At 42.5% G+C, this 143,396-nt stretch overlaps 3 protein-coding genes across 6 annotated transcripts; 2 read left to right on the top strand and 1 right to left on the bottom strand.

The window, feature by feature from the left end:
- The first annotated feature begins 5,868 nt into the window (after positions 1 to 5,868).
- Positions 5,869 to 55,423, top strand: TP53BP2 (tumor protein p53 binding protein 2). Of its 2 annotated transcripts, none has more exons than XM_027641380.1 (18): positions 5,869 to 6,033; positions 25,284 to 25,431; positions 31,000 to 31,113; positions 32,677 to 32,756; positions 33,694 to 33,795; positions 36,625 to 36,799; positions 38,238 to 38,419; positions 38,784 to 38,948; positions 39,359 to 39,596; positions 41,310 to 41,438; positions 41,796 to 41,932; positions 42,701 to 43,190; positions 43,569 to 44,350; positions 46,251 to 46,388; positions 46,974 to 47,107; positions 48,132 to 48,298; positions 51,408 to 51,607; positions 54,358 to 55,423. In XM_027641380.1, exons 1-18 carry the CDS (start codon positions 6,007 to 6,009, stop codon positions 54,397 to 54,399), a joined length of 3,450 nt encoding a protein of 1,149 aa, XP_027497181.1. In that variant the 5' UTR covers positions 5,869 to 6,006; the 3' UTR covers positions 54,400 to 55,423. The 2 variants fall into 2 exon arrangements, with proteins under 2 accessions (XP_027497181.1, XP_027497182.1); XM_027641381.1 differs by lacking the exon at positions 5,869 to 6,033 and adding an exon at positions 18,872 to 19,016.
- A 503-nt stretch (positions 55,424 to 55,926) lies between these two features.
- CAPN2 (calpain 2) lies at positions 55,927 to 81,240 on the bottom strand. Of its 2 annotated transcripts, XM_027641382.1 has the most exons (21): positions 80,481 to 80,717; positions 79,595 to 79,664; positions 73,828 to 73,946; positions 73,321 to 73,454; positions 72,281 to 72,449; positions 70,290 to 70,373; positions 68,708 to 68,793; positions 67,941 to 68,015; positions 67,557 to 67,717; positions 67,071 to 67,240; positions 65,886 to 65,897; positions 64,138 to 64,349; positions 63,026 to 63,062; positions 62,335 to 62,400; positions 61,765 to 61,822; positions 60,682 to 60,746; positions 59,485 to 59,553; positions 58,889 to 58,967; positions 57,799 to 57,915; positions 57,316 to 57,374; positions 55,927 to 56,672 (listed from the first exon to the last, which is right to left on the bottom strand). In XM_027641382.1, exons 1-21 carry the CDS (start codon positions 80,715 to 80,717, stop codon positions 56,649 to 56,651), a joined length of 2,103 nt encoding a protein of 700 aa, XP_027497183.1. In that variant the 3' UTR covers positions 55,927 to 56,648. The 2 variants fall into 2 exon arrangements, with proteins under 2 accessions (XP_027497183.1, XP_027497184.1); XM_027641383.1 differs by lacking the exons at positions 79,595 to 79,664; positions 80,481 to 80,717 and adding an exon at positions 81,168 to 81,240.
- A 6,299-nt stretch (positions 81,241 to 87,539) lies between these two features.
- Positions 87,540 to 117,133, top strand: LOC113946341 (calpain-8-like). 2 transcript variants are annotated; one of them, XM_027641490.1, is made up of 21 exons: positions 87,540 to 87,792; positions 90,472 to 90,541; positions 98,274 to 98,392; positions 99,485 to 99,618; positions 99,918 to 100,086; positions 100,985 to 101,068; positions 101,825 to 101,910; positions 103,268 to 103,342; positions 104,344 to 104,504; positions 105,208 to 105,383; positions 107,138 to 107,149; positions 108,787 to 108,998; positions 109,594 to 109,630; positions 110,284 to 110,349; positions 111,259 to 111,316; positions 111,825 to 111,889; positions 113,069 to 113,137; positions 114,424 to 114,502; positions 115,403 to 115,519; positions 116,112 to 116,170; positions 117,097 to 117,133. In XM_027641490.1, exons 1-21 carry the CDS (start codon positions 87,556 to 87,558, stop codon positions 117,118 to 117,120), a joined length of 2,109 nt encoding a protein of 702 aa, XP_027497291.1. In that variant the 5' UTR covers positions 87,540 to 87,555; the 3' UTR covers positions 117,121 to 117,133. The 2 variants fall into 2 exon arrangements, with proteins under 2 accessions (XP_027497291.1, XP_027497292.1); XM_027641491.1 differs by lacking the exons at positions 115,403 to 115,519; positions 116,112 to 116,170; positions 117,097 to 117,133 and adding an exon at positions 115,147 to 115,208.
- Positions 117,134 to 143,396: the final 26,263 nt, after the last annotated feature.

A 143,396-nucleotide genomic window follows, 5' to 3' on the forward strand; every position in this document is an offset into this window, starting at 1 on the left:
ATTGACAGGAATCCAGAGTGTGTCTAGTGAATATAATTTAGTTATTGAGAAGAATGGCAGCTGTGTGTGATGCATACAAAACACTAATTTGTGCCAGCCTACATTTTGTTCAAAGATGCTGGGGACTAATGGAAGAGGAAGTTTGTTTCTCCTCTTTTTCAGACACAGTGCAGACTTGCTTTAGCTGGCTAGTTGTTAAATTACCTGTGAGGGAAAAAAAACACACTGAATTTAAATTACATAGAAAAGAATTTTGAGTGAGGAAATTAGAATTTTCTTTGAGCAAGTAACTTGAGAAGTTGGAGAAGCTTTAGTTTACTGAAATTAATTCCTGGCTGATCTGGAACAAAGAGAAGACTTTTGTTTACTGTGAGTCATGCTTGTGTAAAGTGATATTAGTGACACTTTCTGCTTTTATAGAATCATCCTTTGAAACTCTTTTTAATGATCTGCTTAAGGGCTGAATGGGTTGCAGCAAAATTGATGCAAATTTCTAAAGTATTTTCTCAGTGCTGCTGGTTTCCAAGTTCTGCTGGCTCTGTGCAATTATTAATTTACTGAGTAACAGGGTTGACTATGTACTTTGTGCAGTGGGTGCATGTGGGACACTCACAACTTAGATAATATGATTAGTTTACAGAGGATGCAAGTTAAGCAGGAAATAATTTTTAACTAACTTTAAAGTTACAGAGTCTGAACTTCTTGTCTCATGTAGTTGCTTAGATATGTTACCAGTTTATTATATATAAAGTGACCATTAAGTTTATGTTCCCTTTGTGTAGTAGTAAGTGCTTTCACAAGGCAAGAGACTGGCTCTCATGCCTTTGAGTGAGGTAAATGTAACTCAGCAGTTCCTCCTGTTGTGAAAGTCTAGTTTTTGTTTGAGCTGTGGCATAGGAATGTGACAGAATATGATTATTTGTTTAGATTTTGAATCAGTATCATCTCTGTGTGAATAAGGAAGCATATGTCACAATCAAAATGGACTTTGACGGCAAAACATACTTTTCAACAAAACACAAACCGTCCAAGTAGGGGCCTGATGATGTTGTGCATTAAGTATGCACTGATGTGATAAGCTCCCTAAAGGGGATTAGAGCTGAAAAGACTCATTTCAGTTGCCAGACACAGATGTTTTAGAGAGAAGTAGCTTGTCACCAGGAGGAAGGTGTGTCCTGTATCACTCCTCAGTGTCCAAGAAAACCTTTACACTTAGAGAATTAGACTGATGCAAGTTGTGGCAAGCCACTGTTTCTTAATTTAAAATTTACACCTGCTAAATGCTTCTTGATGTACTGCTTTTAATGTGACAAAGACCAAAGGCTTTTGCTTTGGAAGCAGCCACTGGGGTAACATGGGATGTCCTACCTGATGTTGATAGCAGATTTCTTTAAAGAGTTCATAAATCTCATCTGCAGACTTTGGAAGTTGGTCAAGCATGGAATGGGCTGCCCCCGGAAGTGGTGGAATCACCATCCCTGGGAGTGTGCTTAGGGACATGATTTAGTGGTGGACTTGGGTTAATGGTTGGATTTGACAGTATCAGAGGTTTTTTTCAGCCTTAATGATTCTACGAACTAGTGAACTTCTTTTTTTTTTTTTTTCCAGCTGGGAGATACATCAGTTGTTGTTGCATGTTTTCCCCAAAACTGTTTCTTCTGTAAGGTCTGTTTTTTAATGTTTTTAAAACAAATTAAATAGTAAAAATGTGACATTAAATAGTGAAAATTAATCTAAAAACAACTAGAGGGCAGCTGGTGGATTAGCAGAATGGTATGAAGGTGCTGAAGGTGTAAAACCATCAGTTTTCCATAGATACTTTTTGTGAGGAAGTTTAACAGCATGGACTAGTCAAGGTCTTTGCTTTGAATCACTATCTGGGAAAACCTTATCTTGAGCTGGAGACTAGCTATAAATTAGGTGCCAGAAGTTCAATGTGGCTGGAAAGAATCCAAACTTGTGAGGCTGCTGTGGCCCAGCCCGAAAAGTTTAGATGAGTAATTCTCTTGGCATGTTCCTTTTTTTTTTTTTTTTTTTTTCTCCACAGCAATCTCAATTCCCTTCTTTCTGAGCTCTTAAATTATATCCCCTTATGAATTAGAGCTCAGAAGTCTGACTTGGTGGAGTTTTAACAGTAGGTGGCAGTGGACTGCAAACCTAAACCGGCTGCCTTCCTGCTCCTCTAACATTGATGCTGTTCTGTTGATTTCTGACAAACCTCTGAAATTACTGACTTAGAAACAGTCTAAAAATCATATTCACGATGTTTTTTCTAAAGAATCAAAGAGTTTATTAAAAACGACCAGCAGGTACAGGTTTGTTTGTTTGGGGTTTTTGGTGTTTGGGGTTTTTTTTTAATTTTTACATATTAGAGATGTTACCTGATAATACCCCTAATTATATCAGGACCGTAACAAGGGACTTTACTGGTCTGGAGGCAGTTCCAAGCAGTCTGGTAGAGCAGAAGATGAGAAGTTACTGTTACAATTGCTTAGATACAGCGCTGAAGGGATTAACTGGAGTTTTTGGGTTGAGTAGTGTGCTGAGGGCATGAACTACAGCAGTGTGTTCCCAGCCCCCTCCCACTGATCCCATTGTACGACAAGACTAATGGCAAGAAAAGATGATGCTATTGATTTCTACTGGTTATCATTACCACTTCTGCCTGTAATGTGTTTCTGATACTGCAAGTTTCCGTGGTTCAGGTCAAGTAGATCTCTCCTGGAAAGAAGAATCATTCTGCTACATTTTTGTTTAGTGGTTTGGTGGCATTTCTTCTCCTTTTCTTGGATACTTTTCAAGCCATTCCATGAGTATTAATTTCCCCTGAACCCTTGCTGTGACTGCTTCTAGGGAACTGCATGTGGTCTTACTCAACTGCAGCATGCTCCTCTCGGGCCGCCAAAAGTAGTGGGAACCAGGGAAGAGTTGCAGAGCTTCAGCTGTGCCATTGGCTCCAGATCCCTGTGGATCTCCTCTTCTCTTCCTTTTTGTGACAGCTCCATATATACAGGACTGGGAACTGCTGCCCCTTGCCAATTCTCCTGTGTCTGACCCAGTTATCTCTAACAGTTGGCACGCTGGAGGTTGAACTCATGGTCAGAAACCCTCACGTACTTCTGCCCACTGCGGGGGAACCACTGACTCCCTGCTCATAAACCTAAAAACCTTTCCTGTAATTAATAACACGTCGTGGAAAATTCATGTCATGCTTACCTAGTGAAATCATGTCTGAATTGCTGTGAGAGGCAGAGATGTGACGTGCTGTAGGGAAGGTGAGCAGCACTGCTGAGATGGGCACGGGTGCAGGTGGTTTTGAGCCCGCTTTACCTGCAAATCTGGCGAGCACTGTCCCCTCTGCTGGAGAGGAGCTGGGATTTAAAGGGAGAGACCAGATGGCACTGCGAGCTTTCATCACAGTGTATGAGTCACAGAGCCTGGACAAAAACTGGAAATAAATAGGAGCACCCCTTGGAGCTTCATTTCCGTAGCAGGGATGGGGTCGTAGTTTTGTGTGGAAGATGTCAAAATTAGAACTTGAGCCAGAAGAGTCTTCTGTGGATTGCCCTGCAAAAGGCATGCACTAGCAAGATGTAGCTACCACATACATCACCTGAAATATCCTTTCTAGTTGATTTTTGCCTAACCACTTCCAGGTTTATTTTACAGGCTTAGAAATGGATGTTTTAATATTCTAACTATTATTAGAAATTATTTGTGTCTGTACTAAAGATCCTTATTTTATCCCTTACCAGCTAGATGCTTCTAAAAATTCAGCAGAGATTTGCAGAATCATTGGCTGGAGTGTGTCCGAAGGAGGGCAATGAAGCTGGTGAAATGTCTGGAGCACAAGTCTTATGAGGAGCAGGAGGTGTTCAGCCTGGAGAAAAGGATGATCAGAGGGACCTTATCACGCTCTATAATTACCTGAAAGGAGGTTGTAGCAACACGGGGGTTGGTCTTTTCTCCCAGGTAACAAACAATAAGACGAGAAGTAATAGCCTCAGGTTGCACCAGGGGAGGTTTAGACTGGATATTAGGAAAAATTTCTGCACTGAAAGAGTGGCCAAGCATTGGAACAGGCTGCTCAGGGAAGTGGTGGAGTCACCGTCCCTGGAGGTGTTCAGGAAATGTGTAGGTGTGGTGCTTGAGGACATGGTTTAGTGAAAGACGTGGTGTTGGGTTAATGGTTGAGAACTCAACGATCTTCCGAGGTCTTTTCCAACCTTAATGATTCTATGATTCTAAGACTTTTGTTTCTCCATTGCCATGTACTCTGGCCTGTAACACTTTTATCTCGTAAAATAAATTTAAAGCGTAAGTTTAAAAAAAATCAGACCCAAACTACCAAATGGAAACTGGGTTTATAAACCTTCTGTGGGCAGCTTGGCCCCCATGTGCAGAGAAGTGAATCGTGACAGCTGCAAATCGGGGCCACGGGAAAGAGCTGGAATTCAGAGATAGGCTCTGCCGTGGACAGGGGAGCAGTGCGGGGCTTTGCTCGCGGTTCAGGTTGGGCGATGGCAGTCCTTGGGTCAAACAACCGCGCGGTAACAAGACAGCGGCGACTTTTCCCCCTGGAAAACAGGGATCCGCCGCCCGGGACGCCAAGGGTGACAGGGCGGGGCCGTGACGTCACGGCGTTGCCGGGAGACACCGCGCTGTGTTCGCCGGCTGGCCAATGGGCGCCGGGGGAGGTGACGTCATGCCGGCGGCCGCGCCTCCTCATTGGCCGGCGGCGGCGCGGGGGCGAGGAGGGAAGGAGGCTCCCGGTGCCGGTGCCGGTCCCGGTCCCGGGACACGGCCGGGTTGGGCTGCTCCGGGTGTTTGCTCCGTTCCCCCCCCCGCTGCAGCAGCACTGCATTCAGCAGTGCTTGGTTATCGCTCAGGAGTCCCTGGGGGGCTTGTCAGCGCTCTCAAAGTTTCTTTACTGCTTTAGAAAAAGAGATGTTTGTACACAAATTAGGTCCTAGTTTTGTTCTTCCTTCATCTGGGAACTTCTAATCCTCTCCGCTTTTATCCTTTCTAATTACTGCGAAGATTCTAATGCGAATAGGAAAAACAGATGGAGCTGGTTTTCCTGCCGAGAGAGCCCTGTAACGGTGCTGATCGAACATACTTTTCTTCCAAGCCTTCCTTGAGCTTTTGAAGTGGTGTAGCAAAGTGCCTGGGTTTGAAACGGGGGTCCCGCACACTGGTCCAGGGAAGAGAAAACTTTCTTTCCCCCACTCTTAAGTGGGTGTAAAGGATTTGCGGGGATATTTTTTTGGACAGCCCAACCTTAATATGGGTCTCTTAAAGACTCTTTTGGCATCTCAGCGAGGTCTGACTTGACCACCGTAGTTCGACTGCCGGGTCCAACCAAAAACAGCAATAAAACAAAACGTGCCTTGGGCAGGGATGCTCCATTGGCAGGGTACACGAGGAGCTAAAAGGGGATTATCGGTAGGACCGTCCGTCTGAGGCAGCAGGGAAGGCAGGGACTCGCAGATCAGACTAGGAGAGGTTCTGTTCTTGAAGCCCGACGTTGGCCGATGGCTTCCTACCCTCGCTTCTCCGCTGCCGGTCTACGGAAGAGTGCTGCTGTGTGTGCCCGTGCCCGTGCCCCGCGTGGGGACCTGAAACCGGCGCGTTTCGGCGGGATGTGCAGGAGGAGGTGACCCGTGGGGACTCTCACGTATCTCCCGTTGTCCCGAGCTCCGACCTCCCTCGTGGAGCTGCGGGCCGGCGCCCCCGGCGGGCGCGGGGGGCGGGCCGGCCCCTCCCGGGGGTGGGCGGCGGGCGGGGCGCGGCGGCTCCTCCTCGCCGGGCCGGGGTTAGTTTCGGAGCGGAGCCGGGGGCGGCGGGAGAGCGGCTCCCGGTGGGAACAAAGCGGAGGACGGGCGGGCGGGCGGCGCGATCGGGCCGGGCACGGTGCCTCCCGCAACAGGTCGTGCCGGCGGCAGCGCAGCCCCTCCTTCCCCCGCACCGCCGGACTCCCGCGGCGGGGCCGGACCGGCCGCCCCCATGCGGTTCGGCTCCAAGATGATGCCGGTGAGTCCCGGGGCGCGGAAAGTTGGAGCGGGGCGGCGGGAGGGAAAATGGATCCTGCGGACGTGGAGGGGGGCGGGAGGCGACCCTCCTTCCCGCCGGCATTCCCTGCCCGCGTCCCTCCCACCCGACGGGGCTCCGCGGCCTCGCGGGGGCTTCCCCTCCCCCTCCCGGCTTTTTTTTTTCCCCCTGCAGCTTTTCCTTTTCTTCCTCTTTCACGCCGGGATCAACTTGTTAGACGGGCCCGCTGGAGCCGGGCCAGGGCGGGGGGAGGCGGCGGGGCCCCGGCGGTGGAGGGGGGCCCACAGCGCCCGGGGGCTTTTCCCTTCGCCCCGCTCCCGGCGGGATAAGGCTTCTCGCCCGGAGGGATAAACGAGCGCTGAGTCTGGATCCTGCTTGTTTTTTTTTTTTTTTTTTTAATTAGTACGAAGTTCTTAAAGTTGGTTTGAGCCGCCTCTGCCGCTCCTGTGGGCTGGGGGTGGTTTTGTTTTGTAGTGCCCGCACTCCCAGAGGAAGATGGTGTCCATGTTGTTTACGGTTCAAAGTGATTAGGAGCTCTCGGGGGCAGGTATTCCCAACCTCGGCCGGGAGAGTTTCGGGAGCTGTTGGCGGCTGTGTGTGTTAAACCTGCCCTGCTCTGGGAGGTGTCTCTTGTTTTAGCGCTTTCAAAAGGCACAGGGAGCACCACCTCTTCTAAGAGTTTTAACATGAATTTTAAACCTACACCGTTTTTGTCAGCTGAGGTTGGATGAAAGCAAAGCACAGAAGCTTTGCTTAGTTTCCAGCACAATATATGCGAAGGTGGTGGCGTAAAATAATTTCCTTTGAAAGTACACCTGCCACTGAATACCTGGTTTTACCAGCAGGGATGCCGCATGAAATCCGTAGTCTGTTGTTCAGAGAAACTGGAGTATTTACAGAAAATTCTAACAAGCTTAATACCTGTTCAGTCCGAGTTGAGGGTGCTTTAAAGTCTTCTCTGTGCCATCCTCCCCCGGGCGATACGGCCTGTCTTACCGAGCTCGATACCGAGTAGCTTTGCACGCATAGGTAGTTCTTTCAGCAGCACTCTTCTACTGAAGATTATTTCCAGTTTAACTCTTCAGGAACGGGGTGAATCAAGCGAGGAAGGAACTGTACTGAAAGGTGAAACTGGGAATCCATGCTGAAAGGGTATGGGTGTTTCAGGGAAGCTTGTTTTGCTATAGGTGTGAGGTTCTTCCTCTGCAATTAGGCGGAAATAATGAGCGATAATTTGATCTCGCAGAACACTTGAGTAGGGTGACTATTGCTGTACCTAATGAGAGAGGAACAGACAGAATATGAGCCCAACTACAGATTAAATAGCTAATGTGTTGTGCAACAGTGGTGGTGTCTGCCTATGAAAACTTGGGAAAACAAGCAGTAAATATAATAAGGTGTTAATTCAATCCCTGTCAAAACTGAGCTAGGTAAGCGCCCTCACATAACAGTGAAATCTCCTGTTGCTGGTGAGTTCCTTGTCACTGAGTTCAAATAAAGGAGAAAACAAGCAGGAGCAGTCTTACCCCATCAGCATTTGCAGGTGACAAGTTCCAGAATATGCATTGCCCTGGTGGCTCAGACTTCTCTTTGGCTCATGACTCAACTCATTAGCGATTCTGTTTTTTAACACATAAATAAAGGGATGAATGCAGCCTTTTCACTTTGTGTTTACTGTGAATAATGAAAGATATGTGAAGGTTGAAAGTGGCTTAAGGAATTAAAAATATAAGTATCATGAGTATTAGAACTTTAATTCAACTAAAAAAACCCTAGCCCAAACCCCGAAATCAACAGCAGCCCAAAACAAAAAAAGTCAGTTTTGTTATAGTCTTCAGAGGGATAAGACTTCCAAAAGTGCCTAAGGGTGTTACAGAAGTGCACTGGTCCGTTGACTGCAGGACACATAAACAGTCACTTGCCACCTTGAAAGCATTTTATATCAAGTATTCTTACATGAATGTGAATATGAAAGTGTGGAAAATGCAGTGTCAGAAATCATTATTTTTTTTTGTAAGTATTTCTGCAGATTTCCTCATCTTTAATAATAATAAAACCTCATTCCTCTTTTAACAAAGAAATTAAAAGAGTTTGAGGTGGGAGAGAATGAGGGTTTTGAAGAAAGAAGGAAGGGAACTGGACGTAAGTCCTCTTGTATTTATGTGATAATGAGGTGTTCATGGACTTGAGTATCTTTATCTGCATTGTTTGAATGAGTAGTAGGCTGGCCTTAAGCCATCTACAAAATGTTTTGTTTCTTTCTTAATGTTTTTTAAGATGTCTCTTTCTTTTTCCCACCTGCAAATAAAATCGTCTGTATAAGATTTTTTTAACTCTCAGCTCCAGGTCCATCTCCTGTGTTCTAGAAGAATAGCGTGGGCGAGGGATTAAACAACAGTTTGTGACCCCAACTGGGGAATACAGGCAATGTGAGCCCAGCCAGGAATTCACCTCTGAGTAGCTGCCAGGGCTGGGAAACTGCTGTAGCAGCATAACTACTCGTGCTCTTGGGAGACTACCCTGAAATGGGAATGTTTTCCTTGTGGTAATGACAGATAGGAGCTCAACTGCTGCTGTAACCATATGGCAGGACAGTGATTGAAATTCTGCATGAGGGTGTACTATGAAGTAATTTGTGTGTAGCTGTACTGATGAAGGTAATAACAGGGTTAATGCTGGCAAGCTGTGTGAAGTTGTCTCACCTTTCATCTGTGAAGGCTTGTGGGAGTGTGACTAGTACTGTTAAGTAGTGAAAAGGAGCTGGAAACATTTTCTAAAATAGCATATTTTTCTGCAGTATAATTGATCTCCCTTATTTTACATTATTACCCTAAAATGAGCATGTAGAAATAATTTGCGTCATTATGCATGCTGGATAAATGTTTGGGGCTTTTTTTGTTTTTGTCGGATAGTGGGAGGTAAAACAGATTGAGCTACCCTTTAAAGCCCAGAGAAGTTTTTGGATCAACCCCCCTTGATCTAGATAACAGTCCATTTTGCAATTTGAATTATGTGCAGTAGTTACTGGAGGGCCTCCTTGAGATCAGGATGGATCCAGACATACAGCTGTATTGTTAGGGAGTAACTTGGCAGACTGGAGAGCACTTGAATTCCTGAAGTTTTGCCTTCTATCATCAGAAATGGCTGAAATTTCTGAATCTGAAGTTTCCTGACGATTATGTGTTCTTTTCTAAAAAGGTTAAACTGTGCTTTTAAGTGTAACACTGCAACTTTGATACCAGAATGAGTTATGCTTTCCTCCTAAGGTCTGTTGAAGGTCTTGTCCCAAGTGATCCTCTGAGAGTTGCTATGTCCAGTGAGTACTGCACTTAAAGTACATCTTTTCATTGCAGAATGCTCACTAGTAGGTGGATGTGTGTATTTTTTAACCTTCAAAACAGCTTTAATTGTAGTGGTTTTTTACTCATTCTGTTAGGTTGTTAATTGGAACTGCCATATGGATTCTGAATTACTGAAAGAGTACAGTAGTAGCTCATCTTTGGCAATTTTCTTAGGAAACACTTTTCTGGCAGTTTAACTAAAGAACTTTTAGCAGAAATGAATCTCTTGCCCTTTGTAAGATGAACAGCTGTAAGTTTATAAACAAACTGACCCCTGGTAGAGTTTGTTATGATAACAGTAAGTGAACTGTAGAATCTCAGGCCTGTTTCCTGTGGTCTTTAAATTATTTAATCTCTGATCAGGTTTATCAGTCATTAATACTGTTTTTCTTGTCCCCTTTCATGGATTTCAATGCATGAATGGGAATTCAGACTGTGAGCTGTTCTGAGAATATGCCTTGTATCTTCATCTGATTGGAGGATTTAGCTTGTTGTGTCTTCTTTTAACTGAATTTCCCTCAATAATTTAGAAGTTTTAATACTGTATTAAAACAGTTTAATGTGGTACTTAGTGCTTAAATATCTTGTGTAGAATGCTAAATAAAGCTTAGGTGATTGTTTTGTTGAGCTTTCTTAGCTCTAAACTTATCAAACCTCTTGCACTTCCCTTACAGATTGTGACCTGTTGTCAATAGAGAACTCTGCCTTGAGGTTCCCACAGTGCTTTTTCTTTCTCTCCTCCCCTCCCCTCCCTTCATGTTGTTACAAGATCTTTTTTTCTTCCCCCCCCCCCCCCATCCAGTTATAAATATTTTCAGGGATAGTTTTAAATGCATTTAATTTCTCATATGACTTTTTTAATACCTTAGCCCTCCATCTGCAATTTGTGTTATATTATGCAACAGTGTGTTAAATATCTTTGTTTCTTTGTGTGGCTTTTATCAGAAACGGGGGAAGGGCAATATTACAAATTCATACCAGATCAAGCTGTGGAGGCCGTGGGAATAGCTAATTATGCTGCTTCTGATCTATTCAACAGTTCAGGGTGTGAGTGCCTCGTGGGGCTCTTGCATTTACAGTTTCAAGGGCTAGTGTGCAGTCATGAGGTTTGGGATGGGTGGATAATTCATGGAGTTTTGTTTTGTTTTCTCCTTCCGAGTGTTGTCAGATGGGATCTCTGCTTTGTGGGATTAATTTACATGCAAGTCAGTTGGACTTTAAAAGAGGCAGGTATAAAGGTTATTTCAGCAAAATAAACTAGCGGAATGGCAATGTGCCTGGCATTCCTTTCAAATTATTGATTAAGAAACAGTGCTGAAAGTGCTCCATTTGTCTAGCCTCTGTCCTTGTTAGTAGTCTGCCTTGGGGACTCTCCTTTCTCTCCCACTGTGCATGTTATTGAGCTTGTTTAATTATGGGCAGAGCTGTGCCTTGCTGCCGTACAGCCTCTCTGAAGAAGGAGTCGGATAACCCCGAGGAAACGGACTCAAGCTGCCTCCTGTGGCTTGGTGGCACCTTTGGAGAAGGACTTCTTGCTTCCTTTTGCACGTGCCCACTGATAACAAAGGAACCACCAGATCCTTTTAATCTGTGGGCTTTCACCATCCGCTGAAGTGTAAAAACTAACTCAATGCTCTGGAAACTGAAGGATGCTCCTATTTGTGAGGTAAAGAGCAGATAAAACTGTTCTCTTTGCTCACAGTTTTATTATCTTCAGGTCTGGTTTCTTTCAGCTCAGTCACTTGTGAGTCAGGGAAAATCTTTTTGATCTTCGGTTCCCAAACAGTTGGATGATACTGTGTATAAAGGTCACTGGAAATTCTGACCATCACGTGAAGTATACTTAATTACCTTAGTCACTCCGGCTTAACTGTTTTAGAGGTTTCAGACTATTCTGTGAAACATGAAAGATCTGAAATGTTGTTTAAAACAGTGTAAGATAACTTGCTGTAGTTTGGGATAAATGTTCATGGGAGAGGGAACAGGGAGTGAATTAGGGACAGAACAGCAACTGTGACTCTGGCATGTTACAGGGCAGAAACTAGTCTTCCGCTTTTGCTGTTTGCATTTTGTTAATCATTAATATTCAGGATCTTGCTGCTGCTGTTTAGAGTTAGTCATGCATGTGTCCTCATCGGTTGTTTAACCACAGCAGTGGTATTGTGTGGATGTTGAACCCAGGACTGTCTGAAGATGAACCTTTTTGGGTTTTGTTGCTGTGGTGTTAATACCAAGGATTTTTTTAACTGAACTGGTTATGTTCTTTCTGTACCAATTTCTTCTCTGCTGCCGTGGTGCTTCCATATCATATGATATGGTCTTTTTGATAGATGTCTGTGTTCAGTGCCCTAGCTTTTATTGGTGTATGTTTTAAAAAGGAGGATTGGGGCACACTTTGCTTTTCTCTAATTTTTTTTTTTTTTAAACCTACTCTTATGTCTTTATTTCATCCTTTTGCAAAGTGAAGTATAGATATTTTAAAATCAAGCATGTACTGCAGTTATCCCTCGTTCTATGTGGTTCTCTTTATTATAAAATTGATTCTTAAAAGCCTTTGTCTGCAGTATATCTGGGTTATAATACCCAAACTCGTGCAAAATCATGGGCACATTTACATGGAATTGACTGAAAGCTGACTTGAAAGCTCCTGACGTTGAGTTATTCCATATCAAATGTTTGGTCTGTAAAATACTGACTGATGTGATTAGAACATTTAATAAAGTGAGCAGAAGCTGCAGGGAGCTCAAGCTCCTTGTTAAAGGTCATGTGGTGAGTTCAGCCTGGGATTTGGGAGACCCACTGAGTCAAACCAACTGGTACATTGTGGTGTGTCTGGAATACAAGTCTGTTGTATCCAGTGTAAGTTTTAAAATGATCTTACAGGAATTGCATCACCTGCACCTCTGTTTCTGTAGGGTTGATCACAAATGGGGAGAGAACCTTGGTGGTAGTTTGTTGCATTCCATATTTGAGAACAGTCCTCAAAAGAGTTGACTTCACACACATGTAAATGTTCCCATTTCATTGTTTAAGGCATATCTTGGATATGAGGCAGCATAAGGGTTTTGGTTTGGGCTTTTTTGTTGTTGTCGAATAAGTGAGATTTCCCTTGTCTTTTGATACTTTTATTTTGTGAGGCTTAACTGCTTAAGAAGTAATTTAGATCTAAGCTTAGATTACTAATTTTCCTCTATTGCATTAAGAGTGTTAAATCCCATTGTTTCTTTAAATTGAAAGCTGAGGAAGAGTCTCTGAAAGCGTGTATTTTTCTTACCTTCATTTTCCTTCTGTCATTTAGAAGAGAAAATTCCATTTTTTTTTCATCTTCTTCAGTGGGTTCTTTTTTAATGCTGTAATTTTTACCCCATTTGAGCTCTATTCTGCACCAAACCACCAGTGTGCTCAATAACTCCAGTGTAGCAGCAACCTGTGAGTGTGTGAACAGTTTGCAGATGTTCTGTGTGTGAACAAGGAGCTGGTAGACTTCACATAAGCACAGGTGTAGAGTATCCCTCTTGCATTCCCAAAAGTGTGGAGGCTTGAACTTCTGCAAGATGATTGTCCCCTTCTTGGGTTTAATTAACCATAAGACTCTTTAGCAAGACACACAGGGATCTCAACCCCTGTTCACTAGTTTTGCTGGACAAAGTTGAAGTTGTGGAAATTGGCTGGGTTAGTGAATCACACAGAAATCTACAGGAAGGCTCTTAGTCCCTGTAGCTGGGTCTCTCATTCAGCTGTTTCTGTCATACCTGTGCACAGTTATAACTTGCTATTTTCCTTGCTGCCTGAGAGTGGTGGCTTGTCTGGTTTGCTTTTTCCTTTTTTCAAGTGTGTGCAAAGACCTTTCTTTACCCTGCTCTCCATCCTATATAAGTGTGTGCTGCCCTGAATGCAGAATCTTGCCCAGATCAGTATCTGAGCCATGGAAAGCAGTGATTGACAGCTCCTACCAGACTTCAAGAAAGTGAAACCCATTCTTGCCATCTTTGAGTATCCTAGGGCAGGGTAGACCCTCTAAAGGATGGTATTCCTAGAATTTGTTAGAGCTTCTTGATCTCAGCTGTAGTAAAACTGTGTGTGTCTCTCAACATAATCAAGTGTTCAGGAAAAGCTGACATAGGAAAAGCTGACAGGAAAAGCTGAATGGTGGATTTCTGGCTGAAACAGAGGAAAGAGAGGGAAGTGTTGCTGAGTTATGAAAGGCAGAATGTGTAGGGGCCAGACCAAATGCTCCAGACCTCCTTGGAGAATGCCATGAAGCTTTCCTGTGAAATACCAAAAGCTGTAAAGGTCTCGTATAAACTGTGTTCCTGACGAACGTTACTTGCTTGTCATGCTGCCCCATAGCCACTTTATCAGCATTACCCCTGCTGTATCTTTCAGCCTTTTGAGAACATGTTTTACTGCAAGTAAAGGTTTGTACAGGGAAGCTATGGAAACAGCACTCCATGCTTCTTGCTTCTGCATTGTTATTCCTCTGCTATTGTATGTAGGTCTTGTCCAAGAGACCCTTCTGCAGAGTGGTTTACCTGTGTTGTACAAAACCCATTGTTATTTAGAGTGCTTGTCTTGCAAATAGTATTTAGTGATGTTGGGTTAGAGAAGTTTTCTACTGCCAGGGAGGCTGAATGAGCAGCCAAATAGTGACAGGTTGAGAGGGACAATTTCTGAAGTTCTTCAGGCAAGAGGAGCCTGGCATAATGTAATGTTATTTGACTAAACTCTGTTTAATTCATTTGAAATAGGTGTGACGCCACCTAAGCAGCCACCATTTCATACAAGTCCATCTGCAAAGCTCGTTTTGTCTGACTTTGGTGTGACGACATGTAAAGCCAAAAGCCACCCAGGCAGGCCTGCTGCCTTGCCCTGATGAACTGCTCTCCCTTCACTTCTCATCTGGCATGTCTGTGTAGAGCCTGGTATTGCCTGGAAAGAGCTCTGGGGAGTGAGCGGCACTTAAATAAAACCTGTCAGACAGTGATCAACTCTACAATCTGCCACCCTTCTGCAGCTTCTGTTATAGTAGCTGAATGTTTTCGATAGAAGTTAAAGTATGTAAAGCTCCACATTACAGGAGCAAAGGTTAGATCAAGCAGGGTGCTTGAGCTGACGTGCTGGTTGAAGGGGCAAGGTTTCTCCTTCCCAGTTCTGCTGTGGTTGTACATATCCCATTATAGTCGACTTAAGACCATCTGGCAATCCATCGTTTTCAGGGTTGGAATAGCCCTACCAACCTATTTTAACTTGCAAAATAACAAAAAGGATTGGTCTGTTTTGGTGCAAAAGCTCGATGCGTCCCCTGTGCCAGCTGAACGTGTGCTGTTTCAGTCACTAATGGCTTCCTGTCTGTTTGCAGCCCAGAAGCAGAAGGACAAAACCCCTTTATGGCTTTGAATAATAATGTCAGCTGTTGTCAAATAGATATGATCACCAAGCATAGGCATTTCATGGTGGTCATCTTTGGCATGGCTGGTGGCTGTGTTGGTTGTCTGCATTGCCATGTGTGCTGGCAGTCATCTGGATTGGACAAGTGAAGGTCATTCTTCAAGGTGCACTTCACTGCAACAGGAGTGTACCCACCCAGAGCTGGTGGTGAGTTGGAAAGAGCTGCCCTTCTGTGAAGGTGTGGTGTGACATTACACCTAATTAATTTAATAGTAGGATGCTGCTGAAATGGATGGTCTTGTTCCTTTGGTTTCCATCCACACCCAGAGCCACGTGTCTCTTGTAGCTTCCCCTTGAATTTAGTAAGGAGTTGGGTGATGGGTGGGTAGAAATGCTGCCTGCACTAAAGACAACAAGCAACTTAAAGACTTATACAGTGGAAGTGATTTGCCGTGTGGCTGCATAATCATACATAAGGGGGCAGATTTGAGAAGATCACAATGTGCCTCTCTCAGCTCACCATTTATGTTGGCTGAGCTGTAGCAGTCAAATGGTACTTTATGCTTTCCTTAACCTTCATGTCATCTTGAGAGTTGGTAATAGAGGGGAATTTCTCCACCATCTCTGTGTCGTCTCTCACTGCAGGGGTTAAGTTGGACTAACATACATATAATTTATTCTGGCGAGGCCGAGGAGCTCACGTAATAGGAAGCCTCTCCATCGTAGCAGCAAATATGTAGGAAGTCAGATCTGATTCTGGAAGCAGTAAAGCATGCACACTGTTGTGCTGTGTGGTCTGAAATTACTGGTTTGCATTGGTTTGGTTTTTGTTTGTCCTGAAGGTGGGTGGCTGAATAGCGTGTTCTGAGGTTACAGCATAGAGGAGATGTCAACCTCTGGTGTGTTAAAATGCCTCTGAATTTCATGTTGTAGTAATGCACCTTAGGATACCAAACTGATCAGGCTGTGTCACAGAACAGCCCAAACAGTGTGTCCTGTGACTTTTTCCACATTGGAATTGCCTGTGTGGTTAAATGTGTCATTGTTTCAGGTGCCTGAAATGGTGTGTCCTCTGACCTACCTGTGCACGTCATGAGTGTTTTGGTTTGGTTGTAGATCTGTTTCATGGAGGTGGGACACAGATTTTGGCAGCTATTTTCCTGGGGGAGTGACTGACATGATGTATTTTAAAAAGTGTTTGACACTGAGCTCTATGAAGTTGCTGGATTTGGAGTAAATGAGTGTTCTATGCTTCTTTTTTTACTGACTTGCTACATGATTTGTGTTGCTGTTATATCGCAAACCATCTACTTTCTTGTTCTTTTTTTTTTTTTGAACTGTTTTAGATGGACCTTGACTCGCAAAAAAAAAATAAAATCCTCTTTTCTGCTTCAATACCCCGCCTCCCCCATGGGTGCTCCCACCAGCACAGCACCCTGGTACCAGTAAATAGAAGGTAATAAATTAACCTGATGTATGGGTAGACACTTGTTGTATGACAAATTTGCATTAGCCTTGCACGTACTGATGGGCTGAGGTTGGAGTGCTTCCTGGTGTGAAGGTTGATTGTCTTTTTATTGGTGAGATTATTATGTGTTGGCTGGAAAAGGGGAAAATGAGTATTTTTAAACCCAGGAAGAGTTGGTGTCTTAGGCAGTGGGCGGTGTGGTGTGGGTGGCACAGGTGCCAGAATTACTGTGACAGCCTGTGTTTGTGTAGGTTGTGTTAAATATGCTTTCGTCCCTGACGTCGATCTGGTTTTGCTTTTCTCCATGAAAGGTCTTGTCTCGTACTAAATCTTTTTTTATTACCAGTAAAAACACTAGGCTTTCTTTTCACTGTGAAAGTGTCCATGTGTTTTAAGGGACTGTTTTGAGAGGTGTGATTCTCATGGAGTCCCAACAGGGCACACTTTGTGTGCCCTTTTATTGGCCTCTGACCGTCTAGGAGACCAGGAGAACCTCATGCTTATTCCCAATGAGGGGAGGGTGGATGCAAAGCTCTAGAGCAGGGAGAGGAGCTTAGTTTCTTTATTTTCCTTTATTTAGTTATTGCTTTTTTCTTTTTTTTTTTTTCTAGTACAAAGACTGCCTCTGGGTTTGACGCAAGTACAGAAAATTGGGATGATTCAGGCTTAAGCCTGAGTTCATAACCCCACTCATTATGCTTGGATGTTGCCTTGGCTTTAGGCTCTTGTTGGGCACAATGCGTGTTGCGATACTGAAGAATGGGAGGAGGAGGAACTATAACCCCCTGTGGTTATGTTGAATGAGTTGGACTGTTTTCCACACCACAGTATCTATTGTAAGAATTGCATGGTATCGATTTTTTTATCTACCTGAAAATAATATTAATTTCTTTCTCCTTGTGTACCAAGTGTCTGTAGCTTGGTGCTGAACGCAGAGGCTGAGGCAGAGTCTGCCTGAAGGAGCAGGCCTCCAAAGATTCAATTCTCCAGGAGGAGGAGGAGCAGGCTCCAAGTAGGACACCAACAGTACAAGCCCAAACACCATGTGTAGGCTTGCTTATCTGACTGTCAGCTTGCAGCAGTGAAGTGTACAGCAGTGCAAAAGGAGTGTCTGTAAGGAACCACGAGGAAGGATTTGGGGAGAAAGGGAAAGAGTACAGTGGGGTAGGAGGCAATTTTATTGTAGGAGAGGAACTTCACAGATGGCAGTGGTAAGGGATCTGTCAACGTGCTGCCATGTGGTATAATATGAAGAATATATTCAGGGTTTGTTTACTCCGAATTCTTGCAGTTGTTTAAGTACATTGGTGCAAATCCAAGTGTGGATTCAGGTCTGAGCAGAATGAGCTCTACGTGATGTGTTGGCAAATGTGGGTGCTCAGTAAAAGGCTTTGGTTTCCTACATGTGTTACTGAAACCAACTTAGTTTATATATCTTACAGGCTGGTTTGTTTGGTTTGTATCTTTTAGATATTGTTTTTTCCTACTAAATGCTGATGTTGCAAAAATGACTCACAAAAGTATAGGTGGCTTTAAAAGCTGAGTTTGCTTGAAACATTCTTACCTTGTGTGCTGTGTGATATCTCAACTAAGGAGAGGGGAGTTATGTTGCTGCTGTGCTCAGTGTTCATCCAAAATAGTGAACTTCATTTGCGTGGACCCTTCTGGTGTCGGGCTTATGGGAGGGCTTTTACTTTCCTGTGTGTGAAAATGCCTGAAGAAAAATGTCAAGTTGAAAAACATAACTTGGGTTCAAAGTAAGTCTTTGTTGGGAAAGCTCTCTTAATGACCTCGTACATAATAATCTACTGAAAGAGGGGGTATGTAGGTCAGGAATCCTGTATTTACCAGTCCTGAGCTTTGCCTGATAGATTTCACAAAATCAAAATGGCTAAACTAAGGTGATGATTTCCTACAAGGTTTGGCATGAAGATTGTAACTGCATCTTCCTCGTTAGTAAGTCTGAACTGAAGCACTGAGCTCTGTCTTTGAGGTTGAAGTCCATGAAGTAGGAGGATTGCAAACCTACATCCATTAATTTCAGGCAGTAACGATACTTGGCCAGAACTCAGGCTGTTTTCCTTGCAGCTCTTCAGATTCCCCTAATGATGATTCAGATGCATGCCTGATAGTGAGATGTAATGTGGCATTTGTGCTGTAGTGTTTTCCCAGTTTAACTAGCCTGTACCAAAAACAGATGGCTTTGATTCTGTTCTCTCTACATTAAGGATAAGAGGGAGAAATAAAAGGAAGCTCCTTCTTTGCTGTTTCCAGCTTATTTTCCCCATTCCCCCAAAGTGCACGTAGATCTATGTTGTATTTTAAGTCCTGGAAAAAACTGACATTTTTACCAAAGATAGAATACAAATGCATGATAAACTTATCTTTAAAATAATCTATACAAGCAGAAACTACCGTGCCATTGAGAGTAAAAGCTCAATCTTGTTTTCTGCTGTGATACAATTGAAAGGGAAAAGGGCTGTGCTTTATATAGACTGGGAATAATCTGAACAATCCCATGGTGCTTCCTACTGTACTCCACCTACCTTGCATCATAACTTCCTTTCTCATATTTATGGCCAGAAGCCAGTACAATATAAACGGAGTAGTGTATGCGGCGGGTGAGATGGCAAGGACTGAACTCCAAGCGTTTGGGTGTGGCTGTGGACAAATGTTAAACTTTACTCTGCATTTCTGTTGAACCTTTGTTGAACAGCTGAATATGAAAAGGATCAGGGATAGCAGTCATCCCGTGTGCCTGTCTTCTAGTAAGTCTATTATTATCTTTTGCTTACCTTAATCTTTCGCTTACCTTAATCTTTAGGCACAATAAGTGAGGATGTTGCCTCCTGAAGGACTGTTTTCAGGCTCTGAGGAACTTCATGCAGAAGAATCGCTGAATTACTTTATTATGGTAGTATATTTTGTATTGAATGGAGAGCTGTAACTGCACCAGCTCTGAATGCTGCTTATCAGATCAGGAAAATGTGCTGTTGTGCAGGCTGTCTTCTCTTGTTTAGAAAGTTGCATCAAGTCAGCAAAAATACCTATTTTAGCTGCTGATTTCTTTGTGGCCATCTGGGAAGGTGCAGCATCAGTGTACCCACTAGGTAAGATGCAAGACTTCCATTTAAAACTCTTTATTTGAAGGGGTTTTCTGTTTATCAGGGAAGACTCATTTATGCTTGAAACTGTGGGTGAAAGCAGTTATTTCTTATTTGTCACCTACTTGAAATATGATAGTTATTCTATTAATTATAAAATTTCAATATTGCTAGTTTTTCAGCTAACTAAAACTAACTTCTAAAATACGTTTTAGTTCACAATGTAAATTCATAGAATCTTAGAATTGTTTAGGTTTGAAAATACCTAAAGAGTGACTTTTAATGCCTCCTTAAAAATGAGAGCTAAGAAAATTTGTTATGCAAGCTAAGACCGCTATTTAACTGTGCTAGGGAAATATAAAAACCTTGAACACTAGTAATGAGTGGTTCAAGGGTATTGGGTTTCAGTCTAAAATGCAGCTAATATGGAATGTGGTACAGAATTATGTTATTAGCTCTAATGCAAGGTAATGAAATGAATCATGATTTCCATAAGGCAGTATGCTTGTTTGGCTATCAGATAATGTGATTGTCTCTGTTTTTGCCGCCTTGTACACCTCAGTTTCCCTGCCTGTAAAGTAGGAAACTGCTTGCTTGTGTCATGACTTCCTGGCCACAAGATGCTTTGAAGATGAAGAATGCTATGTGAATAGATCCCACAGTTTGTATTGTATATTACATGCTGTGCAGGAAGACTGCATAAAGTTAGGAATTCAGCAAATACTGACAACCAGGGTTGTTATTTTTTAAAATATATTCTCAACTTGGTTATAGTATCTTAAAAGGGACTGAGTTTTGCTGATTGTTGTCCATTGCTGACATTTTATGTTCTGAGTTAGATCTTTCACTAGAAACCTGGGGGAGGAGGAAAGTATGTGCCTTTAAACTCAGGTAGCTTCAGGAATTAATGAAGTGCTTGTATTTTAATTTGGACCATGCACCATAATAGTGTTCCCCTGAATACTTGCATCCCGAATAATTGAATGTTATTAGTATTTTAGTTAGAAAATGTCCAGTCTAACATTGTTTAATACCTAAGATGTGTGACATCAGCTTTATAATAACTAAGGAGTAAGAGAAATCTTATCCTTACAGAAACACCATCAAAGCTGAAAAGTAAATTGCATTTCTTTTTTTCCCCCTTTAATCAATAATTGAGGCCTTCTGATCTAAGAAGAAAAGTGATGTGAGGCCTTTGATATGAAATGATATCTCATTGGATGGATGTAAATTATAAGGCATATGTTTGCTCAGGTTAGTATTCCAGATGTGTTTGGAAGCTATTTCTGCTGGTTTTGCCTTTTTTTTTTTTTTTTTTTTTTGGTGTGTGTGTGTGCATTGCAACAAAGCAGGAGCCAAAATGTGGTGTGGCTATAGCCTTGCACTTCTGTAGAGTTAGCCCTTCCTAAATTTTTACTTTCAGTTGAAAATGTATTTGCAGATGTTGAGATCTGTTATGTTTAATACTGGTATAATTCCTGTTGATGAGCTTAGCAATGAATAGGTCAGATTTGCAGGCAAATGTAAGGCTGTTTGGGACTGTGGTGCAGAAGAGAGATGGAGGATTATAAAATAGGGTGTGACTTGCTTGATTTGATGCCCTCTTCTGTACTCCTGCTTGGTTCCTTTCTTGTTATATTCTGTTCCTGTTCCTGGGTGTGCTACAATCCAGACTTGGAGGCTGTAGTTAGGGGTGATGCATGAGTAATATGAACTGAAACAAAATTTCATACTGAGGAGACTCAAATTTGCAATGCATACCGATTTGGATTTTATTATATTTGTGTTTTAAGTGGCAGGCTTTTTTGAGAGATGAAGTCCTCCTTTATGTTCAGTATTCTGCCATCCAGTTGTTTGTAAGTCATACACTGCAGTCATTCTGTGCAAAAACTCTCTTGCTTTAGCTCATGTGACCTTGGTCATCTCTTTGCCCTTGGTGCAGCCGATCGAACTGCCTCGTTCGGTGGCTCCATAACTGCAAACTTTTATTTTCTAAGCTGTAGCAGAGTCAGCTGAAATCTGTGGTGTGATTTTTAAAAGGAAGTGCTTCAGTAGGTACACAACACATCCCTGGTTTCTCCCAGGTATGCCACAGTACTGCAGTGCTTTCACATTTTAAAGCTTTCCAGTACCTATAAATAATGAGTTTGTCTTCGAGGTGGGGAATGAGGGGGAAATCTTTAGTTTAGAACTTACTTCGGGACCTGAATTTGGTTTAAAAATGCTCAGTCTATATGCTGGGCATTCCTAAAACTCATTCTTTAAAAGTCTGTAGAGGAAAAAAGCCCTGATCCAAGGTTATATGAAATTGTCAGCTATTTCAGTATTTGCCTTGATGCTGTCTTTAAGAGAAGTTCATGGTCTGACTGTGATTTGTCGTCTTCTCATTTCTTTTGTCAAGTCCTTCATTTATATATAGCTTGAAACTGAATCTTTTTCTTTTTCTTTTTTTTTTCCTGAATTCTTGGATGCCTGTGTACAACTGTCTTAACCACTTTGGTTTTGCAGAGGAGCAAGAGACTGCTTTGTGCTCTAGCTTGGTGAAATCTACAGGAGTCCAACTTGTGAAAAGGGTGTCATGAGAGTATTCTTATTTCCTTTGTTTTTCTTTGCCACGCAGCAATAAAACTGCAATATAATCTGTTAGGGTGGTTAATGCATGTCACAGTTGAACCATTCCCAGGAGGAGGAGGAGTTCTTGGGATCTCGGTGTGAGGTGGTGCAAACCATAGCGGCCACCAAGGGTGATGAGCAGCACCCAGAAGCCACAGTAGGCTTTTGGTTCACATCAGTTTCTTTACCTTTTCCACTCCTCTCTGAGGAGAGACATCTCTGATGGATACTCCGTGGTCAGAGCTGTGATGTGGCCAGGTGGGGAGCAGGGTACTGCAGGAGACCTTGCAGATGTGCAGACAATGGTGATAAATGTGACAACTGTTTTGGTGTGAGAGGAGGAACACAACTACTTAGATAATTTAGTCATCTCAGCATTGTCCCTGGAGCTAAAGGGAAGCAGAATGAGGTAACACCAATATCATAACCTTTTAGTTGCTTTAGACTCTGAGGACTTCGAGGTATGTTTTCAGGGAATTTGCAGTGTTTGGTTGCTTCCTCCCCCAGTTCCTAGAATATGTGGGATAGAGGTAATGCAGACACTACAAAGTCCCAGAAATGGCCCCCACACAGCAGGTTTGAGTGCTCTTGGCTTAATGTATTAGTAATTATCCTGAGCATTGTGGATAGAAATGGCAACTCGTGATCCTTCCTGTGTAGTTGTCTGTATTGCTAAATCCTAAGGATTAACAACTGGATATAGGCAGGCACACTGAAGAGTGAACAGCCGTGCTAGGGTCAAATTAGGTCTGCTTTGTGTATAATACCATGGTTTTTATAATTTTCTCTTAATTCCCATCTGTGAGCTCGTCTTTTAAAACTAACAAATGTTATTGCAGATACACAGCCCACATGATTTAGTGGTGGTCTGAATGCGAGGTTGTACAGCATTAAATGTGAAGGGCTGACGTGCTTTACACACCTATATAACCCTGCTCTAAAGCTATTTGGGAGCCTCTTTTTTTTTTAATTTTATAATCTTCTGCCTCAGTTTTTATGATTAGGAGATATTCTTACCTGGCTGCACCTGGCATCCTTCCCTGCCAGCCTCCTCTAGAAACACTGCATCTAGAAGGTAGCATGTTCAGTGATAAAAGATTAAAGCCAAGTGTCAGAGTTCCTGCTCGAAAAGCTTTGTCTTAATTTAGGTCAGTACCTCATTGTGCTGTAAACAGCAGAATGGTTGTGCCTGTCCTTACTATATAATAAGTGTGTGTGGTAAACTGATCCTACCTGCCACAGCTCTGGCCCACACAAAGCATCCTGGAGAGGGGAGCAGTGCTAAAACAAATTCCCTGCTGCCAGTGGTTGAGCAGCTGTGACCCTGGGTGGCAGGCAGGATGCTCCCCTCCAAGAGCAGGACTGTGGAGGGAGCAGCAGCCTTGGTTCAAGCTAAAAATCCTCAAGCACTGGGTGTCCTGCTCCATCTGCCTGCCTGCTCTCCACAGGGTTAAAGAGTTCACTGGCTTCTGTCGTTGGGGCAGTAACCAGAATTTTGTTGCTGCCTTTGCATTTTCCACATCCTCTCTCCTAATTTCCCTCCTTACAAGCTCCAAGTTTGGTTTTTTTCTTTGTTTGTTTTTGTTTTTGCTCCCCCCAATAATGTGACAAGGAAACAGTTGGGGGGAATTCAGCTATTTTCCTAAGGATTACAGTCAGCTTTGAACTCGTTCTCTGCAGGCTTTTTCCTTTCTGAAGAAAGGTGTTTAGGAATTTATCAGAAACCCTTGTCTGGGGGAGCTGGGCAAAACCAGAGGTCAGAAATTCTGTGTGCTAAGTCTGGTGCAGTGCCAGGGCCCGAAGCACTGTTTGCAAGTGTTTATACTGCCACGAGTGGGCCAAATACTTGCACTCTGTGTAACAAGACATGATGCATGTGGAGTGTTTTCACAGACGTTTTTAAGAGTAAAGGCAGCTTCTCTCATTGGGGTGGAGGGGGGCTCTTGGCACTCAAAAGAGCCCTGGAAAGGGTTTGGAGATGTCAGGAATGTATGTGTGCATGGTTGTATTCCAGAAGAATTCCCCAGAGTGGGTTCTTAAAACCATGAAGCTAAATTTCACTTTGCGGTGGCATAAAGAATACTTGCTCCAGTGTATTTACACAAAATCACAGAAATAATGCTTCTGGTAGTGGTTTTGTGTGGGACTTTTCATTGCTTAAATTTATTTAGATGGATATTTATACCTGTCTTGCCTTGTTTGATTTTGATTCCTTTTTTCCCTCCTCTTTTTTGACTTTTGGACTATTGGTTGTAATGATGTGTACCCCTTTCACTCTCTAAAAAATGAGCACTGGCAAGAATTTGTCTTTTCCTGAGAACACCTTTCCCAGCTGTATGAAAGACTGAATTGTGTAGGTTTGTTTTGCTTGTGATGCTTAGTGGAGCAATTGCTTTCTGGAGATATTTGACTGATTTTTTTTTTTTTTTTTTGTGTGTGTTACTGGAATTCATGTAACTAGCAACCAGTTGATACTGAAGTTGAGAACAGGTCTCAGAAGAGAATTGATGTGAATTTTTAGCTAGCAGCTCAACTTTGATAGCAGTTTAATATTAATAGCGTATAACAAGATGGTGTTCAGTGGCAGTAATCATCAGTATTTTCTATCAAATATGGCAACAAATATTTTAGAGTGGTTGTTTTGTAGTTGTGGCAGGAAAGATGTGAGCAAGAATAACATCTAGCTGTGTGGTATGTTTGAACAGAATAACCAGAAATCAAGGATCCTTCTACAGCTGTGAAGAGGAAGCCAAGTGAAATATCCTTGCTTTCCTGTGAATGGCCTTTGGGGGGGACCTTGTATTAAGACTTAGGGAATAGCAAGCTGACTTGTGTTCCTAAGAAACCTTCTGATGAAAGGTTTCACTGCCTGTGTAGTAAGCTCTGGTCTTTTTTTTTTTTTTTTTTCTGGAATACCAGACCTAATTACCATTGTTTTTCACTAGAAGGAGTACTTCTGAACTCTAGATGACTGTTTCTCCTATTGCTGTGTCAAATGGGTGCAGTATATACACACAGTGAGGTGGAAGGAGCTCCAGCACATCACCTTGAGAGAAGCAAGGACCAGTAGGTCCAGATTTAAAACCAGCTAATCCTCCAGCAATGTAATTTTGTTAAACAGGATTACTTCTTTAATGTCTCTCGCTTCTACCTTAAAAAGAAATTTGTTTTGTTTTGAAATCTGTACGCGTGGTAGTTGATAACAAATTACATAATTTTGTTGGAAAGAATCCATTTACTGAGAGGGTTGTGACTCCAAGCTGCGGTCTGCCTTTGTGTTATAAAGTAACCGTGTGCTGTTGCCTTTGTCTTTTCCAGATGTTTCTGACCGTATACCTCAGTAACAATGAGCAGCACTTCACCGAGGTGCCAGTCACCCCCGAAACAACCTGCAGAGATGTGGTGGAGCTGTGCAAGGAGCCTGGTGAGAGCGAGTGCCACCTGGCTGAAGTGTGGTGTGGCTCAGGTAGGTCAGCTGGTTCTTGGTGAATTACTGGGTGTTCACTGCTTCTGATAAGGTAACACACAGAGACCTGGCAGAAGTGATCCTATCCCAGAGGGTTTCTGCATTACCATTTTGTTAATTTGTCCATCAGATCGGCTGTGTGGTAATATACCTGCAGAAAGGCCCACTCTGCAAAAATGAGTTCAAAGCAAAAGGAGGCGACTCAAGCATGGAGATGTTTTTGTCCATGCAACCCTTCTCTGCCTTAAATGAATCTCTGATGGGTTTGAGAAAGTTGTTTTCTCTTCCTCCTTCTCCCTGCAGTGGGGTCCCAGTGGCCTGTGGGGGGGTTTTGAAGTACGAAGTATTAGTAGTTGTGTGACCAGTTCAGAATCATTTCTTTAACCTCACAGCTATTTTCACTTGCAGTGGCAAAAGCAAACTTCCTTTTTGAGATGGCACCTTCATTGTTACCAATTGTGTTAATTGAGTTTGGATGGGAAGGAGTGTGTTAGCATAATTAGTAGGAGTGACCTGATGTTGAAGTTCCTAAAGAAAGTGGGTGGCAGGGAGGACATAGAAACTACTTTTGACTAACCCCTATCCTTTTAAGCCTGTGGAAAAGCAGGTTGTGTTTAGTCATTTTTGTTTTTCTGCGTTCTTGCTGATTTTTGTCTTGGAAGTTCAAGTCTCCCTAGCTTGCAGTGCTCCACTGGAACTGGAGAACACGTCAACAAAAAAATGAAAAAAGTATGGCTGAAGTCTCATGGCTTAAATGGGAAAGGACTCTGGACTATCTCCTGTCTCCATGGTACTATGTAGATGCTGGTAGCCATCCAGAAGCATAAGATAGATGAATCCTGGACGGGGTTTTAAGTCATGAAAAATCGCTACGCTTGAGCCAACTTTTTTGAGATACTTTGACAAGATTGTAAAAGAATCAGATAATAAGGGCTTATATTCCTGTCTTCCTCTGCTGCTGGCTCAGGCTCACATCTGTTCAAAGAAGTCTCTGGTGAGACAGATGTTTGTTTAATAGTGTGAGATACCTGGGTTGTCTCTTGATATTTAGCTGCTTCTGACAGAGGTGTTTCTGATATTTCTAAGTTGAAAAAATGGAACAGAATTTTTCTTTTCCTTAGGAAATAGAGTATCTTTTTTTCATAAATAATAGTAAAGTAAAATTGTCAATTCAGCATGGAAAGAGTTCTTTTAGGAATGCATTTTTATCAGACATCTTTGTCTAAATCAACACAATACCAAAGTCTACAGTGAAAGAAAAGTAAAATAAAGGTTTAGGTAAAGCTACTGAATTTATAGTAAACCTTAGTGCCCACATCTTGTTAAAGACTACAGGTGGTTGACATGAGGGACAGGGTTTTCCTCTCCTTACTAAAGTTGGAGCCCTGCTAGAGTGGGCAGCTCCTCTCCTTGTGTTTCTTGAACCTGCATTCTTGACTGGCTTTGGAGATGTTGATGTAGAGTATGCTAGAAAGGGCAGTGAGATTGTCCTGAAATGAAAGGATAGCATCTATAGTAAAAGAAAAGTGAAGTCTGCCAGTACTCAGTGTCCAAATGGTCATGTTAAGCTGAAAAGTAAACTTCTAGGTGAGTGGGACCTTATAATAGGTAGAGGTTTATTCATATGATGAAGTAATCGGCTTCTCTGCTAGTCAAGGAGATGTAAGAAAATAATCTGGATACAGAAACATAACGGGAAGCAGAGAATTTTTTTGAGATTAGTCTTTACATAGATGTCATGAGATACATGAGAACAGATATCTAAATGTTACTTGCACAGCTGTTGTCATAAGACAATGTTTCATCCATTTCTACAGTGAAAACATTGGCAATTGTTTTAGAAATCAAGTTGTTCTAGTTACCTCCACTGATTCTATCATATTTGCTAGTTATTTACTTCTGTATACAGAAATATACAGAAGGGCAGTGTATGTAAAACTGAATACAGAGTTATTAAGATTGGAAAAGACCTCCAAGATCATAAAAGTCAACATTTGACTGAATACCACTGTGTCAACTAGTCATTTTTCGAACACTTCCAGGGATGGTGACTCTACAACCTCCCTGGGCAGCCCATTCCAGTGCCTAACTATCCTTTCAGTGAGGAAGTGCTTCCTGATGTCCAACCTGAACCTCCCCTGGTGCATTTTGAGGCTATATCCTCTTGTCCTGTTGCTGGTTGCCTGGAAGAAGAGGCTGACCCCCACCTGGCTACAACCTCCTTTCAGATAGTTGTAGAGGGTGATAAGGTCATCCTTGAACCTTCTCTTCTCCATGCTAAACACCCCCAACTCCCTCAGCTGCTCCTCATAGGACTTATGCTTTGGACCCTTCACCAGCTCCGTTGCCCTTCTCTGGACTTGCTCCAGCACCTCGGTGTCTTTCTTGTATTGGGGGGCCCAGAACTGGACACAGGATTTGAGATGTGACCTCACCAGCGCTGAGTACAGAGGGAAAGTAACTACCCTGGTCCTGCTGGCCACACTGTTGCTGATACAGGCCAGGATGCCATTGGCCTTTTTGGCAACCTGGGCACACTGCTGGCTCATGTTCAGCTGCTATCAGCTACAGCACTCCAAGGTCCTTTTCTGCTGGGCCACTTTCCAGTCACTCTGCCCCGGCCTGTAGCGCTGTGTGTGGTTGTTGTGACCAAAGTGTGGGACTTTTATTGAAGTTTCAAATACACTTTCAAGTTGTACTTGTTAATGAAAAATGCAGTAGTCGCAAATCAGTAACATTAAATACTTTAGTACTGGATACGTGCAGGTTGTTTTGGATAAAATATATCTTAAGCATCTCTGTAACATCAAGGAACAGCCATTTACAAGGTATGTTTCCATGTATGTCTTGAATTTTTTTTTTGGAGGGAAGGGCAGTGAGGAAGAGAAATACTTTTAGCTAATCTCATTTTAGATGTCAGCGAAGTTTGCTGTTTTGTTTTACTAAGATAAGCCACGACTTCTGTTTTGTTTGCATATTACACTGAACAGATGAAACTGCTTTAAAACAAACATGGTGCAGGACAGCTAACCTTTTGGGGTAGAAACAAAAGATTTATGTTGGAAAACAACTTCTCAGACTTCAGATTACTGGGATTCTTCTTACATCGTTCCTCTCCTTTCTGCCTCTCGCTAAGGAATTTTAGCTTCTGTTGTCAGACCTTATTATTAAACGTACTTTGAAAGATTGCTGCAAGTGTACTTGAGGCACTCTGCTCCCTGAAGGGGGCAAGTTTACTACTCTCCCTGTCCTGCCAGTTTTGCTTGAAATTTTGCCCTGATAGTCTTCAAATTTCTTGGCCTTCCTATTTTTGTCGGAATTCTGTTAGGTGACTACCTTGGCCACTGTGGAAAGCAGTCAAAAGGTGTGTGCATGTATAAAAGTTTTTTGTCTTTATGAGACAGATAGGGAATTAAAAAAGAAAACTGATTATTCTTTCTTCTTGAGCTTTCCAAATGTACATTTGTTTGGTATTTGACAATCTCTCTGACCTTCCTTTGAAGTCAGTGAGTGGTATTGACAAAATCCTTGTGTAAAGGGCATCTCCCTTGATTATGGAGTTTCAGTTGAAGTATTGCTGAGCTGCTAGAAATCTGTCTCATAAGCCTGCTATATATTGTCTAAGTCAGAAATCTGACAGTGGTACTTTTGATTTTTTTGTTTTGTTTTGGTTTTGCCTTTTTTTTCTTGAATTAAGGTTTAGCAGATGAGGAGCTTTTTTAGCTGTCTAGACAAGTAACTGCCAAGAGACTGCTTTTTCTGTAACAGTGACCTACTTGCTTATTCTGTAAAGCTAATCTCTTTTGACAGTGACTCCAGAAATTTTCCTTCCTAGATTGCTTGAGCACAGCTGCAGCATTTTCATTTAAAGAAACACTTTTATGTTAAAAAGAGCTTTTCACATGCTGAAAACATGTTAGTAGCTCCTTTTTTTATGAAACTGAAAACATTTATGCTTAATGCCAACAAGTTTTCCTGCTGAAAAGATTATTTCATATTAAGATAGTGACTTTGAAAGACTCCATTGAATGTGAATGAACTACTCTCTGATTTCTTTTTATTTTCCTCCCCTTGCATAAATAATGAAAGGAAACTTGCAACAAAAGCCATGTCAGGAAAAATGAAACTAGTGCAAAAATGATGGTATTTAATTTCACTCTTGGTCTGATTTCTCAGGCCAGGAACAATGTCTTCTGGTTGTCTGACATTCAGCACAAATGGGTCCAACCTGATCATGAGCCCCAATGCTGTTAGAAGATATTATGACAGTATCTTGACTATGTAAAGTTCACTACTACGATACATTGACCACACCATCACCATCACACTTCAAATAGGCAGAAAAAATTATGGCAAAATGTCTAGAATAGCAAAAGAAATTGCTTTTATGTTAAGATTTAGAGACCAATAAGTAATTCTAATTATATCCTGTCTGTGAATGCCCAGCTATGAAGTATGTCAATTTTGAAAGAATGATAATACAAAAAGATAGCAGTACTGCTAAATGGAGTTGGTAGATATAGACTCACACTGGATTTTTGTATTATCAAAAGCAATGAGTACGGCTTAAAAATAGGATATATGACTGAATCCTGAATGTGGGAATAAGAGCAGGAAAGGATATTCAGTGGAACTTGTACATGTAACTTTTTCATCTCAGTTGTCTGAAAGACAATAGCAAGTTCTTATTGGACTCACTTTTCACTGTCTGATCATTTTTTCACTTTGAGCTGTGAATCCAAAGTAGTTCAGCTTTTCAAGGTTTATCAGAAATAGGGCTTTCAAAATGCATCTGGTCTGAACTTCATGAAATTTGCTGTCCAAGAGAATGAACCAGATCTATGTCTGACAGGAGCTGTAGGAGAACAGTTGAAGTGACAGGAGCTGTGCTGGCATGCTGAGGATCAGGCCTGTTGGGAACTGCCTGGGAGCCTTTTCGGGGTACTGAGTGCTGCTGCCTGAGCTTGAGCGCAAGGACTGCCATCCAGCGTTGGATTGCGATCCGTAGGAAGTTAAAGGAAGAATTCCCTCTTCTCTTACAGTTTATCTTTGCATCTCTCCTAATTTTTGTTGGAATTAGGAAGTAAATGAGTCCCTGTAGGAATCAAACCAGCAGTGCCCTTGAGGAGGGTGTGGGAATGACTGAGGAATAAGTTTGTCTGAGGTACCGAAGAAGTGAAGCAAAAGGTGCACCAGCACATTCCCTGTGGTTGTGAGTGGGCAAGATGATTTGCAAATACAAAAGAAAGGCACTAGAGCTGAAAGGTCTAAATTCCCTGTTTGTTTTCCCTCAGGCTTTGACAGTTCCTCAGCTTTTCCCTTCAGGGGTGGACTTTTAAAGGGCTGCTATTCAGAGTTGTTGGTTTAGTTCCAGAAGCAAGGAGTGATACTGTGGCTTCTTAAGGGAAAAGTAGAAATGCCGTGGGTGAGGGCAAGCATTACGTGCACCCGCTGCACCTGTGTAATAACAGGTGTTCAAGTGAAAGATGATGGGTGGATATTTTTGTTTTGGTATGTGCCCAAGCTATGATGGGATGTAGTAGTCAGCTGGTTTTTTTACCTTTTCAGAGCGTCCCATAGCCGATAACGAACGGATGCTGGATATCCTGCAGCGCTTTGGGATGCAGAGAAGTGAGGTTCGCTTCTTTCTTCGGCATGAACGCTCTCCCTGCCGGGAAGCAGGTATGTGTTGGTCTCAGCTGGTTCATTTGTTCAGCTCTCATTTCATTCCTCGAGGTTAAGGAAACAGCTTGCATATGTTACTTATTAATGTTCGTAGTCAGTACAGTGTTGCAGTCCCTCTTGTATGACCATTATTTTCCTATGAACCAAAAAGGCTTGCAACAGAAAACTGGCTAATTTTGTAAAGACTTCATCCTCCCTTGCCATATCTGAGAATATTAAATCCAGATCGAAATTCCTGCAGGTTTTCTAGAGCTGGTTATCCCTGCATCGTCTGAGGGCATCTTGTGTTAAATATATTTTCTGCAACAAAACATCTAGAGATGTGTGATGGTCTCTTCTTTTAAATCTAGTAACCAAACTGTTAGCTAGTGATGTAATCTATAATTTGGGGTCAGGATGTTTCACCTGGGTAATACTTTACTAGGGTGATAAACTTAGCATACTTGGTAAAAGATAGAGTTCTTCAAAGTTTCTCCTACAGTCTACACATTTGTATTACTTTCAGGAATAGTGTTAAATGAATGGCCTGGTCATATTCTCTGAGAATGTAATATCTGTGTGTTATAAATTTAAATATAAAACCTATAAAGGAAGTTACTTTCTGCTTTTCAAGGGTTTTCTGTGCATCCTACGTTTATCTTTTCATTAGAATCTTTAAGACTTTTACTTTTAAAACAGTCTGCTGGATTCTTCTTCTTCCTCTTTTCCTATTTTCATCCTTAGTAATCTTCCTCAGTGTTGGAAATACTGCATTTGTGTTAAGTGGCTTTATATCCAGCATATTTTAAGTGACTAAACATATCTTGATGTTTGAAATGTGTACTGATGATAGAATGAGTGCATGAAAAGCTAAAGCTGTGCCATTTCTACCTCCTAAGGATCTTACAGAGCAGTTTAGTTGTCAAGATGTATTTTTTCAAGTTCAGGATGCTTGTAATATTAGGATTATTGTCATTTTATTGGCCATAGCATTGCTAAGCAATATATTTGAGCTCTGCAGTTAGTCTCACAGAAAGATGGTCTTTAAATAGGTATCAAATGGGCAAGAAGGTAGCAGTCATGGCTTCATCCTGTAGTACATGTATGTCTTACAGGGAAATGAGTTTGGTATTTGGTATCTGAACACTGTATGTAATTTGATAGAAACATTAAAGTAGGAGTCTAGTTAAGTAGTATCTTTACTGACACGATGACTGCTAAAAAGAGAAAAAAAATTGTGCTTTTAAACTGTGTATCTATAATACACACTTACTAGGGGCTGACTGCCTGTTCACCACAGGATAAATACTGAAATAGCCTGCTTGTTGGCTAAGCTGTTTTTCTTTGTCTGTCTGGTTTTCCTGAACAGAATTATACTTTAAAATGTTGTCATCAAACAGCGACCTTTTCAAAAAATGTTTTGTGTCATGAGTTAAGTTTATCTTAGGGGTAAACACATGAGAAGAACAGGTGTTCAGATTCTAAACCATAATGACTGTACTCCTTTTGTAGTGAATGCTATGTCTAAAAGGATAAGAAAAATCTTAAAATACCTTACCATCTTTGACTATTTCTATCTAGGGACTGGACAAAGGTCTCAAGATCCAGCCTTCAAAAGAAATGGTGTGAAAGTACCTGGTGATCGAAGAATAGAGAATGGAGTAAGTCCTTGACGCACTGGCCAGTATAGTGACACTGGAGGCTTCCCTTCTTTGGAGATAATGGTGCAAATCCTACCATGGAAACTAAGAGACTATTTTGGAAAGGTTGCTAATGACTGCTCTAAAATTGACACAAAGCCTCTAGCAGTTTTCATCTTGGCTTTCTGTTTTTAAGATGTCACTGAGATCTGTAAGCTACCATATCTCTGCTTGTACAGGTGATACCAGAGCAGCAAATTCAGCATACTTCCCCTCCTCTACTCCCATCAAAAAGTTTCTCTCACCCTACTTGAGTTTAATTTTTCTGTCTCTGTGTTTTGTGTCAGAGATTCCTAGTTCCAGATTTCAAGATGAGACCATTTAGTGTTTCAACATTGAATTCCTTGTCTGACATTTATTCTCGCTCCAAAAGATATAATTATGGATATGAGATTGAATCTTGATTTCAAAAACATGTGAACGGATAACTAATAATAGTTCTGTCTTAGAGTGGTGTTTCCCCCTTGCCCAACTATATTTAAACTTTCCATTTTCTTTGACTTACGTTGAATTGCAGTGATCCACCTACAACCACAGCTCTATCCTGCCATGTGCTGAGCATTCTGGGCTCAGTCAATCAAAGCTGATTCATGCTGAGCTTAATTATAAAGGGCTCTGAAATGCCTCCTTAAAGTGCTGCTGGGATTTTGCTGGAAATATTAATGTTCCAAGAGATGTCATCCTTTGTGAGTTGCTGAATTGGGCTACGCATGCATAAGAACTTAAAAGTATTTATTCTTTTACTATTAAAAGATGACATTTCTAATTATTTTATTGGATATTCGTGGTTTTTATTTTTAAAGACTTTTATCTTACTTTTCTGTGGTAGCTCTATTGAGTTACATACTAACCAAATTAAAAATTCTAGACCTGAAATGCTTTGGGTTTTCTTTGACAGGTGAGTGCTCCAAGGATGGACATGACACTGGCTGAACTTCAGGAAATGGCATCCCGCCAGCAGCAACAAATTGAGGCTCAACAGCAAATGCTGGCTAACAAGGTGAGTTTGGAATTAGATTGTTTACAGCCAGGAACAAAGGTGTAGTAAGAGTCCCGTGAAGTAGAGAGAGGGTTGGGAATTTGTATTTTTTCATCTCTTATAACCAGAGCCCTTTCTTTGGCTACCTGTTTTTAAATTTGAAAGTCAGTCTATGCAAATACCTAGTAGTAAAACATTGAAATAATGCCAGTGATAGAAATGACCATATAGCTTCCTAAAAGGATAGAGCACATAACATTAATGTGTTGTCATTCATCTTGGTGGCTCTGTCAGCTTTATTTGTGCTCCATGTGGTGACCAGCAATTCACCAGTTTGATCACTGAACAAGGCTTTTGTCTCAGGATATAATGCAATGCTGTCCTGCAATGATATCTCACCTTCTCCTGATGCAGTTCAATGTGCCTGGTTTCCTGGGGCGGCTGTCTGGAAAAGATGGCATGTATGTAACTAGGACACTGATTTATAGAATACTTGCAGAACAATAACAGAAAAGCTAATGAAAGTACACAGGGTGCTCCTGAACTGTGTAGAGAGAAAAATACTCTGAGTGCATCTGCAGAATAGTGCAATAGAGTTCTTATTTGACTTTAGTGTTGTTGGTACCTCTTGAAAATATAACAGAAAATGCTACTTTTGGCAGAGAATCATTGAATGTGAGTCTGTCCTGAAGAGGGTTTGTCTGTCTGGGTGTATGAGTTCCTATGCATTTCAGAATGTGCTTTACTGGGGAAGAAGGCTGGTTTGAGGATCTGGTCTCACTCCTCTTCCTCTGTCACACACTCCGTCTCCCTCTTGTTTTGACATCAGCTGTGTGTGTGTCCCAATCTTTAGCATCTTGTTCAGTTCCTTTGGCCTTCAGTAACTTTGATCTTGGGGAAATGCTTCAAACTGTGGCTTTCCAATGGTTCTGCAGCACCTAAGTGATGTTATGGCCCATCAAAATAGCCAATAAAACTTTATTTCTGCTTTATGGCAAGAACAGGTATGACAAAGGTGCAACTGTCATGTAAGAAAGTGGTCAATCGACCAAGTGATTAGAGTTTTCATGTGAAATTCAGCAGCACAGTTAAAACCCATTCTGCCTTGTTTAATTTGCCAAGGCAGAATAGTTGCCCTCTTCTCAGTTTCAGCTAAGATGTATTAAATATAGGAGAAACCTAAACTTTCACAACTGTCTGTTTCACTCACAAGGTGATGGCAATACACCTTGGTCTTATAAATAGCACTTATAGCCACTATATATATGAAACAAGACATAGGAACATGATATGTATTTACTGTAAAGGGAGTTGTACAAGATTTAAAAAAAAAAAAAAAAGTTGTGTCTGGATAGCTACCCGTCAGGTAGGTGGCTGCTGCCTGTGGTTTGAAGAAGAGTAGCCTTGTGGGTGTCCCAGTGGTAGAATTTTTCATTTAATGTCACTCTCTGGAATAAACCTGCTTTCCTGGACGCCTCTTCAGAGAGACTTTCCATTGCCTCTTTCCTGCCTTCTGAAATCAGATGCAATATTAAAAATAGATCCCGAGGGAGGAAATATACACTTTCTTTTTAGACATGAGCTGTAACATCTTTTTTTTTTTTTTTGACATTTTCCTGCGTGGGAGTAACTCTAAAGTAGTACATACACTGTAGGTGCTGCCTAGTTTTCTCCGGAAGACGAACTCACTTTTTGCTCTGCCTTTTTTATACAAAGTGCACTGTTTTTATTTAAGGTCCCTGTTTTCTAAATATGACTGGTGATTTTTTTTTTGTGGGTTGTGGTTTTTTTTGGTTGGTTTTTTTTTGGTTTTTTTTGAGGAATTGTGGAGTTCTAAGATTAGTAAGCAGTGGTAGTCTTGGCTGTTACTGGGTGCTTGGGAAAGTCTTAATAGTTCTGCTATCTTGGAAAAACATATCATCTCCAGAACTGGAAGCCATGAATAATGGCCAGCGATTTAAAGGAATTCTCTATAGGTGATCTGGTGGTCTAATGGTTTCTTTTAGATCTAAATTAGATACATGTATATATAGAAAGTGATAACACATTTTACTCTTATACTCTTGGAGAGGCAAAAGGATCCTCTCCACTAAGATGATATCTGTTGTATAAATGGGGACCAGGTCGCTGTGAAGGTTTTCCCATGTCCTGAATTAACTGTGTTGTGATAGTGGTGATCATTATCAGGAGACAGTATATTTTCAGAGCTTTGGTGTGCAGTCATTCCCCATCTCACAGAGGTTTTAGCAGAACTAGTAAAATGACGACTAGTGATGAAAAATACCAATAATTTATGGAACACCTTATATAAAGGGATTTGTAAATAATGTCTAATATTCTCCAGCATGACTTACAGTTTTTTAAATGTGACATATTCCAAAGATCTGTAAAGTACAAGTAGCATGGAGAAGGTAGAGAGGAAATAGTCACTAGCTCTTGCAACTTAAGAGCCAAGTAGTGATTAAATGAAATAGGCAAATGTCATGGAATGTGAATGCTAAAATTTTTCTTAAGCCTCAAAGGGTTTTGAGCAATTTCATGGATGAAAAAATTACCGGGAGCTGTTAGACATGGATGCCACCTCTGTTTCAGTGGGTTCTTGTACTACAGCATGCAGTTCTCCACTTATAACCATTGGGACATATTTGTGTTAAGTATGTGAACAGTTTCACGTTTGCTCTGTTCTCTTAGACTTCCTTTGACATTTTGGGAAGTTGGGATACTGGGCTGAAGCTGATCTGAACTGCTGTGGTGACTGTTTTTTTTGTTTTTTTTTTTTTTGTTGTCAGTACCTTACTGTAACTTCATCTAAAAAAAAAATAAATTAAAAAATCCTTGTCTTGACTGCAGGAACAACGTTTGAAATTCCTGAAGCAGCAAGATCAACGACAGCAACAGCAAGCTGCTGAACAGGAAAAACTGAAGCGATTAAAGGAAATTGCTGAGAATCAAGAAGCCAAACTTAAAAAAGTGAGAGCACTGAAAGGCCACGTGGAGCAGAAAAGACTCAGCAATGGGAAATTAGGTGAGTTGCTGCTTGAGGAAAGCAGCCTATGATTTTTCAGGAAGTGCAGTTCTTGAAACTCTTAAATTTCTGGTGATTTCAGTGATTCAAATGAGTTATTTACAGCATTCCAGGAAATATTGATCTTAACAATTTCCCATATTGTATTTACCAAGAAAACTCATGAATGATGTAGAATAAAATCTATTTTCTTACTGTATTTTAAAATATCCTGGTAGAGCACCCTATATTTTCAAACCTAGCATGTCTGCTCTTTAATTACAGTGTAGGTTTTTTCCTTACTTGGATACCTTTGTGTACCAGAGTAACTTTTTCCGTCCTTCATGACAATACCCTACACATCTAGAGTGTTATTTTCTTGGCCTGTAACAAAGCTTTGCCTGGTACCTATGTTGCCTTTTATGTGAGAGGTAATTTAATAGCCAAATTGGCAGCATATTTCCTTTTTAATTATGTGAATCTGACCACAGTTTGGCTTGCTACAGTACTAGTTGAGTGCTTGTAGTTCAGCATGTTGATGCAATATTAAATATTTATTTCAGACTTAATATTGACATATATTCTTCTGCCTACCTTTTCATCCTCTATACATACATATTTTGCAGAACTTGTTATTTCCAACCTGACTCAAATGAACATATATTGGTTTGTTAAGGCAAAATATAAATATATTGTTTTAGTAGGAGGCATTGTGGTTTACAGATAAAGCAAAAGTGGTTTTCTGTGGGGAGAATCCACTTTCTGTTTGGGTTCTATTGCACAAAATAAACATGAGTTTAAAGGCACAGAAGGATGGTAGAGTACTACAAGATATTGGAGCGTGTGAATCTGTTTTTGTGCACCATCCCCAACAGGTCTAGTCTTGGTGGTACTTTGAATTCTTACTGATTTTTTTTTAAATTTTGTTCTATAATAGAACAGTTTTGGCAGTGGGAGCAGCTGATGACAGATATTTGTAATAGACTCGAAGAAGCCCTCCGAGTCTTTGTTTAATAAAACAACTTGAATGTTTTGTCACTGACTTCTTACGACTTAAATTTAGAGTTTTAAATATCATAAATATGCCTTGTGGTTGAGTGAGCGTCTTCATATGCCTTGTGGCTGAGTGAGTGTCTTCCTGCTGAATTCAGCATTCAGTGAATTTAGGCTTCTACAGATTAATTCAGTCTGGGATTGTGGTTTTGTTTGTTTCCATACTTCAGAAAGTAAAAGAAGTGTTCTTTTTCCCTCCCCATCAGTGCTCTAAGTAGACCAAATTTACATAATCGTGCTAGTGAGTTTTCTTTTGCAAATGCTCGGAGGAAGGGCTGGTTTGGCTCTGTGCAGCCCTGCTCTGGAGGCCGGCAGGGCGCTCTCTGTCCCCTTAACCGCTGCCTTGGAAGCGGCCCACGCTGGGCTGTTTCTCAGGGCAGCTATTGTGCTCCCTCGTTCTTTCCAGTGGAGGAGATTGAACAGATGAACAGCCTGTTCCAGCAAAAGCAGCGCGAGCTGGTGCTGGCCGTGTCAAAAGTGGAGGAGCTCACCAGGCAACTGGAGATGCTGAAGAACGGCCGAATTGATGGTTACCACGACAACCAGTCGGCTGTAGCTGAGCTCGACCGCCTCTACAAGGAGCTGCAGGTAATGGAAAGCCAGCTTGTGACCCACAATTCTTAAGGGCTTAAAAGTTGGTTGGGTTGTTTCTTACCCTATTGGAAAGAAATCCTATTGCTCCTGTTCCTGACAGACTTTCGCGTGGCTGAGTGCTGAGGATGGAGGATTAGTTGTGCTGAGTTCAACGTAAAGAGAGGAAGGAGCACACTGTGTATATACCTTTCCTTTCTGCAGTTTTGGAGACTAACCAACGTTATCTCCGGAGAGAAAACATGACTTTTTAAAAGGCTTTTCTCTTTGTAACAGATCCCTGTCCCCTATCCTGAAAGTTAATTTGTTTTTATTTTTGTTGTTTTCTCCTCCTCCCCCACTGCTTTGTGAATTTATTCAGTTGAGGAACAAACTGAACCAGGAGCAGAATGCCAAGCTGCAGCAACAGAGGGAGTGTTTGAACAAGCGCAACTTGGAGGTGGCGGTCATGGATAAGCGTGTTAATGAGCTGCGAGAGCGTCTGTGGAAGAAAAAGGCAGCTCTGCAACAGAAAGAGAATGTACCAGTAAGTGTGGGATATGTAATAACAAACGTTAATTTTATTTGTTGTCTGTACAGTCTGAAGTAAAAACTTGCTTGTGGGGAGGGCTGTTCAGACGCTAGACTTGTCATCTTTATCCATATGTAGAGGAAGTCTTGTATTATTAAAGTCCTTTTCATGGTACATTAGTGTTAACCTACTTACTCTTTACAGACAAGAAATCTTCTTATGTTGTCATGGATTTTTTTTAGGGGTTTTTTTTTTTTGGTGTTACTACCTCAGGTTTATAATTCTTAAAGCTTTTTCAAAAAAGCATTTTTAATATTGGAGTATCATTTGCTACTTGTTTTATCCTTTGACTTTTGTTTCAAGCTCTGATGTATGGATACTGCAGCATAAAATTCTTTACATTTTCTTCTTTTATTTTCCCAAAGGTTTCTTCAGATGGGAATTTGCCCCAGCCAGTGTCTTCTGCTCCAAGTCGAGTGGCAGCAGTAGGTCCTTATATCCAGTCCTCTACTATGCCACGTATTGCTTCCAGACCTGAACTTTTGGTGAAACCAGCATTTTCAGATGGGACACAAGCTTTGCAGGTACCTGATGGCCCACTAAAAACACAAACTCTGCCCAACATGAGAGCTGGGAACAGTTCACAAGCTAAAGCTCCTGCAGGTAATGGCTTATGATTAATAGTTCTTATCCAGACATGTTTTGTTTTACCTAACAGCTCTGTTTTGGTGTTTGTTTTAGAGCAAAGTGTTATTTGAGATGTCAGTCTTACTATTTGCAATTTTTTTTTTTTTTTGCACCAGTGAATACATTTTATAAGCACTGAGGATATACGATTTATATCGTTATAAATGTTATAACAATAGCGTTATAATGAAGTAATTCTCTTAGTGAGCAATTTGATTTGTTTTACATTGTGGAATGTAGGAGGATTTTTCTGCAAACTAATTATTTTTTTATTTATTTGGAAGTTCTCCTAAAACCTATACACCAGTCTGTGTTTGAATTTCTAGAGGCAGTTCAAGACATACCTGTAACAACCTGGTGCTTGGATTTAAAAACTAGTAAAGCCAAGTTTTTGATCACGCATTTTGGAAATGACACATGTAAAGGATTAACTAGCATTACAAGAAATATTACAAAGCAGGCAGTTGATTGTAGCACAGAAATAGCAATAAAGTTATTGACTTGCTGATGACATGAGGCTTGGCCTCTCCTACTTGGAGAATTAATGGAGATTTACTTGGCTTCTCTCTGGGTTTCTCCTATGAGAGTCAGTTCAGTTCCATGAGAGATGTGTGAGAAACTAGAGAGTTGCAAATATCTCTTCTGTGCTATCTTGGGAGAAGACTCACTTTTCACCTGGGAGAGAAGAGAAACTCTGATTTTCTGAAAAGGAAAAAATAGACTGAGCTTTTAAAATAGTTCTGGTTTGTTGGTTTTTTTCTACCTCCCTCCATCTCCAGTTTTGGCAGGTATTATTAAAGTAACCATTGCACAAAAGCAGTACGGGTGTCTCTTGCTGTATTGGAGAATGGAGGATTGTTTAATTTTATCTGGTTTACTGATCCTAAAACAACTGGAGTGGAATTTTAACTCTAGATCATACAGAATTTTTTCTAGAGGAATGTGTGGTGGTGAGCTATTTGAACTGAAACATCACTTCTTATTTTTTAGCATTTAGACAAAATGACTGCATTGTTAGTTTTTGGTACTTTGTCAGAATGGAACTTTTATGCTGCTGCTTATCTTTACTGTTTGAATTTAACATTACTTATTGTATTACATTATTTAGAATTTAGTAGAGAGAATTTGGAGTATTAAATAGGAAGTTGAAACATTTTCTTAGTGATTTTTGCAGAGCTGTATGTCTACTCCAGTGAATGTAAAGATCACCTTTATTACAGTACCTCTGCAATAAAGACACAGATGATTTTTCTACTGTTTCGGATGTCACTGGCAGGGCCTGTCTGTGCTTTAAAGCATCATGTTTTTATTTGCACAGTATGTGTTTTTTATACTTCCTTAACCACAGTGTCACTTTTAACTTACTGCAAATATTCAAAGAAAGTTTCCTACCAACTGGAAAGAAGGCAATCTAGAGAAGCTTCTTTTTTGAATGCTCTAGATGCAGGTGTGTTCTATGTCAAATAGTTTTGCTGCTGCTTTGATAGTTGTGTCTGAACTTGGTTTGCATTCTCTTTTTAAAACAAACAAAAATGAAAATCTATAGTAAGAGGATTTATAGCAGTTAGACTGTATGGGATACTTGCATACTGTCTAGACCTGACTCTTAAAAAAGCCCGCCTACCTATAATAAATAAGTCAATAAAAACTACTATTTTAGCTTAATCTGTTCTGCTTGTTCTCTTCTAGTTTCTGTAGTCCCCAGTGCGAAACCTTCCCTGTCTGCCCCTGACTGGAATAGTTCAAATGCAGACAATCATATTAGTCAAGGATCAGCCTTGACTTCAGGAAAAGGAATTGTGACCAGTGAAGGACAAGGTATGTTCTTATGTGCTTGGCTAATCTTAAAATATGGAGAATCTAGCTGATGATATCTGTCTCTTCTAAATGCTTCAGTAAATACTGAGAATCCATTTGAAAGCACAAAGAAACCATATTGCCATATAGTCCTTAATATGGTGTTGAAGGGATTTTAAAAAGAAACCAAACCCACCACTCACTTCAGGTGAAGTAGATACTAATGCCTTCCCTACATGCTCCTGTTCAATTTGTGTGATACAGCATTTGGCAGGGGTTCTTAGTGCAGGGGAAGGATGGATGCAAAAAACATCCCTTGCATACACTGTGGTGAATATTACAAAGATGACTTTTGAAAGTCGTCCTCTCTCTTAACAGCTGAAGGAGAAACCTTTTTACGAGACAAAGAGAAGAAAGTGCGCCCGTTCTCCATGTTTGATTCTGTGGACCAGTCTGCCGGGCTCGGCACTCTGAGGAAGAACCAGAGCAGTGAAGATCTCCTGCGAGAAGCACAGGTATGCAGGAAACTTTCCATCCAACAGGGATTACGCAGCTTTTCAAACATTGCTGTCAGAAAGCTCTCTTGAAAGTACCTAGGTCATCTTTTAAAAGACTACTTCTAAGGAAGAAAGTCTTTTTTTATTTTTAGGCTTTTAGTGGCAGTTGGTAACTCAAAAATCATTCTCTACAGTCACCGTGATGGAAATCTACATTTTGGCTTAATACCTAAAAATGGCTGTATTGCTTGTACTAGAGTGTATTTTTTCCCCCAAATAATGGATGTGCAGAAGCATCTGCATGGGTTTTTTAAAATCATTTACACACTTGTTTCACTGTTTAATGCAACAGTGTCCTTCAAATGATTACAGCAAGACTTCCTACTTAAGTTTTGGCACAACAGCACAATTTGATGAGGTAGGGGAAAAGTAACAGAACTGGGGGATGACAAGTACTTTGCTGGAAAACAACCTCCTGCCTACAGATGCTACTAAGTGTCTCTGATATCTCTAGAGAGAAAATACTGTGCCCTGCCATTGCTGGGTGTTTTAAACATAGCTGTTACAGAAAGAATTAAAGAAAATGGGTTCAAACTATTATATAAACAACAATGATGATAAAATGTTTCAAGCAGTCTCTTCCTGTTTCCAATGATGTTGTAAACAGTATTACAGCAACAGTAGAAATACTAGATACAGTGTTCTTTGAGGCTCTTTGATCCTTCACAGCAGAATTGTGAACTATGTTTTACTGTATTATCTTAATGAATTTTTTTTGTCTTTCAGACAACCAGTAAAAATGTAACAAAGGTGCCACCACCTGTCCCCACTAAACCAAAACAGATAAACTTGCCTTACTTCGGTCAAACCAGTCATTTGCAACCTTCTGATACAAAGCTGGATGGAAACCTGCAGAAGCTGCCTTTGGCTATTGTAGCTATGGGGAACAAGCAAAAACCCGTGACACAGCAGTCTTCCCATCCTTCTCAGCAGATACAGCAAAGAATTTCAGTACCTCCTGCAGGTTCTTCCTCTAGCCAGGATCAAATTCTTCCTTCCTCCAAACAGGAGAGTCCCCCAGCAGCAGCTGTGAGGCCTTTTACTCCTCAGCCGACCAAAGAGACTTCTCAGCCACCATTTCGAAAGCCTCAAACTGTGGCTGCAAGTTCAATTTATAGCATGTACACACAGCAGCAGACTCCTGGGAAGAACTTCCAGCAGGCAGTGCAGAGTGCTCTGACGAGGGCGCAGACCAGGGGACCGCACTTCCCAAGTGGTAAGCATGTGGCTCTCTACCTCCCTTCTATCTGATAAACCTCAGATACATGTACTTTCCACCTGGTCTGTGGGTGTAAAGCTATTCCTCAGGGGAATTAAGTGGGTGAGCTGCTGCTGTAAGAATCCTAAGTGGATCTTCCATGCTGTATGTGAGTGTTAACAAAAGGTGTAAATTGTCTGCCTTGCATTTGCAAGATAACTAATGGTAAACCTGGTTGCCAGATTAGTTCTGTTCAGCTGATTGTATTATTCTGCTTCTTTGCCCTACATAAAGAATACACAACCTGATTCACCTTTTTTCTTTGTTCTTTTCTTGCTGATAAAACATTCAAACTTGTTTTTTTTCCCCCCTCCCCCTCTCTGAACTGCTACACAGTGTATGGCAAGCCTGTGATGGCAGGAGCTGGCGTACAGAATCAGCTGCCGCAGACCGAGAATGTCTACTCAAACCTCCAAGGCAAACCAGGCAGCCCAGAGCCTGAGATGGAAACAACAGCCTCTGCTCATGAGAATCACGAACCAGAGCGAATTCCCCGTCCTCTTAGCCCGACTAAATTGCTGCCTTTCTTATCCAATCCGTACCGCAACCAGAGTGATGCCGATCTGGAAGCACTACGGAAAAAGCTGTCCAATGCACCCAGACCACTGAAGAAACGTAGCTCTATTACTGAGCCAGAGGGACCTAATGGCCCCAACATTCAGAAGCTGTTATATCAGAGGACCACTCTGGCTGCAATGGAGACTATCTCAGCTCCATCACATCCCTCCAAACAGACGGCGTCAGCTGCCAGTCCTGAAAGCCCAACAGAAATCCCAAATCCTTATCTAAGCACAGAAACAGAAAAAGAAACATCTGCTTCTATGCCAGAACCAGCTATTGCTGAGGAAACAGAAAACACACCATCAGATCAGAGTGAAGCTGTTCTTCCCTCCATACCTTTGGATCCTGTTCCTGAGGCTGTATCAGACAGTGATGAACTCACTCAGCCGAAAACAGAAGAACCAAGCCTAGAAGCTCCACTGCCACTGGAGGTATACATGGAAGAATATCCTCCATACCCACCACCTCCCTATCCATCAGGGGAACCAGAGAGTTTGGGAGAGGACTCATTCAATATGAGGCCTCCTGAAGTTACTGGGCAGTTTTCCTTGCCTCCTGTAAGTATTAATTAGCTTATAACTTGGGTGCCCTGTCAATAAGTCATTTCAAGCTCTGCAATAAACTCTGTGCATTGTGTTGTAGAGCTTAAGCAGATACAGGACAACAGTCACACAAATGGTCTAGAAGTCTCTCTGTGGGTATCTCTTCTATTTGTGTGATGGTCTTATCTCCAGACTGAATGACAGTAATGATAAACCTCTCTTGTCTCTAGAATTAATGACATAATGAAACGTTTCAAATGGAATCTGATATACAAATAGTAAAATTTTTCAGAGATGTAAAGAATATTCCTTATAGAAATCTGCCTACTACATCCAATTTTTACTTAATTTTTAAGAGAAATTGAAGTTGATTTTTTTTTTCCTTGAGGTACAGATACAGATTTCACAGGCATTTCCCACTATTGCTAAGAGCTGGAAACTAATTATCTTAATCCTGGATTGCATTTGTTTAAAGTGTCTTGCTTGAAAAATGTGGAGAAACCAACCTCTTTCGTTTTTGCTTTTAAAACTCATTTGTAGACATCAGCTGTTTGCCTTTCTTCTCGTGAATGCTTTCTGAATTTCTTTGGAACCTAATTTAACATCAGTCTTTTCTCAAGTTGCATCAAAATGGAGTCTCTTGGGGCTAAGGGTGGGCAGCATTTTTACTGTCTTGCTTATTTTGGAAATTTCTTTCTCTGTGTGTGGTGTGATGTTTTCTTAGTGCTGTATAACAGAAATGTTTTATGTTTTTGGTTTTTCAAAGACTTTCTTTAAAAACCTATCACGAATACAATTTTAACAATTTGATGCGTGGAAGTGGTTTTTTCCACTATATCTTCAGTGCAGGGCAGTTAAAAGCTTTAAATGTGCTTTTTAACTTTGTAATTTCTGCATAGAATAGACATGGCATGTTGCCATGCTTTAAAGATTTTGTTCTTGTTCCCTTTTACAAGGAAACTTGAGTGGTAGGATTTCCTAAATTGTGAGAACTCATTTCTAGTTGGCTTTATAATAATTCTGCAATGATGAGAAGAAACCAGCCCAGCTTCTTGATTTCATATTTAAATACTTGGGTTGTGCTGACAGGCTGTTTCTTTAAAAAGCCCGTACTTTTGATATTATGTATAAATCAACAAGCAGAAGAGTATTTTCTGGGAATCTCTTCTTATATCTCTTATCTTCACGTGTTTGCTCTTGCAAAATGTGAGTAATTTCTATTCATCTTTGCTTGGACATCTGTCAGAAATTTACATACCCTCATGAATAGTGTTTATTGCTGCTGCACAGCCAGCTGGGGCGAGCGCTGAGCTAATGCTGGGTGCATGTTCTCTGAAGGAAAGAGTACAAACTCAGCTATAGAAATACTTGGTTTCCAGTATCAATGGGAGCATCTAAACCATTTCTGCACTTGGTTCTATATTCTTTGCAAAACCACTTTCCGTAACTGTTTTCTTCTGCTAACCTTTGCTGAACTTACAAAAGTGTTAGGAACTTAACATCAGTACTTAGAGTACTTCATGGAGTGTGCTGCTTGGTTTGTGTAACAGCTGTGAGAGTTGATGCTAAAATTGTCCAAACAAAAAAAAAAAAAAAAGAAAAAGAAAGAAAGAGGCATTTTTTTCCCCTATCTTCAGGAATTTGGGAGTTTTCATATTTTGTTAATGTTTGATCAAGGTGCATTCTGTATTTAAAGTTGAACAGTGACCTTGTCCGGAGATAAAGGCAGAGGTCTTTTGTAGCATGTCTAACCTAATATATTCATAATGTATCAGAGAATTGGTAGAAAACGGTATAAATTTCATATTAAACAGTGCTTTAATTGATAATTTCTGCTGTCATTCCCAAATAAGCAGTTTTGTATTCTTGTTTTTCCCAGGGAAAAAAAACCCTATAACTTGTTATCTTTTCGCAGGGGAAGAGGACGAACTTGCGTAAGACTGGCTCTGAGAGAATTGGGCATGGAATGAGAGTGAAATTCAATCCCCTTGCATTGCTTCTGGATTCATCTTTGGAGGGGGAGTTTGACCTTGTGCAGAGAATAATTTATGAGGTACAAATGCTAACTTGCAAGACAGGGAATAGCAATCTTGGTTCAAAACTAGGAAGTTGCAGCTTTCCTGGACTGGGGAAACTAAAAGAATAGTGCACAACCTAGATCTGTCCTTGAGGACATAAGTGATCATACCTGGAGGCTGACTTTAAGTGAGTTAAATCCACAGTGGGCATTTAGCATCAAGACTATAAATTTGCAGGGCAACTTTTTTCTCGTTTCTTATGTAGTGTTTCATCCTCACGTGGTGTGGTATTAGATAATTTGATAAGCAAAATCCACGTGAACTTTGCTCATACTTAAATGGGCAAGTGTCAGAAATCTGTTAAAAGTAGTTTTTCTAAGTTATCAAGGTACTATTTCTCTGAACCACTCTAGGTTTTCACTGTTAAAAGGACACTGCAAACTTATATATGAGTCTTGTTGCAAAACTGGCAGTTGTTGTAGTCTTCTGCCTATTGCTTATGTCCTTCCTAGAAATGTCTCAAATTCATATTTCAGAATAGGACAACTCACTATATGTGAAGAGATGTTTATTCTAGAGAGTTGCACTAGAATGTGAATGCTTCCTTTCTGTCTGAGCAGGTTGAAGATCCTAGCATGCCCAATGATGAAGGGATTACTGCGCTGCACAACGCTGTGTGCGCTGGGCACACGGAAATCGTGAAGTTCCTGGTGCAGTTTGGGGTGAATGTGAATGCTGCAGATAGCGATGGATGGTAATGAGTTCTCTGAGTGGCTCCTTGAAGATGCTCTCCACAAGAGAGCCATGGCTTGGGGGCTGCTGCAGGTCCCTCAGAATATCCCTCATTTTGCTCCTGTGGAGCTGGCAATGACTTCTCCACAGCAGAGCAACAGCAGTTCTCTGTGGGGCATCACATGAGACTGTGCAGAGTGGAAAATAGGGAGATTTATACTGATATTCCCCATGTGAAAAAACTGTGTCCGAGACCCAGTAGGATGGATACAGTTGTTAGGAAACTGCTGTGTTTGAGATACTTAAGACAGCTTATGCATAATGAACCTTATGTTGAAATTCCCAATGGTCCTCTCTGTGAGATAGCCCATAATTTATATGTGCTCTGGGCAGTATCTACCCCTGCAAACTCTTCTCAGTTCTTTGTCCAATACTCAGACAAAACAAAGTGGAAAACTACAGCCTGCAAACGAGGCTCACAACTCATAATGAGCTACAAATCCTTCTTACAGGTTGCTGAGGAGATTATTTACAAAATGCTGCTGCAGGAGGCAGTGATTTTACTATTATTTGTGCATATAACAAAAGTGTCTGAGGCCTAAGATTGAGGGACAACTAACATCTTTATTCAGCCTTAGTGGTTACCCCAATTACCTGCACAAAGTCAAATCTTGAAGTAATTGTCTAGGTTGTAAGAGGCATGATGTCAGGAAGATTTCTGAGTGGCTTTTTTAATATTGATTAATTTTTTTAATTGTTATTGCCTTAATGAATGTTCCTAAAATGTTAATGGACTATAAAAAGTAGCATAACTAGAGATCTGTATGGAAACCTAGCTTTAGGGCTCAAGCAGCTCTCGATGGCTCCCGTTATCTGTGAAAAGCAATTGCTCTTGACATCCTGGGTTAAGTGCTTTGGTGGGAAGCCCTCAGTGCTGCATTACTGACTGCCAGAGGTCACACGTGAATGTGGTTTGCTCCCAGGGGTCTCTGAGCGCTGCCCTGAGCAGTATAAGCCAAGTGTCATCTTCTCTTCTTGCCTTGCAGGACCCCGTTGCACTGTGCAGCCTCTTGCAATAACGTGCAGGTGTGCAAGTTCCTGGTGGAGTCGGGTGCGGCTGTGTTTGCCATGACCTACAGTGACATGCAGACGGCTGCAGACAAGTGTGAGGAGATGGAGGAAGGCTACACACAGTGCTCCCAGTTCTTATATGGTAGGTGCCATCACTGAGTTTTGGCAAGTGCTAGGGGCTCACCTGGCACTTTTCAGTACATTTTTGCTTGAGGAGGGCATAAGTTGCACGCTTGGGTTGTGTACCCATGCTTCAGGTTCCTCTTGGAAGGAGAGAGGTTTTAGCCAGCTTGCTGTCACAGAACAAGTTCCATCGAGACTAACTTCGTAAATCCAACCTGTGGAGGAGATCTGAGGAAAAAAAGGTTTCCCTGCATCAAAAACTTTGAGTTAAGCGTGTGCATTGACAGATACACTGGTGTGAGGTGGCAGTCAGGTGAATCTTGTCACTTAAGTACTTCTTTCACATAAAAACAAAGGTATTATATAGTATACAGATACCTCAGTAGGCGGTTCATACCTGTTACCTAGTGTCTTTGAATGAAGAGTGTTTCCTAATGTGCACTTTAGAACCAGGAGAGGTATTGCCAAGTTTCTGCCTTGATGGAGATTAGTAAGCACTGAATTTGACTTCAACTTTCTGGCTTATTTTCTTCACGTGCATTTAAAATCTAAATTTAATATGGGATTTCTTTTTATTAAAATAATAAGACTACAGAGATACTATCTTTTAATGGAGAGAATGAATTCCCCCTAGGGTGTGATGAGTATTAGTCAATGAGGTTTTAAATTACTTTACTGCATGTTTTGTGTGTAATGGGGTTTTAAATTACTTTTCTCTGTTTAGTATGTTGTTCTTGTCCTGTAGGCACCTACCAGCTGGTGTGTCATCCCTCTGTAAGATGTTAGTGTAACAGCAATGTAACACAGCATAAAAAGCTGTAATACTGCCTCTCTGGTTTTGTGGAACAACCGAGATTTGAGTTTCTATAAGCTGCTCAGCCAGCATATTTCAAAACAGTCTGTCCAGCTGTCCTCACTAAGCTTGAAAACTGTATCTCTCGGTGCCAAATATATAGTTTTCTCTATGAAGGGAGGAAACCTCTTTAACTAGCATCAAAGTCTGTGGGTGAAGCAAAATTCCATTTAGTTTTGTATTCAGACTCTCTAAGGGTGATCATCAAGAGCAAATATCCAAGGAAGATTGTAGGACTAGATAAAAAATTAATAATACTTGTCCAATATTTTGTACTGGCATTAACTCTGATGTGAGTTAAGAGATGATATCTTTGTGGTGAACAGCCCTTGAGGGAGTTCTTTCAGGAATTTGTTTAATTCTTAAATTCAGCTAAACAATCCACATCTTCCTGTGGAAAGGAAGTCCATGGTTTCATTAGATACAGCATGAAGAAATGCATTCATTTTGTTTGTGTTTTTCTTTCTGGGCCTACCATCTGGTGGTCTCACTTGATACTCTGTTTTTTGTTGGATTTGGGATTTTTTGTGTGTGTTATGAGATACTTTTCAATGGGTCATGAAAGGACTAAGGCTTGGGCCTATTGCCAGTTTTTTCCAAATTGAAACCACTGAAACTAGGGTATCTCTTGATATATTGGTTGTTCAACTGTTAAAGTTCCATATTGTTCCATTAGGAATTAATCCTATTGCTAAAACTGGTTCTGGTTGCCTATAATTATAGTAAGAAATTCATTCACTAGCTAAATCTGTTTCTTGCTGTAAAAGAAGTTTGGGAATGTGTATCTGTCTGTTTCCAGAACAGATATGACATTAAAACCTGTCCCTCTAAACTCAGTTGTAAGGTGAGAAACCTTGCTGTAATTCATTAATCCACCTAATCCCTTTTTGTTGTAAATTGTGCCCAATATTGAATAACATCGAGTACAGATAGGTTTAAATAAAACCACTAATCCTTCAGTGTTTATTAAATGACAAGTCTGATGCTGCTTAAGTATGCAGTTTTTCACTTTCTAAGATGTAATGCCCATGCTGTCTCTTAAGAGCATGTTTGCCCTGCTACCCTCCTGTGACCCTTAATACCTCCTTAGGAGACAAGATCCATTGAGTGACTTTTCTGTTTGACTCTTCTGTTTGTCTGCTTTGATGTTTAATGCTCAGTCTTACCTTCCACGTGGGTGCAGAGCACAACTTTTGCCAAACCTGTAATTATACCAGATGCAAAGCAAGAGAAGAGTTTCTCTGGGCAGAGCTTATCACGGAGTGGAAGTAACTTTAATTTTATGTGATGATCTGGTATGCAGAAATAAAGAACTTGATTTGAGCAGATGCTTCCTTTAGCAGATGTAGCTAAAAATCCTGTACAATGGGTTGTAATAGGTAAGCGATGAAAAGGGAAATGACAAGTTGTTTTTATACAGTGTGCAGTACTCTTTGCTCCTGGAAATACCAAAGCCAGACAAAAAAAACTCAGTTGGATTCAGTATTTTAAAATAAAATAATTACATAAGAGAAAGTTTGTATAACAATTAAGATACATTTTCAGTTTGCTGCTTAGAGGCTGAGGAATGTGTTCAGAAAAAATAGTATCTCATTTTTGGCTACAGCTGTAAAATGAGCTAGTTTTAAATAACATCTGCTGGACATGTGTGTGCTCCAAGACACCTTGGTGTAGAAGTAATTTAAGAGAATTGTGTTTCTGAAGTCAGTGTTTAAACAAATAATCAAAATAGTGTCAGAAATTAAGAACTGATGAGAAGTGTTTGAGTTAACCAAAAGCAGCTGGAGGGTAGCAGACAAATCTTTCAGGTACAGATCTGAGATGCATCTCGTCTTAAGGTTCTGAAATAAAGTGACATGAGTGGCAAATGACATGACAAGCATCAAAAATGACAAAAAGATTACTGATGGACTAAGAGTACAAACAAGTATTTTTTTGCTCATCACTTAGGTCTAGAAAGTGTGAACACAAACCCATAACCTTTTCTCAGTCAATGCTGCTCTCCCCATTTACCTTGTATTTTTTGAACACACACAAGAAAAGATTCTGTCTGCTGTGTGTGAGGCTCCACAATGTCACCTCTTCCAGGACTGACTTTGAGTAAGCTGATGGCAACAAGATGCCAGGTGTGATGTTGGATTGGTTTTTTATTTTTTTCCTGGACTACTCTCCGGTAAGAGTAAAGCAGTCTTTCCACTTGTTGTTCTTTTTCTTTCCTTTTTTATTTATTTAATTTTTTTTTAAATTTAGCAGCTCTGTATTTTCAATGTTGCAGGAGTGCAGGAGAAAATGGGTATAATGAACAAAGGAGTGATTTATGGACTCTGGGATTATGAGGCTCAGAATGATGACGAGCTCTCGATGAAAGAAGGAGACTGCATGACGATCCTGCGCCGGGAAGATGAAGATGAAATCGAGTGGTGGTGGGCACGGCTGAACGACAAAGAAGGCTACGTTCCCCGCAACCTGCTGGGGGTGAGTCCTTGATACTTCCAGAGTCAAAAAGACCCCACCCTATTATGTGGGGTATACAAAGCACTGTATACTCATCATATCTCTTGCATGTAGATGAGGTGCCATTTTAAAAGGCAAGAGGAAGGAGTTTACGTTCTCCGTGTATTCATGTGGGGAACAGAATGGGTTAACACTCTTTGTTTAAGATACCTAGCACAGATTATATTAATGAGTGCATAAAAGAACAGCATATGTCATCACCCTGCTGTACACAGCAGGCTCTCATACTAACCTTGTCTCACCATCTTAGAGAAAAAAACCCTTTTATTCAAACATGAGGTGTGCATAAGGGTTTGTTGAGCATGTTCTCAGGCACATGGTGTGGGTTTTGGGGCTGTCCCATAAAGGGCCAGGAGTTGGACTCAATGGTCCTTGTGGGTCCCTTCCAACTCAGGATATTCTGTGATTCTTTGTGAACCTGTTTTCCCCATCTTTCAAAAAGTACTGTACTGACACAAAAGGCCTTAAGAACTGAGGCTTGCATGAAGAGTGAGTCATGAGTCTTTCCCTGTCTGGGTATACACAGTGCACCTTGTGATCTGAGGATGTTTCACAGATATAAACACTGCAAAATTCTAGGTTATCTTTTCTCCTAGCGTTGAAAAAGAAATTACATTGCCAAGTAAAGGCAGATTTTTGTTTTCTCCTGTGCTTTTAAAGTAATATTTAACAATAATATTGAAATGAATGGCCTCTCCTTTTCTCATCACCTTCTGTACTGACCTCTTATTAAAAACAACTGTGTACAAATAAGATATTTTCAATTTATGTCCCCATATTTCTCCTCATGGCTGAGTTGCTAGAAAACCCTGGCAGATGGACAAATGTATAAAAATTCCATTAAGCTTTTTTCTACATATCCAGTTGCCCTGCTGCTGGAGATAAAAGGTTCTCCAAGATTAACCACTCTCAATTTTAGCTGATTGATTTATGATGCTTGAAAGAGGCTGAACCTCCTTCCTCATGCAGATAATCCTTACTCTTAAACTGGTTAGATTTTGCAGAGCAACTGCATCTAATGCAAAATCAGTTTTCATTTCTGTATCACTTTCAGGTCAGGCCTGCCCACAACGTACTGTAAAATTCTCCTTAACATAGTACTTCTGCTCAGTGTTTTCCTCTCCAAAGTCAACATTTCTAAATTGAGAGCAGCCATCAGCCCTCCACAGTGAGGTTAAAATAGCAGATTTTTAATTTTTGCCTGCCCCAGTGTGAATTGTGCATGTGCTACTTGTTCGTAAGCTTGTGCACTCAGCTGAGCACAGGTGTGTAAGAACACAAGGAGCATCTGTGCTTCTGTAAAAAAACCCAAAAGCCCAGGGCAAAACAGCTTAATCTAGCGATCACAACTTGTCCTTTTAAGCACAACACAATCCAAACAGAATCTTGGGGGAAAACTACCCAAGCACAGTATTAACTGTTACACTCTTGTGTCTGTTCAGTTGTTCTAGTACTTCCACTGAAATATTCTGTGGTTATTCTCAAAAACAATTACTGGACTCTTAATATAGCAGCTGAAATCCAGGCTATGATGTTCAGCACAAAGGAAAATGTTTGGTAGTTTAATATATTCTTAAGTTGTATTTTTATCATGGTTGTTTTATCCTTTTGCAGTTAGGTGTTCTGAATAAAAACAAGGATTAAATTATCTGCATCAGTACCCTACCCTGCCTGCTGATGCCCTAGCTCCCTAAGCTGGCAAGATAATACTGGGAAATGAAATCTTTTGAACACTGTCAGGTGTGATGATAACTAATTTCATCTCTGCTAGTGGTGAAATCATAGCAGGCTGAGACAGACCTTGTGGGTAGAGTTGTTGGCTTTCTTTTAATGATTAGTTGACTATGAAAAAAGAAGAAACCAGGGTCTGTTTGAAGGGGAAAAGAGAGCACCTTTTAGGAGAACTAAAAAACCCAAGATACAATGTAGATATGCATTGCCATTTAGAGCATGGAGAATTCATTTCCCCTAATTGTATGAAGTATGTCCCTCTATGTTTCATATGCCAGTAGCCATGCTTTTCAGAACAGTAGTCGTTCCCAAAGCCCTTGCAACTGGGAGCCAAGAGCTTCCCAAGCATCTTGGCACTGTCAGTTGTCACCCCGTAACCCTTGTGTGTGTGGCCAGAATGTGTGAACAGCATGTGGCTCAAGGGCCACAGGGTGGCAGGTACCAATTTATGGCTGGGCAGTTAAATTAATTGCACTGGTGCTAAGTAAAGCACAGCTCTGACAGTTCCATGGTCCTTCTGCAGCCAGATGTTTCCAACTTGCCTGAAGATACACATGTAAAAGTTAATATGCATTGAGAGAGAGAAAGCAAACCAGATTTTGCTACCTCTCCAGTCCCCGTTGTAAAACAGGGAACAATCCTACAGTCCACTGAACACTAAAGTCTCTTGACCTACAAAGCCATGTGCTTTTCGTGGCCCACCCACCTGGGTAGAGCTGAAAGTTATGTATTGTGTGCTGTTCAATACCTTCCTTTTGAACTGACATGGTTGGTATTTTTTTTTTTTTTAAGCTTGCCTAAGAATGCTAAATTTATATTTGTTAGTGACCTGGGTGTTTTTATAACCATGCTTTTACTGCTTCAGATTACATTAGCATTGTAGCACCAAAAAGAAATTTTTTGTTCCTTTATTTTTCTTTTAAAAAAAGTAACCTTTTAAAGCAATAAAATTTTAAACCTCATTTCTCTTTTACCCTCAGCTGTATCCAAGGATTAAACCTAGACAAAGAAGCTTGGCATGAAATAGTACAGAAGCCAGATTCTTGAAGTACTAATCATGGATGACTTATGAAAAAAAATTCATTTTGTGTTGGTTCCAATATCATGAGACTTATTTCAATGACAATGTAATTTGAAAGCTATGAAGAATGTGCTTTGAAAACAAATGAAGGATTGATGCATTAGCAAATGGATGAGGGCATTGTACAAGATGAAATAATGCTTGCAAGCAAATGAAATTCTGTTGCCTTTGGTCGAAGCAAGCCATTATGTTCAAGTACCCACTTGGGTTTCTTCAAACATGGCAGAAGAGAATTTCACATTTTTTCTGTATTAAGTACAAGGACCTTTTTCAATTTACCATTGAAGGAATCATTGTGAAACAGAAAACTTGGCTTTGTCCAAATTTATCCTAAGGCTTTTTCCAGATGGGAGAAATTCAAGTATGTGCACAGCACCCAACTGCTTATTGCTGGAAGCAGAATGTTTGTTAAAGAAGCTAAACTGAAGTGCATCTGAACAGTGACACCCATCTGACTGATCCATTAAGCAATAACTTTTAAAAAAGCTGTAGCATCTTAGATTCTATGTATTCAAACTATTATGTGCTGTAACAGAAAATGTAGTTTTAGATTCCTCTTTTTACAAAGAGTCTCATGTATTTATTGTATTTTGTACTTTGAAGACTAAGTGTAGAAACTTTCTGTAGTCCTTGACAACTTACTTGTTTTTACTCCACTGTGATACCATTAAACTTTTGTCTCCTCTTCAGCTTTAACTCTGGATATTTTAATGGTAATTTTTATTAGACCATGTGAAAATGTTACCAGTACAAAACAGTATGTTTTACATTACACTACTATTCAACTACTTTCTGTACTAAATTGAACCCCTACTCCCCCATGCATTCAAGATAGTCTTTTGCATTTAAAATTAAGTTGAATCTGTTAGTTGCATATAGACTTTGTTTATCTTAAAAGCTAAGGGACATACTTAAGAAAAAAGATTTGGTACAGGTGTTTTCCAAATAAAGGCTTTCCTATGGAACTATCCTTTATATCTCTCTATTTGGGAATAATTTGATAATGAACACTACTTAACAGAGGATCAAATATTTCCTTAAGGGTATTTATGAAGTGCCTCACCCTGCAGGCTCACGTTTTTCTGCTAGATAAGTCCTTACTGCTTTCTGAGAAGGTCCCTGTAAGTAAAAGAAATGGTTTATAGGAAAGAGGACACAATTCTTCAGCGTAAACTGAAGTCAGCAGCAGCCTGTGCAGGTTCACAGCCTCAGGGTGTTAATAGGCTGGGTAGGGGGTATAGAGTATCAAATACCTATCTTAAAAGCCTCTAGTTTCTCAAGCATTACTCTTTTAAAGTATCAGACTGTAACATTTCATGAACTGACAGACATCCAGAGTCAGCTCCAGAATGCTGTTTTTCTTCTTTAAGAGGCAACAGGAAAGCTCTGTTCCTGAAAGCAAAAGCTCTGTATATGTGCTGTGATGGTCTATATCTAAGAAAAAAAAAGTGCTTAGTTGCAGCAGAAATAAGTCTTGCAAACTTTATTTATACTCTTTTTATTTAAATACTTTCTTGCATTTCAAAGGAAGATAAATAAGATACAGGAACTCAAGATTCCACCTGAGAGGATGCGCTTTCTCTTGGAACAGTCTTGTTGCCAACAGCCTCCTGTTTCAGGCACCTCAGTGGTGAGGAGGGAAAGACTTGTCCTTCTGTTTGGTCAAACCTCTACTTGCTATTCAAATTCTTCAAAGAATATTTAACTAGAATAATGCTGGGGCTTGACAGAAGGCATACAAGGGACCCTCTGTCTCTGATTACAGGTGTTTAGGTAAGATATGCAATACTATCCCTTTTCTAATTTCAGATATGGAGGATGGAGTGGAGCTGTTATTCAAAAAGCACTTATTAAACCACTGTCAAGCTATAATGAGCTTTATTCCAGGAGTCCTGTAAAACATCTTAAAGACAAATATATTAGCAAAGCAGTATTTTCAGAAGTTGCACTGAGGATTAATATTAAATTAAGGCCCTTGTCCTGAGGGTATATTAGAGTAGATAAAGACTGTCAGACCCATAAAAATGAGGTTCCAAATTCTTCTTGTTGAAGTAGAATGCTTTCCTTCTTGCAATAGCGTGCAAAATTTGCTATGTGTAAGTTAAGGCACATTCATGTTAGGATATTACTTGTATGTAGCTTGATTATCTTCACCTGGTCATGCTCTTTTTGAGGTCTCAAGCTGATGGCTCAAATGACAGTAAAGCACAGCCACTGTAACAAGAAGAAAAGGGCCCAAGGTTAAATTTAGTAAAAAGACTTGTAGCAAGTATGCATATTACCATTTCTAGAATAAAGTCAACCTGTTGTTACAGATGTAATTTTAGGATCTTTCCTGAATGATTTAAATTTATATCTCATTTAGGTCAAAAGAGTGTCGGTATGATTTGCACATTCCTCCTTTAGTTGCAGAAATAAGTTATGTTCAGGTCATAAGCAAGTCAAACACAAGTAGGAGGGTACTTTTTGCCAAACTGAGTCCTTTCTGCAGGGCACACACGGTGCAGAAAGAAGCAGACATGGATAAGACCATGAGTCACTACTGCACCTACATTTTACTCTGACAACAGAAAAAGCAGGGAAGAAGCCAAAATTACAACCAGTACAGGGATAAGGGGCTTCTGATGCAAAGAATCTTGTCTGTCTGTTAGAGAATATGTTGTGATGTAGGTACACTTTTAAAAGGTAACTTCTCTTAAGGCTGCTTACAAATACACAAGCCAGAAAAGTCCAGCATATATGTGAATACATATAACCAGCCATAATCGAAATGGAGCAGGACAGACCCTACTATTTACATTCCTCCCTCCCTTCCCCCAAATGATGAAAAAAATGTTTTAGAGCTAAATGAACTTACATTAACAAGGTTCAACTCTATCGTTCCAGTTTTCTCAGTATCCAGTTTTTTAAACATTTCTGTGGTGGGAAAGAGATGACAGGCAAGGATGAATATACGAACTAATTGGAAAGCCTTCCCCTTCCTTGTGCTTCAGGACTGAAAAGGAATTTAGTCCCAGAATCTAAAACTTGACAGTGACCTACACCCCAAACCAGAAAGGGCCAATCTAAAGTCGTTGTGCAAAACCAAGACTGAACATTTTTAATAGCTGTCTAGTATTTTTTAATCAACATACCATTGTTTGCATGAAAGACTGGCTGTGGTTCAGCAGCCTGGGCTTAAGGGCTGATTCCTAGATCTAGGAGAAGCATGCGAACTGGGTTGCCAGATTTATATCTCAGTTTTGAATTTGTCTGAATACCTTATCCTGGACTTCTGGACAGTTATCGTGCTGCAAATACAAAGTAACAGAGTCTGTCTAGTTATTGAGCATGTACTCACTGAACAAGGTTTCGAGCCGAATCAAACACCGGACAAAGTTATCAAAGTCAATGATGAGGTCTTCGTCAGCAAAACGAGCCACAATGATCTGATGTAACTGGCAGTTCAATTTGAACCCTAAAAATACAACATTGAAGATTTAAAAAAAGAGAAAGAAAAAATTGCAAAAACCTCCAACTAACAAAAAACCCCAAACAACCTTACACACTGCCCTCTTTTGGTTAAAAATTGTGAATTTAAGAGTATTTACTTCATTTTGTAAACTCCCAACAACCACTTCTGTACTTGGAGTGATTTAGAGCTGTGACTAGGCCACATGTGTTCTTCCTGCTGTGTGTGCTCCCACACCTGGACTCCTGTTTCCCAGGGCATATGGCCAATTGCTCCAGCTCATGGTCCTTCCCTGGGTGACAAGGGGGCTCCAGACTCAACCTGCTGAGATGAAGCAGTGGCTTTCTGTGGGCAAATAGGTCTCTCTTTCCAAACAGTGTCTAAACATTGGTACAAACTGAAATACTGCCTCATCTTACATGGTGACAAGAGGAGAAAGTTCCAGAGTGCCCAAAATGAACATTAGGATGGCCCCACATGATCAGCAAGTTAATTTGGGATTGTATGGGTCGGTGGCATCTCCCTCATAACTCAGATTTGCTTTTTCAGTGTTTGCAGTAGCAAACTGGCTCTTAACACTCCTGTGAGCATCACCCCTTGGTCAAGCCACTTCCATTCCCTAGGTCACACATCCCAGTTCTACCATCTTATGCCAAACCCCCATAAATATACTCAGAGAGACTTACTGAAAGACAAGAGTATGCTGTTACAAGACCAGACTGTTGCAATTATTTGTGCTTCTCCAACAGCTGATCACTAAAGAAAATAAGTGCAAACCTGCCACTACTTTGAAATGCTTTTAGTGAGCCTGCCTGGCAAGACAAGAGCCCAAGCTGAGCATCTAAATCACATGGAGGCCTTCAGGTCTGGGAACACAGGATTTTTCTGCTTACAAGTGATATACAGGAGACTAGTGAGCATCTATCAACCCAGCTTGAAACTGATATAATCTTATAAAGAGACAGATCAATATAAATACCTGCTGCTTCCAGCGCCCTCCTCATCTCATAGGAGTTCATGGTACCGGATCGATCCACATCAATTTCCCTGTAAATTTTCTGCAAAACACAGAATCCAAAGTCAAACGTTGACAATAATTCAGAGCGTGGTTTGGCTTTCGTCAGAAGTGAAACATTTTGAAATGCAGCCTGTGTGTAACTTAGGAGCATTTGCAACATTGGTCTGAAGGACTTGGTGTCGATTTCATCTAAAAACAGCTTCAGAAAGTAAGTCCTTTACTCTGGAGAATTCCTTGAACACTCATGGCACTATCACTACCAAAGTGGAAAGGCTGACACCAAACTCACACTCTTAAGTAGGAGAGTTAAATATTTGGATGAGAATTAAAACAGAAAGCCCCCCCCAGAGTATGGCAGGAAGAGAAGCAACCTCTCCTTCAGCCCTTCACCCCAGCACCTGAAGGACAAGCATTCACACCTTTGGACTCCAAGGGACAAAACCCGAGGGACTGAGGACACAAACCACTGCTTTGGGAAATGAGACTGTGCACACTGTATGAGGCAAATCAATCTAAAGCCACCTCTACATGTTTCTCCCAAAGAGATTGCATCTCACCTGGTATTTCTGAATCTTTGTCCAGAGGGTGTAGAACTCCTTCAGTCCCAGTTTACCACTCCCATCATTCTTCTCTGAGTTAAGGGAATTTCTTTGGAGGGAAGAAAAAGGGGTTTTCTCTCCCTGTGCCAAATTTCCTTACATGGGCAGTTGTGACTTTAAAAAAAAAAAAGTTGCAAGTAAAAGAAGGATGCAAGTCTTCTCTGAAGGACTTGTCCTCTCTGCAGGACTTGTCCTGTTGCATACACAATTGTCATCCAAGATGTCTGTCTCAATCAGTAAGCTGATTAATTTAAACTGTGACCAGTTCACAAGATCTTCCTGCTCCCCTTTGCAGCTCTCTGTCTTTCCTCTACAAGTATAAAAGAGCTGAGATGATGCCATTTTGTTCTATGTAGTTGGTTCAACACCTGCAGTTACAGGAGCATAAGTCCTAAGTCTGGATTATAAACAGGAAAAGCCACAACCAAGCCTGCTATTTGCAGAACTTAAGTTCTTGTGCAAACAGCTAACAAAAGAACCCGGTCGTGGCATCGCTCCCAAAATCTGCTAAGGAGTCCTTAGGGACTGCCATATTTTACACCAAATTATAGCAGAGCATCACCTTGTGTTGGTAATTTTCCCTTTTTCTAACTCTGCAATTCAACTCCCACTGCACAGAGAAGCTGAACACAACTATTCTTAGACTTGAACCTTCATCCTACACTTTTTCCCATATTCTGAGGAATAAAAGCTCCTAAAATCCTGTGTACTCTCAGCTTCCTGTATTTGTTTCCCTCATTTTCCATTTGCTAGGTCCTCATGGCTTTATGATGCTCTTACCAACTCCAACCAGATAGCAGAGAGGTGAAGTGCACCTAGGTATGCACGTACAACTCTACAGCCAAGGCCATCCACTCCATGCTGAGAGCCAGGTGCCTTTTCCCAGCACAAACACCACTTTGTCCACAGCAAGAGCTGGGAAGGTTTCAAAGCAGATCGTAACATCTGATAATGGATTTTCCCCGCTGCCTGGGAGAATGCATGTGTTGAGCATTGATAGCAAGGGCCTGCTTTTTCAGAGGAACCAGGGTAAAACTGGCTTCTCCACCTCAGGTGTCATTACTACATAAGGATGGACCCACCAGGCAGCAAAGGCAGCTCACCTACTTCAGCACAGGTAGAGGAGTATCACCTAGGAAAGGCCTTAAAGGATACATCTAACAGGTCAACCATTATTTTGCATGTCTCAACACTAAAGCCATCTGATTTAATATCTTGGCCTGTAAAGAAAGAGCAAAAGACAGGATTATCATTGCATGCTGTACCACAGCACCTTCCTAAATAGCTCATGAGCTCTCTAACCAGTGTAGACACACACACCAGCCCTTATTTGCTTCCGTGAGATTGGTGGCTTCCTTCGCAGCTGATTAAGAGGCTTTGGGTGAGAGTCAGCTGGGATGTTTCCCCAAGCAAATAGCCCAATTAGTCTAGTCAGAAGTTGTGCTACAGAAGCAAGAGACAGAGATAAAAGCTTTCCTGCCCTTACTGTCTGCCTTCAAAGACAAGTGTAGACTTCTGTGGACAACATGGACTTTTAACTTACAGAGCTGAGCAGTCTGTAGCTTCATGCAAGGGCTGAATATCAAATCAAGCTTGGTAACCAGCAATACCCCATTGCTAACTGGCTGGGGTACACAGACATACAACACAGTCCTGACCATCTGGATAGGATTTCACTTTGGAAATTAAAGAGACACATTTCTCTAACGACTTATTTCTTGAGCACTGTTTAATGGAAAGGAAAATAATGCAGAGCCAAGGTAGGAATCGCTTTACAGAAAAAGCAGCCCAGAGCTTCAAAGTTTCTCCTCCTCCTTAGGGACACTGCAGACCATTGGCTGGGCTGCTGTTTGAACCACTCAGGAGTGGTTCAATACTGAAGTAGCAGCCATGCCTCTCTTGATTATTATCAAGCACTAATCACATCTGTCCATCTTCCTGGTTGCCAATTCCCAGTGGCAGATGCTGGGATAAAAGACACCCTTATGTACCCTGCCAAAGCACACATCCTGTGAAACACCACCTGGGCTGGCACAGCCCCAGCCCCAGCGTTTCTGCAGCCCCCTGAAGCAGCAGAGAGAGCATGTGGCTGTGGCCACATGGAGAGCCAAGCGTAGGTCTGGGGCAGAGCCCAGGGCTTTGAGTCTGCCCAGGCTGGTGGTGCACTCTGTGCTCCCACAGCCACGCTGGAAACCCGCTGGTGGCCAACTGAAGCTGCTGTTGGAGGAAGGTACTTACGTTTAGCCATGATTTTATTCAAGATGCTGCGCAGTTCAAAGGCTGAGATCTCTGCATCCTGTGGAGAAGAGGAAAACAAATTTTTCACTGTGAGCTGCAGACACCACCTGCAGCCTCTGGCTCCTTTGCGTGAGCTGGCAAAGTTCAAACATCCCTCCGAGTTCATTTCCCTTGGATGGAAACACAAGTACTAAGCTCTCCCAACCTCCCATTCCCAGGAGCACCACCAATTCCCAGACATTAGCACACCCAGCAAGCTGTGCCCGAGCCCCCAGGCAGCCAAGGGCAGCTGGGAGAGAAGGCACAGCCCAGCCCTCGAGGCACCCCTGGGCCTGCACCATGTGCTCTGCCCAAGGACAGAATTAGGGCCCTGCAGAGATAAAAGTCGAGCCTGCAGTTCAAAGACAGCTAAAGACTGTTCACCAGGAGCGCTCACAAATCACAGCATGCACAATTATGCACGCACTTGAAATCTGACTCAGCCCAAGAACTAAACTCTGTCCTGGGGGAGATGTCTCTCTTATCCACTCACCCGTTATGTCATTAAGATATTACCAGAAAAATACTCACACTTCCAGCTAGCTGTCCAAAAAGCCTTTTAAAGTTGGGTTCGATGTCATCTTCGCTGATCTCAGTCTAAAAGACAGAAATAGAGAATGTGGAAAGGAGGAAATTTTCTGCCTGAGAAAGACTTTGTGCATTTCCTTGCCCCTAGAAAAACACAATTAAAATGGTAAAGTTGAAGGTAGAGTGGTTTTGCTATGATTTTAATCAGTTTTATTTTCAGGGACACCTCAAAATGCTGGCATTGCAAATGCTGGAAAATAAATATCACACATGGGGTACATGCATTAGTAGGCAAAACATCCCCAGCTCCAGCAGGACTAAACATATGGTGAGCTACTAGTTACTCATGGAAACAACATCACATGCAAAAACACCCCTAGGGCTGAAAGCTGCTCTTGCGCTCTGGATCTCTCCGGATTCCTGGAGAGCAAAGGGAATTTCCTGTGGCTCCAGTTAACCCTTCAGAGTGTACCTGACCTCTTCCACCTAGGAAGTCCAAAATCTGGATAAAGCATGTTTCCATTACACTGCTTATGATATTTCCACTTGCTTGACACTCAGTTATGGATATTGAAAGATCTTTTCCTAAAGTTCTTGATAATGCCTATTGAAAAATATTGTTCTGCAAAAGGAACAGGCACTCCAACCCCTGCTTATTGACAACAAAACTACCTCAATTTAAAACATTTGATACCTCTTCAAAATTGGCCTCAATTTCATCGTCTATCACCCTAGAAAGATAAAGAAATCAATATTAAAATCAAAACAGATCAGCTATGGCAACACATTACAAGCTGTGCAATGTCCTGCAGAGCCACAGGCAGGATTTTGGGCCACACATAACTCTTTGGGTCACTCAGTGTCACTGCCTAGAGACCTTAGCCCAGGACCAGGCTCTTGGGTGCAAATCAAAATTTATCTAATCACTTTTCTTTTCTTATTTTTTCCTTTAAAACAGAAAAAAGTGAGAGCCCTAAATTGTGATGTGTTTCATGCTGTCCCCCAGGTGCTGTGGGAGCACCACACCTACTTAAGCACTGCTAAGGGCCCAACCAAAGCTGAATGTGTTCTCACACAACAGACATCCCAGTTTTCTCACCACAGCAGAAACATGCGGCAAAATATTACAGAATAGAAAAAGGATTTTGCTTGCTTTGAATCAGGGAACTTAATACAAAAGATATCACATCCCAGCTGCTCTTTAAGATGTGACATCTAAATTTTTTCATGGTTTTACAGCTAACAGTGTGGTTTGAGCCAGTTCTGTTAAAACCCATTTTAACTTCATCAAAGGTATCATTTGGTTGAGCAAGTATCTTGAAATTTTTCCAGTCTGATCTCAATGGTGTGAGATCAATTGGGGGGATCAGTGTGTTCCCAGGCAACTGAAAGCACTGGCATTTCTGTCTCCCAAGGGGACAGCCCAACCTGCCCCCCCCCCGGGGCTTTCTTCTCTCCACAGACTTAACTGTGCTGTAGCACCCACCTGCCCAAGGCCCCATAACTACAAATGTCTACTCAAGCAGGGATAATTAAGACAACAACAATAATAAAAAGCTGTACTAAATATTATTACTTTTCTTCCACCATTTCTTCCGGCTAAATTTACTCAAACTTTCCTTAGTTGCCCATGAGGAAACAAGAACTGCCATGATCCCATCCATACAGTGTCACTGTGCATCCCCCCTTCCCTCCTGGGAAGTGGATGTACCCCATCCCTGGGCTGTTCCATCCTTCCATGCCTGCAAGAGAGACCAGAGACTGCCCATGTGCTTGTACCACTCTCACAGAAAAAGGGGTACGTACGTGGAGTTTGCATTTTTTTCAGAGAAGACCCGCAGACAGAAATCCCCGTTCTTGTTGGGTTCAAAGGTGGAGGGCACAACGATATATTCTCCTGCAGGGAGCTTGAACCGGTTCAGCACTTCCCGGAGGTTGATAAAGGTGTTTGATTTTTCTCTTGCTTTGTTGGTCAGGAAGAAGTTTTTGCTCAGATGAATATTCGTCTGGCCAGAAAACTTATGCAAAGCAAAGAAAGAGGAAAACCCCACAGTCTGCATGCACTTGCATTCAGAAATTAAAAATATAATAGAAATATCAATTAGCTATGTATGGAGGGGAAGGGGAAGAAAAAATTGTCAGTTTGACAGAACTGAAAGAGAAGAGAAAGGGGGTGGGTGCACCCCACCACAGGACTCCTGAGATGCGGCCACAAATGTATTTTGCAGATCATCACAATAAATCATTCAGGTCCTGCTTTTGTTTTGCAGATGATGAAGGGTGTCTGAAGCCATTTGTAAATTCTTCCACCAACTATTTCTCTTTAGAGTGATATGGCATAGGAGCCATATCCCTCTAGTCCCCGGAGCTGGTGCCACCTGGAGACCGCAGCTTGGATCTGCCTCTGAGGTCAGGCTGCCTTAAGGCAGAGACCTCACTTATGGAGGGCTCCAGAATAAAATAAAATATTTTGAGTGTAACACCTAGTGAAAGGTGTCCCTACCCATGGCAGGGGCATTGGAAGTAGATGATCTTTAAGGTCCCTTTCAACCCAAACCATTCTATAATTCTATGATTGTCCAGATAAAACTTTTCTGTGCAGGGTCTTACAGGTGGGCTATTTCAGCTCTAGGCAATCCTTGATGATTCCAACATCAGGAATGTGCATGTTTCAGAATCCTCCTCCTTCCTGTCCTGCCAGGTTTTTAAGAATGCAAAACCTGTCAGACCTGCTGCTGTAGTGGGAGATAAAATTCCACCCTTTGGGTAAAGGAAAAGTCATGGGCACTGGTAGCTAGAATCTCTTTTTTTAAGGAAATGAGATTTTTCAACCACTAGGGTGAGAGCTGAGTGGCTGACAGTACTGCTAAAAGGTACATAAGAAATTTAATTAACCAGTAGCACCATATTTTTCCCTGATGAAACCACATTTTACACAAAAGTAGCTGGTTTGAGCATAGTTTCAGGCACCATGGGGTACCCTAGTGGCTTCGCTTGCACGCTCACAGGTACAGCAAACCCAGTAATGGGGTCACCTCGGCATTTTGCTCAACTTCAGTCATTCCTCTGAGGAGCAACAGCTCAGAGGTACCTGCAGCCCTCCTCATATTGCAAAAGCAGTGCTGCATTGCCACTCCTCTCTGACTGCCCAGGGTGTACTATTAGCTATCTGCAGGTAGAAACAGGGAGAAACTAATGAAGGTGGTGCTTGGGGAAATGAATATAAACACTTCCTTGGAATATTATTCATGTGTCAAACATGAACTCTGTGCAGAGCTGGGAAAAGCAGCTGTGCTCTGGGGGAGCAGATGTGGGGCTGGGCTGGGATAAGAGTGGTGGAAGAGCTGCTTTGGTGATTTTCTGCAGTACAGAGCACTCTTATCCCAATCCAAGGCACTCTGAAAATGCAACATGGGCTCAAGGCCCCTTTCAGAATAAATGGCCTCTAAGTTTAGACTCTGTGCAGTCGTGTTGTCCTGTGGACAGGAGGATCCTCTGAACCATTTCTTCCCACAAGCCCTTCAGCCTCAACTCCATCAATAAACACTACATACCTCTGGGGGCACCTGCAAGGAGAAAAGGAGAGAGTTATTTGCTTGTTGAATGGCAGCTCCAGGGCTACTTCTTTTCAGTTACCTAGCAGGTACATCCACACTTGAAAAAAGAAAAAAAAAAGAAGGCTTGAGGGGAAGGTGAACACAATGCTGAGTGCTGGCTCAGCTCCCAGCTCCATCCTGGAGGCAGGTGAGGCTCACCTGGGGCAGTGTAGGCACAGCCTGACACAGACACAGACAGGCTGGTCATGGCTTCCTGCTGACTCTCCTCCCTGCAGCTCACTGTGATTTTTTTTGTAGGCTCAATTTCTCTTCTTTCACCTTCCTCCCCCTCTGACCTCTCCACCATCAGGAGAGGAGGCAGTGACTGAGCAAGGAAATAATGCAACTTTCTGTTTCTTTATGGCTTCAGGGGACTTAGCTTTGCTTTAAACCTTATTATCCTGTGGGGACCAGATCCTTTGATAAGCTTTTCAAAGCTGGGATACTGATAAAACAAGCAGTTGTACATATTGCCTGTGGTTACAGAGCAACTCACAGACAAGATCATCATTCCTATTTTCACTGCTGCATAAGCACCGCTGCTTTGCAGATCTGTCCTGCTTCAGGAGCTACCATAGGCACATCTCTGACCCTTCACTCAGCAGAAGGAGCTTTACAGGTGTTTTTGTTGGTTCTGCTGCTGGTTTCACACTTCCCAAGGTAGTGCAGGTGTCCCAGCTAAGGTCACAGCCCTACTGCAGATGCTCCCATTCTGCTGCTTTCACCATAGCCTGACAAGTGAAAGGGAGACTGGATTTCTGCACTTCTTGTTTTTTAAATAGTTTTTCTGCTCTTCCATTTAGAAGGTGGGAAGTGGCCTCTGTAGGTAATCTGGTCCAATCCCCTACTCAGAGCAAGGCTGATACCAAAGTTAATTATTTTGCTCAGGACCTTTTCCAGCCTAGGTCTGAATATCTCCAGAACCATAGATTTCCATTGTCTCTCTGGGTACCTGTGCCTGTGCTTGACTGCTATTTTTATGGAGGATAATTTTCTAAACATCTAAATTGAATTTGCCTTGCTGCAGCTGCTGACTCATCATCTGAGTTTTGATAGAAAGCCCAGTCTGAGAACTGCGCTACCCTGTTTATAGGTGGAACGAGCTTTCCTTTTCCTCCCATGAGCCTGTACAGTCTTACTTGCCTCATAAATTGCAAAGCCAATGGTGTGCATGTCCTCTCCCATCTTCCTCTGCTTCCGCCGGTGCTTCTGAATCAGCCCAATGAGGAAAGTGCAGCCCCCCTCAGGATCATCAGGATCCTCATCTTCTTCCTCCAGCTTGATTAAATATTGCGGATTTGTCCAGAAAGTGTCTGGGAAGTGGATTTATGCAAACTGCTCAGAGGCTTCTTTGAAAGAAAGTGTGTTGATGTACATGTCAGCTAGGACAGACATGGTTTTGACTTCAAAAATCATCTGTGAGAAGGAAAAACTCCTCCCCTCACCTTTACAACCACAACTTGACCCTCATCAGGGGGTCGCATCTCCCAAATCCCTGCATTTTTTGGACATTAGTCCAAGATATCCCGGGTACATTCTCCTCCTCCATAAGCCACCCCAAACCATCTCCCAGAAGCTCTCACAGAAAGTACAAGAGGACAACTAAAACATTTATCCAGTTTTTCTTACTTGGGTAATTCCTGCAACCCCCTGCAGTGGCTCCTCGCCTCCAGTTCCCATCCAGCTTCAGCAGGCTCCACTTCTTGTACCTGTCACTTGCCAGGGTGTCTGGAGTCAGGTTGCAGATCTCCAGGCGGGAGTAATGCCTCAAGAAGTCGTTGAACGCCATCCTGTGGGAGGCAATGCCACGGGCAACGTCTCCTCAGGATGGACAGGTTTTCCATACAACCAACTTGCCTATCCTCCCTCTCACTTACTGTGATTTAGCACTAGGATTTGGGGTGATTTTCTACACTCATCTTGGAGAGCATACTTGGAGAGGTTACTTTGTGTGAAAAAAAGCTGGGCAGATGACATTCCCTTCTGCCAAAATGGAAACCTAGTGGTATTTACCAAAATTCCCCATCTTCATGTCTCCTGGTCAGCCGCTCCCGCACCTCAGGGTCAACGCCACTCCAGTTTGGGCAGCTGAAAGAGAACCCCACGTCAACTACAGCATATGGTACAGGTTAAACCCTAATTTGGCTGTTCTGGCACAATGATTTCACTTTCCACAATTGCAATATTCCACAAGATCTAAATGATAGCAGCTCCAGAACTCTCAAACCACTGCAGAATTAAAAATAGATGGACCTGGCCTATAAGACATCTCACTTCTCAAATATCCAAGGTAAGCACGAGGAACAGACTTCTATTTTCAGAAAGTGCTAATGCCCTGACTGAGGCAGAACTTTGTATTAGAAAAAGAAAGTCTCAGAACAAAAACTGCCCAGCCACACAAGTGAGTAAACTCCAGTTTTCATTGCTAACAACAGAAACGGATTTTTAAAGCCCTTTTAGAAAGTAAGTTTTCAGAAGGTCATGACTGAATACAGGCTTTTAAATAAGCAGAAACTATAGTGAGGTTTCTAGGAATCACCAACCAAATCACTGCATCTTATGTAAGGGCAGGTGTTTGCATGAAAGGCACCACATATTGTGACACCCACAAGGGAGAAAACAGTGATGGGATGCTTCTCTCTGAAACAGTTCAGAGTGAACATCACATCCAGGTGTGACTTACAGAGGAGTTTGAGGTAGGGAAAAGACAGACAACAGCAGAAATATGACTGCACCCCTGCAGTGAAAGCCTATTGGCAGTGTGTAAGCCATCGACTCACTTGTCGTTCCATTTCCCAGTCCACTCCACTTCCCCCCAGGGATTTCGGATTCTGATCAGCTTCTGCACTGTTCCTCGGAAGTTCACCTGATGCGATCAGAAGTATATGGAGAGTTACTCAGGGACACAGTACTGTGCTCCCTCCCACATCTTCTACAGTAATTAAAAGACATGACAGAGCAAGTATCTCGGTGTTCTGCATGACAAAGTATACACACAAACATGCACACATCTGGTCCAAAAGACACAAGTCAAACTGATTCTGAATATGCTTCATGCACCCAAGCTTGTACAGAGAAGTTTTATAACATGCACAAACCAAAGCTCACGATAACAAAAATGTCTGTTTTGTGCCACTAAAAAATTACCTCTGATAAGATTTCAAGCAAAGGGAACGTAAAACTGCTACAGGACTGCCAAAAAGCAGGTACAAAGAGATATTTCTCTAAGTCATCATTTATGTATAAACTGCCTTTTTACATTCAAATGCCTTTTTCTCCCCTCCTTATATATTAGATGAGCCTGTTACAAGAGACGGGATTCTCAGACTGGCCACAACCCCTCTGACTGCACTAATGCCCTGCAGCACAGCAGCATCAGCCCCTCCTCACACTGTGCCAAGGCTGTGGTTTGTCATCTGCTGCCTCTGCACACACTGAGGCCAGGCCAAGCACAGCTGTTCAAATTTCAGTGGAAACACCCACTCCTTCCGGGGAACACACAGCACCCCGTGTGAGGAAGGAGCTGGTGCACCTCTAGAGCCGGAAGCCAAGAAAACTGCAGAGCAGCAGCAACGCAGAGTCCAGAGATGACAGACACCCCAAGATGAACTATCCTTACAAAGTCTGCACAGATCTCTGACGGAAAAGCCTGGCTAAGTCACGCCTGTTTGCGAATTAAGAACAACAAACTCCCTCTTTATTGCTTTTGCTGTGAGAAGAGGACCAAATGAACACCCACAAACCTCCCTGTTAGCAGCGTCCACCTCAGCACAGCATGTCGGCAGCTCTCTACATCTCACTCAAGTTTCAGAAATTATTTCAGAACCAATTATTGGTGAAGTAACCCTAAAAACTCCCTAGACATGTATAAGGACACCACAATCTCTTCTTTTGTTTTCACTTGTCTTACCCTCAGCAATCACCCACTCTTCAGTAGGCACCTTGCATTCAAATACCATGTCCTGCTGAAAAGCGGTTTGGCAGGTACTTAAAAGGTAATAATAGATATTTTGCTTGCTTGGTGCACATCTCTCATCTTGTGCATTTAAGTTACAGTGTCGCCTATTACGCAGAACCAAGCTGAAGGGCCTGGTCACCAGCAGAGGGTAGTGTGCCCTCTGCACAGAGCTGCCCACTGCCCAACTCACTGGGAAAAAGCAATGTTTATGGGGTTTTTTTCAGTCAGACCACCAAGAAGACAAATTTCTGTTTGTCCAAAACACACCACCTCATTCAGCATTCCTTCAGAAAGAGGAGACTCAAAACCCGATTCAGTAAAATGGGTGACATTCAAGAATTTGCAGTGTTGAAGATGGATTTGTGGCTGCCACACACAAAACCCCTTTGGGGTGGCACACCTACCTCCTCTGCCCCGGTGACTGAGTACGCGTGTCCCTTCACCAGCTTCTGGGAAGTCACTGCCTCTGTCTCTGCTGCGCTGGTGATCTGGAGGAGCAAAGAACGTCGGTGAGCGTGGCTTTCCATGTGCAGGGGATCCAGCAAAGGAAAACTCCCCCTTCAATGGAGCGTTAATCTCGCTGGCAGGCTGCAGGGGTGGTTTAGCTGCTGCACAGAGGCAACAAGAGTGGGGAGAGGGAACAGGAGCACAGGTGGTGGTGCTGGAGCTCTAGATGCCATGTTCATGGCAAAGGGTGCACACCAGAAGCTCTGCACCACAGGGCAGCTCCCTCTTGGCTCCAAAACACTTGGTGTGGTGCATCCCCTCTTGTGCATCTCCAGTGAGGATACACACAGTAAACTCCATATTCTCAAGGTAATGGGGAAGAAAACAGGGAGTGACTGGCCTGAGGCTATCTAGGCATCACCAGGGAACACACCCAGGTCCAGCAAGCCCCAGTGCTTTGCTTCAGGGTTAAAATACTCCCTTCAGCTCCACAGCAGGGTGGCAGGTTGTCTTTGTTTTCCCTAGCACTGCCACCCTGGAACCTGCCATGCAGGGCAGCAAGGCTGAATTTTAGATGCCATTGGAAGCTGAAGGCACATCACCCTCTCACTTTTCATAGCCATTAGAATACTTGGGCAGTCTGGCCTTTAAACACTGCAGAGAAAAGTCACTTCTTGCTAGACAGCGAATGTTTAACCACCTATGAAACACATGGCTATCGTTGTCTTCCCACCATTTCAGAAAGTGTGTGATCTCTAAACAAGCATATTGGAACCTTAAGAAAACAGAGAGGATGGGATTGAGCAGGCAGGATTCCTACTGTCAATTCACACCCTATTACTGCCCTGCAATACATTCTCCATGTAATGCTTAATCTCTGTGTCCCTATTTCTCTCTTTTTCCAAAGGCTAAACTCAGTAACAAAAAATTTACACTACAGAAATTGCCAGTACTTAACAACACAATATATTTACTCTCCTCCACCTTCAACAAGACATTTGTACTGTGGGACAAAAATCCAGATGTCAGATTCTTATCTAAATGCAAACAAGTAAAACAGGCCTCGAAAGTACCATGAAGTCAAACACTGATATTAACCAAGTACTTTTCCTGCTGTGAAGCTTCCCTCTCCTGGGACTCTGATTTAACTTGAAAAATGGGAGGAAACATTTACATTTATATTATGAATGGAGTTCTTGTAAACAATTTACATTCCCTTTAGACATAACTAAGATGCAATCTCATTTGGGAGGAGGGTGATTAACACAATAACAATACCTAGATTCATTTCAGTAAGGCTAAAAGCAATGCTGAATCCTTGCAGGCAGGGCCAAAGCTCCTCTTTTCCTTCTCATGCAAGTCCAGCTTTTGACAACATGTTTTCTCATAAATCCTTTTAAAGACCTGGCAACAGTCTGAGCCTCTCTGCTTCAGATTTTCTGGGAACATTCAGATCTGTCCAGATTTTTTGGGAACATATTAGGTGCAACTTGTGTGTCAAAAAGGCTGCAGCAAGGGTGGAGGGTGCCTCTGAGAATCTGCAGGAGCCATTAGCAGCAGCTTTCTGTCCAAATCTATGCACCCCGTACCATCCTGCTGCCAACCTACTGGCTTTCTTAGGAACAAAGATGTACCTCAGGATCCCTAATGAGTTCCCTGTATGATTCATTACCATGAACTTACAAAACAGCAAAAGCTCTAAGTCTCAAGGAAGAAACATGAAGGAGGCAAAGGGTTTTTACTAATAAAGTCTATGTTTCAATCTAACCCCCATGAAAGCATGTGCCTGAGTCACGTTTGTGGGTCAAACTCTCTAGGCACAAGTAGAGCAGAGAACCACAGTAGAGGGGAGCTGCATCCTGTGTGCAGTTCCTGTGGATGGTCCACCCCCCAGCTGCCTGTGTGCACAGCAAGAGCTGAGTGCCCAGCAATAAGCCTGCTAACTCACATCAATGGAGCAGCCAAGGAGAGAGCCTTTCTGAAGGGCCTTCTGAATGATTTTGAAGAGGTTGGGAGGTGCCGTCCGCAGCTCATACCATTCTGCAATTCCACCGGTGAAGTCCTCGAAACCTTCGGTGGTGGTGCCACCAGAAAGAGCCTCATACGATCCGTTCAGCCTGCACAAAATGAGGGACACACACAACCATCATGCTGCTTGCTTTCCTCTTCTCACACACACAGCCATCAGGTTTCCCTGTTCTCCTCTTCAGTAGAGGCACTCAGTATGCCAACTGTGATGGCATTTCTGCTTTCAACAGCACTACAGCAGCTATGAATTACAAATGTGCTCTCCCTTCAGCTTTGCATCTTGTACTTGGAAAGCCCAGCATAAAATCTTATACAATCATGGATACAGGTTGCAAGTTCAGTCATATCAATGACAAAATTCATGAATGCCATTTGAAGAAAAAAAATATAATAAAAAAAAAAGAATCAAGACCCAGCATTCGAGTTCCACAGTCTCTCAAGTTCCACAGTCTTTTAATCCCCTTAACAATTATGGGTCAGATTCTCAGCTGATCTAAATTTCTTAAGTAAATTCAAAACTGTAATGTCAGAGGGAAGAATTCCTCTCTGGCCAACCCAAAAATTGAGATTCAGATATGAGTGTCTTTGCCTCTAACACAGACCTGAGCATGTGGACTGATGCGCTTTGCATACTGAAGCACTGCAGCTGCAAGCTCTCACAGGTGCATAGAACACAAGAAATGGAGTTTCCCAGGTCCCGGTGACAGGAGACCACTCTAGGAACAGCCTCACCACGAGATGCAAGAGCTGCTTCTTTTGGCTAGCAACATAGCCAATACTTTGTCTACTTGTCTTAGGCACCTATCAACAAAGCTTCATTAAAGCAGCCATTGTGGGATACCCCAGAAGCTGTAAAGGCTAATAATTAGGTTGACACTTTAAATGCATAGTATTCATGCAATTGAGGATGCTATGGGGAAGCAGCGATTTGAATGGGGTGAAAGCCTGGCCTCGACTCACTTGGCATAGGCCTTCTCCAGCAGCGCGCTCCAGAACTCGCTGCCCTCCGCCGAGTGCACAAAGAGCAGCTCCCCGTTCTTGGTGGGCAGTCTGTCGTCCACCACCACATCCACCCACTCCCCGTACTGCCAGAACTGAAAAGAGAGTACAGACACCTTGTCACCACACAGTGATCACACTGTGCACTCTGGTCACCAGAGGCTTTATCTGCTAGCACCAATTTCCTAGAGGAAAAGCAATCTCCCTTCATCTGTCCTGTTCAGGGATGCAAGTACCCAGCTGGCTCTCCTGATGGAGGAAGGACCACAAAGGCTGAGCCTGCTCCCAGCTCTTTGGTTGATGGTCTTATTCCTTCCACCACCATCACCCTCCTTAGCTGTCTCCCTTTTTCTGTCTGGCTCTTTGACATCCCACAAAACCATTCCAGGAAACCCCCCCCCCAGAGACACAGCCAGTCACCGGCTCCTGGCCAACAGTACTGGCGGGAGAAGGTTGTTTTCCACATACCTGGAAATGGAAAATTCCTGCATATTTATCCTGGAAGCTCTGGTCTTTGGGAACAACACGGGTCAAAATTTCTTCATTTAGGGTGAGAGAAGCAATGGCAGCCAAGAGCCAACAGTCCCCTGTAAAAACAAAAGAAAAGAAAAAAAATAAGAATTAAGTTCAATATTCAAACTTTATTCTTTAGTTTTTGTACCGCATAGGGATTGTGTATTATAACCAATAAGTCCCTCAGCTGGGATATGATGATCCCTACCATCACCTTACCTCTAAGACAGATCAAACGTATGAACACAAACACCCTCCAGTTGCAGGCAAGTGCTTCCTCAACACCAAAGTCATTAAAAAAAAAAAACCCAAAGCAGGCTTCTTCTGATCTACCACCACAGTTATCACCCACTCTGGGATTATTTGAAAGAAAACTTAATATTCAACTCAGTGCTTACATGTTAGGAAGCAGCATGGGGAAAAGGCAAAGAGCCTGTGGTCACATGCAGGTATTAGGGGTGCAGTTTCTCCTCAAAAGGACAGTGTTTTCTCAAGCTTAGGCTACATTCCTTTCTCTCCTCCATGTTTAATAAATGCCTGTTGCTTTGCTATCCAGAGACCTGTCCTCTGGACAAGATCCCTTTAAGGTCTCTTGCCAGCCTCTCTCCAAACAGGAGCTCCTTTCACCTTAGACATTCCCAGAGGCTCTTGCTTGAGGCCTCTCTGTCTAGTCCCACATTTCATCTCTGGCTCTAGTCACCAGAGAGACAGGAAAGGCCTGAAGGCAGGCACTGTTTCCCAGTCCCACACACCTCTTCACCCTGCCTGGGATGGAGCCAACATACACCAAGCCTGCACACCACAGCTCCAGGGCACAGGCTGCCTGGACAGTGTTTTTCCACACCATCTCCTGCCACGCAGAGGGAGGAAGAGACCACAGCTCTATAAACATTACACCTCTATTTTCTGTAATTATTTTCAGAACCCAGTGTTACTTTAACAGGGCAGTTACCTTTCTGCTCAGCTATGGGCTTCCTGCAGCCTGTTAGAAAGGCAGAGATTTACAGACCCAGATGATCCCCTGACTGCCACAGCCCAACGCAAAACCCCTTGTTAGCATTACCAGATCCACTGTTCCTTCGCTTTGTGAACAGTGTAGCTGGTATTACACATCAGATCCCACAGAACGATACTGGAGGATTGCAGGTTGAAGAAGCATGAACCAGCTGCAGCTGCCAGCAAGCCAGAGGCCAGCAAAGCAGAAGTCCCTATACAGTCTTCTCTCTCCCATAGGAAAAGGCTCAAAGCTCACAGGTGAGAACTTGAGATCCAAATGGGAGAAAGTCTCACAGCAAGTTAACTCTAAAGCAACCCTCGAGGTCCACCCTCAGGCCCAAATCCATCACTGCTCAGACAGCACTAGCAGGAACACAGGCAACCTGCAGCTCCCTCCAGGCTGCCCCTTGCTTTTCATAGATGACCCCCAGCAGCATCCACATGAATGACATCTGTTCCATGGCCCTTTTCACAGTTCATGAAAGGGGGAGATATGAAATTACAGAACAATTTCAAAACCCATGGTGCTTTTACTGTTTCATTACCTAGATGGGAAGAACTGAACATAAAACTTTCCCTTCAGCCTTGCCTCTGGCTGCTTGTACTGCAATGGAAAAACCATTGTGTCAGAGTTTTCAAACAGGAAAATCACCTTGCTATTCTGCTGTGACAGGTTATGAAGCAACAAGGATGTTCCCCTCCCTCCTCTGCAACAGTATGTCCATGTCACCCTGCAAAATAGGAACTCCTCTTACAGCCTCCTTCAAGGTGCTGAAACCCTCTTCTCTGGGAACTGTGCATCCTCTGGTGCTGTAGTGCATCCACACGTATTGCCACACACCGCAAAGGTGCTTGCCAGGAAAGAGACTGGGGTCAGAAGATATTAAGAGGCATTTTGAGATGGGCTAATCTACAATTACAGATCCTCTCTCCTCTAGTCATGCAAGGGATTCAGCAGCTACCCTTCACAGCAGTTCTCACAGAGTATCTTAAGGGAAGGAACCCATAAGGCATGAGACAAGTCACAAATAGACAAACTGATAGTTTAACCTGTCTCATCTCAGCACAGAGGCCAAATAACAGAGAACCCATAGAGAGGTGCCTGTCTGAGCATCTGAACAACCCCAGCATGCACCCCATGCTCTACAAGGCTTTTATAGACAGAGCAGGGTCCTTACCAAATAGTCTAAACTATCAGAACTTGTACTTCTGTAAGGTTTCGGCAGTGACTTTCCTTTGATAGAGAAGGAAAATTAAGAAGAGGTTAACAGACAGGTTACTTATAAAAAGACTTTGAAAGCAGTGTTAGCAAGGCTACGTTAATCATAGAGAATTTTTGTAAATGAACAATAGGTAGAAAAAGAAGAGGGAATAAAAAACTCACAGGCTGTGAGTTTATTTGTAGTGTATTTATATGGACAAGAAGTACTATTTTTTTCCCGTCCTGCTTCCTTTTTGCCATTTTCAGTGTTTTACTTCTTACTTCTATACCCTTATCTCTGCATTTACCCAATCTCCAGCTACAACCAGAATGTCAGAAAAAAAAAAGTAACTGCAAGGTACACATAAATAGCCTTAAGGGCTTAAAATTGGCCATTCAGGAAAGAAAAGACAGGCAAAACACACCCAGGAAGTGCCTGAAGGGCTGTAAGCAAAAGGTAGCTCCTCTGGTCTCTGCACAGCCCATGTAAAAATATGGGGTCAAAAAAAAAAAAGTACATTCTAATGGACATTCTGCCAATCACAGACTAGTCACTGTTAAAACATTCATAGCTATAGATTAACAGCTGCTGAATGTATTTATATTAATACCACGTGAATCCAGGAAGCTTTCTGGTTAAAAACATGAGGTTGTGGCAACCCGCTGACAGTGGAGTGGTTGTCAGCATGAGAAAATCACGGATCTAATTTCCTAAATTTGTCCTATTCAATTAGTTATTTTTTCACACATTTTTATGTAAGGAGGAGACACCTGCATCCAAACAGCAGATGAGAGACACTGTGCTGTTTACTCTCCAGTGTTGTGCTACCATGGTGACACCCCCTCCAAAAAAGGCGGTTAAGGGTGAACAAGGTTTCTCTGGTTTTGGATCCTCCCCTCTGCTGTAATGAGTCACCACATCCCATGTGCTGCCATTTGGAGCCAAAAACCATCACTGACTTCAGATATGATACTCCAAAACTAACCTCAAATACTTGCCTTTAGAAGTTTCACCTAAAAAGAAAAAAAACACCAAACAACAAACCAACCAAAACCCCAAACCTTTTCTGCACTGATGATCAGCTATGCCTTATATGCATCGCAGTATCATATAGCCCAGGTCAAAAACAATGAAACAAATTTATGCACCTGGCCCATAGACCAAAGATTCCTGGGCTAAAAGGAATCTCTGCTCATTAGCTGAGCTGTTTGGTTACACATCCCCTGCCAAGAAGCCTGTTGCAGCACTGATGGGTACATGTGTTTTGGATGCCTCATCTGTCCCTGCAGTACTCCCAGATGTTCTGAAGGGCTTAGCAACAGCAGTGAAGCTCCACATGGGTACAAGCCTGTTGCTTTGTGATCAAGCCTTTTGGGAGATAAATAAGGCTACAAAAGCTTCCTATGGAAAAAATCCCAGCATAATGAAAAGTACAGGTTTTCCAAAGCACCTGACATCTTCCAGTGCAATCTTCTCTGTAACATCCTAAAATGCCATGGGACATCAATGTCAGCACACAAAATTCAAGTAAATGGAGGCTTTACATTGTATTGATATAAATGCTGGTGTCAGATGAGGCAGTGACAAAAATAATTTAAAAAAAGTATTTGCACAGCACATCTGCTATCCTCACTGTGTAAAAAGCAGGCTCTTAGTAACTCAACGGCAAAACAGAGATAAGATCAATAGCATCTAATTTTTAATCAACCACGGGACTGACACACAATACCAAAATCCTGCCCAGATTCATGGAAAGATAGTGGGGCAAGTCATCACAGTAGTTAGTCATGGTGAAAACATTAAGACAAACAAGAGCGCTAACAACATCCAACTGAAATATAGTTTGAGGAGGTAAAATAATACCAGCTGTGAGTGAGTTCACATCCTTTGGTGATACCATACAACCTCATGGGAACATGTGACTGGTCCAAAGACCATTAAGGCAACAAATGCTTTTATCAGTCTAAAACAGGGTTTGGCATTAGCAACAGCAACTTCACAACTTGAAAATGAAGTTACAAATCTTTCATTCCCATGCTCTTGCTGTCACAGCATCTTGATATAGAAGCTGGAAGCCTGCAGACAGCAGGAAGCAACTAAGTGCCTTCAGAAACCAGCATCTCTACAAAATGCCAGATGTTGAAACGGCATTACAATAAACTGTCATTTCTAGTTGAAGAACTCCGTAGCTGCAAAGTTTCACAATAAAAAGAGAAGACAGATGTCTGGCACGTGTGTTAAGCACTGGGACATGCTTTATGCCAAAACAGTCATGGTGGGAGACATGACATTGGGTGGAGAGGGCACGGAAAAGAAGCTGGTGACATGACAACAAACCATGACACAACAGAGCCTAACCCATGCCACAGATGGTATTGGGGCATGAGGAGAACTAAGTAAATAATCTAAGTATTTTTATTGTCAGGGCTTTTTACACAAATTGTACCTAGTTGTCAAAGCACTAACCTAAAAACTTATGAATGAAAACAGAAGCACAAAATATAAGCTTCCCTGTCTGTTGTATTTTTGGACATGAAAACAAAAATAGCAGCAGGACTAGAAACTAAGAAGCCACAATGTGGCTAACATGCTGTTTGAAAGCAAACAAACAGAACACACAGCACATATTAGTCATGTTTCCCTACACCAAGAGCTTTCCCTCAACTGTGCTGTCTAATCTAAAACCCTCTCACTACCGCTATAATAGGAATAAATAGGAGCCTACTGCTTTCACTTCACTTTATTTCTTCTCACGTTTATACAGATATCCTTCTTGCCAGCCTCCACGTTGCCTTCTGGGTGGACAGCCACAGTGGCACTCACCTAAAACCCCCTCTGGCAGGCAAGGCAGGAGAGAGGCTTCCAGACTGGGATATCTGTGCACAAATAGCCAGGCTAAGCCACTCACTCCCAGCTGTCCCCTGGGGCTTCCCTGCAGCTCCCAGGGGTCCTCCAAAAGAGCCTGACTGAGGCTGCCACTGCACAAACTGAGCAAAAGCCATGGCAAAAGCTTCAGCTCACAGGCTGGCCCATCCCTCCTGAAACACCCTGGTTTTGTTTTCCTTGAGAGCTGATGACCAGCAGGGAATCCCCTACACAACTTGTTTTCTCTGTACTACATCTTTCCAGATGTCAGGGGGTCCCCCCTGCTCTGCAACACTCTCTTCCACTGCAGAAACGCCCCACTATGCATGCAACTGCTCTTCTAAGCAGATTGTTCAAGGCAGAAATTAGTCAGTCTGCTTTCAGGCACACGGATGTGAACATGAAAGGAACTGGTCATGATCAGAAAAGCCATCAGGAAAAGAGTCTGTGTCATCCCTGCCTGGTGCATGCAGAAAGGCTGTACTCAGTGGCCAAACGCACATGGTTCCTACCTGCAAATGCCAAGGAAAGGCAAGAAGGGTCTGATTTGATGTGCAGAGAGGTGGTAGGATGCAAAAGGACATGTACAGCCTAGTATAAACCACGGTGTCGTGGGGCAACATCTGCATGGAAAACTCAGCTTTCCGGCTCCACCTTACCTAAGGCCCCTTGGCAGATGTCAGTGCGAGTGGCTCCACCTGCTATGAACTGGGGGCTGGAACACAGCTCCTGGGAACAAAACAAGCCTTGGGTTATATATAGCCACAGGTAAGGGAGGCAACCAAGTCCCACCTGCAGCAAATTAAACAAGCCACTGACCACAGCAGACAAACACCACAGAGATGGAGCAGGTCAGGAATGAGAGTGTGAGCACCAGACACACCAAGCACAGTGAGAACAGGAGCTGGTGACCAAAGCTTGTGGGCAGCCATCTCGCTTCACAGTATGTGCCAGGGGGTCCACTGCATTTTCACACACGTGCACACACCACTCTGTTATTACCTCCCCACCACTGACTAGGTCAAAGTCTTTCAGCAGCACCTAGGCACCCCGGAGTCCACCTGACCCCACGGCTCCCGTGGCTGGCAGGGCTGCTTCGGCAGGAAACCACACGGTGGTCAGCTCAACGCTCTGCTGCTAAGGGAAAGAGTTAACCCGAAGCGACAGCTCCGAACGCTGCCCAAGGTAAGCGGTTTGTCCACACGGAGAGTTCAGGATGGAGAGGAAAACGGCTTTTCTGCTTTGTTTGTTTTCCAGACAGAGCATGTCACCCTGCCAGCCTGTACCCGCGTCAAAGGGAAGCCTCCGGAGCTCTGAGCATCCGCAGCTTCACAATCCCGGGATTCTGCAGCCCGGGGAGGCTGTGGGAGCGGGTCTGAGCCCAGGACTGCCCGCGCAGCGCTCGGCAACCACGCCCCGACCCGCCGCCCCCGCACAATTAAATCAAACCAAATTTACGGGGTGGGGGGTAGGAAGAAAAGTCGGGCGACACGGCGGTGCCGCTGAATGATGCTCCCGGGATCCCCCCACCCTCCGCCGCCCTACCGTGGGTCTGCGCCAGACAACGCCCTGCGTCTTGGCGGAGCGGGGTCCCAGCTCTCGGTAGCCGAGGGCGGCGGGGCCGGCGGGGAAGGAGGGGTCCTGGAAGAGCCGCCCCTCTTCCAGGCACTCCCGGCGCAGCGCCCCGAAGTGCTGCCCCAGGTAGGGCACGGCGTGGCTGTGCCGCCCCGCGCCCGCCGCCGCCGCCCGCTCCTTCGCCACGGCCTCCGCCATCCCCGCCATCGCCCCACCACTGCCGCCGCCACCGCCCCGCCCCGGCACGGCACAGCCCGGCCCCGCCCGGGCCGCTCTGTCATCCCCCCACCTCCAGCGGGGGCCACGGCACTGCTCACGGCATCCTCTGCTTTGCTCCAGTCTCTCCACACCAGGAGTCACTGACGAACAATCTTCCCCTCCCGCTCTCCGCCTCCGTGGTGCCACAGAGAACATCCCTGCCACGCAGCTGGGCGCCTCATCAGCTCCACACCTGCGCCAGCCCTGGCTCCCGTATTGCCACACGTACTCATCCCTTTAAAAACACTGATATTTCCTGTGTAAAAACCAGAGCCAGCCCTCTCCAAATCTGTACGTTTAGAAAGAAAGACGAAGGGGAAAAAAACCTAATATGACTATGTACACCGTATTGTCACCCTATTACAGCCTTGAACACTGCACACAATAATGATCACTTACAGCTTGATTTGCTGGTGGTAACCAAAGCACGTGTCACTGCCGGCATGGAACAATCTACACACCCTGCACAGCCTGAACCGCACACAACGAGTTCCCCTCCCAACACGCACCCCCGGCATACACTGCAGGGAAAAGGAGTGTCTGCGTTTTGGCAGCAAGCTGCTACCAAGAATGGCTGAAATGCTGCTGCTGGCACCCGCATAGCACAGCAGCCCTCCAAGGGAGATTTCAAACCATTTGTTTCATATTTTAGATCTGACTCAAGACGTGCTGGGCAGCGGTCCCGGGCAGCATGCAGAGGCTGAGAGCCCTTTGTGCTGCACCCACTGCCCGTGCTGGCTGCCCAGCTGCCTTGGAAGGACAGGCACCTCTTTTTGCACATTGCATCCCAAGCGCTGGATGCACAAAACAGTCATTTGGATCCATCCTATCTAGAAAAAAAAGAACATTACTGTTTCAAAAATGTTCAAAGAATCATAAATTACCTAGCTGTACCATTTGCTGAGATGTGGCGGGACATTTTCCTTGAAAATTATAAATCAGAAGTTTTTCTTCATTGCTGATACACAGTGCTCCAATGCACTGGGAAACACTGTCTGGTTGCTTGGCAGTTTTGGACTTCAATCACTTATGATTCCTCTTCCTAGACTCAACATGGATCCTACTAGCACAATTCATGGGAAGCCATTGCCATTAAACAAGAAAAAAAGCTAAGCATTGTTCATTCAGTTCCTAGCGTAGCAGAGGAGGTCCCTAAAATCTTTTTGAAGTTAGATATGAGTGGTGAGAGCTGCACCAGCCAGCTATGTCTCTGTAGATCATGGCCATGCAAGGAAGCAGCCCTGATATCATCTGTTTGTCCAAAACTGGCCAGGCACAGACAAACTTTGCTGTGCTTTGAAGGTGTCTCCTCTTCCTCATGGTCAGAGGGGCTCTCTGAATAAAGAGGATAATGGTATTTTTGGCAGCATATTGAGGCACGTGGCAAATCAATAACACATGGAGAACTGGAAGCAGATCAATTAATGTTATGTGCTGTAAGTGCTCTCTAAGTGGAGCTGGGACATGCTGTGTGCACCCAATTACTGGTACATTGTTAGCCAAGGTCTCCAGCATGGCTTTGCTGAAGCTCAACCAAGACACAGTATGACACTGGAGGATGGTTTTGCTAAACTGCTTATATTCACTAGGCACTGCTGAATTATCTCACAGGCAAGGCTTTCTACTGAACCAGGAGACTGGAAGATAACAGCACCTCACTATGCAGGAGTGTAACTCATGAGTGTTGTATCCCAACATCCCAGACAGATCTAGGAGCTGTAGAGCTGCTCAAAAAGTGTTTATTTGGCTCCACACAGTGGTTCAATTCTGTACAGCTGCCACAGGTCAGACTTGTCTGGTTTTTCAAGAGTCAGGCTAAAAGCAAAACAGTGTCAGTTCAAACCAATGACCCACAAAACCAGATTTGGTTTGTGAACTCCTCTACTGGAGCCATTTTCCAGCAGATGCAGAAGTTTAAGCTGGGTTGAAGTTCGTAATGTGATTACTTTGCTTTTCTTAGTCATCTCCCTTGCGTCCCATAGACGATATTCACAGACCACTCTGGGGTCTGCTGGCTGTATGTCAACAGCCTCTGTTTGGACAACAGTCAAGAATATCAAGTGTGTACAAACATGTTATGTGGTCGCTCTGTTCAATCAGAGTTACCAGAGTTTTCTTAGAGTCTCTGTGGTGCAATGGGACTTGAGACTAAGCCAAACAGAAAAGGAGATGAACAGATGACAGCAAAGACAGAAAGAAATTGAACCAGCAAGGATTCAATTAGGCAGTGGGAGAGGTACCTGGGGCAACGCAGGGAAGAGGTATATTTGACATCATGGTTTGTTAGACTGGTCCCAAACATATAGGGACTGTAGTGTCCCCAGTGGTTTAATGACAGATAAGGATATGTTGGTGTAATACAGAAATTCTCTTACTATATGGGAAGTTGGTCATCCCAGCAGCCACCTGAACAGCCTACCCACAAAGACCTCTGCAGTTAAATCAACAAGTCACCTGCTTCCAGCCCAGCAGCAGATGTGGATGACTCCGCAGTTAGAGGGAGGGAAGTTCTTTTGAGGACTACAGGAGCCAGTTCCTTGATCTTCTACATACTCACACAATATGCCCATTTTCTTTAAAGAAAGGTGTGATTTCCATTTGACTGTGAGACTAGTGTAATGCTCTGAGATAAAATAGCAGTGCCAAGAGTAGTTACCCACTCCTGTCTCCCTAAAACCAGGCAACTTCAGAAGGAAAAAGAAATCTGACTTTTTCTTAATCTCCCTGCACACCTGCAGCTCTTCAAAGGAGTCACCAACTCTCACATTTCACAAGTAAAGTGGTTTCAGCTGTTACTGCTGCAGCTTATGCTGGTGCCTGATAAGAAGCATCCAGTTGCCACTTGCAGCATGGATTTCCAGGCAGAATGGGTTTCTGCTTCCCTGTATGTCCACACTCAGCAGTTGTGAGTAGCTCAGAGCTGCTCTGCCTTGCAATATCCGTCCTCTCTCCTGCTCATCTGCCCTCCACCATACTCAGATATTGGGGAACAATGGGGAGCAACTTGCCAACAGCTCAGGAAGGAAGAAATGGGGCCATGTACCTGCAGGGGTTCTGTTCTTCTTTGCAGGAACTGCCCTGTCCTCACTAGGATGAGGATGGTTTTCCAGGCTTGCAGTAGCAGTGATGATGTTTCACAAGGCAATTGCTTTCCTGTCTGGATCTGGAATCTGGAGAGGTATTGATCTTTCCTTAACATCACAAGACTGGCTGCAGCGCCAACCAACACAGTGTGAGGTGTCAGAAAGACCTGGATCACCCTGAAAAGCGCATCTGTCTTTTCCAGCTCCTTACAGTGCTGAACTATCACTCCTGGAGCAGCTCACTTGTGCTGTGGAGCTTCACACCTGGCATGCAGGCATTACCACTGTAGTATGTCATATTCCTCCTCTTCAGGCACCAACAATTTTCTGGCATTTATAAAACAGTCAGGCAGGATCACAGCTAATTTCAATGTGTTTCCCTATAGGGAACCCACTAGGCTTCAGCTTGTAGCAAGCCTTCTCTCCCCTCCTCAAACACTTAGGTAAAATATTGCAACCTCTAAAACAATAACCTTATAGACAACATTTAGGACCTTTCATAGCTCCCACTAGGTTGACTATTAATAGTCTCTCCATTTTCACAGTAATAGGGTGGGTAGGAGCCCATACATCCAGAATAGGAGAAGCCAAGCTTCTAAATTGAACTAATCCATTTTCATGCTGCAGGGTCTACAATACAACTAAGCAGCTTTAATCCTCATTAGTAAAGTGCTGCAGTACAGGAGAGCCATTTCAGTTCTCTCTAATGCACTATATCAGAAATGTATCTAGAACTGCTAGGTAATTGGCAGTTAATTTCTTCTAAAAATTTCCACTTTTCTCTATAAAGATGCAGAACAGTCTTGACTGCATAGAATTTGCAGACTTTTCTTTGAAACCTAGATGATGCATTTTCCTGATTTATTTTGTTCTTCCCTATTTTTCTCACCCTCTTGCTATTGTCAAGAAAGGGAGAGAGGGGAAGGAAAGCAGGAAGAGCCAGGCAAAAATATTCTGCAAGTCCCAGAAGCAAGAAAAATCAGGTTAATTGTTAAACCTATTTTTTTTCTGGTTCATGTTTCCCTAGAGGTTAATGTCACTTCATCAGCAGTTTTGGAGAGTCATGGGGAACCTGAAAGCTTTTCCCTCTATACTATTATCTACAGCTGTTGTTGTAGTCAACTATAGTCTCATCTTTTCCTCTTCTTTGTATCCTCTAGATGGTGCTTGTGTATCACTTTCTACACAAAACAACTCATGCTGCTGTTAATCAAGCTTGGAAGAATGGATTTGAACTGTTGTGCTACAGATCACTAGGAGCAGAGGGCAGTGGTGGACACAGTGGGTGGTTATCTGGTCCAATACTCCCCAGAGAAAATGGTTGTCCTCAGCCGCTTTCCAAATGTGAGGTACAGGACAGAAAAATTTCTATAGGACATATACTGAAATTTATTATTAAAATCTGATTGTATTTCAAAGAATCATAGTTTGGATTGGAAGGAACCTTAAATGTCATCTTGTTCCAGCTCCGGGGCTGTGGGCAGGGACATGTTTCACTAGACCAGGTTGCTCAAAGGCTGATTTGACCTGGCCTTGAACACTGTCAGGGATGGGGCATCCACAGCTTCTCTGGGCAACCTGTTCCAGTACCTCACCACCCTCACAGTCAAGAATTTCTAACTAATATTTAATCTTAACCTCCTATCTGTCACTTTAAAGCCATTCCCCCTTGTTCTATCACTACATGCACTTGTAAAAAGTCACTCTCCAGCTTTCTTCTAGGCCCCCTTTAGGTACTGCAAAGTGCTATAATGTCTCCCTGGAGCCTTCTTTTTTCCCCCTTTGTTGTCTGAACAACCCCAACTCTCTCAGCCTGTCTTCATAGGAGAGGTGCTCCTAAAATTTCTCTGCCTTATATTGTAATACCCTGATGATGTTCACCTCTGCTGTGCCTACTCGTGTCTGGTGGCAACTGGAGTTACAGAGCACACAGCGTTTCAACTGTACTTCTCAAAAAATACATGGAAGAACAGAAGATTCCTGATCAAAATGGCCTTTTCCAACTGCTGGAGCACCATACTTTTCCACGAAGAATCTTGCCAAAGCTTGTGCTTACAGCAAAGAAAGTGGGTACCTCAGGGTGGGTCTATTTATCAGGAAAAAAAAATTGCACCCTGTAAAGAAAAAAACTGTCACCTCAATGCTTTATTATTCTGCTCCTCACTCTGGTTCAGTACACAGACATGCATAGAAGTATTGAAATGTAACAGGGATAAAAAGCTAGCCATCCTTCTCCTTTACTCGATTTCAACAGTACTAGTTTAATTTTGGGGTAGCTGATATATTAATTCCCTCATCCCAGCCTTCACTACCTGTGCCCACCTGGAACTGACCAAGTAATTTTGTTTCCTCCTTTGCAGTCCCTCTCTTCAAATATTTGCAGACAAGCAACTCAGCTAGCCTCTGTTTGAACACCTTATCTCAACAAGTTTCAGTCCTTAAAAATTCTCTCTTCCCTTCCCCACACCTTCTGTCTAAATTTACCAAGGGGTAGTCATCAAACATGCTCTTTGGCAAACAAAGTCACTGTTTACCCAGCTTTTTGCTGGACATGGAGTGGGCTTTGCTGGGGAATCCTGGCCATTATATAGGAAGACAGCAGAGAGCAGCTGTGCTCCACGTAAAATATTTCTTCCTTCAGTTCTTGAACCTACAGACATTTTCAGCCACCTTCCAGGGTGGTGTGCACCCCTGTGTCAGTACAAAATGGGGTTTCTAAGTTAGAAACACGGAGTTTTTCTACTACGAGAACAGGAACCACTATTTTTAAAGGTTTTATACAGCCTTTTACACCATAATTTTTTTTTGCTTGTAAATATTTATATGCAGGAAATACCACCAAAAAACTGTAAATAGGATGGCTGACTTCTCACTAGCTGAGATGGGGAAGGTAATTTCTGCCCAAGCTCAGACTGGGCATGAATAGCAGGGCTTACGTTCTATCTGGTGAAACAATTTCCCATTTTTGGCCTAGGTCATGCCCCTGGATTGTATCCTTGCCCTCTGCAGTTCATGTAGTCAAGTGGTCAGCTTTAATTCTGTCAAGTTCACACCTTTTATTGATAATAAATTAAATTAAAAATTCCTACTGCTTTGAGAGTACTAAAGAGAGGGGTGCTTTTGAAAATACCTATCACTTAAGCCAAAAGTGTGTTCAACTTTTCCCTAGCTTTAAAGCTCCATGGCATCTCCATAGCCGTGTAAGCTGTAGCAACAGATGCCCAGCTCCAGGTTTTGTGGCTGTACAACCCTCCAACAGCACAGAGTCCAACCTCAGAAGGAGGAAAGGAGTTTTAAACCATCTTCACCTGGATTTTTAAAGTACTGATCCTCAAACCTGACTTTCAGCACACTAAACTCACACAATCATTTTCCATGTGTAAACAGGTGTGTCTGCAAAAACATTGTTTTCCCTTGCTCCTTGTTAAAAGAGTACTTTAAAAAGGGACTGCAAAAAAAGCAAATAGCATGGGAGTAGCACCAGGCAGTGCCCACAATCCCAGCCACGCTGGCTGTGGCTCCCGCCAGCTCCTGCCTGTGTCTCTCAGGTACATATTTGCACTTCTGGTGCCTCCTCCCTCCAGGGCTGCTGGAGTACTTAGAGCAGTCCTTGGCTCCACCCGAGCCTGCTACCTGCCTATACTGACCTCCTCTCCCAGGAGGCAAAGACAGAGCTGCACCACACACTGGGAGGGTGGGCAGGCATGTCCAGGGTCGCGGCAAGGCTGTGCCAAGAAAGAGCAGTGGCGGATGGGCTCGGATCCAACAAGAATGCCATCAAGTATTTGGAGCAGGACTATGAAGCCCTGAAGCAGCAATGCCTGCAGACTGGCACCCTGTTCAAAGATGAGGAGTTCCCAGCCTGTCCCTCTGCTCTGGGCTACCGGGACCTGGGACCATACTCCTTCAAAACCCAGGGGATAATCTGGAAGCGCCCCACGGTAAGAGCATCTATTTTACTGGGTTCAAATCTAATCAAAGCCCACCTGAACATGCATGCTAAAGCAGTGGTGAGCCTGAATATCCACTATTCATGTATGTTTTCTTCTTTAATTCTGTCTTGCATTACCTCCACAATTGGCAGAAGAAAGGCTGGAAAGGGGGTGGGGAAAAAAAATATCATTGTCTTCTAAGCCCGTTATAAAGCAAGGAGTCTGTGGGAACCTGCTTCATGGGAACAGGCTTCCTTCCTGTCCGTCCCAGATCCTCAGAGCTCCAAGTCCAGGGTGCAATCCAGAGATGGATTGAAAAGCCCCATGTGTATCCAGACAGACCATGGGGCACCTCCGGAGCCATCAACCATCAGTTGTAAAAGTAACCACACCAGGGTCTTGCCACTGTGCACCTCAGGAAATCAGGCTAATATGTAAATAAAATCCTCTGTCTCACTTCAAGCTACATATAACAGTTAAATAGCAATTGACTGGAATTGCTATTACCCAAATACATATATCCTACAAATGGTCTCTGATTTTAAGAAAGTAATTTTCATCAGAAAAGATTAGGTGATGATTTTTTTTTTTTAAACTGCAAAATCAGGGCTTCAGAGATTTTTCTGCACTTTCATTTTTCAGTCATTTGTTTCTGTCTCTGCTTTGCTCCTCCTTTGTCATTTTGGCCCTTCTTGTAACATCAAGAAATATTAAAAAACTGAGGAAGGAAGGAAAAATCTCCAAGCGACTTACCTCCCTCTGATGGGGGCAAGGAAAATGAGAAGAACAATAGATTTCAAGACTTTGATTTTTATTGGTTTTTTCACCTGAAAAGTGAGAAACAGAAATTTGCAGGTTTAATAACTCCAGGCCTAATAACCCTAGCAACCCCATTTGTCCATAAGCACCTTACTCTGGCACCCAGGTGTTACAGAAACAAGTACCATGGATGTGTCTCTTGGCTTTGCCTCTCCTTCTGGAGAAGGTCAGCCTCAGGAAACTCATTAAATTAGACTTGGGCTACAACATTGAGCCTGCTGCAGGCACAGACATCCACAAACGTATCAAAGTAAGTAATAACTGAGGTCTGAAATCCAACAGGGTTAAATGTTCCAGTCCTACCTGCTAGAGACCTGCCCTCATGGGACCCCTCTGCCTTCCCGGCACTCAGCAGAGACACAAGCAATTTATGGACACTTAGTCCACAAGTACTGGGACCCACTGGCTTATCCCTATGCAGGGGTCAGAGCCCAACCCTGCTGCAAGGTGACACAAACTCTCTGCTTTGCTCTCTTCGGAGGAACCTGGATCTGATCTGCTTTTATGTGTTGTGGGTGACTCCTCTTGGAGGCCACACCCTGCTCATTTCTCAGACTTTTTCTACTGGTCAGCAGGTTTCCATCTGCAAACTCTGCCTGTGATTGCAGGCTGACAGGATCACCACTCACTTTCCTGTCTGCATCCAGTGGGTAATTGGGAGGAAACCTGCTGGAGAAGTGCCCCCTGCAAAACAAATATCTGCTAATATCAACCCCCGTCACACTGCGACTGCTGCTTTGTGGACAGCGAGTGTCAGACACTGCCACCACAGACTTATTTTCTGATTTCAACAGTGGGTTTATAGAAAGAGAAAAGGTGGAAAGTCAGCTCTGTGAAAGGTGTATGTGGCACTTAGGAGTGGCTCAAAAAGGACAGGTGTCTAGGTGAGTAATAAGTCATATGCAGCTGACTGACACCAGGTACACTGCTTTGGAGGGAGGAGAGAAAAACCTACAAAACCCCTATTTCTGTGTGGTGGGTAACCTGCTCCTGACTCCTATCCACTGAACAGAAGCAAAAAAGAGGTAGCTGAGATGCCACCTATTGCAAGAGGAAATTGGCTCTTTGTCAGACACATGCACACAAGTAGTCCTGGGTTGCCCCTGTCTCTCCACAGGATTCCCAAAGCTGACAACTTCTGCTCTCTGTGAGAGCCAGTGACTGCCTAAACTGTCCTCAGCCCTGCTTGCCAAGTTAGGCTTCCTATAAACTACCCCTTGCTGCCATCCAGAAGCTCGTGGAAAATGCTCAAGAAAACAGAGAAGGTTTTTGTCTCTAGAGAGACAATATTAACTTCCTAATATAGGCCATGAATTGTTGGAGAGCTCAGAGTTGGGACAGGAGTGACAGTCATTGCCATAACCTACTTGGCTGTCCCCAAAGGGCCAGGAAGAAAGGAGGGTTGTTGCTAATAAAAGCATTTGCGTGGTTGGCCTCCCAGGAAGCGGGGTCAGGGTTGGGGAACATCCTCCACGCTGTTGGCAGTGGAAACTCAGCAGAGCTCCAGTGGCACAGGCAGCAGCAACAGTCACAAACTCACTTGCACTGCTCGGACCAAAATCTCAGCAAGATAGAGCAAGTTTGAAATGCTGAGGTTGAATTTTTGCCTGTCTCCACAGTAGCAAAAATTCTCACTAATATCACTGACAGTCTCAAGTAGCAGGATTTGCCTCAAAAATACAAGCAGTCCTCATGTTTTTACAGAAGCATTGCTCTGGGACCATGTTAATCAGAGAGAAGAGAAAAGATATATTTTATAAGAAATGTTGAAAGTGTTTAATATTTTTTGAATATTGAAACAAGGAACAAGAAAAGGGAACTTCTCAGACCAGAAAGGGTGATGCAAACTCTGAAATTATGTCTTTTCAGGAATTATGTGCCAACCCTCAGTTTATAGTTGGAGGAGCTACCCGAACAGATGTCTGCCAAGGAGAGCTGGGTATGTACAGCCCTTCTGAATTTTGTTTTGTAAGAAGAAAAAAAATGCAGATTCATTTAAAAGTTCCTCGTACATGGACCATTTTATTTTATTGGCTATCTCCCAGATGTAGTATGGAGAGAGGCAGACACCCAAGAAGGGGACCCATGTACCAGCATTGCTACCTGAGACAGGGTGTATATATATGGGCTTGTAAGAGCTATGTCAAAGTTGGAAGACAGCAAACTGCCTCCTGGAGGAGGGAAGCTAATTATGTAGAGCAGAAGACTGGCTTGCTCTTGACATCTTAAGATAGAGTTGGACACCAACCTAATCATGAGAACACTTGTGCCAAAGCAAGACAGTGGGCTTTGTGCCCATCCCAGCAAGAGCAGCTTCAAAGACTCTGGGGACAAGGGACACCAGGGAAATTTTCCCCTGTAGCCTAGTCCCTATGGGTTTTTATCTGGGAGGCAGAGCAAGTTCCAGCCTCACACAAAACAAATACACAACAACCAAGGAATAGAGCAGGAACAGGTTTAGTAGAGAGGCTGGGTCTGTGACCATTTTGTGCCGAGCAGGGTGGTCCAGGCAGGAGTTAAAAACAAAGACCACATAATAAAAAATGAACAGAGCACATAAACCTCATAATATGATCCACCACAGCAAAACGTTCCAAGGCCTTCATGCTGAATGCTCCTTCTGCTTGTACAGCATTTGGCATAGAGCTGCGAGTGGGGACAGGAGCAACCAGCCACCAGCCACACCATGCAAGCTCAGACAGAAAAGACAGTGTCGCTCAGCTCCCCAAATTAAGGCCTGATGCAGAGGAGATGTCTCTCAGGCAGCACTCATCCTCTCCTAGAGATCCATCACAGTAAAACATTCTTACACGTTTTTCTCCAGTGCTTACCACTGGCTTAACAGAGCTGCTGTGCAAGCGGCCAGAAGGGAGCTGTAAAGGGACTTGATTCCCCCCTCAAATAGCTGCTGCAGCAGCTGCCTTCCCTGCCTGCTTCACTGATAAGATCCAGCTGCAGAAGACAGCAGCAGCAACCTCTCCTGACTACATATAGAGGCGGAAGGCTGAAGCTCTTGTAATGAGAATTTGATAGATTAGACACAGAGAAATCAGCCTTTCTCCCTCCTGTGCTGCTAACTGCAGTACTCCTGACCTCACTGGTTTTCCAGCCCATCCATTGTGCAAATGAGATTCAAACAATTTCTGCAAGTCATTGGCAATAAATAATACCAATGCTGGTCTTGTAAACACAGCACCATTAAAGCAATTGCTGAAAAATTCCCTGGTGTGTGGGCTTATACTCCAAATGCTAAAAATACAATGCCCAATCATATACTTGCTCCAGGATATTTATTTGGTGGATGCTGGGGAGATCACTTACTCTATTTTAGGAAAACAGTTCAGATAAGTAATAAAAGAGACATTTCTTGTCACCTTCTATTTGGGAAGTTTCTATAATAGCATTAAAACAAAAAAAAAGATCACATGCCTGACATAAAACCTCATTTTCCTTGACAGTTTACACACCTATTCTTAAACTAGAAGAGGTCAATGTGTTATTTGTGTTTAGCCTGGAAACTGAATACAAATACTCTGAGTACTTTTCTACTTCTGTCACCTGCTGAATGTCTCTGTGGAGTCCCAGTTCTTTATGCTCAATGGGCTTTCATTAGAGACTGCTGCCAAAATCCATCAAATAGTGGTAACAACAGAACTGGACCCAAACTCCTCCTGTGAATCTGGGGATAGTGTCTGGCTCTGGGTTTTCCGAGGCCAGCTTTTGGTGGGCAGTACCCCAAGTGCTAGTTCTGAAAGCTGCTCCAAACCTAGAAGAAAAGTCCCAAAATCTAATTCTGCTTTTATTAGGAGCTTGCTTTTCTCTCTCTTACTCTCTCACCAAGAAAAAAAAAGATAATCCAATTTGTTTCTGTAAGGCTGCTTACAATTGCTTCTACACACACTGACCCTTCACAAAAACAAACTTCAGACATGGAACTTCCCTTCTAGCGTTCAGGTGTTTGCTTTACATCTCCGAGGCATACTAAGCTTTTTTGGTATTTGATCCAATACCTTGAATATCAAAGTCCTTGTTACTAAAACCCTCATGTAAAACACTTCAATTGAAACAGACCCTTATTACATATTTACATAAGCCACGTATGTGACCGGTTAACAAGTCCTTGAGGGAAATAGAGCCTATTTTCAATAATCTTTTCTGACATGTTTCTTTTCTTTTAAAAATAAAACTGCAGGTCTGGGTTTATATGAACAAAAGGAACAAGAAAAAACAGAGTTAGTCTCACTCCATTAAACTTATTTCTTTGACAACAGTGTAAGCTAGATGAATATCAGCTTGGGAAGTTTGATGGGAACTTGAAAGACCTGAAATATTTTAAACGTTCTTTGAACCGTATCTTTTTGATAGCCTAGTAACAACTTGAAATGCAGTCACATAGTCTTAGTTATTAAAGGTGACTTATGAAGTTTTCTTGCAGCTATCTGAATAAGTTAACATTAGAACTGTTTGCAGAAGTTCTTAAGAAGCAAGTGGCATAAATTTAATTTTAATAATATAAAACATACTGAAAACCCCTCAGTTTAATATTAGCTTTCCAGATCCACACTATTTATATTCATGAGCTGCCTTTTGTTCTGAATGCTCAGAGGCTACTCCAGGCACTGCAGCTCCTTTGGCCCGGGCTGTCAGCTGGAGGAGTCCCCTGAAGCCAAGGCAGATACATGAGTTCACACCAGCTGAGGAGCCCACCCCATGCATGCTTTGTGCATGTTTTGTCCTACAGGCAGATTTAAAGAGATTACAGGTACAGAACAAACCAAAGCCTGACAGCTCTGAGACAGATCTGATACCTGTTGAGGGAACCTATGAAGCGGGTGTAGGTAGGACAGTACTTAATAATATTGGGTTTGTTCACTTATTTTGCTGTTAGATGTTAATGTATGGCCCTTCTGACGTTCAGTGCCGTGGCTAAGGGGCATTGGAGTTTTAGCAGATATATCTTGTAGCTGTCAAAAAATACATTCACTGAGAACTCTGAGACCTCAAAGAGAAGAAAGCCTGTTCCTTTGCTGGGTTCTCCTTTGCCTTTCTGTACACAGCTGCAGAGCATAATTCATTTCCATAGAAAACCTCAGGAAGCCTTTAGAAATCTCAAAGCAGAGGCAGTCTGCATTGCTATAAATGATAAGCTAGTGGGTCAGTGCTTCCTTGATGTCTGGTATGATGCCCCAAGTACTATGAGCTCTGAAGAAGGGCTTCCAGCAGAGACTAAAGCTGAGAGTCAATGCTGCTTGACAATCCGGGAGGCAAGAGCCAGAGCATTGTATTTGGATCCCTTCTGAACACCAGGCATCACTGAAATAGCAATAAGCCAGAATACAGTCAGGACAGAAATGCCTTTGTGCTGTCCAGTTAGATCTTGGAACCAAACACTTGGACTTTTGGCTAAAACTCACCATCTCTAGGTCAAAGAAGAGTTCAGATATTCTGCGTCTAGACACTTCAATGGTAGCTGAACAAAAACCGAGCACTGCTCTGTAGCAACTGAAACTAATCAAATTTCTCATTTATTTTATGGCCTCTGCAAGTGCAGCATGCTTGGGTAAACATCATCAATACAGAGGAGTCGCTCAGCTCCCAGGTCACCGAGGATTCAGTATTCTCTGCAGCAATTCGATTATCTCTCTAAACCAGGAGGTGACTGAGTAGCACTGAGAACACGAGCCATCTCAGTACATCTGTGAGCAGCAAGTGATTTTATTTCAAGTGCACTAACAGTCAAAGTAATTCTCTGTATATGGACACAGACACAGGAGCTAGGCACAGCTAAGATTCATGTTTACCCTTTCCACCACAAACTCAAGGTTAGAATTGCTTAATAAAAAATAAATAAATAAATTGCCCTTTATGACCATTTCAAATAACTTCATATCCATGCATCGAGCTGGCTTCTTTTTTTTCGGACATGCAGCAGCAACAGCAAACACTGTAATTGGCACTTGTCTGAAACTTCTGCTCATGATCTATGAGACTGAGCAGAAGCAGCTATATGCCCATAGGTGATATAGCTTCACAGGGCTAATGTTGAGAGGGTTTTTTAGAAAAATAATTCTTTTTATAAGCTAAAAGGCTACAACTTCAAACACATAGAGTGAGCAGACATGCTTTTTGATATTGTCATTTTTCAGATGATAAGTTTATTGGAAATACATTCTAAATAATTAATTTAATTAATTGGTCAATTGGCTCTTTTCCTTTCCCTCAAAAAAATCACTTTTTTGGAAAGGAATAAAATAATTTCCTTACAGTTTGAAAGATTACTCATAACCTTTAGCCGAATCAGGGCAAGTTTGAGTGGTCCTATATAATTTGTCTATCTAGGGAACTTGTGCTGTTGCACTGTCTTTTTGTCATAATCACAAACAAAACGCCAAAATTTATTGCTGACAAAATTATGTTAAACTTTGAAAAAAGGAACATGGACTGTCAAGCTGTACTTTTTTAGAACTAGTAATCTATTATCCAGTGGGGCTGAGAAGGCTTATTAATAGGCCATGATCCCATTGTGGTGTATAAGAAGGTAAGAGGCAAACTGTGCAGTTTAGGCTCCATCATGGAAGCTCCTTGGTATGGAGAGATTTCTACATCCTCTTTAATTTGTCTTAAAATAAATATCACAGGAGCTTGAATGTCATGCATCACTGCTACATAAAGATGCCCCCCAACCATCTACATTCAGACACCCCATGCAAACCTTCATTTTTATCAAGTTACTGCAGAGCAGCCAATTCCCAGTTAGTTCCTTTCGGAAGGCACGGTTGATATTTGTTCAGGCACAAGCTTAGTCAAAGATATTAGGCCCCAAAGTAAGGTTTAGAGACAGGACTCTGCATTGCTTAAGGCAGGCATAGCTACTTTTAAGGCCAAGTTCACCGCTGCAATTCTTCCAGCACAATTCTTTCCAGGCTTGCTTTGAGCAGACTTGCCCCTAAATGCTTCCCTGGGAGGTTGGACTGCATGGTGTGTTTGAGAGAGGCAGGAGCACCCACATCACTCACTCTCCCAGACTATGAGAAGTTAATTCATGCTGTAAGATAGCTGTAAAGGATTTCACGCTGCATTTGGCATCTTATGGGGTTGAGATTCTGAAATTGTTCAGTTCTGAGTCAGGGAAGTAAATAACATATTTAAGGAAACCCCCCTCATTTCACTGAATCTTCTGCCTAATTGCGCATCAAACATACACCATCTTCAGCAAAGCCTGCAGTAGTTTCTTGTTCACTGACTATAAAATCTTGGCCTGGACCAGGAAGGGGAAACCCTTCCACGTGTTGCACATTGGGAGAGCACCAACTTGTCACTGCTGCAGGCCTTGTCTGACCTCAGCGGGGGTGGAGGGACACGACAGGGACACTGGGGTCCCCCATATTGCCACCTTCTCAGAAATAATGTTCTGCACTTCACAGCATACCAGGAACAGCCAGAGCAGCAAGAAAATTTGGAGTAATTGAGAAAATGAGGATTTTGGTTCTAACTTGATAAGGCTTTTCATCTTCCTCCCCTGAAAATCCTTTCCCCACACTTATCACCATTATTTCTACCTCTCCAAGGAAAACAAAATCGTAACAGCTTAAGGCATACACCTGTACCAAGGAAAACCTCAAAGAAATAAACACAAAGCAGATCTGATCTTAGACTCATTTTTCCCTACATCAACATTTCCTTGGCAGAGGAGGTCCTTAAAGCCTTTTTTCCCCCACACCTTGTGCTCTCATAATTTTTCTTATTTTATACATAGGTACCTAAGGGTGGGAGGAAACTTCCAGACCAGCTTCCTCTCCCACAGAATGAAAAATAGCTTGTAAAATAATTTGTTTGAAGATGAGCTTGAGAAGGTTTTTTGCTCATAGTTGTTCTAGAGGCTGACTCTTCTGGACTCTCTTTATGCACAGCACCAATTTTTCTCAATTTCCACTTTAAACATGTCACAACCCTTTTATTTTATCTTCTCTTCTGCAAAGGAAATATTATCTTTCAACTAAGAGGTCTTGCCTCAAAGAGCTTTTCTGCAAAGGAGCATTTAACCTGCTTCACACTTCTTCAAACACCACTTGTGTAGGATGAGCAGGACAATTTTTTTTAACCTCTTCTCATAAGAAATGCAGGTGGATGGGGAGAAACGGGTAATCCAGTCATTTTCTGCCCCTTTCCAGCTTGAATGCTCTTTCCTGAATGTGGCAGCCAAGATAAGGCAGAGCAAACCTGGGTGAAGGCTCAAGCAGCATTTCACATACTAATCCTGGGTTTTCCCTCCTCTTTGGAAATGCCTGAGCTGGCACACTGGGTAGGTCATGGTTTTGGATCCATAATGCCATCAGCCAGCTCAGATGGTTACAGGTCATCATACCAGGGGCACTTCTTCACGGGTGTTTCCAAAGTCCCTGCTTGCCTAACTCAAAACAGCTGCTTCTTGCTCAGCTCACAGGAGGCATCTGGGTGCCCTCCAGTGGGGTACAGGTAACAGAGAGCACCCAGCTTCCATATCTTACTTTTGCAGTTGTATTCATCATGAAACTAAATCATAAAGTCTGAGTCAATATAAAGAATTAACTGCTGCTCTAGGGTATTCCATCATGCTACAGATTAAACTCTTTCCTTGGTTTCTCAATTAGCTTATTTCCTCTGATGCAAGAGCTGTTATGCCAATTCCTTCTGCAGAATATGCACCTGCACAAAGAAACTATGTCTTGGCACAGATAATCCACAGGGAACCAGGAAAATGTTGTACCTTCAGAGCAGTTTTGTTTTCCTAGACTTTCTGCACACCTCAGAATAATACAGAATCACGAAAGTTCCTCCTGCTGTTTGCAGTATGCAAACACTGAAAGAAACCTGTGAGTCACTGAGTTTCCCAGGGGCACCACCTTCTGCTTACTGGGCAACCAACCCAATAAACAGCTCCAGCTGTGAGACGCAGGCTCCAGAGAGGGCTGGGCATGGCCAGCCTTTCCAGGATGAGGAGTGGGCCAGAGAAAGCACTCACCTCCTTGCAAAGGTCACAGGAGACTTCAGCTTCCATTACACTCCTGGGCAAATCTCTGGTAGTAGCCCTGCTGTGCTGGTTCAAGTTCAGACCTTTGAAGAAATAGGCCCCCAAATGTTCCTGCTGTCCATTGAATATTCTCCAAAAGATAGGAATGGAAGTCCCACCATCCTTCTATAAACAAGGAGCTTTTGCCCTCTTCCAGACATCTTCTAAGTCCTTGTCTCCCCCAGGTCTGCTGGCTTGAGTTTAGTCAAAGTACTGCCCAGCCACGCTTTGCAACCCACGTACCCCAAATGTCTTCCCCCTCTGGCTGCATTCTTGATCTCCTGAGGGCATTAACAAGCTTAGCAAAGCAGCTTGTTTTCACAGATTTATTAAAAAATCAAAATAGCAAAGCACGAACTAGACCATCAAAATTACCACCATGGTCAGCCTCAGAGGCCCAAGGTACCTATGCGGTTTGGGTGAGTGGAAAATGAGGAAAAGAGATAACAAACAAAGGAAGAATGGATTGCTGAACCAATACTGAGTCTGGCAGGACCATGCACAGCTCTTAATGCTGGCATTTTAGTCTAGGTGAGAGCGTGACTTAATGGTGTGGGGATGAGCTTAGCAAAACCCCTATTTATTAATAAACTTTTCTGCCTTGTAACGTGTGTGTTTTTAGGTGATTGCTGGCTCCTAGCTGCCATTGCATCTCTCACTTTGAATCCAGATGTTCTGTACCGTGTTGTTCCCAAGGATCAGAGTTTCCAGAAGGACTATGCTGGAATCTTTCATTTCCAGGTATCTATATGAACAGGGTATTGAGAATAAAAGAGGAAAATTCTAGTCTTTAGCCAGAAGCAGATTGTTTGGGGGTTTTTGTTTTAACAAGCAAAATAGTCAAGAATTACAGTGTGTAAGTGAAATTGATGGAGGAGAGAGAAAGAAAAGAAGAACAGAGTTAAATAATATTAAATGAGACCTGCTCACTGGCTAGGTTCTGCTGTCTTACAGCTGATAGGGCTCTGGGGAATTAAACAGTTTTTTTAAACTCAGCTGAACCATCAGGCTGTGTGAGCCCAAACCAAACTCTGTTGCTGCCAAATGTTGAGAGTGAATTCAGGTTAATGTGATTCCTTCTCCTCCCCTCCCTGTGGTTATGCCTGTATTTCCTTGCCTGCAGACCCAGTGTGTTGGGATTTAGCCAGCCTGCTTTGAGTAGAGGTTAGGCTCAGGTGTGAGCAGTGTGGATTCACCCTGCAAAGTGAAAGGAGCTGGTCTGGTGAGGAGAGGATTTATAAAACACATACCTTTTACCAGCTCACCTTAGAGTGTTACGGTGTGAATTATCTTCTCTCCTTTCAGTACTGCATCAAATTCTGGAATAAATATTGCTAGCTTTGAGGCCAAAACTTAACATTAGCAACGTTTCACGTTTCCCAGTATTTACAGAAGGGATTAGTGCTATTGAGTGCTTCCCCTTCAGATCACCCCTCCTTGCAGCATTTTTGCAGGGGAATTGTTTTTTCTTCTTAAGAATTGAGCCTTAAGACAGTTTAGAGTAACCTGTCTACACACTAGCTTTCTTGACTCTCCACCATGTAAACTCTGCATGGAGCACAGTGAGTGTTTTTGATGTTATGTGCAACAAGATGCTGTTAATATTCTCTATCAGCAAAATTTAATATAGCATTAAGAAGCCTGCTGAACGCTCCACAGGGCTGGGAGGAGTTTGCCTCTATTACAAAGGAGGGGAATCCAACATGGGAATGAAACCTTACAGTGACTTATGCAGGAGGAACCGATGACAGGTGAAGGGGTGGGAGGATGGTAGTGTGGAGCTATTATGGGCACACCAGCACTCACCACCTTTTCCTTTCTTCTTTTTGTCAGTTCTGGCAGTACGGGGAGTGGGTGGACGTCGTGGTGGACGACAGGCTGCCCACCAAGAATGGGAAGCTGGTCTTCGTGCACTCCGAGGAAGGCAACGAGTTCTGGAGCGCGCTGCTGGAGAAGGCCTATGCCAAGTATGGTGGCTAAGCAGGAGGCAGCACTCCTGGGTGTGCAGCTGTTGGTGGGCCAGGCATTGTGATGTTAGTCACCACACACTTCATTCAAATGCAGCCCCCATTCCACCCATTATTTACAATTCCCTCTAGATCCATAAAGCGTGTTGCCAACTGTCTGTTTCAAGAGGCTTTAATTCTGGTGCCCCTGATGATCACCCAGACTGAGAGATACTAAATGATAAGTCCTTCTTTCTGCGGTGCCTTGTGCTTACAGGTGGAGATGATCCCTTGAATAGGTCTTGTCATCTCTCCCACAGGTTGAATGGCTCTTATGAAGCTCTCACAGGAGGGTCCACTATGGAGGGCTTTGAGGATTTTACTGGAGGCATCTCTGAGTCCTATGAGCTGCGGAGGGCTCCTTCAAACCTGTACCAAATCATCCAGAAGGCTCTGAGAGCTGGGTCGCTGCTTGGCTGCTCCATCGATGTAAGAGACTGACAAAGCTTTACTCTCCTTCCTCCTCTTCTCAGGACTCTGGTCCATACTGTAACAAAAGCTCAGATCAATGTTAGATGTAGGTAGGAAGGTCTGATATAAAAGCAAACCACAATTAATGTCAGACCTTTATTGATTTCAGTAACAAAACCTTCGGATGAAGTTCTAAATAGCCGTCTCTTGTCGTGACTCCCTATTTACAAGATAGCATAGGATAATACCTAGAACCACCAACTGCTCTTCTGTACTGGTCTTCTTGAACTCCATTTTCATTCTCTATCTTTTCACGTTCAAATTTTGTGTAATTTCAGCTCCAGACACTCAACTACCAGAGACAAACTCTTTGAGACACTTTGTTGGAGCCTGTAGGCTGATTCTGGCTTTGTTTTTCAGTCCTAAAGATTATTAACACCTGTAATACAAACACTCTCAAGTTACAGAGGATGTTTGAACATGTTTTGGAAATTTCACATCTTTCACATCCTGTTTCATTATCTTGTTTGAAATCCTGGTTTATGGCATATAGAATTACCAGAGTTCAAAGTTTGATATATGAGATCTTGGCTGAGGCAGGCTAGGCCTATGTTCATATGAACATGTCTTTGCAGATGACTGGGTCTGTAGCCTGATCTGGGAGTTGGATTTAGATTTAGATTTCATTGTACATTTTTGAATTTCTTCTGTGCTAGGGCTGCATATTAAGGGGCATGAAACTGTAGAGTTGAGTGTTTGCTGTAGGTCTCACCTTTATTTAATATACTTTGCATCAAGAATGTTGGTATTCATTGTGCATACCACTTTGGATGTCTTCCCTCATATTAAGTTGTTCATGAAAGTCGAATTCATACACAATATATAGTCATAAATGTGCACACTTTTATTACCCCAGATAACTGCTGCAGCTGAAATAGAAGCAATCACAAGTCTAAAGCTGGTAAAAGGACATGCTTATTCTATCACTGGAGCAGAGGAGGTAAGCCAGCCTCTCCGGGGCCATCGTGCAAAACAGCTTGGGGGTGCAATACTGCAGTGCCTTCAACTTTCTGATGTCTTACTGTGGAGAAAAAAAGGAAGTACCTACAGTACTTAGCCGGGTCAGAAGCTCTGTGCTTGTAGTATAATGTGCAGTCAGCAACCTGTATTGTACCAACGGCTAGGATACAACATGTAAAGGTGTGCCATGCTGTTACCAAAATGGAAGGTACAGAAAGGAGAAGCAGGAGAGTAGGCAGCCATTTCCCACGTGTTTATACTGTGTGTGGGAGCAAATACTTTACCAGTCAGCATTGGTAGGAAAGGAATAAAAGTCTCTTTCATAAACTTTGCTGTTGGTCTCACCTTCACAGCGAGCCCCAGATATTCCTGCTTCTCTGAAATTGGAATCATTACAGAGATGTCCATGCAGATAACCTCTTTCCAACCTTACCGTGTTGTGCAGTGTCTTCTGCTTTTGAGGATATAGATATTCTGCTGTTTTGTAGCTCATGTTTTTCCTTGCAGGTTGCTGTCATGGTATGAAATGGTGAGTGCTGCAGCTAATGGTTCACTTGGTGGCACAGGATAATGTAAAATAAGGGTAGAAGGCATCTAGGTGTCTTTTAACTGTTGCAAACTGTAATGGACTGCATCACTCAAGTACAAATCATGTTTTATCCTGTGTGAAAAGCAATTGCCCTGTGATGATTGGAATAATGGAAGTGCTCAGGCTCTGTTTGTTGTGATCTTTTAGGTATGTTACCGAGGACGGCCAGAGAAACTAGTGAGGCTTAGAAACCCCTGGGGTGAAGTAGAATGGACTGGAGCTTGGAGTGATAAGTAGGTTTTTATATGTCCCTACTTCTCTGTCTGTGGTGTATTTTGGAATCTATTAAAAATTAAATTTGGACTATGCAGTTAATCCAATCACAAAGCACATTTAGGAGAGACACTAAATCAGTTGGAATAAAACACTATTAATTTATTACCAGGGTTAGCTATTGATCTGTCCACTGGGCATTATTACCTGCCTCAGGCAGAGCTTTCTAATAAGAGAGAACAGCCCTTCTTTTACTTGTGAGCAGCCCAATGCAAACCATACCCATCTCATTTTGCAGGACAACTTTTCTCAAATTGATCCTACCGATGGTGCCAGGACCTTAGTAAAATATACAAACCAGTCCTATTCCTGGGAGTTACAGCAAGGTTAAACCATTGTGCCTCTGCTTCAACTCTAAGGTTGCTCGGCTCTAAATCAGACCAGTATTTGGCATCTACTTCAGAATCTTGAAAAAATAGGGAGGTTGACTAACCTAAGGACACAGAAGTTTGAAAATCCCTCCGAAACTGCCTGGGCTTCAACTATCTTGGAATCTCAGGAGTGTGACAGTGACAACACCTCTTTTGTTTTTTTATTTAGAATGACATAAATTTTACTTTCTTTTGGGCGGCAATATATTTTTTTCTGCAACACTTTGAGATTTCAGTTTCCTGTCCTGACTGACTGCAGCCTAGGTGCTGATGTATCATAATTAAGGATGGAATATAGAGATAAACATTATAATTAGTCTTACTTTTATCAGAGCTGCTTTGCTCAGCCCCAAGATAAGGTGCCCCAGGCACACACACATGCCATATCCTGATTTTGTCACACCTGTTTTACCATGGGACAACTCTACTGAGGCAGTTGCAGAACTGCATTGTCACGTGGAAGCAGATCAGAGCAGAATCCATCTTGAGCAAATTAACATTAGAATGGGAAGAGAGCAATGCTGTGTTCTGCAGTATATTTTCTAATTCCACCTTTTTGCTTTTCAGTTCTTTTGTGACCCCAACATGGACCTTTTATCTTTTCCTTAGGGAGAATATCAGGCACCCCAATATATCTTTCAGTGGAGAAGCTCTGACTGACTTTCAGGCTGTGAATTTCCTAATCCAGCCCCTCTGCAATGTTTGTACATTCTGGCATCTGGCAGGGATGATTCAATTTAATGCTTATTTGTTGCAAATGTGGTTGCAGTCTGATTCCAGCTCAACATAGTCAGTTTTCAGTGTGTACTGTTATTTGGAGGGGCACAAAGCGTATTTGTTGAAGAAATATGTACTCCTTTATCAGCCTAAGAAAGAATCTTACTCTGATCTCATTGTAGAATAAAATGCAACAACTGAACAGCTTGCTTTTGTGCTTTGTCTGCAGTGCTCCTGAATGGAATTATGTTGATCTCAAACAAAAACAGGCTCTGGATAAGCAAGTAGATGATGGAGAGTTTTGGTGAGAATTGTTCATTTAGCTTACTGTTTTGGACATTTTTTGTGCTTTAGGCAGTCCTTTCAGTTGGATGGAGAAAAACTGCCAGCACCAAGGGGGTTAATAATGACATGTGTGCATTGTTAGACTCTTATTTATCTCCCTTTTTATTAAAATATTACCTTTTATTAGAGCTTGCATAACTCGGTGCTTATCCAAAATATAGAGACCAGATGGTAATAAAATTAATGAGGTGGCAAGAATGAACCTCAGCTGCTCTGCATTTTGAGGTTTGTTTTTTTTTTTGCCTAAATGCAACACACTAATGAAAAAGTTCAGATTACTAGCTTGGGAAGAGTCTGTTTACTCAGACCTAATAGAAAGCCTATCCTACCCCAGTTATTTGATTATATGGATCAGTACTGAACCTATATCACTCTGTCCTAGACTTGAAAGATAAATGGCCACTGTTTTTCCAGTGCAATCAGCGATATGGACCATAAGGCACTGGGAAATGAGAACAGACCTCTGCTTGCAGCATGAAGCAATCAAGGTCTGTCACTCATACAAACCTACTAGGAATGGTGAAAACAAACATCAGATAGGACTAAAGCAAAACACCAAACTGAGACTGCTTTCCTACAGAGTGATCCTTTCTCAAGGGCCAAGTCTTACTCCCTTTAAATGGAATCTCCTCGCACGTATTGTTTCACCAGTTTCAGTGAATTTACTTATGAAGCATGATCCATGAGGGATTCCCCCAACTGGGGGTGACAAAATGGTATGACTGAGCCCATAATGTGTAACAGCCATTGAGAAAGACTGTCTAAGGAAGATACACCTCATTTAGGGAGTGGGTAATTTTGTTTCCCAAAAGCCAGTTCTGAGTTCCAGAGTTCAATTAAATGTGGCTTTGGGCAGCTCTGTAGTACCAACCTTTGCTGCCCTGTTCGGAGAGGTGCCCAGTTGCAGTTGCCTTATCTGTTGCAGGTTGATGGACTAACCCTGGTCTTTTTGTGTGCCAGGATGGCCTTCGCAGATTTTCAAAGACAGTTCTCCCGCCTTGAGATCTGCAACTTGACTCCTGACACACTGACAAGCAACGCGGTCAATAAATGGGACCTGACCCTGTTTAATGGACAGTGGAGACGGGGTTCAACTGCTGGGGGCTGCCAGAACTACCAAGGTGAAGACCCAGCCAAATGGGCATTTGATGAAATCCAAAAAAAAACATTCAAAAAATAAATGCTTGTGAGCTGAAGGGAGCTTTGGTGGGAAGGGCTTGGAGCAACAGCAATTTCTGCGGGGTTTAGACAGTAAGCAAAAGCTTGGCAGTCTAAATGGAGATCTAATTCACGCTTATTTCCTCATTGGGGATTACCAACCCACTAAGCAGTTAATTTGTGGCTATATTCTTCTTTTTTCCTCTGGCTGCTCTTCCTGCTTGCATGGCTTTTGCTACTGGCTGGAGTAATCCTCTGAAGGGTTGGGCAGGCCAGGAAAGTAACACAGTTCAGTGGCAGTGTTGTTTCCCATTCATTTTCAGGTTAGACCTCTGGAGAGGCTGTCTGGCATTTGGCCCTCTTGCAACAATAACGCCCTCAGTCAAGGACGTTTCCTGGAGATAAATGACTGTCTGGAATTAATGGCTCCTCCCAGCTGGTCATTAGTTCCCAGGAAATACTTTGGTGCTTTGATTTCCCATGGCTCCAATGGATACTCAGCATAGATGTGAAAACATAAACCCATATACCTCAATGGAAAGAACTGGAGAAACTCCAGGCAAAAGTCCTTCCAAAGAGAGATTCTCTGTAGGTCTAGTGACAAGCCATCTTGGCTACAATGACAACAAAGTCTTCTCCTTTTTGTCTTTCCTTGGGAATTCTTAGCAACATACTGGACCAATCCCCAGTTTAAAATCCGGTTGGATGAACCAGATGATGACCATGAAGGGAGTTTGAATGAGCCATGCTGTACTATACTGGTGGGCTTGATGCAGAAAAACCGCAGGAGACAGAAGAGAATGGGAGAAGGTCTGCTTAGTATTGGTTATTCACTCTATCAGGTAAAGTCTGTTCCTGATTTTAAAGGCTTTATTCCCTGTTGTGTTACATTGGAAAAGAATCAGCAATGTGTTACATCTTGACATTCAGCACCAAACTTCAATAAGAACTGGATTTTGCAAAATTCTTCTCCCCTGTCTTCCTGACCCACACAATATGGGAAGATTCAAATAAATCTGGGTTCAATTTTTGTCCCACTTTAACAGGATGACAATGTAAAAACTATAGCCAATAATTTAGCTACAGTCTCGTTGAGAGTCTTCTCTTACAAAATCTGAATGGGGGCATGGTCAGGGTGCCTGGCAATTCCAGATAAGTGTTTCTGATTACAGCCTATCATTACCACTCAGTAGTCGCTTTCTTTTTCATTATTATTTTTATTAAATTTATTATTAATTTTTTTTGATTCATTGTCTACCATATGCTATTGTTCTGATTCAGTAATTTTGGGGCTTTTTTTCCTGATTTTCCCAGTGTTGCTTCTGTCTCTGAAAATATAATGTAGGGGAAAAAAGTCTACAGTGTAACCTTTAATTTCTGTGATGTGAGAGGGGAGAAGCAAACATAAAAATTTCCAACCAGTACTATCATTCCCAATATCATATGTGGAGAAAAGCAATTAGATGTTGTATAGATTCCACTGGATGAAGATCATTAGCCAGCACAGGTTGGAGCAGGTGGGAACGGCTGACTTCTGCTAATAGATCTTGTGCAAGATGGTTCAAAACTAGGAAAGGTTTTCCCTGGTGCCTAAGTGTCTTCATGCACACATGGTTCTCACTGAGCACATGGGGCTGCCACCTCCATGGTGCCAACCACTCTCACCTATTGGCATTTGAATTTGCACATTATGGATATCTATTTGCTTGTATCACTGAATACAATGCTGAAGAACATTTTGTGCTTTGCATCTAATCTGTTCCATCTGCATCCTCTGTGATCCTATCCATAGTAGACTCTGAAGTCACTTCAGTGACTCTTAAGATGCTTTTTTAAGTCATGTAGCTCAAAATGCCTACTGACAATAACTGTAAGTGTTCGTGTCATCCAGCTCCTTCCTTCTGATAATCCTGCTGATTATAAGGGACAACACCTGAGGTCTCTAGGGGTCACTCAGGTCCCACAATCATTGTATGGGTGATATTTTTAAAGGCTCTTTCAGGTCTTGGTAGGACATTCTCTTTGGCTCTCACTGGAATCTGTGCTCTCATGATGACTTAATTAGTTTCAAAATGCTACCTTATATTTGGAGATACAAGTTAACATAGCAATTTAGTTAATTTAAGAAGGGCTAAATCTTGAAAATTGCTACTTGTTATAATTGCCTCACAACAATCTCATCATCCTCAGGCTGATTCCAGTATCATATTCCAGTAACAGTAGACTAGTAGCTTTTAGGTCTGCTGTAATAAATTCTCTAGTTTTTGTTAACAAAGTGGAGCTAACTTGTTGACCTTCCTGACTGAGCATTTAAAGGCTTACTCAAATATTTCCAACCATCAGTGTAATTCACCACCATGTCTGGAGAAAAACAATTAAATATTCTATAGATTCCTCTGATTAAAAAATCTGTTTTTCTTTTGGAACAGCTCTAGGACAAGATAGAATTTCAAGTATATCTGATATTATAATATGTGATTGTAAATGAAAAGTAAAAAAATGTGTCTGAGGGAGGCTTTAGCCAACTTTTTTCCCCCTACTTTTAGATGCAGGGGTATAACAGCCCTTTAATACTGGCTCTTTCCCTTCCTTTCAGATTCCTCAAGAGGTATGTAATTTCTGCTGAAGACTTCTAGCCTCCAGATGGGCACCTCCTCTTGCACTGGAGAATTTAGCTGCTGGGAAAGACTTCTTCCTTACTAATGACATCTCACTGTACCGATGTCTTAAGTTCTGAATAACCATTTTCAAGGGACTGGGGCACAAGGATTTATTACAGATATCTGACTCCCAATCTTGACCTCATTTATACTTGTTGAAATTTGGTTTCCACTGAGTTTGTATAACAGAGGTCAGAATTTGTCTGTTTAGTTCAGGTGAAGGCAGAACAGGATCTCTGCACTCTAAAATGTAGCCGATGTTGTTTAGAAGAAATACCAAACTCTGTGGATCCATTCCTTTTACAGTTCTGAGCTGGGGGCTCCCGGTAATGAACAAACCCTGCTCAACCTTCCCTAATCCTCCCAGATGTCAATACTGAGGCAAAGAGACTTTTCATTGCTGAAGAAAGAGACCCCAGGGGTGTCTGGCAGCAGGAATAGCCTATACTCATTACTGAGGTCCAGCAGCCTATGCTGCCAATTTTTCTTTGTCTTTTCAGCCCTTTTCCTCTCTCAGTAAATGAATGTGTGGCCATGTAGCAATTAAGTGTGTTCTTTTAGCAACCTTGCAAATGCAAAGGAAAAATCAACTTTATATATTGAAAAAGATATGGATCTGTCTTCTTAATCTTTGCAGCTCCACTTAGCTTAATATTGACTGAGGGGAAAGGATGGGGCTGTTAAATAAATACCAAATTTTATCTTACCTTCAGAACAAAAGAGGAAAAAATGCATATTTTTCTACAGTTTGCAGTGGAAAAACTGATGATAATACAATGTTTAGTAACATCTTTGTATGTTTTGGTCTTAGACAGAAACCTTATGCCTATGTGATGCTTCCCACCCTGTATCCCACATAGCACTTTTCTTGTGTCATTGAATCACACATTTTGAAAGACATCTTTGTGCAGCAAAAGTCATGAATAGGAGTTTTATAGCAGAGATGTTATTCTTACACTACTGTTTCTTCTTATGTCAGTGTTTCATTTTATGAGCTGCGCAATGTTTCACTTCCTTAGGAGTATATTGGTATTAAGCAAAAATTAAGTACTGATTTCTGCAAAACTAATAGAAGTTTGGTAAACCATCTAATGTGGCCTCAAAAGTCTCACCCTTGTGACTACTGCTCTGTCCTGTTTGCTATTTTTTTCTGTCTGTTTAAAGAAATCAGGGACTACAATTCCTGTGCAATTAGGAGATTTATTACATACCATAAATTGCTCAAAAATATTCTGAAACAAACAGGCTATGAAAGCAAAAAATGCTCAAGACATAGACAACTTACAGTGTACTAATTTGATCGGATATGAGCACACACTATGATATTTCTATTTATTTTATATTACCAGTTGTAACAAGGCATGTGAAAAGATAATCTTTATAGAGAAAGATCCTTGCCCTTTCTAATTATCTGCCTGTTTCCCATGACAGAACCCTGGTGGTTATCTTTGTGCCATCACTCACAGATTTATTGTTTTACGTGAAGAAAAACTTGAGCTGGCTTTAAAGCACTGAAATCTAAATACAGTGGCTGGCTTACCAGGGAATTGCCAAATGGTTCCTAACAAAAACACATTTCTCACAGCTGGAGAACGACACAGAGATTCATGCAAGCCGTGCATTCTTCGCAAGGCACCAACCAGCAGCCCGGACTGATCCTTATATGAACCTGCGTGAAGTCTCCTGCCGCATGAAGTTGCCCCGGGGAGAGTATCTCATTGTGCCATCCACTTTTGAGCCTTACAAAAATGGAGAGTTCTGCCTGCGAGTTTTTGCTGAGAAACAGGCTAAAACACGGTGGGTACCTTCTCTGTAAAGCCTCCTCTTTTCCTGGTGAGGCGCATGAAGGAGAAGCTTGGGTGTTGCACCCACACTCTGTGCTCAATCTTTGCTCTTTACCAGCAAAATAGGCCCATTTCTAGGACTAATTTTCTTACCTAGTCTACCATATGTGACACACACACCCATGGAAGAGAGTGATGGCTCTTCAGATGGCCTCTACAAAGCACTCAGGTGGTAACTAGATCCCTCAGGTTTGTGAAGTAGAAGTTACCACAGTTAAAGAGTGCAGGATTTGGGAACATGATGATGAGGAGATGGTTTGAAAAATGTTTGTATCAATAGCAGCCATTGAAGGAAAAAACAGGAGTCTGAGTGCAAGACAAGAACAACAAGGCTGGATTTCCAAAGGGAAATATCTTCAAAGAATTGGGGCAAACAGAGGTGGGGGGTGCGGAGCACGGGAAGCAGGAAACTTGGGGGCTTGTTCTGTGCATTTGTTAACACCTTATAGTCAAACAACTTGTTTTGATAATTATTTTAAAGGCAAGATTTTATAGTAGACTCATAATTTCTGTTTGTTTTATTTTTTCTTTTTTTTTTTTTTCCTTAGGATGATGGGTGATGTGGTGTCTGCAAAACCATATGAGGTTAGATGACTTAACTGGGCAGATCTTTTTTTTCTTGGCAGACTTTTCCTTCATAATAGGGGGTAAAACAGGAGCAAGACTTTAATTTCTTACCTGACCCAGGGTTACAGTATGTTTTTATGCTCAGGAGAAATATTTTTTTATTTGTGGAGGTTCTTTTCATATATCCATGTCTTAGTTTCGCATTCAAGTACCTGGGTCACATAGCACAGAATCTGCACCCTTGTAGACTGGGCTAGAACACATTAGATTGTCTTTCCCTCAAACACAGGTAGGAGAAGGGGGGAAGGGCACAGAATGATCCTTCCTATAAAAACAAAATCTTCCTGAAGCCTGAGAGAAACTGCAGAAGCAGACTTCCAAAGAATTGCTGTGGCCGAGTGCAGCAATGTTTTCCCTGTGGCTATTTTATAAAACTATCTTGGTAGAAGGAAAAAACTTTTTCATCAGCCTTAGGAAGTATTTACCCTCAAATGAAGCCAGCCCCTGGCTGCTCATGATTTAAGTAGTGCCTCTGTTTTGCCAGGACTGCAGAGCAAGTGCTCCTTTGCTGTTGCTGTGAATAGGCCCCCGTACAGTGTCTTTATGATATCCACAGCTTGCTTTCAAGAACCACCTTGTTAACCACACTCTTGGTCATCTCTGTCCTCTAGCCTCATGTCGATAACAAAGATATAGATGATGAGTTCAAGATTCTGTTCCAAATGCTCTCTGGAGAGGTAAGTGGATTAAAGTGAACAAAAAAGACAAAGACCTGTCTGTTAGGATTATGCAAATATTTGAGTTGCCAATTCCTTTTGCTCACTGGTCTTCAAAAAGCCAAGTATTTCTCCCCTTTTATTAACTCACAGCTTCCGTTCAATTTATTTTACAACAGAGAAGATTTTCTACATTGTTCCTCTTATTGGTGCAAAATGTGATTTTCCCCCTCAGTAACGCAGGGCAGGGAATAACTTTGAAAACAGGGGTGATAGAAGTGAGGACTGTAAAAATATTATCCCAGGGTGAAATAAATTACCTGTGGAGTTATCGTATAATTCTGACAATTGCCTAGCTGGCCAATTCCTTCCTTTTTCTTTAGCCCCAGGAATCAGAAAACTGTTGGCTGAGCTTTTTCTCTATTTATTGTATTTGAAAAATAGTATCTACAAAGCCCTGCTGAGCTAGCCTGTGGCTGTCACGTCAGATTTTCTCTTAATGAACAGGTGGCCACTGGTATCAGAGAGGGAAAACATCTAGTTAGTTTAAAAGACCTTTTTGAATTTTGAGAGGGCAATTTTAGTATTGTTTGGTTGTAGTTTTCATACATGGAAAATCTCAAATGTTCTCCTGAACCTCTCTATTCAGTCAAAACTGTTAAAAAGTTGCCATTTACTGCGTCATGTCACTATAGCACCTAACAAACCACTTATTTCCCACTTAAATGCCTAGAAAATATTAATTGTTTTTGAAGATCTTCTCCCTCTGATGTCTGAAGGTAAATATATAGTGTTAGAAAAAGCTTAAAGGGTTTACATGCCCTAGATATGGAAGGGAAATAGTCTCTGAATGTCTGACAGCAAATGAATATAACTTGTTTCAAATAATTTTTGTGTTGATACCTAAAGTATGTCTTGCTTTCTGTCCAGGACTGTGAAGTGACTGCAGTTGAACTTCAAACTATCCTAAACCGAGTTTTGGCAAAGAGTAAGTAACGTTATGTAGTTCCCCTTGCATGGAGCTGGGAACGGGATCTCTGCTGTCAAACCCCAGCTCTATCAGCTAAGGGTGATGAAAAACTGAGTTTGTGTCTGCCCCCAGCTGAGTTTTTCCTGGCTTGTAGAACATCTAAATACGGGGTTGGGGGAGCAGTGGAGGTAATACTACCTGGCGCTCCCCTTCAGAGTGCTGCCAGAAGATGTTCTGCAGAGGCACAATGTTCCCTGTACTTTCTTTGGAGAACCACCATGGGAGATGTGGACAGATAAAGGCTCAGCATCACCAAACCCAATAGCGTTCCCTCCCGCTATGAAAAAAAAAAAATTAAAAAAAAGAGGAGCCATATTAATCAACTGAAGGGAAATAGTGGAAGAAATGGCAGAGCATTTGCTTTGCTGCCAAGATTTTAAGGTGTCTGACATCTCCAAGGTTGACTGCAGAAAAATACCTCTCTAAAAGTATTTCTGACTTGGACTTTTACTTCCTTTGTGTACAGGAAAGGATGTTAAAAGTGATGGATTCAACATTAACACTTGCAGGGAGATGATCAGCCTTTTAGACGTATCCTTTGAAGGTCATTTCACCACCTCTAAGGTTTCTGGATCTCCTTTGCAAAACTCCCAGACAAGATGAGCTAAGTTTACACTTCAGTTGTCCAGCCACATGGCTGAAGACAAAAAATTCAGCCAAGCAGCTCTATCAGCTCAGGGTGGCAGAAACCTGAACCATTTAACAATCAGCTGCTTCTCTCACCTTCTCTGCATGTCTCATTGCTCAAACTTTTCCCTAAAAATAGGAGGGAGAAGAAACAGAGACTTTCTGGCTGGATGCACCTGATGCTTCTCAGGACACAGGTTTCAAGCACATCCTTATCTGCCATCTCTAAGTCAGGTCCAGCCTATAGAGCACCGAGCTTGCAGCAGCAGAGACAGCCCGGGGAACCTTCCACAAGGACATGCTAAGCCTCCCTCCCTTCTGCTCACCTGGGAGGACACATGGGAGCTAATAAGGTTTAAGTAGCCAAGGGAAAAGGAGAGGTCAAACACGTGCTAGTGCTCCTTTGATATGCTGAGAAGGTGCACTGGGAGAGTCAAAAGCCGTGCTGCCAGGACCATGCTGATGTTGGTCTCATGGCATGGTCATATTGAGGCCAGCAAGGGTTAGCTGTGGATCTTGTGGATAACTGGCTGTTAGGAGAAGTGATGCCATCCCCTACACTCCACAGGCTCCCCAAGCTAATGGGAAACTCAGTAAGTACAGCATCATGGACTCCAAATCCCCATTTCTACATAATTTCCCACTGGAAGGGATGTTCAAGGCCCTGAGGGATGTGGAGGAAGACTTTAGCATCCTATTGACTCTCTCTTCCCCTGCAGTACCTGCCTCTGTTTTCTAAAAATTGTCCATTGTGAGGCCAGTCTCTTTTTTCCCTGAGGACTTTAATCTACTGTTAACTGTACAAAATGTGAGTGGATCTAATCGTGCTTATATATTTAGCAATCCCATATATCATTCCTTGAGAGTGCAGATAGCCTAGAAATTCTTGGCATGCCTCTAGCTAAGCAAATGTAAAGCTGTGGGCATGTCTGTGGGAGATGGAGATGCATTACAAATTAGAACTAAACTGGCATTAAGATGACACTGTGATGGGTGATATGTTTTTATCAGAACTGATTGTTCTCCAGTTTTGTTAAGGATAGAGGAATCCTGATTTTTGAACCATGCCTTAACATGGCTCAGACTGATGGGAACGGCACCTTGGGACTTCTAGAGTTCAAGACACTTTGGATGAAGATTCAAAAGTATTTGGTAACATAACATTTCTGACTGTTTCACCTTCCCTCTCAGCTCTGAAGCACAGATCCAAAACTGAGATAGGGTTAAACCATCACAGGCAGAAATATTTTGAAGCCCTCTTTCTCTCGGCTGGAGTTTGCTCCAGGCCTCTGAAACACCACACATTCAACAGTGCACAAGCAAATTCTCTTTCTCTTTGGCCCCACCACTCTCCTTATGGAAAAACAGATTAACCCTCTTTCATTGTTGGCAAAGACAGCTCTCTCTGCTGCCTGCTCTATTAAAGCTCATATGAACATATCTCTGCTGTTGCAATATGTTGCATTGCTGGCTGGGTATAAGCAAACACAAGAAACATATTTTTAGGACCTACAAACCCCTGGGGTTTTATTTTTTAAATCTTGTAGAAATGCTGAATTATTTTTCTGGCAGAGTATTTAATATCCCAAGAAGTTCACCTAGAATAAAGCAGATTAAAGGAAGGTCAATTTTGGACCTTCTTTGTGTGACATCCCTTTCAGACAAGCCTGCTGCCACCATACTTAATGCTGGTCATCACAGAGCATCTGTTCTGGAGTTTAATGAAGCCCTAGCTCTGTCCTGGGGATTGTCAGCAAAGCAAGCCTTGAGACCCAAATCAAGTATTATCTGTAGGTCTAGGTGGCATCTAATTCTGGATAATAAACACAGTGGCAGTAGGAAGCATCTGTCATTGTGTCCGAAATATGAAGCAAAATGGACTTTCTCTCTTGCAGTGTTTGCCAAATGATAGGTATTTTCCTCAATGGCCTGTCTGCCACCATATAATATGAAGGCAGGCAGGCTGCCAGCCCATAGGAATGTGTTTCCCAGTCTGCCTTGCTTGCCAGCTACTTGAAATGTTTCCCTTCCTCATTAATGTTTCAAAGAGTAGGAGTTTGGGCTGGTAGGGGCAACCCCTGTCCCAGGCATCAGAAACCCAAGGCTGTGTCTGCACAACAGTGACTGTGGACACAGCAGAGGTGGGCATGATTGTCCTGGCGTTAACCTGGCATTAATCTAGCTACACGAGCAGGGAGGATGGCACAGCACGGACTGCAGAGGGGACTAGCAAACCAAGGTTAAACCTTAGAGGAGCCCTCCGGTTAGTCCATTTTGGCTTCTAACCCCTGATAAGCCTTGTGTTAACATGTCTTCACTGCTGCTGTGACCCAGCTGGGAAAGCCCAAGCCTACCTCCCTGTGCCCACACCGTTACCTTTCTGTGTGGGTACACACTGAAGTGCCCTCTCTGTATTCCCTCCTTCCCCTCTGCTGCAGGCTATCTATAAGAAAGTGGACAGGGATTACTCTGGTACCATGGACTCCCATGAGATGCAAAATGCCCTCAGAGAGGCAGGTGAGTGTGCTGCTCGGGAACACTACCAGATTACCAAATATTGGAAGAACAGTGGAGACTTTTAATGGCTTTCTTCTCTCCCATCACCTAGATCACAGCACTGCCAGTGCCATTCTCCCTTCCTGAGAGTCACATACTGCTGTGTCTTTTGCTGTTATATACATCAAACCCTGTCCTCTGTTCTGCATTATGAACCACTGATACTTTTGTCCATGCTGTGACCGTTGCTTATCCATCTGATTATTACTTGCTCTATTTTTGGCCTCATTATTTCCTAATCCTAATTGTCCTCTTTCAGAGCTATGCCCAGACTCTCTTTTTCCATCATTTCCTCCCACCACCTTTCTCTACACTAGAGAAGATGCAAGCCTGATCAAGGCATGCCCCAGCAATGTCCTCTGTGATGTGTACTATTAACTTTTGTAGCAGTGCTTGCCAGCTCGGGGGCATCGAGAGGAGCACCGTTTTTTTGATTTGTCTTGTGCTCAGTGGAGTTTATGTGAATGATCCAGAGACAGAAATAGCACTAATATGGGCCTGAATAGAGCCCAATGTGTTATGTGAGCAACTGGCTCTGCTGCAATCACTGCTATTCAGCTGCAGTGCCAAGACTCACTAATTAGGGGTTTATCTGGGGAACATAGGACTGGTTATGCTGTGAAACAATGTGAAATATGCATGTGGGAGAACTTTATGCCTCTCTTCAACCAGCACAATGGTACAATTCCTTTTGGAAAGGACCCACAGAGGTGGGTGATGGAGTCCAACAGGCCTTTTGAAAGGAATAGTTCTGACCTTCAACCAGGTCTGCCTGCAGCTGCAGCAGCCCAGGGATAAGTCACATCAAAGACAGCATATTAATGTGCTGTGTCAGAGATTCCTGTGCTTTCCTGCCTTCAGGTTTCACGCTCAACGATCAGGTGCAGCACAGCATCGTCACCCGCTACGCCTGCAGCAAGTTGACCATCGACTTTGATGGCTTTGTGGCCTGTATGATCCGCTTGGAGACCCTGTTCAGTAAGTGCCTCTGTTCATCAGCCAAGGGGAATTCCTGAAAACTTTGGGCTTTGGTGTCTTTTAACTCTGAATGTAGCAAATTGAATGGAAATGTCAGGATGCCAGCAAAATTGTATCTGGGTCCATCTGTTGGAGAAATCAGCAGAGAAACAGCAAAAGCCTTTCTGTCTGAATGACCATGGACATGTTTCCATAACATACAATATCATTTTCCTCTGCTTTAGAACCATCAGTAACTTGTGGTCAGTGCTCTGGCTCCCACATTGTCCCAGCTCCTGTAAATGGTACCATCTATTGTTTACAGTCCTTACTCAGACCAGATTTACAGGTTTGTCCCCAGACCATACCAGGTGCTACCACATCAGATTTTATGTTTGTCCTGCTGCCAACTCTTAGTTTGCTGCTGTAGATCTATTCTGCCCCATGAAGCAGCTTAGAAAAGAAGAACAGCTGTAATCTTACAGAACCAGTCTAGATTTCCAGCAGGTCATGGCAAAAATTCAGACCTTTACATTTTGTCAGACAATGATTCTCTACATGCCAAACTCTGTGGTTTATTTCCAAGTTTTTTCTTCCCTCTCCTGCATTTCAGAAGTGTTCCACCTCCTGGATAAAGACAAGAATGGAGTCATCCAGCTCTCTCTGGCTGAGGTAAGGCTGGTCAGATTGAAATACCACCTTGTCAAGCTGCAGCAATGGACCACACTAAAATACATTTATTCAAAATCACTATTATAAGTGTTTTAATCAATATTATAAGGTAAACATGATAGTGATTCAAAGGGCAAGTTTATGTGAAAAGGTTCTTAGCTCAGAAGGCCTGTCTGAATTAGTAGAATGAACATTTACCTTATATGAGCAAAAAAGTAAAGATACATTCAAAGCTCCTAAGGCTGATTGAAAAGATGCTTACACAGTGCATTTCACTATCTTCTTTTAGAGACCAGTGGTCAGTTCATTAGAAAACACACAGCAGGGAACTATTCTTGTCTGGCAGAAAATGTACTGATCAACCTGCCAGAATTAGAAGAAACCTTTTAAGATGCCAGGTCTTTTTTTCCCCACATGGTTTTTAATGCAAATTACTCCTGTTGAAGCTGTTATGAAAGGCATCAGCTTGATTCTTCCCTTTGCAGAATACAAATATATCTCAGGAAACAGCTGGAAGGAGCCCCAAGTGGTCCATCCAATTAGTCCTCTCAGCTGAAGACTGGCTTGAAGGGAGGCGGATGGCTAGGAAGCCCTGTGACCCTCAGTCACAGTTAGTGAAATCTAGCCTACATTGTACATTCCATACACCCATCCTAGAATTTTTCAAGGTTGAAAGTTGAAGGTTTCTCCAGCTTGCCCTGGAGAACTGGTATTCATTTGGAAGAGACCTCATTTGCAATGTCTGAGGCTGATCCTGGCAATAGATTTCCCTAAAGTTCCGGAGCAGATGGATCCTTCACGTATAAGAGATTAAAATGCAACTCTAGCCTTTCCCAGGTTGTTCTCCCAGAGCCATGGTAGAGTGCCCCAGTGGAATTCTGTAGACCTTCCAGATGGCCTGACTCCTTGTTCTGTTTCTCCCTCAGTGGCTGTGCTGTACACTGGTTTGAACCACGGTTGATCTGAACATGGAACTATTTGTTTGGCATCTCTTTGTTATGAAAAAATGAGAGAGAAACTTTTTTTTTTACTACTGGCAAGTTATTTTAAGCCACTAAAAATGATCTCCTGTCAGCTACAAAATAAATGCACTCTTAAACATAGAAAGATAAACAAATAAACAAACAACCTCCAAACTGATCTCTTTTACTTTTTCTGTCTAAAGGGTACTCCTTTGTGTCATACTGAAATCTCCTAAATTTTGACTTAGCACAGATGGGCCCAGGGGGCTTTCATTTGACTTCTGACTGTGCATCAAACTTCAGCAGTGTTCAAAATTCTGGAAGGGATCCCCACTGCCTGCAACATCCAGCATATGCATTATAGAGAGAAACCCATGCTCAAGAGTGTGGGCAAAATTTGTGTTGCTGCTCTGGCATCAGACAATTGTCCTCTGTTGCTCTGCCAGACGTCTGCAGAAGTGGGGGGTGAGGAGCTCGGAGGGAGATGATGAGCTGCTGAGCACACAGAGGAATTGGGCATAGACACAGCCCTGAGTGTGAACTGGGAATCAGCAAAATGTGATGGCACTCCTCCACGAGTCTTGGCTCAGTCTTCCAAGAGGGGGTGAGAGGATGGTAGGTCATGTGCAATTTTCTGCAATTATTTCAGCTGAGATCTTCTCCTATGAATACTTGTCCATGTGCATGCCCGAAGATGGGATTTGGAGTTTTAGTTTTGTGAGTGACTGGAGCTCAGAATCTCAAGAAGACAAGGGTGAGGGGAGGACCATAAAATTTAAATGTAGGGGGTCTAGGATCTTGAGTGTATGAGGGATGTGCTAATGTGGGTCATTATTTAAAGAAGAAACTGAAGCTAACTGGCTTCAACTGCCTTAAACTTTACACTGGCTTAACAGTGCTATGCTCTTCTAAGAGCTTGTAAAACATTTGTCCTTTAAAAAAACCTCTCTACATTGAATTTCACAGTATTATAAAGAGTAATAGCATAGTAATGCTGGCAAGACAATCTAGCACTCTTTATTAGCAATCAGAAAATATTTCTGTAACTTGCAGTAATGATCTGATGAAACCATGCATGTCATGGTCATGATATGTATTTGACACTTCTACCCGGGAGTGGAAGGAGTGGAGGCAGAAATCTGTGTCCCCAAGGCAGATGTGGGGACAAGACTCTGTTCCCTTTTCTCTTCAGTGCTGTGTTTGAAAGAAGCAGTGTTCAAAAATCCTGGACACAGGATCCTCCACACCTGCTTATTCCTAAGCTCTTTCTTTGAGCAGGAGGAAAGCTGTTGTTTGGTTCCAATCTCTGAATGCAGAATTCCTCATGACAAACCCCAAATCTCCACTTGACATCTCCCAACCTTTTTTTTGCTGCTGGCTACAGCTGTCTGACTAAAAGGGTTGTGTGACCTGTTTCAGTGCACGGCTTTGCCTTTCTAATAGATGGTATTTACTGCTTATTTAGAGGTCCTCTCCCAGTTCAGGTTGCAGGATAAAAGCAGCCAGTGTAGGAACCGCTTTCCCCATGCTGTCCCTCTGCCCGTGTCACTGACCATGACATGCATGCAGCTGTCATAGGTTGCCATCAGTTTTTCAAGGCAGATATTTGCCTGCAGACCAACAACAGACATCTATGTACCTCCACCTGCCTGGAAGACAGAGCTACCTGGGGCAAGCTGAGGTCTCCAAAACCTTGAGAATTTTCTGGTGAATGCTCTGCCTGTTCAGCAAAACGAACGTGTCCTTCCCTGCCCTATACCTTGAGTATGCAACACGTCTCCTTACTAACCATGCAGCAGGGTGAGCTGACTGCTTGCAGCTTCAGATTTGCTTTCTGCTCACATGTGCTATTCTTGAGTTCATTCCAATTACGGTCAGAGAGGCCTCTCTCCATAGGACTGGGAAACGCAAACATATGCAGAAATCCACTGCATGCTCCCACTTTTTCTCCCTTTACATCAAGCCAGATGCCCCCACCACAATAATTCTCACAGTTATCTCAATGACTCTCACCCTCCTGTACAGGATGGGCAGAGTGCTGCACTCCATCTTCCTTTATCTTTGGGAAGCAGGCAGCACCAGAGGAGCCACGTCCTCTTTCATTTGTTCTTTGAGCACAGCACTTGGCTATCAGGTCTGAGGGAACAACTACTCAAAAATAAGCCTTTTCATGGGATTGAACGCACTCCTCCTTTTACTTGACGCTTCTGCAAAAAGATGATTAATGTCCACCTGATTTTCCTTCCTTGTGCTGCAAGCTGAGCAAATGTCTGCACTCGTCAGTTCTCCCAGTTAGTCCTGATGGGGCTAAAATAGCTGTTCACTATAATGCCTGCAGCAGCTCCCGTGGAAGTAGTGGGGCATGGTGGGCTGAGCCAGGGCTTGGGCATCTTGCCTCTGCACTCTTATACCCTGCGTGTTGGCTCTGCTTCATTTTTGGAGCTCTGAAGCACTGCAGCTCTCTTTAGATTTGAGTAGCTCAGTCATGGGGAATTATAACGCAGGCGAGTCACAAAGGTTCATGAATTCGTGATATGTTCCCTGTCACTATGAAAACCATGCTGCATGGCATTCTTGGCACTTTATAGACATGGTGGGGCAAAAGAGACTCCCACAGAAACTCTGCTACAGCTCTTCAATATTTCCTTTCTCTCTCCACTTTCCCCTGCAGCCTCATGAACTGGAAACTTGAACTCTGTATGTTGCTCCTGTAAAATGAGATTCAAATTAGACCACATTCAGAGTTCCAAATGCCTTGTACACTAATTGCCTTGCGGTTGTCTATAGAGGAACTTCCCGTGGGTATAAATCCTACCCCATCAGCATCTGACACCAGCTTTGCACCAGAGTAAATGTCTGCATCAGGTACAAGACAATCACGGGTATTTGGGATTCTGCCTATGAGCTAAGAGAATAAAAAGAATCAGTGTTGTATGCGCAATTATGTATCACCTGCTCACCCTCCCAGAATGGGAGATTTACAGAGGGATCTCTCCTTTCCATGACTGCAGGCTAATGATCAGATACATGGCATATGAGTAAGCACAGAAGGAGCAGCCCTTTTCAAACTCCTTTTCATTCTTTACTTCAGACAAACCTGCTAAACCTGACTCAATGGTACATTTTCATTCTTCATTTCCATATAGTTCAGACAAACTGGCAGGCCTGGAAGCACTGAGATACTGTAGTCACAATTTTCCTTTCCCTATTTTTCAGGGTGCATCCAACATCCCAGCCTCCTATTGTCACTATCCCAGGCTAAGTCTATAGACTGGGGATTCAAATTCCATAAAAGCAAGTGAGATCTTGGGTGCAAAAGGAACCCAAATTCCAAGGCTTTCAAAGTTTCTCTACCACTAATGATGTCCCCAGTGATAGTTAATCTTAAAGTAGTGCCCTGCTACTGCATGACAAGCTTGTTGCCATGGTGTCTGTCTCTCTCTCTCTCTATAACTGGCACGTACAGCATAAAATCCTCTTTCTTTAATAGAGCAAATTACTTCACTTGTTACTGTTGGCCACTCATTAACTGAGGTTTTGAAGGGGAATTTTCATCATCGTCCTCAGTTGTTCACTCCCTGCCAGTCAGGACACAAGCCACACCCAGATCACGGGGTCTATACTGCTCCAGACCTGGCATATCACCGTCAGTTGCTGAGGTGGAGCAGCAGGAATAGCTACAATTACTGGCAAACATCATCCAGGTGCTCTGCTGAGGCCACAAGCCACTTTGAAGCAGCTCACATAACACAGGTACCTGGGGCACAGAGTCGCAATGAAAACTTTTAGTCTGTCTGTGTAGAAATCACCACAGATCTTTCCAAAGATGTGTCTTCATTGCATCATAGACACATGAGTACATTAAACACATTTCAGTATAAGTGGGTGTTTTCTCTGTGTCTTAACCCTTGAACTCCACTTCCCACTACAAATGCTGGTGCCCTGGCAGTAGCATCACAGACTATGAAGAGAAAATTCGTAGTCTTGCCATTAAGGACATGTATTTAGACAGAAAAGCAAAAAAGCTGGTTTATTGCTCAGTACCTGTAGCTCAAATTGCCTTTAACACCTCTGAAAGAAGTCGGGCTACTTGTTTGTCTGATGAAGCTTGAAGAAAGAGAGTAGACCGAGGCAGTGAGGCATTGCTTTAGTGGTAAAATCATCAGTGCTCTCTTTAGAATGAATGGAATCCTTTTGCCACAGCTTAGTTAGAGACAGCGCAGAATTTGACATATCCAGAGATTTTTCATTTCTGTGTCTGATTTTCTCTGCACGTCTTAACTGCTTAATTAGCCAGCACTCCTAGGCCAGTTCTTGGGCATAGCTCTCTGGATACATGGAATTCAATGATATCTGTCTTTAATGTCATCCATATATGCTTGATCAGAAAAGAAAATATTTCCTTTTATTTAAAGAGATTTGTTTGGTAATTGATACGAGTAAGATATCTGGTGCTGTCACTAAGCCAGGTAGATTAAAACTCTGTGTGTTTGTAAAACTGTGTATGTTTTCCAAAGCTATAATCACACTCTTAGACTGCTGTGTAAATTTACCCAGTACACATGCTGAAGTAGGTATGATCTCTTGGGATTTTAAGGGGCTTTGTGACCAACACAGTTTATGGCAAATTGTGTTTTGCTACATTTTATTTAAAAGCTCATCATATTTGCTTATTAATTTGCAGGAAAATTGGTGCTTGTCAAACACGGGATTGATTACTGCTGGTGGTAGGTGTTGTGGGAGGCAGTGGGGCATCCCATAGGATCCCTGTGATGGAGGGCAGTGGCATTGCCAGGGAATGTTCTGATGTGCAGGTTGTGTCACATGAAGGATGCTCCCCTCTGCCTTGGGTGAAAGAATCTTCTGCTGAAGAAGCCTTGCCTGGGAGAGGGCAACTGTGAATACTGAAAACTAGGAAAATGTATTCAGTTTCAGTAAGAATCACTGTAGAATTTATTAAACAGAAAAAAAAAAAAAGGAGATTGAAGGAAAAATGAGAAAATTATGGAGTACCAACCTGACCTCTAATTTGTAAAGCACCTTTAGCCAAAACCCTGAGAGAGGGAGCCATCTGAAACAGCAGTAGTGAACTTAATAATAATGAAGTTGATTCCAGCAGAGAGTGCCAGCCTTCTACATGTTAATTTAATTTGAACTCGTCTCAGTTTTGGGTTGGGATTTTTGTGTCTGTGTGTGCTTTTATACGTGCTGATTATGTTTGAATTTCAGACATGCTGGTCTGGTGCATGAAAGCTTGAATGAGAAATTACCTAACCAAATTTTAATGTCCAAGCTGACTAGAGAACAAACAATGAACAAGATTTTTGGAGAGAGAAAATAAAATTAATTTCACAGTTTATACCTTGCATTGTATGGTGATATCGGTAATGTGAGTAACAAGAAAAAATCATAATCTTTAAAATTATGTGGGTCACAACAGAGATTTCCTGTGTGTTCTGTCAAGTTAGAAGAAAGGTTAAGTGCAGCTTTATGAATTAGGAACTTGACGTTCGTTTCTCTTCACTAGTGACTTCCAGATTATCTTTGGGGCATTCACTTAAGCTGTCCCCCATCTCCATTTAGACCCCAACTCCAAAGCTGCACTGCTTAGATTTACTTGTGTTCAGATGCTGCCTGCCTCCATTCAGAGGTGCCATAGATTTTGTATTGGAGCTGCTGAGGTCCCCTAAAACTGTGTCTCTCTAAATGTGGAAAAATACTCACGTTTGACAATTTTTAGATTTTGGCATAAATACTCAGACTTGGCTCAGATTTCAGTTCAGATTTTTGGCTCAGACTCAAGGCTAACCAGGTACCTAGTAATAGATGACCCTAGTACTGACTGATTTAATTTTACCTGTCCTCATAAGAATCTTTGAGCCATCTCTGTCCACAGGACTACAAATACTGTTCTAATCTAAAGGATATCTCTCTTTAGTACCTGATGTCCTATCACATTCTCTGATAAAATGGAGCTATGTAATGACGATATCCTATTGTCTCTAGGGAGGTACATCTTTTTTAACACAAGGTACATTTTGGGAACAGTGTATACATGAGAATGTCTTGAAAAACATGGCATTTGTCAAATCATGGTATTGCTTCTCTGAATTCCTACACATAAAACAGATAAAATTTCCTCAGATGATTTTTTTTGTTGTTTTGTTTTCCTCTCAATAAATACTGCTGGTTTGGGATTCCTGGGAGAAAAAGGTAAGTAAAATACTGTTAGTCAGGTCTCCTTCATTTCATTTGAAAGTGGCTGGCAAGAGAGTGATAACTGGTTTGAGGACACTTGATGTTTCCATCCCTAAGTACAAGATCATTATGTGGAGGGATGGAGTCAGCTAAATCAGAACTTAGCTAGAAGATGAGTGAACCTGGCTAAAGTGAAGAGGTTCACTGCACTGAACAAAAAATGCTCAACATGTTTTGATATTGGTTTTGATAGGTTGAAGTATTCAGTTGTATGTGGTAAATTATTCTCAATATCACTGGAGTGGTCAATAGAGAAATCTGGGAACACAGCTCACTCAGAGACACTGTAAAACCAATTATAACACCAACAGTTCTTAGAAGTACCACAAAGCTAGACAAGCCTGTGCTGCAACATGCCTTCAACCTGCATTCCCTATGTCTACATCTAATTAATTTTCTTAATTGCATAACAGTGCACTTCCTAATTACACTGGGGAACCACTCTCAGATTGTAACAGGGTCTTTATCTATTGCTCAGATTATTCTGGTTGTCTCTGTATCAGCATATTCCCCAGCCTAATTTTGTGCTAGCCCGTATGTCTATGCACACAGACTGCTTGGGGAATGCTTGGCAGATCCTTCAACTGATGCAGCTACATCTCCGAGGACCAGATGGATACCCTTATTCACACTGAGTTACTAGCTGAGTAGTACCATTGCTATCAATGTGGAGACACTTACTGCGTGATATAAGGGTGTTGTTAGGATCTCCTATAAACAACAGCCAGAGGAAGCCATTGGCAGTGCACATCCACAGTTTTATTGGTCCTACAATACCCAGGAGATAGACTGTGTGGTCCTGAGTACCACCTAATTTGGGGAATAACTAAATCCTTGTCAGTAGATGGCACACTCCTGAAACAAGGAGCACAATCAGCCCCTAAATTGGCCATTTTCACTTGATGCTGACATAAACGCCATACCTCCAGCCACCTCCACTCATCCCACTGTTGTAACTAGAATACACTACAGTGTGGCAGTGTGGCACCACCAGAGCAGGTACATAGTAAGACCATTCAAGAGTAGTTACAATCAGCAGTAAAAACACAGGCAAACCAAAATCCCGGTGTGAGGAGTCTGATTTTGAAGGAACAGTCATCCCAGTGCTGCCAAATACATCTGCCAGGTAGCGGTGCACTTTCTGTTTCACTTGGCTATGCACTTGACTGAGATTAAATACCTAAAGTTTATTCCACATTTTTCAACGGCACCGATGTGCTTTTTCACAGCATTGGTGCCTCTGGGTTTTCAGCACTACTAGGGGATAGCTGGAGTCTGTGTCCTTTTTGCCCTATCCTCATATTTTGCTGAAACCAACCAAAAATTTCATACTAATGCTTGGTATCTCTCCTCCTCCTGTTTTCAAATTTTGTAAAACCTGACTTTTTAGCCAATGGGTTAGCAGGAGCTCTCCCAAAAAACATCCGCTTCACTCTGGGAGAAGAAGTTGTTCAATGTAATATTGAAGCAACACACTTAAACCTGATCATAGGAAATATATTTTACAAAATGCTAACTAAAATGCAGAGCTTATGGTCACTGGATGTTGTTGGTCTACAGTATTTGGCAAGATGAGAAAAGGGATCAGACATATGGACAAAAAGGGCAATCAGTGTTTTTGTTTAAATAATTATTGCTAAAATATCTTTTGGAAAATTATGAAACATCATGCTGACTCTGAGCTGCCCTCTAATATTAGAGATTGAAAGCAAACCTGCTGTGAAGTTTAAAATAACCTTCCATCTGTGTGCTTACTCTGAAATACTCAATCCTGGACATTCTGAGATAGGATGGTCCACTGGACTGACCACAGATCACTTCCAGGAAACCAGTGCTTGCTTCACATTGTGTCAAATAGACTTGTACCCATCTGCTGTGCAGGCACCACCAGTGCTTTGTACTTTATCACTCTATGTTGACAGTAGTCACATGTCTTTTTAAAGCTTCTGCTTTACTGTCACACAGAGAAGAAGGAACGTGTTCCCTCTCAAAAAGATTTCACTTTTCTTCCTCCTTCCTTTGGTGCTTTTACTGCATCCTAAATAAGCACAACTGAGTGCTAAGTTAGATGTTTATTCTTTGTTTATAGATTTATAAGGCAATGGAAACCGTGAAAGGTATTTGCAAAGCCCAGTTCTGGCCAATTACTGAATTGGCTGAAATAATGTTTGACAAGTAACAATCACTCTAAAGCAGAAGACAACTTATAGAAGTGTAGTTAGTGCTTGAGGCCACTAAGACATATATTAAAAATATTTCACATAATCATGCTCTCTGCCAACTGAGCAAAACATCCCTGGGTCCCTAGGGCTCCCTCAGGAAGCACAGCATGGGGATAGCTCATGGCTCTGATTTTCAGATCTGATGATAATGGTGACTATAGTCCCCAGATCACCTGAAAATATCCCTTTCTAACTCCTGTTTTCTAACAGCTCTAGAAAATTACTTGTAGGATTGAATGAAAACCCGTTAGAATTTAAATAGCTATCCTGACAGGGATCAATCCCCAAAGGGGAAGCATCTGGGTGCCCAAAGAGATAAATATATCTGTCTGCAAACATGTTTTTTAGTGATGATATACAAGCTGTAATGCTTCCTTTTCATCTAGCCCTTTTAACACAAACACAGCAACACATGGCTTCGGCCCGAGATTTTCCCTGTCATCCATTCCAGCAACCAAGATCTGTGAGACAGATCTGCTTTCAAATTGGATAAGACGTGTACCAGGTGCCACATCCATGAGCACTGAAGAAACAGTGAAATCCAAAAATTGCCTTTCAGCACAGCCTGATTAAAACCAATATAAAACAGCAGCAAGGGCTGCCTGGGCCTCGAGATCCATCTTATTGCTTGCCCTCTGCAATGCACTTCAGAGAGCACTGCCAGTGGCTTTCCCACCACTGCGCTTTCTGAGCGCACGGATGGAGGATGGCAGGCTGTGAAAGCAAAGGCTGGTTACGAGGTTGCTATTAGAATAGGACTTGGGACATTTGGGTTGAACCCTCAATTGTGCCACATTTGACTGGCTTGATTTTGGGAAAGTCATTTCATCTCTGTTGGGGTCCCCAGTTCTCTCATGTTTGCTGTCTTTCTTCAGCAGGTTGGGTCTCCCATCTATATGAACTAGACATAAAATGCTGCTCAGCCCACATGTCTGCAAACTGTGATTCAATCATCAGGTTGGGATCTCTTGGTGTGTGACAGTCTGCTATACTGGAAATGCAATACCATGCCTCTTGGTATCGAGTTTTAGAAAAGAGTCCTCTTTTAAAAGGAGAAAGCTCTTCTGCATGCAGGCTGGCAGAGCCCTGTGTCTTTTGTCACCCATATGGAATTATATGCTCAATTTCCGAACAAGTGAGTTGTTAACTTTCTCAGTGACACTCATCAAACTGGGCAGGTGTCTCAGACCATCATGACGAATACAAGTTCCACAAAAAAAAATAGGCCCTGATGCTTTTTTCAGCCTGGACCCTGAGTGACATCTTTACTTTAAGTGAATTTAGAGAGTATAAGTGTTTGGGTACTCAGTACACGATTTCCCTGGTGATAAAGAAGGGAAATAAAATCTGGACCACACTTTTCAGGGTTTATAGGAGTAACAGGAATAAAAAGCAATAAAACATGAGTTATCACTGGAGTCACAAGCTTGACTCTAATACAAGCAAAGGTCAGATCAGCTAATAAAAGAGTTCATTCTTTCCAGTGCAGATTAGGAGGGTGCTTTAATCCTCAAAACAACCTTGTTGAATATATTCACATATGCCAGTGCCCATGGCTAGCTCTAAAAATAATAAGCATGATTCATTTTAGTTTTGGACATGAGTTGAACTACAAGGATCATGACTCATTACACAGGGAAGAGTCAAGGGGATGTCACCAGTACATACTCAGATGAAGGAGTTAGTATCACTTGTTTTCAAAAACAATTTCAAAGCTGGAACTGTTTAACCGCAGAGATTCAATGAGTACTTTGTGCATGGCAGGACTATTGAAAAGATGATTTGTCAGCTCCTTTTGGCAGGGCCCAGATATTTTTAAGCAGAACTTTTCTGGAAGTTTTACTCACAAAATAGAAGACAACTTTAGCTCCCCATGGGCTCTGCGTAATGTGGTGCTGGGTGCTCTTGTTCAGCTGGTGCATGGTGCTACTGAAGAGATATGAGCTGCCTTGGAGTTCAGAACAAGCTGTATCAGAGGAAAATAAAGGTCAAAGACCCTCACAGAAATGTCCACCCAACTTTAAAGCTCCTCTACTGAGAAACCTGATTTAGAAACATGGCCAGAATGAGCCAAACATGTATAAATGACAGAGAGGTGTTGTAAACATCTCCTCTCCCAGAGATACTTGAGATTTGAGTGACATAGTCTGATCTATCCTTGCTGAAATGGTCTCATTTTAATGGCTGACATGCTAGTGGGTTTGGGGTTTGTTTTTTTGTTTGGTTGGTTGGTTTTTTGTTTTTGTTGGGTTGGTTTGCTTGGTTTTGGTTTGAGTGGTTTTTTACTTGTGGAATTCATTATGTCCATTTCTATCCTCTATGTAGTATTTTCTGTCTTTAAAGAGACATGGAAAGATTGCAAAAGCTACTAGGCATTGATTTTGTTGACACTGAACTTTAAATTAGAGATAATTTCTGAGCACATGTAAAGAAGATTTTGAATTTGTTCTAAAAAAGAACTCCATTGAAACATGTTAAATTTGGTAGGTACCATTTAAAATATAACATAAACCTTATGATAACCAAATTTGAATATTATAGAGACGCATATCTTTTTGTCTTTAGGAAAAAAGAAGTGATATGACAGGGGGCTCAATGATGTCTGACAAGTCAGTTAGAATAAAGCATTGCCCCTGGCTTTCCACGTGGCTGTATCCTGTATTTCCAGCTAGAAAGTAGTGCCCCTAACTTTGTATTCAATACAACCATGCTGCCACTGACTCCACCAGTACTGGAACAGTCTTATAGATATGAGTGCAGAATTGAACTATCAGCACAGGATGGATCCCAAGCATGACCCCAATCCCAACTTGCATCAACTGCTTTGAGGCAAACCTCTACTGAGGCACAGGTTTTGGGTGAGCCCTGGCACATGGCTGGGGGAGAGGAAGCAAGGTCTGACTCTTGAGTGTCCTGTCACAGAATCACAGAACGGGTCAGGTTGGGAGGGACCACAGTGGGTCATCTGGTCCAACCTCCCTGCTCAAGTGGGATCATCCCAGAGCACATGGTACGGGATTGTGTCTAGACAGTTCTGGAATATTCCAAGTGAGGGGGGATATAAATGTCTCTGGACAATCTGTTCCAGTGTGCTGTCACTCCCACAGTGAGGAAGTTCTTCCTCATATTCAGGTGGAACTTCCTGTGCATCAGTTTCTGCCCATTGCCTCTTGTCCTATTGCTTGGTACCACTGAGAAGAGCCTGGATCTTGATACCCGCTTTCAGATACTTACAGACATCAGTGAGGTTCCCTCTCAGTCGTCTCTTCTCAAGACTGAACTGGCCCATCTCCCTCAACCTTTCCTCATAAAGGAGTTGCTTCAGTCCCTTAAAGATCTTTGTTCCCCTCCACTGGATTCACTTCAGGAGCCCAGAACTGGACACAGCACTCCAGCACTCCACAGCACTCAACCTCAGTAGGGCTGAGTAGAGGGGCAGGATCACCTCCCTCAAACTGCTGGTAATACTCTTCCTAATGCACCCCAGGATGCCATTGGCCTACTTGGCCACGGGGCACACTGCTGGCTCATGGACAACTTGTTGTGTACCAGGACCCCCCAGGTCCTTCTCTGTGGAGCTGCTTCCCAGCAGGTTGGCCTCAGCACGTACACCTGGAGTGTGGGCAACACTGGTCCCCTGTCTGGGTCCTCCAGCTCTGCACCCCATGACAGGGAGCCAGAGTCTGAGAGACATGTCAGCCAGGGTCCTTCCTGGAAGACTTGTCATCTTGTGGGGAAAGGTACCATGGGGCATGGAGATGGATGAACCATAAGCAATTAAGTAGTTCAGGGTGAGGGAATACAAAGGAGTTCCATTAGACTAACTCTTAGGATTGCATTATTGTTTTATATGAGCAGCTGAATGTTACTATGAAAAAATGTTTACATTTTGAAGAATAAATAGAATCTTTTTTATTGCTGATTTGAATACCTTTCTATGCCTTTACTGTACACCAGTGCTGACATTTCATGTCTTTATTGTATTAATTTCTTAGTCTGTTTTTATTTGGGGTTAGTTTGGGGCTTTTTTTATTTTTTCTTATTTGCTACACATTTTGTGTATGTGACCTGAACACTGCAAGATGAAGTTCAGTTGGGTAGTTTTAATGAAATTTAGAGGTTGGGAGAGAACACTCAGGACATGTTTGAAGAAAATGCTTCTATTTCACACTGTGTTGCAGCAGCTGAAATTAAATTCTGATTAATATTGTTCACAAGCAGTAGTAAGCGGCTGTATTACCCCTTGATTGTCAGTGGTTTTTTACTATATGTAAGAGGTCAAACAAGTAAAAGACCAAGGAGATATGGCCAAAGGGCATGAAAGGAAATAAAAAGGGAAGGTGTATTAATGTACTATGTGTGACATGTACGTGTCTGTTATTTAACTACAGTTCCTTCCTGCTTCATATGCTCAGGCAACTTGAAACTAACTAATAACCCCATCATCTGGAGAGAAAACACAACACTGATCATCACAATTCCACTAAATAAATAATTTTAAATTAATTATATGACATCCTAATAAGACCAGCTCTGATTGTCTCCCATCTTATCTTGGATTACTCTATCAGGACTGAATATATTACAGATAAAGCTATGTGTGCTTGAGCACCAGCTGATGTTGACTGTCTCTTTGTGTCACCTGCTATTGGCACCTCTCTGACCTCCTGAAATCCTGATGAACAAGACTCACTGTGCAGGGAAAGCCAGAGAACACTTTTGTTCTCATTTAGCGCTGCCTGATGCCATCTCACAGTTGCACATGCCTCCCATTGAGATTGTCACGGGCATCTCAGCTATTCCAGACTATATAAAGGCATACAGGAGTGCAACCCAAATGCAAGCCAAATGGAGTTTTTGACTCAGGTCTCCTATATACAATTCTTTCAAAGCAGCCCCCTTGACCATTTTGATAAGCCCAGAGTCTACTGGCTGATAAAGTAGTCCCTTTATTTTGATATCCTGATAATATGAATGGCAACTTGGAGAGAGGAGGGTTTCAGTAATAGTCATATAGCAGAGTGGGCAGAGGGAGATCTTGGAAGGCTCTCAGCCTGCCTGTGTAACAGCTACTTGAGAAATGATTCTTCAAAATGCTCTTTTTGTCAGAAAGCGCCTCTGTGTTGAAACAAATCAGTTTTACTGCATTTTCAGTCTCAGAGGAGAGCAGAAGCAGAATGGGAATATCAATGAATCAATGTAATTTTTTTTCCTCAAAATTTTAATTTACAGGAAAAGTGTTTGAAATCAAAATATTGACATACTTTTAATATAATCTTCAAGCAAAAGCCCCTCGTGGTTTTGCCTTTTAAACCTTGATTTAGAATAAAGGACAAGCAGGGATAATCAAAGTAATGGTAAATCTCTCGGGGCAGCAAAATATTCCCCACCAGTTATGGCCTGGTATGCTACAAACTGGACACAAATTTCAATTTTAATTAAGTACAAAGGGGGGCAAGTAGCTGCCATCACAAACTGTGTACAAGATGCTACATTACAGCAATCCTTCAGGTCACTCTCTGGGATCATTCTAAGAAGGATTTCCTCCCTTCAGACCGGTAACCACTCTTGCTGATGAGGTCTAAAAGAAGAACAAGGTTAACTAATGTTCTTCCCTTTTGCAGATGTTTTTCTCTGAAGAGAGAGAGTAGAAAAGTTCAAGAGGCACAGGAGTTCAGAAGAAGCTGCAGGAATCAGATCAAGTTCCTTGGGATTAGTATCCTCCCAGCAGTCACATTTTCACCCTAAGAAAATGAAACATTGCCTGGGTAGCAGTATTTTATCACTTGTAGTATAAGAGATCTCCTCTCTTGACAGCTGTTTATAGTTTTTGCAGTAAAATTTGCATCTGTTTAAGAAAACTGAGCCTAATGACTTAATTGGCAACTGCTATTACATGTTTTCAAAAAGTTTGATCTGAATTCAAGGTTGATAGAAGTGATAGGAATGAATTATAGACTTGGGTCTCTAGGCAAAGTAAATGAGTTTCAGCGTCTTCTCAGAAGGGCAGTTGTAGCAGGATGCTCTGCCTGGAATCTGGGGTAAAACAACTCGAACAATACCCTGTGCGTGAAGGTATCAGTATTGAATGCAGAAGGGGGCATCATGCTGCTTTTGGTGTTGAATAATGCCGAAGCCAGCCTGACTCATCAATCCCAAAGTTAAACATCCTGATAGCGAAGTGAAGATGTGGCAGACCTGATAAAGTTCCTGATACAGTACAAGCAAGTGATACTACTGATAACTTATCTAAAGATGCTGGGCTGACACAGCCAGCCTGGAGACATGACTGAAGATAATCACTTCATAATATAAAAGCCCAGACCCACTTTTTAACGGCATGGTCTTCTTAGAATCATAGAATAACTTGGGCTAGAAGGGACCTTAAAAATCATCTAGTTCCAACCCCCCTGCCATGGGCAGGGACACATCCACTAGACCACTTTTCTCAGAGCCTTGTACAACCTGGCCTTGAACACTGCCAGGGATGGGGCATCTACAACTTCTCTGGGCAAACTGTGCCAGTGCTCATGTCTTCTAATATAACCCTTCTTGGAACATGTTTGGAGATTCCTCCCTTGACTGGGGACGCCCCTCAGGGTTACTCCTCAAGGCTGAGCAAAAGAGATTTGCCCATGGTTGTTGGTATGGGGAGAGAAACATTAATCTCTACTTAATAACTGGCTTTGCTAGCTGCAATACAATTCCTTCAGTATTGCGCTATACTAACAGTTATAGCTACCTATACTGTGTAGCAAGTAATTCTGATTAAGATTTTTTAGTCTAATTATAATTATTTATTTTTATATTAATATATTTGGGTTGTCATACTTAATCCTGTGGGACAAAACTGTATAAAGGTTCAATTGCACCTACATAATCCTTTAGTCATAAACCACTGACAAAGTCTGGGGCTAAGATTAGACCAATCACAGCTAGACTCCTCTCCCAAAAGGAGTATAGAAAGCAAGAGGGTCCTTTCTGTACCTTGTGACTCAACAGGAGGGCTTCTCCGATAATAACTTTGTCTGAAGCTCCCATTTTGCCCACAACAAGCCAAAGTTATGCAAATCAACAAACTCAACACTTCTATCTATTAATTTTTGAGTTCATGGGAGGCCTGAATGCTCCTAATTGGAAACCAAAATGGTGGTAGGAGCTGCTGTAATTTGTGTTCTAGCTCAAGTAATCATGCTGTCTTTCTGCATCAGGAATAGAAGTGAAACAGAGAGATGTCATGACCTTCAACGCTGACTTCTCCTCTCTAGTTGCTAACATAGGTTAGGGACGCTCGCTAAATGGCTCTTTTACAGAGCACATTGAAGGACTACAGAGTCCAGGCAGATGCTTTATGTTCTGTGCAATAGGACTGAACAACAACTATACATTTGACAAGGGACTAATCTAAAATGGACGGTTTTTCTCATTCACTTCACACAGGCACAGTGGTCTTCTCTGCAGCATTAGGGTCTTTCTCATTTTTCTCCTCCCTGGGCTACATAGTTTTCACATCTTTTTCTTCATATGGTATTTTTGTTGTATCACCCTCGTTTGAGACAGATCTACCCAAGGAAGCAGGGAGAGTTTTAGTCTTGTCACTTGGATCTGGAGTCTGTATTCAAATCTCTGTGGTCTTATGATGGGTCTGAGGGCAAGATGTACATCACTGTTGGCTCCGGATTCTTGCTGGTGGCATAATGCCTCTCAGGGGGACTCAAAGCACCTCAGAGTTGATGCCTGTATCTTTGGTTCTTTTCAGCAAAATGGATTTTCTTTCCCCACTGCGTATTAGACAGTGCTGCAACAGTGCTAGCTAGCCCCGGGTGCTCCTTGGGAAATCCCGTTCAGCTGGAGAGAACTGTGGTGTGTCACCTTGTGTATGGGACTGACTTCAACCTACCCCCAAGCTAAACGGCATGCAGGTGAAGGAGACTGTTTTAGTTGTACAAAATGCTGCATGCAATTGCTTTGGGTTCGTGAACTTCTCTGAAAATAGTGACTGAATCTGGATCTTCTTGTAATAAAGGGAGGCAGTTGTGGCTTGACTTAGGGAAGAAGTGTGCTCCTAAACCTTGGTGGAAAATGCTTTGGGAATATTGCTCAGAGGAGACATCCTGGCAGCGCAGACATGGATAGTGTCATAAATAAATGGCAGTTAATTTGAGACGGGGAAAGAGGATGAGAAGTGTAAGGAATGACAATCAGAAGTTAAAAATCCCTAAGGAAAATATCAACTCAATGTTTAAGGTCAAAGTAATTCTATTTTCAAGCCACATCATTCCCATTATTAAGAATAAAGATGAGATAATGTAAATAGTCTTGATACTGTGTTTTCATTTCAGACTTGATATAAATACTTGTATAAATCACTGTCATTCAAGTGCCTCCTGTACACATCAGACCCATCATTTCCTCATTGTTTCTGTGCTTTTTTCATTTCCACCACAGTAGCCTGCTCTGACCTTGAGCAAGTCTCCCCCTGTATCTCTGTTTTCTTTCTGTAGAATGTGGGTGATATTACAGCAAGCGTTCAAGGAAAAAATGCCTTGAATGTACGTTATCATAATGAGCTCTGTGAACACAGCTTAAGGAAATACACTCTCAAACACAAGGTAAATTCAAGTTTAAAATTACTTTGATGACAAGTTGATCTAAAATTTCTTTTCCAGTTGCTATTGGCTTTTTTGAGTACTTCTGAATCAGATTCCAGTGAGGGACCCTGGAGCAATAGGCAGTGCAATGTGGCTGAGGGCTCACATGTGTTGGTTCACATCAGTGCTCTTTAGTATGTAGGGTTGTCTGCCAGTCAAAGGTTCTCCTCATCCAAACTCAAATTACCTTCATGACATTCAGCAATGCCTGCTCTGCATGCATCTGCTTCTTCTTCTCTGTTGTTTAGACTAATGAGGACAGAGCCCACACATCTTGTTAAATGTTTGCTCTAGTGTTCACAGACACATTGTTGGAGAGGCTTTTAAAAAAAAAAAAAAAAAAAAAAAAGACCAAGCTCACCCTGAACTTATTATTGTATTTTATAAGAAAAGGGGTTCCTATGTTCAGGGAGGTGTTGGGAATACCACAGCACATCCTGGAGATATGAAAGACATGAAGGTGATTTCAACTAGGTGTCAGCATGGATTCAGCAAGGGAAACCCTACTTGCCCAACCTAATAAACTCCTGTGGTGAAATGACTGGCCTGGGACATGAGGGGAGTGCAGTGGCCATTGTCCACTTCAGGAAGACTTTCTAACTGTCTGCCAGAATAGTCTCATGGAGAAATCTCATGGGCTGCTTCAGCAGACTGGGAGGTGCGTGGAAAACAATCTGAGTGGCAGGGTCCAAAGGATGGTGGCACAGGTTCCCAGCTTGGGAGAGGTGCCCCTGTGGCTGCGGACGTCTCTTGGGCAAAGCTGCCTGACAAGAGAGGAGAAACAGCTTGAGGCTCAGTCAGCTCTCTCCCTGTCCCTTCCTGGTGCACAGTACACTATCAGGAGTGAAGAAAGCCTCAGTGATCCATCTCCCCCACCTACATCAAATTTGTGGAGAAGGAGATGAGGTGCCACTATGCTGTGAGTGTCTCTGCTCTGGGCTCTGTCCCTGAGCATTGCTGCTCCAACCAAGCAGCAGAGGCATCACTCTCATCTTCTCCCACTATTTCACTTGCCCAGTGGAGGACATTCTGTGCCAGGAGCCTGGAGGAGAGGTGAGAATGGCTGTCTCATCTGCCTGTGGCTTTGCCAGGGTGCCAGCGATGTGTGGCCAGCGGGGTGGGCTTGTGCAGAGAGGAGGGAGAGAGGGTTCTGCAGTGGCACTTAGGAAACACAGAGGGTTGGGGAGCCACTAGACTCACTGGTACAGCCTTCCTAGTGGTGTTGGGAGGAAACCTGACATGTGGGTTTGAAAGCCCGAGAGGGTAGAAGGTCCCAGCTGTGCCACACTCAGGTGCTGGATGACAGCTTGCCAGTGATCCTTTCTGCCACAGGGCTGCTCTCTAAACACAGCCTGGTTCTTGCAGGATGATTCCAAGTGAGGGCTTCCAATGGTCCCATCTGGAAATGGCAGGGGACTTTGCTGCTCACTAGGTCAATTTTGGAAAAAAAGGCAGGATGGCTCTTTTTTTCTCCTGAACCAGCATGTCTGCAGGACTGAGGAGGATGCTGCTGTTGCTGCTGCCCTTCACCTGGAGGAAGTCGGTGCTCATCATGCTGCAGCAGGAGAGAGATGAACGCTCAGGACCCTTCAATAAAGTTGGGCAAAGTGCTGCCTGCCTCAGCTCTGTCCCCAGATTCAGGTGGATGGGTCCCTGTTCCTCAGCTGAATCCGTGAGGAGGTGAGTTCACTTGTCACCTGCATGTCGCCATGCAGGTGTGGCACCTCAATGGAGGATGTCACCCAGAAAAGCAAGGACAGCTGCTGGGCAGTGGCTGCTGGTTGTGGTTCTTGGAGACACACAACTTTGAGGAGGGCAGGCAAGGGCTGGGACAGGCTGTCCTGGTAGTGTGTCATCTCTCAGGAGCCTCTGAGCCAGAGCCATGGTTCCAGCTGCCAGCTCCAGGCCTGTCCTGCTGCACGGCTCAGCCCCGTGCTGAAGACAGGGCAGGGCAGGCCCTGGAAGTACTTGCCTGGTGGTCTCCACTGATGGGATCTTTCTCTCTTTTCCTTTGCAGCTGGAGGGATAGCAGGAGGAGGAGGAGCGGCCTGCCCTAACCCTTCGCTCTGTGGTGGAGCCCATCTGCTGCTGCCCAGGCTCCTGCCAGGCCACTGCCAGACATAAACTTCCACGTGGGGTAGTTTAAATATTCCCCTCAGATTATGCACCCCCCACTGATCACACAGAACTGCAACTGGAAGATTTCATTCAGTTGCACAGAATGACTCAACTAAATGTTCTGTTGTCTGCAGAAATGTAATTTTACAAAGGAGCTTAAAAAACCCAAGCTCTTGGGAACTGCGTTAAGTTCTTTGCCCTTGATGAGAATGGCAATGCTCCACACTTGAAGCAAACCATTGTCAGAGTTTACTGACATGTTAATATTTCCAGACACTGGCAGTAAGAAACGAAGCACTGTAAATATCACTTTTTCCTGCCTTTGTGAGTCAAATTCAGATAGGGCAAAGGGAAAAAACATGTAACAGAAACAGAGCTATGAGGGTGATGAGAGCTGGGGGCCTAAAACCTCCAAGCTTGTGTTTTTGCCCAGCCACTCAAACTAGTGCCAGATGAATACAAAATGCAAGTACTCTGATTTTCTGTCATTTCTTACCCATTGTGCATTTCATACGAGGGGCTTTGAAAACAAGAAGTAAGGGAGAGAGTCTCTGGCATGAAGGTGGAGAATTGATGTATGAATATGGCTTTCCCCTGAGGAAAAAAGTTGCCCATGGCAAGCAATCAGGAAGATGCATCTGTACAGTATTAGTAGATGGGTACATTGCATAAAATGAGACTAGATACATTTGAAACTTTGAATAGGATGGATAAACCAATGATGGGTGGAGCAGTTGCAGTGGGAGACCTTTATAGCAGCGTTTTGCACAATATTACGTATGAAGATGAGAAAAAAGGAGAAACAGGATTGTTTTTCTTTTAGATTCAAGGTTTTTGGGTTCTTTATGGTCTTCACATCCAGGGGCCTGCTGAAACCTCTGTGTCTGAACATAGAGAGACTTTCATTGCAGTACCTTTTAAGGCAACAAAAAGCCCAGCCTTACACTTGTACATCTGATACAACGCACAGACTCAGCAGACTTTGAGAATGGTCATAGTAACCAGACAAGATACAAAGAGTTTCTAAATCCCAATAGCCCAATGGATAATAATGCTGGAGGCAGGTTTATGCTGTAATTTGTATTCAAAGGCTGAACACTAAAGAGAGATCATTTCTCGTACCTGGAATTCAGAGCAGGTCCACTGTATACAGCTGGAAGTTAACAAATAGGTGTGATCTCTTGTCACCTTAATATCTGAAATCAGACAGTTCAAGGTTTAATTTTCTCCAAATAACATAGAGCAATCTATGGGAAGAGGTGGAAATTGAAAAAATAAGTAAGGAAACATCATCCACTCTTATAACACAGGAATTAGTGAGAAACACATTAAATTATTAATCACAATAAATGAAAAGAAGAACATCTGCACACAATATATAATTAAATTGTGCACCTCCTTGCCAGTGGATGTTTTGGATACAAGCAGGAATGGGCAGAAGAAGCAATTAGATAGAATCAGTAAGAAAGGTCTCTCATGGGCCATTAAGCTCCTGGAAGCAGTAACAGCCTCCTGAAGTCCCTGAACTAGTGACTGTCAGCAAATAGAGAGTACACCAGAGGAAAGTGCATGCTATGCTTATCCCATTTTTTATGCTCTTTTCCTACATACCTTTCACTGTTCAGACTCAGACTCAGAGAGAGGACGCTGAGCTAAATGAACCTGTGGTATGACCCCGTGTGGCTATTCTCATGAATTATACAAGACATGGTTCATACATGCTATGGATGCAATCCACATTCACGCAGAGCAGCAGTTTATGGCCTTGCAAATTCTGCTGGGTATTTACAGTAAAAATTTAAGCAGAACCTAAGTGGCTGAGTTCATGCATTCACATGATCCCATTTCACCCTATCTGAAATTGCATACTGCCTCTTCTGTGACTGCTTTTTGGCTTCGGTGCAATTTGATATGCAATTAGTCAAACATCCTCTCCTGTGGTATCTGTCCTGTTGTGAACAATTAGTGTTTCATAAGAGAGTACATTCTGAGGCTCAAATCCCGGGGATTCCTGTCAATTTACATTGACACTATGCTTACACGAAAGGAGCTGACAGTCCAGCTGGAATTGAGTGTTAGCAGTCGCAGAGGCAGCCACACACCAGCCCACAGATGGTCTGCTTCTTGCTCACATTTTTAGCTTTGCCTGCCCTGACCATCCTTTTGTTTTTATATAAATGCTATGCAAGTTACTGAATGTGTACAAATGTCCACAAATGCATTCCTTAGCACTTCAGCTATGGGCTAAGACCAGAGGCAGAGTTAGTAGATATATTAATGCACAACCCATGGGAAGGAAATCATCAGGTCATTAGTTATACACAGGACATTTTCTTCTTGTCAGAAAAGAGGGTACCAGCTGGTGGGAGGCTGACCTGATGCAGTTACCAGGGTGGCCAGATTGCCTGAGTGCCGACTCCACTTGAGGAAGGGACAACTTGGGTTCACAGTGAAGATCAGTTTGCTCATAATAGTGGTTCTCCAAAACATCATGCTTGTGGTGATGAGTTTTTCTCTAAATTAAAGTCTGCCCACGAGTAGCTGGGTATCTTACAAACCCCTGTAGAAATTACTTACTAAAAAAAACCCAAAGCAAACCCCTTCCCAAATCTGCCCTCATCCAGAACTAAATTTTCTGGTGGAGGGCAAGAAGAGGTAGTTTTTTTAGTGATCAGAGCTCACGTGTTGGAAAAGCTATCAGATGCTGTCTTTTCTTAGCTTTGTAAAGCCATTTAGCTATGTTCTGTAAGTAATTGGCTTTTAGTACTCTGGCTAATCAGATCCCTTCTTGGTTTATCCTGGACTAATTAACTCTCATCTCTTCAAGTTATTCCCAGTGCAGCTGATCACCTAAAGACCTCCCTTCCCTGTGCAGCAGCTGCTGTCCATTGCTGATAAGGTGAGACCTTCTTCATCATGAGCTGTCTTCGCAAGCAGAAATAGATCAGAATGCTAAGCAGTGCCAGAATAATGTGCCAAATAGCAGCCTTTTCTCCAGCTGCAAATTTTTCCTCTCAGGGGAACTCTGCCTACAGTTCTGGATGCTTTTTTTCTATTATATGGGCTGTAACATGTTACGAGGAAACAAGACTCCATGTGCATGGGACAATTCAGCATGATCAAGCATCTTTGCCCTTCAGTGGCTGATAATCGGTATGTGGTAAAAGAGTATAGGTCTACATGGGTTGTAGGGTGAAGTGTGCAACATCATTTTCCAAGCATGAACAGGATTCCTGGGTTATATGTCATTGTGCTCCTCTGTAACTGCTTAGACAATAGCTTGGATGCAAAAAATGGTTACATCAGTTGAGGTTGTAAGACACAGCCAAAGCAACAAACCAATATTGAAGCATAGGGTTTGTTGATTCAGAGACCTTTACAAATGCCAGGCACAAAAAACCACCAGTTCTTTAATGCTAAGAGATATAATGAAGTGAGATGTTCTTTGGAAAGGAGGGGGCTGAGACCATGGAAGGAGTTTGGGTTACACATACTTATGAATGCCATCCCAGGGATTATGTGTTTCCAGCGCCATAGCCAGCAACTCCCCCAAAACATTCCAAAGAGTCACTGAGGAGCTATAATAGTCCACTGCTCAGGAAGCTTTTGCTAATCTTTCTCTTTCTGATGATAAAAGAGCAGATGTAACCTGCCTGTGTTATTATCTGCACATGAATTCCAACCCTGAGGCTCAACATCATGTAAGGGAAGATGATAACAAATACTGGCTGAAGCTGTTTGCTTGTCAAAGCAGCCTCAAGTGGTGTCCATCCAGGAGACCCAGTTCCTCTCTCCACTCAGATGGCCACAGGGAATCCCTTGTTATCTTTTCACATGACCCTTTCTTATTATTGACATGCCCAGCATTAGAGTCATCAACATTAGCATCTCCAGCACTGGAATCGGACCCCGTTAAAGCCTTGACACTGAACCCAACTTTCAGAAGGGACCTTTTCTCTGCAAACCATACAAAACGCAGTTCTGATCAGCTGGAGCAATCAGTAGTATCTGAAATTCATCTTTGGATCTGAGTGTTGCAGCACGGTCTGCAAATCTGTCTGTTATTAACCTTCCAGATGGCAAGCTGAGGAGATATCCCTCAAAAGATGGATGTACAGTGAAATAATAATTAACGGTCAATGACCTTTAGGAGTGAGACATCACATAGTGAGACATCACATTGTGATCTATGTGCTGTGTCAGACATCATAGATATCTTAGGAAACTGCTGAAGTGATGGAAAATACTTCTTTTCCAGGGTAGTTCATGGCTACTGCTTGAGTCAGACTCCGAGTGAACCCCAGATGCCAAGGAAATTGCCATTAGTTTCTGTGGTAAATAAGTGCATTGGCTCAAGGTCCTTGTTCATGTTTGATGTGGCCAGAGTCCTTGTTCTTGTGGGGGTGGTTAGGAGATAACTTGTGCTGTGTCCAGACCTGTCTGTAAGTCTGGATTAATGAAATAGACCTGTATTATCAAATTCTGCTGCGAGACAACACCAGGTCTCTATGTTAGCATGAATAGAGTGGGTTCACTTCTATCTAAGCAAGGACTGCAAAGATGTAGTGTACAGACCTCCACTCTGCTTTTCTGTGTGACAGAGGCAGCATCCAGGCTGCTGGGCTGAGTGACATGAGCCAAGACTCCCACTTTCAGAAATAGCCATGTGTCTTCTTGAATAGGTTCAGAGGGTGCTTTGGTTGATTCTTTTCCCAGATTCTATTCAAAACTGCCTTGCTCCGTATCCTCCAGACATGTCAACCCCAGAGTCTGAAGTTTCTCAAGGTCAGTGATCCTTTTTCTTAGGGTTTTGCTTATTGAAGTGTCCAGGCCACGGGGAAACCACTGGGAGTACATCAGTCTTACTCTTAAGCGCTGGGTTGCACGCCAGCTGTGGTGATCAATACTGAAGAAAGAGGAGAGGATTTCTGCAAACAAGCCTGATCTCACCTGGTGAACAGCCACAAGGAGGCACGGGCACTTTGGAGTACTTGGTTTACAGGGCACTGCTCCACTGATGTAACCTGCCTTGCATATCAGCAACACATCCCTTGAAGATGCAGCCACGCTACTTTGATAGTTTTAAGTACACGCCTCTTCTTGGCTGCAATTTTTTTAGATAAAGCAGACATAATCTGCACAATGCCATTTAAAAAGGATACAGATTCATCTGTATGATCAGATTACACCCAGTTACTTTGAAAGCGCAGGAGGCAACGTGAAAACTGGAGTTTGGGACAATTACTTGATCCTAGCAAAATAACTAGGTAGAAGGATCTGGATGGATAAGATTTCAGATGTCATTTAGTCATAATCACCAACCTTTGCCCAGAGAGACTTGATCTACTGTGAGAGCCAGGGGATAACCAGATTTTTGTCTGTTCAATTTTTGAATTGTTATGACTCAGCATGACCAGTTCAGCTGAACTAAGGGATGTTTAGGGATTCAACTAAATCCCCTGATGTTTAGGGATTCAACTAAAGAAAACTCAAGCTCATTTTAAAAAGTGCAAAGTAAAATACATTATCACTAGTTTTTTTCACAATGAAAAGGAATTAATAACATACAAGCTCATCTAGTTATCTTTCTATTGAAATGGTTGTAGCAAACAACGTTCCTGTTAAAAAACCAAATTCATGTCATCATACCACTGTGGCATTCCCTGTTTATTTAAATATAAAATATTTGTTCTGTGCTGTATAATTCAGCCATATAGACTTTGAAAGGAAAAAATGGTCTGAGTACTGAGCTATTCAAATTCTCTGCTACAACACAGAAAAACACTGATGTACTCAGTGAGTATCCTCATAGCAGTGGAAGCTGTGATACACCTCAGAAGAAACTGCAGATTATGTCCCTGTCCAGCAAATCTGCAGGGCATTATCTAGGAGAAGAGCAAGATCTCAGCACTAGGAAGTATGAGATCTTCACTATTTACTGTAAATACAATACTACAGATGAAGAGGGAAAATGTTAAAATTTTCCAAGATGTCTAATGTCCCTATATGGATTTAAATTTTGAATATCTTGTCCAAGACACTTAGAAAATACCTTATTCTCTTCAAGTCCAAATAAATGAGACTGCTGAGATATATGTGAAGTTACGTTTTTACTCTTTTTTTTCTGAGATTTGCAGTAGAATGTTGGGCAGAGTTTTCAGAAGTTATTTGAATAAGTCTTGGTGAACTGCACATGGATAGCAGCCTTTTTTACCTGGATGTGAGCTATGATTGCTTTTTATGTTTGCTGCTTTAGGCTTTTTAGTGCTGCTGGATATGAAGGCTTGTAAGGTTTCAAACAAATGGTTATTTAAATTAAATGTAGAACAACATCTGTATTTTGTTTAGCTTTGAGGCTTGGGTTTATTTGCTATATGTGTTTTAGACAGTGGGGAGAGAGTAAAGAGAGAGAATCAGCAGCTCGCTGGCTTCTCTGTCACAATGAATTCATGTCTGACTGCTTCATAGAGGGTATTATATCCACTTTGCTGTCATAGATCAGATTCTTCAGTAACTGCACCCCAAACAGACATAAACCTAAATATTGCCACAAAAGGATGTTGTTCCATAGCTTCTTGAGTTTTCAGTATCAAACTTACCATTCCACATTTGAGAACATATATTTTTCTGAGATATTAAAGAACTTTCAGATTTATCCCAAGACTTTGTAGAAGAAAATGAGTGTGGCAAGCTGATATAAGAGCTGGTATCTTTCAAGCATGCTCCTCTATTGTTTTGATCAGAAACTGGTGGATCATTTCTATGGAAATAAGCACATAATCATTCCTAACACAGCTTTCCTTCTCATCAGAGTCAAACTTTATAGAGAGCAAGACATTTATGCAAGATATAAGCATAAACACTATAATGTGATTTGATTTTAATGGGTTTCCTCCTCTTGCAGTTTGAACGGGGTTAATTCAAATACTAATTCAAATACTAAATACTGTATGGTGGTCAAGTATTTCTTCTGTTGTGTGTAAAAAACTTTTATTTTACTGGTGTCTATGCACAG

This window comes from Corapipo altera, unplaced genomic scaffold, assembly GCF_003945725.1.
Source record: "Corapipo altera isolate COAL_440 unplaced genomic scaffold, ASM394572v1 48b, whole genome shotgun sequence".
In the NCBI taxonomy this organism is placed as follows: Eukaryota; Metazoa; Chordata; class Aves; order Passeriformes; family Pipridae; genus Corapipo; species Corapipo altera.

Bases quoted from the DNA above. Each gene is read 5' to 3' on its own strand.
- TP53BP2 (XM_027641380.1), top strand. From the start codon at position 6,007: ATGCGGTTCGGCTCCAAGATGATGCCG. The intron at 38,420-38,783 runs GTAATGGAAAGC...GAATTTATTCAG, and splicing joins GCCTCTACAAGGAGCTGCAG to TTGAGGAACAAACTGAACCA. The intron at 38,949-39,358 runs GTAAGTGTGGGA...ATTTTCCCAAAG, and splicing joins AACAGAAAGAGAATGTACCA to GTTTCTTCAGATGGGAATTT.
- CAPN2 (XM_027641382.1), bottom strand. From the start codon at position 80,717: ATGGCGGGGATGGCGGAGGCCGTGGCGAAGGAGCGGGCGGCGGCGGCG. The intron at 70,374-72,280 runs GTGAGTTAGCAG...TTGCTCCTCCAG, and splicing joins TCCTTGGCTGCTCCATTGAT to ATCACCAGCGCAGCAGAGAC. The intron at 67,718-67,940 runs GTAAATACCACT...TGCCTCCCACAG, and splicing joins CATGAAGATGGGGAATTTTG to GATGGCGTTCAACGACTTCT.
- LOC113946341 (XM_027641490.1), top strand. From the start codon at position 87,556: ATGTCCAGGGTCGCGGCAAGGCTGTGCCAAGAAAGAGCAGTGGCGGAT. The intron at 98,393-99,484 runs GTATCTATATGA...TCTTTTTGTCAG, and splicing joins CTGGAATCTTTCATTTCCAG to TTCTGGCAGTACGGGGAGTG. The intron at 110,350-111,258 runs GTAAGTGGATTA...CTTTCTGTCCAG, and splicing joins TCCAAATGCTCTCTGGAGAG to GACTGTGAAGTGACTGCAGT.